This window comes from Manihot esculenta, chromosome 16 (assembly GCF_001659605.2).
Source record: "Manihot esculenta cultivar AM560-2 chromosome 16, M.esculenta_v8, whole genome shotgun sequence".
NCBI lineage: Eukaryota > Viridiplantae > Streptophyta > Magnoliopsida > Malpighiales > Euphorbiaceae > Manihot > Manihot esculenta.
The window spans coordinates 1,536,869-1,676,441 of record NC_035176.2 but is presented as its reverse complement, the minus strand read 5'-3'; the positions used below and the strand labels follow the sequence as shown (position 1 = coordinate 1,676,441).

General features: G+C 34.3%; 18 protein-coding genes across 23 annotated transcripts in view; 5 read left to right on the top strand and 13 right to left on the bottom strand.

Annotated features, from left to right (window-relative positions):
- Positions 1-9,307, bottom strand: part of LOC110604308 (probable terpene synthase 13) — a 10,423-nt gene extending 1,116 nt beyond the window's left edge. The window contains 7 exon segments of the mRNA XM_043952061.1: positions 3,313-3,639; positions 7,320-7,568; positions 7,660-7,798; positions 7,913-8,131; positions 8,267-8,645; positions 8,719-8,980; positions 9,095-9,307. Of these exon segments, the coding sequence (XP_043807996.1) occupies positions 3,313-3,639; positions 7,320-7,568; positions 7,660-7,798; positions 7,913-8,131; positions 8,267-8,645; positions 8,719-8,980; positions 9,095-9,307 (1,788 nt within the window).
- A 4,812-nt stretch (positions 9,308-14,119) lies between these two features.
- Positions 14,120-16,724, bottom strand: LOC110604309 (probable terpene synthase 13). Of its 2 annotated transcripts, none has more exons than XM_043951774.1 (7): positions 16,475-16,724; positions 16,096-16,357; positions 15,644-16,022; positions 15,290-15,508; positions 15,045-15,183; positions 14,705-14,953; positions 14,120-14,554 (listed from the first exon to the last, which is right to left on the bottom strand). In XM_043951774.1, the coding sequence occupies exons 1-7, from the start codon at positions 16,685-16,687 to the stop codon at positions 14,264-14,266; spliced, it is 1,752 nt and encodes a 583-aa protein (XP_043807709.1). In that variant the 5' UTR covers positions 16,688-16,724; the 3' UTR covers positions 14,120-14,263. The 2 variants fall into 2 exon arrangements, with proteins under 2 accessions (XP_043807709.1, XP_043807710.1); XM_043951775.1 differs by having other exon boundaries at positions 15,644-16,019; positions 16,475-16,713.
- Positions 16,725-22,965: 6,241 nt separating this feature from the next.
- LOC110602917 (anthocyanidin reductase ((2S)-flavan-3-ol-forming)) lies at positions 22,966-25,247 on the bottom strand. The gene is made up of 6 exons (XM_021740518.2): positions 24,981-25,247; positions 24,404-24,570; positions 24,020-24,220; positions 23,770-23,929; positions 23,315-23,528; positions 22,966-23,213 (listed from the first exon to the last, which is right to left on the bottom strand). The coding sequence occupies exons 1-6, from the start codon at positions 25,135-25,137 to the stop codon at positions 23,072-23,074; spliced, it is 1,041 nt and encodes a 346-aa protein (XP_021596210.1). The 5' UTR covers positions 25,138-25,247; the 3' UTR covers positions 22,966-23,071.
- An 11,784-nt stretch (positions 25,248-37,031) lies between these two features.
- On the bottom strand, positions 37,032-39,576 carry LOC110603568. The gene is made up of 2 exons (XM_021741325.2): positions 38,259-39,576; positions 37,032-37,770 (listed from the first exon to the last, which is right to left on the bottom strand). Exons 1-2 carry the CDS (start codon positions 38,857-38,859, stop codon positions 37,148-37,150), a joined length of 1,224 nt encoding a protein of 407 aa, XP_021597017.1. The 5' UTR covers positions 38,860-39,576; the 3' UTR covers positions 37,032-37,147.
- A 231-nt stretch (positions 39,577-39,807) lies between these two features.
- LOC110603069 (protein HEAT-STRESS-ASSOCIATED 32) lies at positions 39,808-43,112 on the bottom strand. Its single transcript, XM_021740739.2, has 5 exons — positions 42,822-43,112; positions 41,952-42,143; positions 41,653-41,863; positions 40,179-40,402; positions 39,808-40,105 (listed from the first exon to the last, which is right to left on the bottom strand). Exons 1-5 carry the CDS (start codon positions 42,945-42,947, stop codon positions 39,992-39,994), a joined length of 867 nt encoding a protein of 288 aa, XP_021596431.1. The 5' UTR covers positions 42,948-43,112; the 3' UTR covers positions 39,808-39,991.
- Positions 43,113-45,726: 2,614 nt separating this feature from the next.
- LOC110603672 (probable histone H2A.3) lies at positions 45,727-47,933 on the bottom strand. 2 transcript variants are annotated; one of them, XM_021741497.2, is made up of 4 exons: positions 47,633-47,933; positions 47,138-47,420; positions 46,597-46,927; positions 45,727-46,498 (listed from the first exon to the last, which is right to left on the bottom strand). In XM_021741497.2, the coding sequence occupies exons 1-2, from the start codon at positions 47,804-47,806 to the stop codon at positions 47,199-47,201; spliced, it is 396 nt and encodes a 131-aa protein (XP_021597189.1). In that variant the 5' UTR covers positions 47,807-47,933; the 3' UTR covers positions 45,727-46,498; positions 46,597-46,927; positions 47,138-47,198. The 2 variants fall into 2 exon arrangements, with proteins under 2 accessions (XP_021597189.1, XP_043807838.1); XM_043951903.1 differs by having other exon boundaries at positions 46,597-47,420.
- On the top strand, positions 46,038-47,032 carry LOC110603671. The gene is made up of 3 exons (XM_021741496.2): positions 46,038-46,162; positions 46,236-46,441; positions 46,643-47,032. Exons 1-3 carry the CDS (start codon positions 46,064-46,066, stop codon positions 46,851-46,853), a joined length of 516 nt encoding a protein of 171 aa, XP_021597188.1. The 5' UTR covers positions 46,038-46,063; the 3' UTR covers positions 46,854-47,032.
- A 2,167-nt stretch (positions 47,934-50,100) lies between the features above and the next one.
- Positions 50,101-52,423, bottom strand: LOC110603669 (GLABROUS1 enhancer-binding protein-like). Of its 2 annotated transcripts, XR_002486165.2 has the most exons (3): positions 51,001-52,423; positions 50,471-50,628; positions 50,101-50,383 (listed from the first exon to the last, which is right to left on the bottom strand). XR_002486165.2 is itself a non-coding variant. In XM_021741495.2 (2 exons), the coding sequence occupies exon 1, from the start codon at positions 52,207-52,209 to the stop codon at positions 51,013-51,015; it is 1,197 nt and encodes a 398-aa protein (XP_021597187.1). In that variant the 5' UTR covers positions 52,210-52,423; the 3' UTR covers positions 50,385-50,628; positions 51,001-51,012. The 2 variants fall into 2 exon arrangements, 1 of the variants encoding a protein (XP_021597187.1); XM_021741495.2 differs by lacking the exon at positions 50,101-50,383 and having other exon boundaries at positions 50,385-50,628.
- Positions 52,424-65,557: 13,134 nt separating this feature from the next.
- LOC110603001 (oxygen-evolving enhancer protein 3-2, chloroplastic) lies at positions 65,558-66,693 on the bottom strand. The gene is made up of 3 exons (XM_021740637.2): positions 66,274-66,693; positions 65,886-66,181; positions 65,558-65,769 (listed from the first exon to the last, which is right to left on the bottom strand). The coding sequence occupies exons 1-3, from the start codon at positions 66,560-66,562 to the stop codon at positions 65,671-65,673; spliced, it is 684 nt and encodes a 227-aa protein (XP_021596329.1). The 5' UTR covers positions 66,563-66,693; the 3' UTR covers positions 65,558-65,670.
- A 1,681-nt stretch (positions 66,694-68,374) lies between these two features.
- LOC110603113 (kinesin-like protein KIN-14C) lies at positions 68,375-73,734 on the top strand. The gene is made up of 17 exons (XM_021740793.2): positions 68,375-68,650; positions 68,841-69,092; positions 69,196-69,340; positions 69,619-69,728; positions 69,816-69,935; positions 70,136-70,339; positions 70,456-70,665; positions 70,739-70,813; positions 70,965-71,111; positions 71,211-71,349; positions 71,465-71,574; positions 71,943-72,104; positions 72,181-72,380; positions 72,629-72,710; positions 72,789-72,893; positions 72,973-73,077; positions 73,196-73,734. The coding sequence occupies exons 1-17, from the start codon at positions 68,606-68,608 to the stop codon at positions 73,367-73,369; spliced, it is 2,385 nt and encodes a 794-aa protein (XP_021596485.1). The 5' UTR covers positions 68,375-68,605; the 3' UTR covers positions 73,370-73,734.
- A 14,952-nt stretch (positions 73,735-88,686) lies between these two features.
- LOC110603003 (thioredoxin-like protein CXXS1) lies at positions 88,687-90,784 on the top strand. Its single transcript, XM_021740640.2, has 3 exons — positions 88,687-88,978; positions 89,375-89,497; positions 90,461-90,784. Exons 1-3 carry the CDS (start codon positions 88,877-88,879, stop codon positions 90,611-90,613), a joined length of 378 nt encoding a protein of 125 aa, XP_021596332.1. The 5' UTR covers positions 88,687-88,876; the 3' UTR covers positions 90,614-90,784.
- A 525-nt stretch (positions 90,785-91,309) lies between these two features.
- On the top strand, positions 91,310-93,414 carry LOC110604064 (transcription factor ILR3). Its single transcript, XM_021742129.2, has 5 exons — positions 91,310-91,689; positions 92,307-92,366; positions 92,485-92,562; positions 92,642-92,804; positions 92,969-93,414. The coding sequence occupies exons 1-5, from the start codon at positions 91,544-91,546 to the stop codon at positions 93,233-93,235; spliced, it is 714 nt and encodes a 237-aa protein (XP_021597821.1). The 5' UTR covers positions 91,310-91,543; the 3' UTR covers positions 93,236-93,414.
- Positions 93,415-93,743: 329 nt separating this feature from the next.
- LOC110604062 (sulfite exporter TauE/SafE family protein 5) lies at positions 93,744-96,205 on the bottom strand. 3 transcript variants are annotated; one of them, XM_021742127.2, is made up of 4 exons: positions 95,287-96,205; positions 94,500-94,640; positions 94,214-94,363; positions 93,744-94,073 (listed from the first exon to the last, which is right to left on the bottom strand). In XM_021742127.2, the coding sequence occupies exons 1-4, from the start codon at positions 96,082-96,084 to the stop codon at positions 93,825-93,827; spliced, it is 1,338 nt and encodes a 445-aa protein (XP_021597819.1). In that variant the 5' UTR covers positions 96,085-96,205; the 3' UTR covers positions 93,744-93,824. The 3 variants fall into 3 exon arrangements, with proteins under 3 accessions (XP_021597819.1, XP_021597818.1, XP_021597817.1); XM_021742126.2 differs by having other exon boundaries at positions 93,744-94,133; positions 94,214-94,360; positions 95,287-96,203; XM_021742125.2 differs by having other exon boundaries at positions 93,744-94,133; positions 95,287-96,198.
- A 6,831-nt stretch (positions 96,206-103,036) lies between these two features.
- Positions 103,037-108,905, bottom strand: LOC110603103 (cysteine-rich receptor-like protein kinase 10). The gene is made up of 8 exons (XM_043952014.1): positions 107,778-108,905; positions 107,383-107,502; positions 107,091-107,293; positions 106,748-106,958; positions 106,362-106,599; positions 106,071-106,221; positions 103,604-105,972; positions 103,037-103,495 (listed from the first exon to the last, which is right to left on the bottom strand). The coding sequence occupies exons 1-7, from the start codon at positions 108,541-108,543 to the stop codon at positions 105,661-105,663; spliced, it is 2,001 nt and encodes a 666-aa protein (XP_043807949.1). The 5' UTR covers positions 108,544-108,905; the 3' UTR covers positions 103,037-103,495; positions 103,604-105,660.
- Positions 103,328-104,473, top strand: LOC110603097 (cysteine-rich repeat secretory protein 38). Its single transcript, XM_021740775.2, has 2 exons — positions 103,328-104,117; positions 104,267-104,473. Exons 1-2 carry the CDS (start codon positions 103,328-103,330, stop codon positions 104,344-104,346), a joined length of 870 nt encoding a protein of 289 aa, XP_021596467.1. The 3' UTR covers positions 104,347-104,473.
- Positions 108,906-109,937: 1,032 nt separating the features above from the next.
- On the bottom strand, positions 109,938-113,113 carry LOC110603958 (putative receptor-like protein kinase At4g00960). Its single transcript, XM_021741965.2, has 7 exons — positions 112,087-113,113; positions 111,827-111,955; positions 111,447-111,568; positions 111,146-111,356; positions 110,797-111,034; positions 110,539-110,689; positions 109,938-110,447 (listed from the first exon to the last, which is right to left on the bottom strand). Exons 1-7 carry the CDS (start codon positions 112,883-112,885, stop codon positions 110,100-110,102), a joined length of 1,998 nt encoding a protein of 665 aa, XP_021597657.2. The 5' UTR covers positions 112,886-113,113; the 3' UTR covers positions 109,938-110,099.
- Positions 113,114-118,989: 5,876 nt separating this feature from the next.
- On the bottom strand, positions 118,990-122,893 carry LOC110603962 (putative receptor-like protein kinase At4g00960). The gene is made up of 7 exons (XM_021741968.2): positions 122,036-122,893; positions 121,134-121,250; positions 120,874-120,995; positions 120,405-120,615; positions 120,049-120,286; positions 119,814-119,964; positions 118,990-119,724 (listed from the first exon to the last, which is right to left on the bottom strand). Exons 1-7 carry the CDS (start codon positions 122,844-122,846, stop codon positions 119,347-119,349), a joined length of 2,028 nt encoding a protein of 675 aa, XP_021597660.2. The 5' UTR covers positions 122,847-122,893; the 3' UTR covers positions 118,990-119,346.
- Positions 122,894-124,361: 1,468 nt separating this feature from the next.
- On the bottom strand, positions 124,362-128,110 carry LOC122722125 (putative receptor-like protein kinase At4g00960). Its single transcript, XM_043952015.1, has 7 exons — positions 127,229-128,110; positions 126,879-127,004; positions 125,827-125,948; positions 125,529-125,739; positions 125,194-125,431; positions 124,940-125,090; positions 124,362-124,847 (listed from the first exon to the last, which is right to left on the bottom strand). The coding sequence occupies exons 1-7, from the start codon at positions 128,043-128,045 to the stop codon at positions 124,512-124,514; spliced, it is 2,001 nt and encodes a 666-aa protein (XP_043807950.1). The 5' UTR covers positions 128,046-128,110; the 3' UTR covers positions 124,362-124,511.
- Positions 128,111-139,573: the final 11,463 nt, after the last annotated feature.

The following is a 139,573-nucleotide window of genomic DNA, read 5'->3' as shown; positions in this document are numbered from 1 at the left end:
TAAACGGTTTAATAACTTTAACTCCTAAAACTCAAGTCAATTAAATGCGTGCAGGTTTAATCCTTTGCTAGAGAAATAAAACTCATTAAATATGCTAACTGGAAAAATAAGATAAATAAAGAAATACAATCACAGTTCTTTCTTTCCTTCTCATAATACAAAAAATAAAAAATAAAAATAAAAATATATTAGTTATGCTGTCATAGAGTCGGCATGATAATAGGACGGAATGGGGTCTCATCTCATTATCTATGTACAAATATAAAAACATTGATCTATTTTATGAATATAAACTTGACTCAGCATTTACAGCAAGTCAGAGATCAATGATATGCCACATGGTCTCAGATTTAAATATTGAGTGTGAAATAGTTTTAAAATTTAAAAGGAAATATTTTAACCTTTATTAGGCTTACCTGACATGAATCAAGATCAATCAAGCTAATAATTTTAGATATCAAATAATTTATATCCAAAAAAAATTATATATTGGTTACATAGCGGAAGTCCAATCTTGGGATCGTACATAAGCTTAAAGCCAAGTTGAAAAAAACAACCTGCAAAATATAATAAACAAGAGAAATGTGCTAGATATATTCTGTGAGCAGAGAATCAACAATAAAATCCTTAGACCCCAGAAGAAACTTGACCTGTTTCTTCAACTGGCATGCAACATAAAGAAATGCTGCAGTGCTCACCATCCTTGCAACCTCCTTAGTAGCCTCTGTCGCTGGTAGATTGATTGGAAATGAAAACTCCACTGACATTAGCCAAGGCCATAAAAACTATCTGAAAAATAGGGGAGATGGATCAATTCAGGTAGCCAGCAACCAAAGTCTCCCAAATATCAACCGATAGCAGCAATGTCACCAAGGAAAGTACACATGCAGTGCCAGAGCAAGATGGAACAATGAGGTGGGTCACCGCATGCAGTGCCAGAGTAAGATGGAACAATGAGGTGGGTCACCAAGGAAAGTACACATGCAGTGCCAAAGCAAGATGGAACAATGAGGTGGGTCACCACATGCAGTGCCAGAGCAAGATGGAACAATGAGGTGGGTCACCACTGAAGGAGAAGAAGAATCTTCTACAATCAAACTCTATCTCCCATCTCCGAAATCAAGAAAGGGATACCCCAAGATTATTGTGGTTGAAAATAGAAAAGAAAACGCTCAAAAAAATCTCAATTCGCTCCCATCACCATTGCTGGAGAAGAGACATTGCAAGGCACGCAACTGAGAGGCTTCATTTGCAAAACAAAGGAAGGACATAAAAAAAAAATAAATAAATCAAATACAAAACACTGCATGGCCACATAATCTCCCTCGTAAATAATCTCAGAATGCCAATCACAAAAACAAAAACTATCTATCCCTTCACTCAAAAGGGTAGAGAGAGAAAACCCACTCCAGATAAGTTGGTGGGAGTCACTCTCACATGAGAAATTATCTCCAAGAACCTTAAAAGAGAGTGCAGCTAGCTACAGGCTTCCTTAATTTTCTCTATATAATTAAGGATGCAAATGAAGGGAATATGTCCCAAGTCTCTTATTGTTTTGTTAGCTATAATTAGTATTATGTAACAGGTTCTGTAATTATTGGCTCTATAGCCGAAGTCCAGCCTCGAGATCATCCTTAATGACCGCTAGGTTTCACTACTCCGATACAAGGTCAAGCCCATGATAACAACTCTGATCCATGGATTAAAAGGCCCCCTCAATGAGCCGGCCTTGACCACCCAGCCTTGAGGTCAAGCCTCCCTTAGGCCTCAGTCCCCTCAAGCCCAGCTCAGTTCTGAAACTTATCAGGAGATGGGATAACCGGCCCATTCATCCAGCAGATCTGCTTACACGCATGCCAGTGGGGAATTAAATGATCGTTACGCATGGAGCAGACGTCTGATATTTTCATACGTCTGTATTCGTATGACGGAGACAAATGGCCCAATAGCTATAGGACCGTTAGACGTCACTAGCAGATAAAGGAAAAGAATAAAAGGAGAGGGGATCCTCCACTCAGACTAAGCTTACCCAACCATTGTAAACCCTATTTTTTTTGGATTTCAGAATATCAATTGGCACCGTCTGTGGAAAACGAAGGAGATCTTTTCATCGCCGGAGTTCCACTCTTACAAAACCCACTGAGATCCACAATGGCCAACCATAACGAAAACAACATTGCTAATACCCCCAATAACCTGAGCTCTGCCCAGGAGGGACAACATTTCTCTTTCTCCAGTCCTACAACTCCCAACAACCAACTACCAACCCCTTTTTTTCCCTCGCCGAACTTGGCAGGGAATGTGCCCAGAGCCACCTTATCTAACCAGGACCTCCAAGCCATGGCCCTCCAGTTACAAAACACCACCCACTGGTTGGGGCAAATGATGCAATAGAGGGGTCTCAACACCCCAGTGAACGTGTTGCCTGTGATAGAAGAGCCCCGAACCAACGAACCCCAGCCTACCTTTAACCACCCTCAAACAAACAACAGAGAAACTGGAGAAAGAGGTAGAAGGGCAGGTGAAGAAGAAGAGCCGGAGGCTAGAACCTGTGAAAGAAGGGTAAAAGAGTTGATAGAAAATTATGAGGCGGAAAGTTACTCAGCAAGAACAACTAGGAGAACAGAAAACGAAGAATGGGAGGAGGAGTATCGTCCAGAGAAGAGGCCTAGGTAAGAAGAAGAAACCGTAGATCAAAAACTGCAAAAAATGGGAGAACAACTCCTAGCCAAGTTGAGGGCAAAGGATCACAATCATGCCCTCTTACCCGCGTCCTCGCCTTTCTCGAGATGGGTACAGTAGGAGACCGCTGGGTTTCACTACTACGATACAAGGCCAGGCCCATGATGACAACTCTGATCCATGGATCAAACCCCTCAATGAGCTGACCTGGACTACCCGGTCTTGAGGTCGGGCCTCAGTCCCCTCAAGCCCAACTCAGTTCTGAAACTTATCAAGAGATGGGATAACTGGCCCATTCATCCAGCAGATCTGCTTATACGCATGCCGGGGGGAATTAAATGGCCATTACGCATGGAGCAGACGTCTGATATTTTCGTACGTCCGTATCCATATGACAGAGACAAATGGCCCAATAGCCGTTAGACGTCACTAGCAGACAAAGGAAAAGAATAAAAGGAGAGGTAAATTACAATACAGTGACATGTGAACCTTCAAAATAATACACTGACAAATTATTGCAAGATTAAAAAAAAAAGAAGAAGAAGAAATTATTGCAAGATTCCAAGAAACACCACACATTCTTATAACTGTCGTCTTACTCTATTTTTAGGGAATTATTATATCACGTACGTAATTGCCGCAGGGTGCTGAGTTGCCTGCGGGGCTCCACTGGGGTGCAGTTTCTGTGAGCAGAGAATTGACGAGGCATTCAAGAACAGGAAGGCGTTGGTTGTGGTCATAATTATACATCAATGGGACCATTCTTGCAAGATTCAGACAAGCATTGGTGAAAGTTGACGAGAATGGGATCCTAAACAGACATTCCTAATTCAGCTGTTTCCATGCTTCTGAAATCTTCTGCTTTATCAGCTCTCTTGCATTTTCCACCTTACATCCTTCGTTTTCCTTCATGTAACATTCTATATCTGATCCATCATGTCCATCTTGATCCTCATCCTGCATTTTTGTTAATTTCTCTATTAATTAGGATTATAGCTCCTATTTTACAAGAACTATTTTTCATTTTTCTTTTTTATATTATAATAACATATAAACTATTATAATTTTATTTTTTTTTATTTTTTTTAAATATCTCTTAATATTTTATAAAATTTAATATATTTAAAATGATATAATTTAAAAATTAATAAAAATTATTTTTTAATATATATAAAAAATAAAGTGGATAAAAATTATAAAATAGAAATAAATATAATGCAAACTATATGAGTGGACCACTTGTTCAATTGTATATAACATACAATGGGTCTCTCTTTATATAAACACATTTCCTCCTGTGAATCAAGAATTTTATAGAATTTAATTCAATTTAATTTTTTTATATAATTTTTATTTAAAGTAAAAAAAATTTAAAAACTTTGAACTCAAAATTTTTTTATTATAGATGAAAATAAAATCACGAATAATTTTATAAAAAGTTATTTAATTTTTTTTTTGATAAAAATATTTATAGCAATGAGAGAATTACGTGTAATTTATTTTTTTTTAAAAAAAAAACATGTTATCAGATATTTATATAGCATCAGGTGTATCTTTTATTTATAAAATATTTTAAATTAAAATTTCATGGTCGAATGCTTATATATTATTTAATAAAAAAAAACGTGTTACAATGTCCAAATTAGAATACGTTCCTTAAACATGTCTTTATAGGAATATTGCAACTATTGAGAATTATAATTCTCAACCGTCGCTTGCAACGGTAAGATTTAAAAACGGTCTTTTAAATTTTCTTTTCTTTTTTTTTTTAAATAAATATAATATGTTTTTTAATGTGTGTTCAATATCTATATAAAAAAAAATGTAAATTTCATTTTGTTATTCACAACTTTTACATTCTTCTTTCCTTCTCTCTTTTGGCAATATCCAATTTTTATATTTTAAATTTTAAATATTGAAATTACAATAAACATTAAAATTAATAGAAAAAATTTTGCAAGCCACATTAATTTCATTATTATATTAATTAATATTAATATTACTAGTATTAGTAAAAAGTTATTTTTAATAATAATATTTATTATTGGACTACACTTAACTTGATAGTAAGTGCATTTGAGTAAATTTAAAAAATTTTAAATTATATTCTCTCAATTTCTATTTTAATAATAATAATAATAATAATAATAATATTTATTATTAATAATAATTATTATTTTTTTAACATAAATTATAAAACTGAATTTGAGTCTAATAGGTAATATGAAATTCACAAATGATTCACAAAGTATCGATCGGTGGTGAGCGTTTTGTTGATAAAAAATTAATTAAATTTTATAAAAAATTTTAATTAATATTGTTTGACTAAGATAATATAAAAAAGGAAATAAGTTAGAAAATGAAAAATTTTATTAAAATTTTTATAAAATTGAAAAGTGAATTCTAAATAATTAAGAAAATATATTTATAATAGAAAAAAAATTACCCGGCTAGGGACCACATTAAGGACAAGTAAAATAAATGGACAACTTAGCTATATCACCAAATATTTAGTTACATATCAACATAACTACCAACATGGCCCATGTGATGCAACCTACAGTCATATGATAGTAATGCATTAATTTAAAATTAATTGTGGGGATATGTGAGATCCGCAGATTTGGATGTACCAGATTAGTACAAAATAATTCACATTTTATATAATTTTATAAAAATTTATTTAAATTCTTTTATAAAATGAATTATTTTAAATGAAAAAATTGAGTTTAATCTTTAATAATTAGGTGGTGATGATTTTTAGTGAGTTTAATCACGATTAAAAATAAAAATATCGAGAAAACTGATATTATACTCTTAGAAATATCGAATATTAAATAAAAATTTTTTAAATTTCACCGGCAAAAGGAAAAGAGAATTATTTTAAAAAAAAAAAAGTCTTCTAACGTTGAGAATTACTCTTTAAAATCACACTCTTATGTAATACAATTTCTATTAAAAAAAAATCAAATAAATTTCAGATCTAAAATAAATTTTACGCAGAAATATCAATCTAAAAGAAATAAAAGAAAAAAAATCTTATTTATCCACAAACCTCACTGTCTCTGGTATTAACGACTCTCATTCTCTCTCATCCCTATGAACTAACTATAATTTTTTTTAATACTTTAGAATGCATAACAATCACCATTGAAGAGCATACCCCCTTTAAACATTAGTGAGTCCGAAAAAGAATGGACCGGGCCAAGCAATAAACAATTAACATACGATTCAAAATCTGAGAAAATCTCTCTCAGAGCCCACCTCCCCTTGCTAATATATAATTTGTTATCATTAATTTTTATATTTTTTTAAATCTAAATTTTATTTAAATCAATTTTAGAGTTTGCATAAATATTTATGCTTAAATTATATTTGATTAGTTTTATTACAATTTAGAATAAAAATTATTGAAAAAATAAAACACATTTCACTTTAAAGGGTTAATTTAACTTTATTTTTATATAAAATCACAAATTCAATATTAGAACCTATTTATGAAAATGATATATATCTCTAATTAAATATAATTTAAATTTTAATAATATTTTAGAATTTGTATATATAAAAAATTAAATAAAAAATATAATGAGTATAGATATTACGTCAAACACGTTGAAATAAAAAATTATTTATAAAAACGAGCCGCACAGACTTCATATTGCAAGCGCATAAGTCCAAGTTCTTTGTACATAATAGCAACCATAAGAGTTGTAAGGCTTAAAAGACAAATGACCCAAAACACAATAAAACCATTAGACCCACGAAGAAACTTGAGCCGTTTCTTGAACTGGTATGCAACATAAAGAAATGCTGCTCACCATCGTTGCAACCTCCTTATAGCCTCTCTGGTAGATTGATTGGAAATGAAAACTCCACTAACATTAGCCAAGGCCACAAAAACTTTACTAAAAATAGGAGAGATGGATCCAGTGTCAGGACCTGGTCTCGTAGGGTTGACCCGAAGGCAACCATGGATTAGAATTAGGCACAGAAGAGAATAGAACAGAGAAGGGAAAGAAGAAGGAGGAGAGGAAAAAAGATTGATTGCATTATTTCTGAAAAAAAAGAAAAAAAGAAATCATTGCAAGATTCAAAGAAACACAGCACATTCTTATAATTGTCGTCTTACACTATTTTTAGGAATTATTATCACGTGTGTATTTGCCGCAGAGTGCTGAGTTGCCTGCGGTGCTCTACTGGGGTACAGTTTCTGTGAGCAGAGAATTGACGAGGCATTCAAGAACAGGAAGGCGTTGTTTGTGGTCATAATTATACATCAATGGAACCATTCTTGCAAGATTCAGACAAGCATCGGTGAAAGTTGACGAAAATGGCTTCCTAAATAGACATTCCTTGTTCAGCTGTTTCCATGCTTCTAAAATCTTCTGCTTTACTTGCTCTCTTGCATTTTCCACCTTACATCCTTCATTTTCCTTCATGTAATATTCTATATACGATCCATCATGTCCGTCTTGATCCTCATCCTGCAGTAAAATATATGGTTGGAAAGCTAATTAAATCAAGAATGAAACTAACTAATTAAATGTATGGCAGTAAAATATCCCTTTTAAGAATTTAATATGGTTGGAAAGCTTTTCAGGAAAAGAAAAAAAGTGAAGTAGGAAATTAATTACCTTGGCAGTTCCCAGATCATCCCATAGCCGAAGAATTGTAGCTGAAGAAGATATTATTGGCGGATAACTATTAACCAACTCAACAGCTTCTCCTGTTAAACCATGACCAAGAAGAAAGAAAACGTGAACTAGAACTACATGTACACCTGAACTCACAATCCCATTTTCCAAGTATTCTTCAGCACTCGGCAATTGCCCAGAAGCAAACCATCGTCCTTCTACTAGAAATGCACTGCACAAACTTCCCCACTGCAATAATAATCAAGAAAGATATGCTGTGATTATGCTTCATTATGGAAAATTTTATAGCTAAATTTTCTTACAAACTCTTATGATATACCGCTTTACGTAGAGAGTTTACTGGGTTCCAACCATGTTGCTTGTAGACCTTGTAGCTAATTTCATTAGTGACGTTGTCGAGAGCCTTGAAGCATGTTCTCATATAATCTGGCAATTGTTCGGCGGCAGAAATGTCCCATCTTTATACATATGAAACAGTTAATTTCATTACTAATCAACTCAATTAAATTAATAATTAATCATCAACTCCATATCTATTTGTGTTTCATATCCGTTAACTTAATTATTATTACCTTTTGATAACTTCTGTAAATAATATGAGTTCATCGAGAGTGCCATGAACGTCAAAAATATCATCTATTAGGTAAATAAAAGATATAGATTTTGTAAGGTCTATCCTCTGTTCTGACCAGTTTGAATCTTTGAGAGTTGCCATGGACCATATATACCATTTTAGTGGTTGGTTTCTTGCGAACTTTAGCTTTGCGGATAATCCGAGATCTTTCCACCACCTAAAACATTTTCCAAAACGAAAAATCTACTCACTGTGTATATATGTTAAAATCATGCATAGACTCCACTTATAAAAATATATTGATGTTCAACAATATTTTTCCTTCCAAAAGCACTAATTCCAGAATTATTACCTTGATATTTGAAGAATTTCTTGTTGGCACTGAGATTGGACCCTCGTAAAATCCAACTTAGCAAGTTGTTGCAGTTCATTCATCCACCCAATATTTCCTCCTTGCAAGTCTCTAATGAAGTGTTTGGCCATGAACCTGGCCAAGCTTTTGTGATGTGGGTACTCCAGCGTCTTCTCTACTGCTCTAGCTTGATTATCGTCAAGCTGTGTCACCCATGAATTTAGAAGCCGGTAGCTATAGTCTCCAGCTTCATCAAGTATATGATCTTCTTCTCCTATACTCAGCTGTGAAGCTTCATATAAACCCAATAGTCCTTTGATGTCATAATCTACATTCTGCTTGAATTTGCCCTCCCTGTCTTTGAAGTTGTCGAATACTCCTTCATGGCATATATCCATTAATTAGAACATAAATAAAGCGCAAATTAATTCAATAACAGAAGAATCGCCAACCTGCAAGAACGTGGTAACCCTCTTGTCTCAAAAGTCGAAAGCCAAGGGCAGCCTCATGAAGATCATTATAATTATAAGTGCCATGCATCATATAATGCCTTTGCAGAATCATATCAATTTCCTCTTGAAAATGATACTCAATGCCAAGGCGTTGGATGGCATCAACCATTGCCAAACCTTGGGCTGCATCTTCACCCTCTTTGTTTACATTATGCATTAATGATCTCAACTTTTTCTTATGATTCTTCATGTTAAAATCATCCTGCAAGAGCATACAAACAGGTTTATATATATATATATAAATTCCAACAGGTTGATTAAGGATTTTAGCATAAAATTAAGAGAGCAAAAGATGAAAAAATGTGTATATTCATACTTTAATAATGCTGGACTGTTCATCATCTAGATAGATCAACTGATTTGAGAAAGTAGAAGGCAAGCTGTTCTCATGGGTGATGCTCCAATTGCTAGGATTAAGGGCAGCCTTGAATTCTATTTGGCAGAAAAACTTGGAAGCTTTTGGAGTTTGGTCTTGAGGAAATGGAATATTCGGAGATGAAGTGAAGGTTGCTTTAGCAGAAAAGGCCATTGTGATTGTGATGAGAGATTCTTCAAATGTCTCAGTACTGCATGAAAATAATTAATCCAAGCAACTTAATTTATAGATTCTGTGATAGAAAGCACTTCCTTGTATCGTAATTGTATCATAGAATATTGATGTTGGATAAAAGTCGCATATTGCTGCCTTCTTTTTCTATTTTTTTAATAATATTTATTCAATTTTTATTTTATATCAATAATTTTTTTATAATAAAGTGATAATTAACATATTATACATAATTAAAATTATTAAATTATTTATAATTTATAGGCAAAAGTGACAAAGGATTGATCAAATTCGGTTAGAAATTTTAATCAATATTATTTAGTTAAGAAGATATATAAGAAATGATAAGATAGTACGTGAAAAATCTTATTAAATTTTTTGAAAAATTGAAATGTGAGTTTAAAATAGATAAAAAAAATATTTATAATAGAAAAAAAAAACTCTATCATGAGGGTATAATTAATATGTTATTAAGGAGAAAATTATCGTGAGGGTATAAGATGAATGGCTTGTGATCGGTTAGCAAAGCATAAAGAGACTGGGAGCTTGGGGTTTGAGGTTCAAGAGAATTCATAATTTTAATTTGTTACTTCTAGATAAGCAGTGTTGGCGTTTGCTTACTCGACTTTCATCTATTGTGGCTCGTGTCATGAAAGCACGATATTTTTCTAGTTCGTCGCTTTGAACAGCATCACTTGGTCATAATTCTAGCTATGTATAGTGTTCTATTTGGGAGTCTTGATCGCTGGTACAACAAGGTATTGTTTGGTGAGTGAGTTCGGGTAGTGATATTTCTGTATGGAACTCTCCCTAGTTACCTGATCTTCACGATTCTTTAATTTCGACACCTCCTCCTGAGACTTATGCTATTAATTGTGTTTGATTTAATTATTGAGAACTGTTGGAATTTGCCTCTTATTGTCTTAGTGTTTAATGAACGAGATGTTCAACAGATTCTATCACTTCCACTTGGGCGGTCATGGGTGTCAAATTGAATTAGTTGGAAGCTTAAACGAGATGGAGAATTTTATGTGAAAAGTGCTTATAAGCTGCAGTGTTCTTATACTTCTCCTTTTGCATCTATCTCGGACTTTTGGAGTAAGTTTTGAAAATGCAAGGTGCCCCCTAAAATTTTTAATTTTGTTTGGAGAGCACTTTCAAATGTGGTGTCTTGTTATGATGTGCTTCAACATCGTCAAATGCAAGTCTATAATGTATGTCCGGTTTGTCAGCGTAGAAGTAAAATTATAATGTATAGTTTGATTCAATGTTCTTTTGCTCGAGAAGTTTAGGTACAAACTGATGTAGGATGTCAGTATCCACGTGTTAATTTATTGATGGATTGGTTTTGAGCTGTATTTATTTCAGCCTTTATTGAGAAATGCAAATTAATCCTCATGGTTTATTGGACATTGTGGACTAATAGGAACTCTATTGTTAAGGAACATAAAGGACAATCTCCATCTCAAATTTCCAATATGGCCTCACGGTTCCTATAAAATTGGACAGTTGTTGTTGTTTCTTCCTTAGCTATTGTTACTACACCAAGTTTAGACCATCTGCGTTCATGGCAACGGCCACCGAAAGAATGGTTGAAGGTCAATGTGGATGCATCTACGGGTCCGAATATGAGTTTTATAGATTTAGGTGCTGTGTTGTACGTGACTCATATGGAAAGTTTATGGTAGTTAAAATCTAGCGTTATCCAAGTTTTTTCTTGGCAAAAAATGTAGAAATTACAGGTATTGTTAAAATTTTAAGTTGGATAAAGAGTGAAGGTTGGTAGGAAATTCTAATCGAATCGGATATTCTTTATTTTGTTTAAGTAATTAATTTATCAGAATTTATTGTTAGATTATCATTTAATTTGATTATTAGTAATTGTAAATATTTTTTAAATGAGATTGTTGATATTAAATGTTATTTTAGATATAGATGTGTGGATATAATTATTCATTTATTAATAACGGACGTTTATTTTAAATTAAATTTAAAATTTTAATATATTAATTCATCTCTCTCTGTAGTAATTTTTTTAATATAATAATAAAATCACAAATATTATTTTTAAAAAACAGAAGAAACCCATTAATTGGATGATCCTTTCATGTTTGGCGTGGGTTTTGTTTTCTTGTGGTGTTTGGGTTACTGATCAAAATTCCTGTCGCGGACTTAAATTCTCACATAATTTTTATTTTTTAATTTGACAATACTTTTGTGGCTAAAATAACTGCTGGACAAAATTTGGTTAGCAAAAACGAAGCAACATTAATTAATAAAATATTAATATTAATATTCATTAATTAATAAAATTTATTTTCATAACGTTTAATGTCTCTCCTCACTTTCTGGCCATTCATAAGTGTGGCTAAATTAGCTGCAGGACCAAATCTAGCTACGCGACAAACAAATCAATATTAATATTGAATACAATAAATAAAGATCGTCGTGCGGACAGCATTGCTCTCTCCAATGTCTCTAGCTTTTTTTTTTTTTTTTTTAATCTGAGGTAAGACTTCATTAAACAGCATAAGAATCCATATAAAAACCACAAATTTTTTAAAGGAAATTTCTAAGCCCAAAAAGAACAAAGCAAATTATAACAATAAGCTCAAGACCTACACAGAAGTTCAAGTAAAAAAATATAGAAATCCTAGCTTGCTCTTTTGGAAGCCAGTGCCACTTGAGGTGAGGAGCACTGAAAGTAATTCTACAGCTATTGAAAAGAAAGGGAAAAGTGACATACAGACCATCAAAAGTACAGAGAGGAACTCCTGAACTATAGAATAAAAAAAATTATCCATACAATTATAAAGTTAAGATTTTATTCGGATCGAAAAAAAAAATATTGAGAGAGTTCATGACAATCTTTATATATTTAAAATTTTCCGTTTATAATAAAAAAATCTGATACTATAATTTCAGAAATGTTGATATAAAAAAATAAAAAGCTTCTGAATTTCAGAAACAAAAGGAAAAAATAATCTTCTAACGGTGAGAATAACTCCCGTTTTGTAGAAATAACAATCACCATTGAAGAGTATACCCCTTTAAACATTAGTGAGTCCGAAAAAGAATGGACCGGGCCACGCAATAAACAATTAACATATGATTCAAAATCTCTCTCAGAGCCCACCTCCCCTTGCTAATATATAATTTGTTATCATTAATTTTTATATTTTTTTTTAAATCTAAATTTTATTTAAATCAATTTTAGAGTTTGTATAAACCTAAAGTTTTTAATCCTATTTATGCTTAAATTATATTTGATTAGTTTTATTACAATTTAGAATAAAAATTATTGAAAAAAAAAAACTAATTTAAAAAACACATTGCCCTTTAAAGGGTTAATTTAACTTTATTTTTATATAAAATCACAAATTCAATATTAGAACCTATTAATGAAAATGATATATATCTCTAATTAAATATAATTTAAATTTTAATAATATTTTAGAATTTGTATGTATAAAAAATTAAATAAAAAATATAATGTGTATAAATATTGCGTCAAATTAAAAGAGAGCCACACAGACCTCAGATTGCAAGCGCATGAGTCCAAGTTCTTCGTACAAAATAGCAACCATAAGAGTTATAAGGCTCAAAAGACAAATGACCCAAAACGCAATAAAACCCTTAGACCCAAGAAGAAACTTGACCCATTTCTTGAACTGGCATGCAACATAAAGAAATGCTGCTCACCATCGTTGCAACCTCCTCATAGCCTCCTTGGTAAATTAATTGGGACTGATTCTGGGACTGTACTTGCTAGGCACACAAGAGAATAGAACAGAGAAGAAGAAGAATCTTCTATGATCAAACTCTATCTTCTAAGATTATTGTGGTCGAAAACAAACTATTTGCTCCCTTCAATAATGGATTCAAAAATTTTATTTTGGCCAATTTTAATGAATGATTAATAAAAATAAAGCACGTAAAATAAAATATATATAAAATAAATATATATTTAAAAAATTAATAAAATATTATAGTTAAATGATATTTTATTTAATTTTTATTAATTAAAATATATTAATAATAACTTTATTTTTAAAGTTTACAAATATATTTTCCAATATAAGTGCACAATCAACCAATTAATAGTTCAATTCTATTATGAAATCAACTTAGAAAAATCTCTTTCAATTATAGCTGTGATTGTTAAAATAACATAATAATTTAATATAATATCTACTATAAAATTTATTTTTTTTAAATTAAAACATTAGCTACAGAAATAATATTTTCATTTTATTTTCTTAAATTTAAATAATCTAACATATTACCTATAAAAATAATTCTTGATTTATATTTAAGTATTTTTAAATTTAAATTATCTAATCTATTATCCATTAAATTTATATTTTTTAAAATTAAATTATTTTTTAAATTTAAATAGTTCATAAAACTCATTAATTAATAAAACATTACTCATAAAACACTTTTGTTTATAAAAATTTAAAAGTTATTTCTTTAAATTTAGATAATTTAATAAATAATTTTAATTATATAAATAAATTAAAAACGAATTAAGTGGAATAAATACTTCTTAATAATAAAAATAACATATAAAATTAAATTATACAATAAATGAATAATTTGATAAAAAAATTTTTAAGTATTGGTATTGAAATGAAGGGCATATGTCCCAGGTCTCTTATTGTTTTGTTCGCTATAATTAGTCTTATTTAACACGTGGTGTAAGCATTGGTTTATCGCCGAAATCCAATAATCGTCTTTGAGCTTAAAGTTAAATTGAAAAAAATATATAATAAATTACAATACAGTGACAGGTGAACCTCCAAAATAATACACTTGAGACATTATTGCAAGATTCAAAGAAACACCGCACATTCTTATAATTGTCGTCTTACTCTATTTTTAGGAATTATTATCACGTGTGTATTTGCCGCAGAGTGCTGAGTTGCCTGCGGTGCTCTACTGGGGTACAGTTTCTGTGAGCAGAGAATTGACGAGGCATTCAAGAACAGGAAGGCGTTGTTTGTGGTCATAGTTATACATCAATGGAACCATTCTTGCAAGATTCAGACAAGCATCGGTGAAAGTTGACGAAAATGGCTTCCTAAATAGACATTCCTTGTTCAGTTGTTTCCATGCTTCTGAAATCTTCTGCTTTACTTGCTCTCTTGCATTTTCCACCTTACATCCTTCATTTTCCTTCATGTAATATTCTATATACGATCCATCATGTCCGTCTTGATCCTCATCCTGCAGTAAAATATATGGTTGGAAAGCTAATTAAATCAAGAATGAAACTAACTAATTAAATGTATGGCAGTAAAATATCCCTTTTAAGAATTTAATATGGTTGGAAAGCTTTTCAGGAAAAGAAAAAAAGTGAAGTAGGAAATTAATTACCTTGGCAGTTCCCAGATCATCCCATAGCCGAAGAATTGTAGCTGAAGAAGATATTATTGGCGGATAACTATTAACCAACTCAACAGCTTCTCTTGTTAAACCATGGCCTAGAAGAAAGAAAACGTGAACTAGAACTACATGTACACCTGAACTCACAATCCCATTTTCCAAGTATTCTTCAGCACTCGGCAATTGCCCAGAAGCAAACCATCGTCCTTCTACTAGAAATGCACTGCACAAACTTCCCCACTGCAATAATAATCAAGAAAGATATGCTGTGATTATGCTTCATTATGGAAAAATTTATATCTAAATTTTCTTACAAACTGTTATGATATACCGCTTTACGTAGAGAGTTTACTGGGTTCCAACCATGTTGCTTGTAGACCTTGTAGCTAATTTCATTAGTGACGTTGTCGAGAGCCTTGAAGCATGTTGTCATATAATCTGGCAATTGTTCAGCAGCAGAAATGTCCCATCTTTATACATATGAAACAATTATTTTCATTACTAATCAACTCAATTAAATCAATAATTAATCATCAACTCCATATCTTTCATATCCGTTAATTTAATTATTATTACCTTTTGATAACTTCTGTAAATAATATGAGTTCATCGAGAGTGCCATGAACGTCAAAAATATCATCTATTAGGTAAATAAAAGATATAGATTTTGTAAGGTCTATCCTCTGCTCTGACCAGTTTGAATCTTTGAGAGTTGCCATGGACCATATATACCATTTTAGTGGTTGGTTTCTTGCGAACTTTAGCTTTGCGGATAATCCGAGATCTTTCCACCACCTAAAACATTTTCCAAAACGAAAAATCTACTCACTGTGTATATATGTTAAAATCATGCATAGACTCCACTTATAAAAATATATTGATGTTCAACAATATTTTTCCTTCCAAAAGCACTAATTCCAGAATTATTACCTTGATATTTGAAGAATTTCTTGTTGGCACTGAGATTGGACCCTCGTAAAATCCAACTTAGCAAGTTGTTGCAGTTCATTCATCCACCCAATATTTCCTCCTTGCAAGTCTCTAATGAAGTGTTTGGCCATGAACCTGGCCAAGCTTTTGTGATGTGGGTACTCCAGCGTCTTCTCTACTGCTCTAGCTTGATTATCGTCAAGCTGTGTCACCCATGAATTTAGAAGCCGGTAGCTATAGTCTCCAGCTTCATCAAGTATATGATCTTCTCGTCCTATACTCAGCTGTGAAGCTTCATATAAACCCAATAGTCCTTTGATGTCATAATCTACATTCTGCTTGAATTTGCCCTCCCTGTCTTTGAACTTGTCGAATACTCCTGCATGGCATATATCCATTAATTAGAACATAAATAAAGAGCAAATTAATTCAATAACAGAAGAATCGCCAACCTGCAAGAACATGGTAACCCTCTTGTCTCAAAAGTCGAAAGCCAAGGGCAGCCTCATGAAGATCATTATAATTATAAGTGCCATGCATCATATAATGCCTTTGCAGAATCATATCAATTTCCTCTTGGAAATGATACTCAATGCCAAGGCGTTGGATGGCATCAACCATTGCCAAACCTTGGGCTGCATCTTCACCCTCTTTGTTTACATTATGCATTAATGATCTCAACTTTTTCTGAAGATTCTTCATGTTAAAATCATCCTGCAAGAGCATACAAACAGGTTTATATATATATATATATAAATTCCAACAGAGTGATTAAGGATTTTAGCATAAAATTAAGAGAGCAAAAGATGAAAAAAATGTGTATATTCATACTTTAATAGTGCTGGACTGTTCATCATCTAGATAGATCAACTGATTTGAGAAAGTAGAAGGCAAGCTGTTCTCATGGGTGATGCTCCATTTGCTAGGATTAAGGGCAGTCTTGAATTCTATTTGGCAGAAAAACTTGGAAGCTTTTGGAGTTTGGTCTTGAGGAAATGGAATATTCGGAGATGAAGTGAAGGTTGCTTTAGCAGAAAAGGCCATTGTGATTGTGATGAGAGATTCTTCAAATGTCTCAGTACTGCATGAAAATAATTAATCCAAGCAACTTAATTTATAGATTCTGTGATAGAGAGCACTTCCTCGTATCGTAATTGTATCATAGAATATTGATGCTGACAAAAGTCGTATATTGCTGCCTTTTTTTATTTTTTTAATAATATTTATTCAATTTTTATTTTATATCAATAACTTTTTTTATAATAAAGTGATAACAACATATTATATATGATTAAAATTATCAAATTATTTGTAATTTATAGGTAAGATTGTTATCCAATACTTTATTTTTATTATTTAATTTTAATTTAAAAATAAAATATATTAATAAATTTATATATAAATGTACTAATAAGATTTCTAAAGTACAAAAAATAATGTAATTTTTTTATAAAAAATATTTTTCATTAATTAATTTTTTTAAATATTTCAAACACCATAAACTATGAAAAATATTTTTTAAAAAAAAAAATTATTTCTCTTAGTTAAATTGGATAGTTTTAGTCTCATACTCATCCCTTGCCAACACTAAATTTCATCACTTTTTAATATTTATTTTGCTGCCGACTGATTAGCTGGATTTATTGCTTCCTTTCCGTTTCTCCTTCTTCATGATCTCTGTGGGGTTGCTAGAATCTGTTTTGTCCCATGATTAGTTTTCCGTTTCAAAATTTTCCATTAAAAAAAAGTTTCAGAGTTAAAGCTTCCGTTTATTTTACGGATAATATTTTATTAAAAAATACATTTTATATTTTTTGATGTTTAAAATATTTAAAAATTTTAATTAATAAAAAATATTTTTATGATAAAAAAATTATTTTCCACACATTTTTATTAAAATTTTATATAAAAATTTATTAATAAATTTTATTTTTTAAATTAAAATTAAATAATTAATAATAATTAATTAATTCATTGAAAATTATTTTTTTAAAAATATTTTCTACAAAATATTTTTTAAATACAAGTTATTTTTTATAAATAAAGAAAGATTTAATTTAAAATATAAAATTTTTATTTATTTTCAATTTATTTAAAATAAAAACCACATTTTTAAAAATAATTTTAATATTTGGATTAATGTGTTTGTTTGGATAAGTAAGATATCTTTTAAGTTTTAAGTTCTTAAAGTTTTTCTAATTTACTGTTTATTTTATAGAAAATATTTTTGTATTTTTCAATGTTTGTGATATTAATAAATAAAAAATATTTTACTGATTAAAAAAATTAAGTCATTAATAAAGAAAATAACTTTCTATTTTTAAAAAATAAAATCATTTTGAAAATGAAACAGCCGGGTCCAAACTGGCCCAAATAACTTTTGGACCCACCTTCCACCTGTGCTAGCTATTATATATAAATCAATTTTCTTTCAATTTTCCGATGTGGGACGGATTTGCGCCGCAAATCCGCAAGCAGGCAGCTGAAAGCAGCTGACCGTCACACTCGATCCCGTTAAATTTTTGCGACGTCCTCGTCGCAACTGAATCCATTACAATTGCTAACCAGAACCGGACCCTTAGGTATTGTGGTTCGCTAGTACCTCGGGTGGCTCCACCTCGTCTCTCACGGGTAGCCCTTTCCTCGTAGGTCCATTAGCTCCGCACAATTTTTTTATGAACCAGGATGACTCTGATACCAATTGAAACAGCCGGGCTCAAACTGGCCCAAATAACTTTTGGACCCACTTTCCACTTGGCCCAAAATGGTTAACCCAAATTATTTAATAATTCTGTGCTAGCTATTATATATAATTCAATTTTCTTTCAATTTTTCGATGTGGGACGAATTTGTGCCGCAAATCCGCAAGCAGGCAGCTGGAAGCAGCTGACCGTCACAGAAAAATTTATTAATGTTATTATATAAATTTGTGAATATATTTTATTTTTTGAATGAAAACTAAATAATACAAAATAAGTAATTTATTGAAATAAGAAATATTTTATAAAAAAAGTATTTTTTATAAAACATTTTTCATAAAAATTATTTTTAAATAAAAATTATTTTTCTGCCAAATAAGATGAAAGCTAAAATTTAATGATTAATATCATGTTTTGCTTTAAACAAAAAGACAACATATGAAATTCACCACGTGATTAATTTGATAATACTTCCAAAAAATCTCGTACCACAAATATTTCTAAAGCGACCTTTACTCCATCACTCCTTCCATTTCGACGAAACCAAATTCTAAAAAGTCAACTTTTCACACGTTGTACATCGTCCTTGACATAAAAAAAAAATCACAAAAATTAATTTAATTGAAATCAATAAATATTTATTTATTTTTTTATAAAATAAATGAAAATTTAAAAAATATTTTTTTATAATATCTTGAAATAATTGATCTAACTTAAATTCTCAATAATTCATTACAATAAACATGAATACTTTAAGTTCTCAATAATGTTATCATATAAATATTTTAATAATATTTACAATTTATTTGTATTAATCTAAATTATTATAATTAATTAATATAATTAATATTACATTTATTTATATTTTATTTTCAAGTATATCGAAATAAAAAATCTTTAAAAAATAAATTAATTTAAAATATTTTGATTTTTTTCTATGGATTTGCATAAAAAAAACCCCTCAATAATGTAAGCAATGAACTTCTGAAAAAAAAAAATTGAATAAATTCTCCATTCCACTGGTTAGTGACAAATGGTGTTGTTGGCTAAATTTAGCGCTAACTCTATTGCTAATATATCAGACGGTGCAAAAAATTGATCGAAAAAGTGATGAGATTTTCAGGACAGAATTTTTCTGATCGCAGATCCGTCACTGAATTATCAGTAACAGATTTTGAACTATTAGCGACGAAAATTCCGTCTGTTATTTTTAAACAAAACGGGGCCAAATACCTATTGATATTAGAGGTGAGTATTCAATCGGTTTGATTCAAAATTAAATCGAATTGAATAAACTAAAAATTAAAATTTTAGTATTTTTAAAAATCAAATCGAATTAATTTTGATCAAAAATTGAATCAAATTAAATCGGTCTGATTCGATTTGATCGATTTTATTTTTTACATATTCATTGTTTTATTTTAAAATTTAATTAAAATATTTTAATTTTAATATAATTTAATTTTTTTATATTATTGAAAATAACATATTATTATTTCTAATGGGTTCAATTTTTTTAATTTTTTCTAATCAAAACCTAACCGAACTGAAATAATTGAAATTTTTAAAATTAAAAATTGAATTAAATTGAATTGAATAAAAAATCGAACTAAATTTTAAAATTAATTCAATTTGATTGATTTTTTTAATTTTAACCGAAAGAAATAATTTTTTTGTATGCAAAAATTATTGTTTAAATTATGATAAGATTATAACTTTCTTCATTATTAAATTTTATGTACAAAATTATTGTTAAAATAAGCATGATTAAAATAAATTTTGTTATCATACATATTAAATATTATTAAAAAATTATATATCATTAATAGGCAGGTTTAGGTTTAGCAGGGATCATGGCCTCCCCAAATTTTCAAAACAAAATTAACTAATAAATGAGATTATGCTAATAAAAAGAAAAAAAAAGAAAAAGGATCAGTAAAGGATAATCTTCTTGTCCAACCTGATATAGACAGGTGGTTAGGACATCAAACTCCATCAATCAGAGTGAAAGCCTTTTTATAGAAGGATATTTTGATTAGATTTATTATTTAATTATGCAACTATTTTTTTCTTTATAGTGGGTTTTATTTAATAGGAGGTCAATTTGAATTAGATAAATGATAAAAATAAATAAAAATTAGTGAATAAGTGATGAGTTTTATTTAATTAGGTCAATTTATATATAGATTAATGATAAAAATAGATAAAAAAGGTGGAATCATTTTTAGTTAATAAAATAAAAATATAAAAATATGTTAATGTAATTTTAAATTAAGGGATAATTTAGTTAATTAGGACAAAATAGAGAGATTAATAGACTAACAATAAAATTAATAAATTTTTTTTAATTGATGGAATAAAAATATAAAAATATTTTAATATAATTTTAAAATTATAAAAATATTTTAATTAATTAAAATAAATTATAAAAGTACAATAATAATTATCTCTTAGAAAAATAAAAATGTAATTAACGTGTTATTCACGTTATGATATGTATTAGAAAACCATTAATTGAATGATCCTTTCATATTTGGAGTGGGTTTTGTTTTCTTGTGGTGTTTGGATTAACCTAATTTGTATATTTTAATATAATTTTAATCAAATGATAAATATTTAACTGATTAAAAAAAGTAAATAATTTTTTACACTCTGATATTTTTATTAATATTTTTATACATAAATTTATTAATAAATACTGACCGATAAAGATTTTTCAGCCAAGATATATATTTTTATATATAAAAAAAAAATTTAACGCATATATAAAATACGTTAAATTTTAATATATTTTAGGAGCATGCTAAAAGTGAGGTTTATCCGCCACGTAAGCAATTAAACTCTTATTTAATAAATAAATTTATTATAAATTTAAATCATTGGATAAGTCTTTTTAAAAGAAAAAAAAGGCAAAAAGCCCTGCTCCGTTGATTTTATTGGTATCCGTTGCATACTGTAATGTTGATGGAACGTTTTTTTCCATATTTTTTGTTTGTTAAAAATGGTACGAAGTCTTGATGCTATCAAGGAAAAGGACAAGTTCAGAATAAATGAATGAATAGAAAGAGCATTTAAAAAAATAAATAAAAAGAGAAAAAGATTAGGTGTGTGAAGTTCTAAGAAGGCTTAACATGAGTAGATTTTTTGTTTTTGCCCTTAGATATTTTGAGGGGGGAAGGTAGGAAAATCGAATTTTAATTGCTTTTTATATAACTTTTGCCAATGGATCTAATGGGTGGGACTGGGTGGCAACATGAATAGATGGGTTGCTTGTATTTTTGCTTAATTTTATATTTCTTCTCTAACATTTTAACAATCATTTTTGTTTTTCTCATTTTGGATCCGACACTTCTTTTCAATTTATTTTTTTTTTAAATAACTTGCTTTTTTGTAAAATATTTTCCGTCACAAACGCCAAAAAAATATTTAAAATATTTTTATAAAAAATATTTTTCATGAAATAAATAAAATTTAAAATGCTAAATAAAATTAAATCAACCAAATACATTATAGTTTGCACTTTACAACCATGATAATGATTATATTATTCAAATTTTTAATGATAATTCATAGATACTTAACTAAAAATATTTTTCTAATTAAATAAAAAAATGGACCATTTTAGAGAAAATGACTCACTCTCTGGAAAGAGAAAATTATTTTCTAAATATTAAATTCTTTTTAAAATCTCAATATAAATTTGTGAATGATTTTTAGTTTTTAAATTAAAATTAAATAATAGAAAATAAATTATTTTAATGTAAAATTTTTTTATAGAATATATTTTCTAAAAAATATTTTTTTTATAAAAAATAATTTTAAATAAAAATTATTTTCTGCAGATAAATGTAGCTTAATATTCAAAATATTGAGTTAACAAAAAAACATAAAAATATATAAAACTGAAAGAACATTAAAAAGAGAGCATGAAAGTTTAAACTAATAAGTGTATCTAAATAAATTTGAAAGATCTCAAGTTTTATTCTTTCGATCTCTAATTTTTATTTTAAAAAAATAATTAATATATTATTATTTTAATTTAATTAGATTGAAAGAATTCTTAAAATTGTGTTCCGTAATATAGTAGAATTTGCATTTAAATAACAAATCAATTTAATCAATCAAATTACGAGTTTTTTGAAAAAACTAATTAAGAGTATTAAATTTGGTGGAAGCTTATTGTATTTTAAAAAAAAAATTAGTAGCTAAAATAAAGGTGGAAAACAATCATAAAAGCCCAACAAAATATACATAATAAAGTCCAAAAATAAATGAGGAAGGGAGACAGCAGGCAGATCAAGCCCAACAATTCCCTTATAATTTCAGTTTCAAAAGGAGAATATGGAAGATTTTTGTGCATGCTCGGTTATAGAAGATGGTAATAATAAAAATTATTTTGAAAATGATTAGCGTTTTTTTTTAAACTGAAAATTGAAAATTGGAGATAGAAGAGTAGAATATAAAATCTCTTAGATTTATTCAGATGCACCTACCATCTGTGAGTGCAAAATCACAATAGCTTTTAAACAATTTAAAACTTATAAACTATTAAAATTTTTAATGATTGTGTTTAGTTAAAATATTATTTCTGAATTAATTAGAGATTCAGATAATTACTACTATCCCAAATTGCCTAAAGGCATTATTAGTTTATTGCAGCCAAGCAAGATCATTCATACAAAGCTACTCTGCTACTGAGAATTAATACATCAACACAAACACAAACACTTCAATTCAGCAGTCCTTTAGCCTTGAGATACTCCACAGTTTGATCATAAATCTCTTCAATCCCATACTTGAAACTGAACCCCTCACTGATTAACTTCTCTGATGAGATTATCAACTTGGCCTTGGAAGGAAAATCTCCAAACCTGTAAATTTCAATTAACAAGAATTTGAGAAACATTCAGATTTGTGTTACTACAGAAGATTTGAGTGTTTGGAGTTCTCAAGGTAAAATTTGTTAACTTACTCAGTTGGGATTTCATACTGAGGATATCTGTTCTTGAGGAATTTGGCAAGCTCAGGAACACTGGTATTCACACAGGAACATAAATATCTACCAGAGGATGATTCTTTCTCAGCTAAAAATATATGGGCACGACAGACATCCTCCACATGTGTTATTGAGATCGAACCCGACAAAATTTGCATGCCTTTCAACCCATTTATCAGGAACTCGTCTCCTGCAAATCGTTCATACCATAGTTAACTGTCCAAAAATGGCAACCCTACTGGTAAATGTTTCTTCGGATTTGTTAGAGGTTGTCCTAAAGGCCAACTTTACCCTTAAATTTTACGGTCAGAGTAAAAAATATTAATTTTTTTTTTTCAAATTTATCTTTTAAATTATCATTCTTGATGTGTAATCTATGCCTTTTTTTATAAAAATATAGATTAAATAATAAATTTTCCATTAATAAGCACCTGTGATGAGTGAAGTGGCAAGGTTTACACTGCTGGGAACATCTGAGGTCAGAGAAGGACCAGCCATGAGAGTAGGGACAACAGAAATGAGATCAATGTTATTTTCTTCAGAAAACTTCCAAGCTGCCTTCTCAGCTAAAGTTTTGGAAAGAGGGTATCCCTGCATATTAAACACAGGCCTGAACTTGATATTTTGTGCTCAAGAAATTATTAATGGAGATTAAAAATGTCTAAGTATATTGTTAATTACCCAAGTGGGTGGCTTCTCAGAAGACAAGAACTCAGTATCCGACCAGTTTTTCTCATCCATGACCAAACCTGTCCCTTGAAGCTTATTTATTGTCACAGTTGCAGCAGAGGATGTCAGGATGACCCTCCTGACTGTTTTCACTTTTGCACAAGCTTTTAATACATTTTGAACTCCTTGAATTGCTGGCTTGATCATGTCATTCTATATATCCTCAATCCACAAACAGAAAATTATAAGAAAAAAATTTAATATCTAAGTGAAGTTAATTAGCAGTAAGAAATTCTGCATTAAACTAATGAACCATTGAATTTCGAGTTTCATGAAATTTTTAAAATTGTGAGGTTTCAGGTAATATCTGCTCTTAAATAATAAGATTTTTTTTACCTCTGGATCTTGAGAAGCAAAATTCACAGGAGTTGCAACATGGAAGACAAGGTCACAACCAGTAATTGGAGCATTGAAACTTTCTTCATTGGTCAAATCAGCTCTAAATATTTTTAGGTCCCCCAAATCTTTGAGTGCTTGGAGGTGAGAGGTCTTTTTCTGGTTATCTAAATATAATAAAAATACATTAACATGATTTACTGTGGATAATAATATATTACAAAATATAATAGATAGAAATGAGCATTGATAGAAAAATCATTTTGATTTTATTTTTTATTTTTATTTTGAAGTAGTGTTTTTTTAACAAATTAAATTTTTTACTTTTTTTAAAAAATATAAATATTAATTTTAATTTAATTCAATAATGAAAAGCGATTAAAAAAAGATAATAAAACCTTAAAAATAAAGAAATATATTATTGTTAAATTTTAAAAATAAAAAATTAATGTGTCAATTTTAACCTAATAAAAAAATAATAATAAATATTAAAAATTAAAGAATAGAGAATAAAAAAAATGGAAAAGATAAGATAAGAAAAGAAAAGATGGTACACAAGGATAATGAATAAACCGACCTGGGTCCCTGACTGTAGTATTCACAGCGTAGCCCTTCTCAAGCAACAGCTTCACCAGCAAAGAAGCCACAAAGCCACTGCCACCGATCACGCAAGCTGTCTTTTTCTGGCTCAATTGGGTAGCCATTGTTGAGACTTGAGGGTTTCTGGGATTCATGGGGTTTTTTTGCAATTTTCCTTAAGGAGCTTTTGTGATGGATGGGCTTTTTTGCAATTTCCGATCACAAGAAAATTATACTTTCTTTTGTGGTTTTTTGTCTATATAACGGTTTGCCTTTATATGGATGTTTCCACTGTTCATCTAATTCATTCCAGGAAGAAGGTAAGCACGTGACCCTTGCACGTGCACCCACCAATAATTCAAACCACTGTCTTTGCTTAAAATTTGTCTCACTTACTTTAAACTAAGGATTTTCTTAAAAAAAATTTTTATTATTATTCTGGAAGGAGGCAGATCGGCACGAGTCAAGAAGGGTAGATTTGATATAAAAAAAGAAAAAAACAAACAAACAAACAGATAATAATAATAAAAAATATGAATATATGATAAGATATGCACGCGGTTCGGTGATCAAACATCAAATATGTTTCTCTTTGGATTGTAATTTTAATATTTTTTAAATATATTAAATATTATTTAATTATTTCAAATTTTATAAATTAACATAAATGCTAAATTAATTTTTAACTGATATTTATAGAATGATAATTGTTTTCTAACGGTAACATAAACAAAATTGTCAAAAAATAAACCTTTGAATTAAAGGAAGACTTTTTTCTATTTTAGTAAATCGAATTTATAGTCAAACATTTTTGTAATCGTATCTTCTGATAATCTGAAATTCAGAAAATGGAGTTTTATAAGAATTTTCTCGACTTAGAAAAAAAATTTTCTCTATAGGAGGACAATTCTCCTTTTATCTGTTTTCTTTTATCCGCTAGTGACGTATAACAAATTGTCTGTCATTGGACCACCTGTCCCTGCCATGTTGATACGGACGTACGAGAATATCAGGTCCCTGTCCCATGCGTAACGGCCTCTGATTCTCCCGGACGTGCATGCAGATGGACCCATAAGACAGATGGGTTGATCCCCTTCCTGATTCCGAGTTGGGCCTGAAGATAGGATTAAAGCTGAGCTCAAATAGGCTCTGTTTAATGGGCCGTATGGACTGAGTCGGCCTGATTGAGGAAGCTAACTGTAACCCGGTCTTAAAGCTGAGCGAACCGGACCTGATTCATGCGGGAGACTTGAAGGCCTCCAAATAATGGGCTGGTAGCATGGGCCTGACCCCAGACCGGAATGAAGAAATCCAGCGGCCATTATCATTTTTAAATTTTAATTTATATCATAAAATTTTTTTTGAATTTAATTTTTATAACAATAAAGTTTATCTTATTTTTTCCAACTAATTTACCAGACTTAACATTTCTAATGTGTCAAAAAAATAATTTACAATGAATTTTATTTAATTTAAATATGTAACTTTTGAAAAGTGATGTCTTTATGAAGTAATTTAATTAGGTTGCGATAAGAAAATTAGGTCTTCCTCAACTTAGAAAGAAAAATCATTGACTTTCCGAAAAATCAAAAAGATATGTTAACCAAACATAAATAATTTTCATGAAAATTTTAAGTTTTCTAACTGAGTTATCATCAACCAAATAAGATATAAGGTTTCTCCTATATATATTATTTCTCTCTTAAATGCAACACTCTTATTTTTTCTCAAAAAATTTTCTCATTCTTTTTTGAATCACTGGTCTCTTCTGTTTGATTAGTAAAAAATGCAATGTTTTAGATACATTTAAATTATCGATCTGTTTTTTGAATTCACTTTTTTTGATATTTTTCTTTTTTTTTTATCAAATTTAATAAATTTAATTTTTTTTAAAAAAAAATTGAGAGTTGAAGATTAAATAGATTTATGAGAGCAAGAGAAGTCTCGAAACATGAAGAATTACCAAAAAGGCTTTCTTTAACGCATAATAAATAAGGGTACACTTTCAAGTATATAGCTTTTGAATATTGATGTACGATGAATCATTTGGACTTTGATGCCTTTAATAATTTTATAATTCATGTGTTTTTTCAATTTGTTAAGATTCGGTTTCTATTGTATAGGGTTTGATATAAATAGATTTTTTATATATCGCATTTGTGTCGAGTATTTGTCTTTTTTGGTTAAAAGTTATTAATTAATTCAATATAATGGAATATTATTTAGGTAAGATACTGTAGTCTACATCAGTATTAAGTTACATCAGAGTAGCATTATGAGAGAAATGCAGTACTATGATGATAAAGTATGGATTATAAAAAAATTAATAATGGATTCTATATCATTAGTTAGAATTGACAGGATGTCTCTCTAAAGTTATTTTTAAAAGGAACATTCGAAAAAGGTTTTAAAACTTTAAAAAATAATAATGATATTATTGCAATATAAGGAAAAACATGTTTTGGGTATGTTTATTGATGTTTGAATATATGTACATATGTTTGGGTCCTTTAAAGTAAGGTTTTTATTTTTCCCTTAAACGAAGGTTGTAAATGGATAACTTATATTAATGGTTGTTGGCCGAAAGAACTTTTTATAGATGTTGGCATAGACTCAAATGATTACATTTTTCATTTTGATTATAATACTGTAAAGTAAGAATGTATCAATACATAGGAGGCATAAAAATAATTATATTTAGTTTGCAAACTCATAAAATTATATTCTATAAGTTTTATTATTTGCAAATAATTTTAACTAATTATATTTTTTGTTTGTTTTTTTTTTTTTTTGTTTCTTTCGCTTGATTTGGGATGTCATAGAGGCGGATAAATGTTGTTAGTGAAATATTTTCTAATGTAGAGCATATATTTGCGTAGACCATATCAATACTAATTTTAGAATACTCTTTTATATAAATGAGATAAAAAAAAAAAGACTTGTTGTGAAACATGTTAGACAACACAAAGAGTTAAACTTAATTATTGGTTAGATAAGTTTGAAATTAATAGTCCTCAAGTTAGAGAGTGGTTAAGAGAAAGGCCATGTTTGAATTAGAGTAGGGCTTCTTTCAAGTCTGTGTAGGAAGTGTGGAGATAAAAGGAAGAAAAAATAGAGACACAATTAAAAATTGCACTCACTAGAAAATATTAATTTAATTGAGAATTGAAATTTTTATAACAATAAAAAATATTACTCAAATATAAATATTCTCACAACACTCACTTCTACTCCACTCTTATTTTTCTCTCACACTTGATACTTGCTTTGTACTCAAAAACTTGATTTGCTCTCGACTAAAACTCTCAACTCTCAACTGATGCATGATTCATCCCATTTCAAGCTTATTAATAAGCAAGAAGTGTGGCCATTTTAAGGTTCATATATGAACCTTATGATGAAGCTTATGTGAGCTTCATTTACTCCTCCGTCATCTTTGTTGACTTTTATTTTTTTTTAATCATCATTACATACATTGTATTTGTAATAGTGATGATTTTAACACTCCCCTTTATCACTAATTACATTTCTTTATAGTTGATCTTGAGATCATACCGAGTAACTTCTGAAACTCTTCCATTTTTAAACTCGGTAAACCTTTAGTGAAAATGTCAGCCAATTGATCTTCTATCTTTACTTTCATTACCTTGATCTTATTTTTTAGTACTTTCTCTCTAAATCCCAATTTCAGTTATGGAAGTCTATTAATTATGTGAGCTGATGTTCTCATGCATTCTACAAAAAATGACATAGAATATTTTTAGCATGTAGTATGCTTTGGCAAACCTCTATAAGGTGTTTGTTTTTCCTTTCAGCAATGCCATTCTACTGTGGTGTGCCTGGATAAGTGAGTTATCTTCGAATCTTGCATTAATGAAGATAAGCAAAGAACTCATCGAGGATGTATTCACCCTCATTGTCTGTACATAAGCATTGGATGTTCTTCCTTACTTCACTTTCTACCATCATCTTAAATTCTTTAAACTTTGCCAGAGTTTCATTTTTTTTTTTCATGAAATAAACTCAGACATATCTAGAATAATCATTAATAAACATAACCATATAATGCATACTATTTAATGATGATTGTTTTACTTTTTCAAATACATTTGAGTGAATCAACTCCAATAGTTCTTTGGCTTTAAAAGTTGAATCTTCGTATGGTAGCTGATGCGCCTTCCCATATTGACATTCGACATACACAGTGTCTATATGAACATCTAGACTTGGTAATCCTTTGAGTGAAGACTTGTTCATCATTAACTTCAGCTTATGGTAGTTAACATGTCCAAGTCGTGCATGCCACAAGTCCAGTATCTCACAGCTTCTTGTTTTGTCAACAATAGACTCCTTAGCAAGCATCACGTACATTGAGTCTACTTTTACTCCTTCCATTGATGGTACATCTATAATTTGAACGTGTTGACATACCTTGACATCTTTTGGGTCAAAAACAATAAAGTTGCTAGAATTTATCAATTGTGAGACTAACAAAAGATTTTTCTTCATCCCGGATACTCTGTAGGCATGTTCTAGCTGCACTTGCTTTTGATTATGACAAAAGTCAATTGTCATATTATCAATATGGGTAATTGGTATTTTTGCATTATTTACAGTTGTTACAACTTGCCTACCTTTGTATTTTAAAACATCGTGGAGCTTGTCTTTATCTCGTATCATATGACTCGAATACCCAAAATCAAAAATTCTGCCTTTCTCATGGTTTACTATATGAGAATTAAAAGCACTAGAAGCTTACTCTTCTTCTTCCATTACTGCCATGAGGCTGGGTACTTCAATCACCTCTGAATTGGGATATTCTTCCTGCATTACTTCTGCACTTGCAAAAAATTACTCGAGGTCCCATTCTAGTTCATTTTGATGACTACTGCCAACTGGTGCTGCCTTTCTCCCAAAGCTAGTTGTTGTTGCATTACTTTCAACATGCTTTTTTTTTTTTACCAACAATCTATGGCATAATGTCTTTTTCTGCCACAATTGAAATATTCACTAGTTCATAATGTCCTTTTCTGCCACAGTTAAAACATTCACCAGTTTTTCATCTAAAATTTTTAGATCGTTGATTGTTTGGAAATTGCCTTTGTTGAGCTCCCCTTGATTGAAAATTTCTATGTGTTTGCTTCCCTGTCTGATGTTGGTTCCTCCTTCTGTTAGTGAAGAGCACTACCTCTTTTGTACTCGATGAGACTCCAGTCATTTATTTTGCTAAAGTTTCTTGAATTATTAACAGATTCTCCAACTCCTCAATTGAAGGTTGTGTTAGCTAACCTTGAATTACAGCAATGAATCCTCTATATTGAGGTCGTAATCCATGGATAATGACTTGCCTCTTTCTATCATTGCTGATTATGGATACCTCATCCAACTCTATAATTTCTTTACAAACAGTTTTTACTTTTGTAAAGTATTGACTAATTGTCATATCACGTTGTGTGATAGACATTAGTTCACCTTTTAGCAACTGCAGTCTCACATCATTCTTCTTTACGAATCAAGAAGCAAGCAAGTCCCAAGCTTCTTTCGATGTGGTAGCTTGTAATACCCGGCTAGACTCCGGTATAGGAATTCCTACCGTCCGGTGGAATCTCGGATGTCGGAAACCTCTAGAAGGGTAAAACCATGTTTTCATAAAATGTTTTAATGTATTTTATGGTTTTAAACAAGAAAGGAAATGAGTTTTGTATGAAAATAACCTTGGAGGAAGACCCAGGTTCGGCCGCCGAACCTCAAGTTCGGCTGCCGAACATGCATGCATTTTGGGAGTGCTTTAGGCTCCCGAAGGCATGAGCGAGGGAAGTCCAGGTTCGGCCGCCGAACCTTATGTTCGGCCGCCAAACCTTATATTCGGCCGCCGAACATGGCATGCATGCGGAGGCACATTAGGCCCCCGAAAGTGGCCTGGCCAGCCACCTATAAAAGGGTCTCCATGTCCGAACGGGTGAGCTTTTCTCTCCGTTTTCGGCCAAAGTGAGTTCTCCGCCGTCCCTCATCGATTTTGAGCTTCTTCCTTCGAATCTTCATGATTTTCTTATGAGTTTTCACTTAGTTTGAAGATATTTGAGCAAGTTTTGAAGCTTGGAGACCAAAGAGTTGATTTCTCCCCATCTCCAAGCTAGGATCGTCTTTCATCTCGATCTTCAAGAGGTAAGCTTAGATCCGACCTTCCTTGTATGTTTTAAACGAGTTTTATGAAGTTTTTCGGGGTAGAAATGCATGTTTAGGTTTTATTTGAGTTTATGGGTTTAAATTGTATTTATGAGCAATGTGGGTTGTTATGTGTGTTTGATGTGTTTTGGTTGGGGTTTAAGTTAGTTTGAGACCCCTATATGCTTGTTGGCTTGAGTTTGCTTGTTGTAGAATAGGTAAATGCATGTGTGAATGGATTGGGAGATTTTTATGCATGAAAGAGGCTGAGTTCTGCCCTTGGGAAAAACTCAGGTTCGGCAGCCGAAGGCTCTTTCGGCCGCCGAACCTGCCTGTGGAGGCCAGCCTTTGGCTGCCGAACCCTGCCCCTGAAAGTGGACTTTCGGCTCTAGAGGGGAGATTCGGCCACCGAAGGTGCCGCCGAACATGCATGAGTTTCGTCTCTGGAGGGGACCTTTGGCCGCCGAAAGTGCCGCCGAAGGTGCATGACTTTCGGCTCTGGAGGGCCTTTCGGCCGCCGAACCTGCCGCCGAAAGTGCCCTGTTCAGCCCTCCTTTGCATGATTTTTATGATTGTTTTAAGGTGTTTTAGGGGGGTTTTGGGGAGTATTTTAGAGTCATGTTCATGTATGTTAGGTCCCTCATTTAAGTCCACCTGTGTAGGTTCGAACCCGAGGAACCGAGGCCCCCAGCAGTGAGTCAGCTGCTTTAGAGTCTTGTCAGAGCTAGCCAAAGGTGAGTAGAATGACTCTTTATGTTTTTAAGCAAATAATGAAGGTTTTAGCATGATTCATGCATCATAATTGCCATGTTATATAATAGGTTGTTTGCATTAGAATTCACGAATATGTTGCATTGTATATGATTATGTTGGTGCGGATGGATATTGGATGATCCATAGCCCTCGATCTATGATGTGATGATAGGATATGTACGGTACGGAATGAAAGACCAGTGGAACCCATTCTACGTTCGCTGGCACTATGTAAGAGAAAGACTAAGACCCATTCTACGTTCTGGCACTTTGGAATGTTATGTTTAAGTGAAAGACCAGGACCCATTCTACGTTCTGGCACGATTGGATATGTAGAGGGCTATTGGTGACAAGTCTATCCTTGATATGATATGTTTGTGTTGTGATGCATTTCATGATAGCATGAACTTTTAATGTAATGTTTTATTATTCTGCTCACTGGGCTCTAGTAGCTCACCCCATTTTCCTAATCCCCCAGGTTTGCAGGTACGGGATAGGCCAGGAGGTCAAGAAGAGTAAAGTTATGTTATGTAATAGTTAGATGTGGACATGATGAAATGTAAAGTATTTAATAGTTATGTAATGTAATAGTGTTGTTGAGGATAGAATTGTGCTTGACCCCAGTATGTTGTTAATCCCCTTGAATACATGATTTTAATGATATTTTGTGTAGACCAAACTTAATGCATGTTATGTTACCCCATTGGAGCATTGTTGAGGACTCCAGAGTGGGGTTAATAATTATGTTTATGTTTAGTGCATGCACAGGTTGAGTTTGGTGAATGAATGAAAAGAAAAGTTCAAAATTTTTATGTATGTGTTGATCATGTATGGGATTAAACAGGTATACAGGAAGTATGTTTGACTTGCTACGGGTCCCGGCGGCCTTAAGCCGATCTGGATCCTAGCGCCGGTAGCGGTCCGGTTTCCGGATCGTTACATAGCTTCTCTGATGTGTTCCATCATTTCATATTCTATTGTCATCTTTATAGCAAGCATGGCCTTTCCTACTTTAATTTTCTATCTCTTTAAAAGATTAGAATCATTTTGTGGTGGTGTTCTGGTCTCTGTCCCGGCAATGATCTCCCAGAGATCTTAACCTTACAAGTATGACTTCATACAGGTCTTCCATATATTGTAATTATTGTTGTTGAACTTTTTGATGCTCTCAACATTATTTGCTTCTGCCATCTTCTCTTGGTTTTAGCAACATCGCAATTTATTAAGAAAGTGTGGTTCCAAATCAATAGACTTCACAATTTCAACATATGCATAAGCAAATAGTGTGGTTCCAAACCAACAAACTTCACAGTTCCAAACTATGTATAAGCAAACTCTTTACCACCACTCGAATAAAGTGATAGACCAAAAAAATTTTTGTTGATATGGAAGATCAATCTAAGTTGCAACCACAAAGCATACTTAGAAAATTTTTTACTCTAATACTTAATTTTGCCAAAACCTGTTTTGATACCACTTGTGGAAAATGTGGAGATGGATGGAAGAAAAAATAGAAATACAATTAAAAATTACACTCACTAGAAAATATTAATTTTATTAAAAATTAAAATTTTTACAACAAAAGAAACTATCACTCAAATATAAATATTCTCATCATACTCATTTTTACTCCACTCTTATTTTTCTCTCACACTTTGAGACTTGCTTTGCTCTCAAAAACTTGATCTACGCTCAACTGATGCATGATTTATCCCATTTCAAGTCTATCTATAGGCAAGAAGTATGCCCATTTCAAGATTCATACATGAACCTTACGATGACGCTTACGTGAGCTTCATTTACTCCTCTGCTATCTTGTTGACTTTTGTTTTCCTTTTTTTTTTTAAATCATTATTACATGCCTTATATTTATAATAGTGATGATTTTAATAGTCGGTGCAATTTGTGATATAATTACCAATAATCTTTGTGAGTATTTTAATGCTAGAGAGATGAAAATTATTATTGTGTTGAAAATAATAAGAATAAAATGATGAAGAGAATGTTTAGGAAAAAAGCAAGCAATGGGTAAGTTTAAAGGCCTTATTTATTCAAAAGTGTAGAAAAATTAGATGAGATAAAGGATTTGTCCCAGTTGATACAAATAAGGCCTCTGCTTGGCTGCAAGGGAAAAATATGTGAATATCAAAACCCTATCTTTTAATTATCTGTGTATTTTGTAAAATTGGTCTGAGTTTAGTTGAACACTAAAATTTAAGCTTTTTTACTTCTTTTTCATTCTCTGGATTTTACTTAGCTCTTGAAAGTATCAAACTTCACCTATTGAGCTTCTTAAGTTTAACTCTGCTAACTCATTTGTTTGATTTATCAAAAATCATTGAGATTCTAGATATTAAAAAGAGAGATTTGAGGGAGGGGGCTGGGGTTGGAGGTAAAAAGGAAAGTGGGTCATCCTCCAAACTTTTGCATCCTCAGAATCTTGTTAATGGAGGTTTCATTTTATGGGCTAATCCTGAAAATGGAGCGTTCTTGAATAACAGTGATGATCGTAAGGATAGTTTTTAGGGTTTCTGATTATTAATTTAACTGTTTTAACATTTTAAACATTCTAAATTTAAAGAATTTTATAATATAAATTAAAAACATTGTTATAATCCCATAAGAATAATGGATGAAATTTAGCCCATTTAAATAGGAGCGAGCAGTATTCAATTTAAATTAAAAAAATTGATCAAACTGAATTAATTTAAAAATTCGATTCAGTTTTTTATTTATTTTTCGATTCAATTTTTAATTTCAAAAATTTTGATTATTTCGATTCAATTCAATTTTGATCAAAAAAATCAAAATTGATTAGTGATAATAATATATTATTTTTAAGGGAAAATTACTTCTTAGTCCCTCAGGTTTAACGTAATTAACACTTCTGTCCCTCTATTTTGGCGACCCAACACTTAAGTCCCTCACTTTCTCTTCCGTCCAAATTCTTAGTCCTTCCGTCCATTTAAACCGTTTGGTCAAAGAGTCAAAAGTGAGAGGTGATAATTTTTTCCAGAAATACCCTTCTCTTAATGTGAAATTCCTTTTTTTTTTCTCTCTTTCATGCTTTCTTCGGTTGCCGAAGAAGAAGAAGAAGAAGAAGAAGAAGAAGAAGAAGAAGAAGAAGAAGAAGAAGAAGAAGAAGAAGAAGAAGAAAAAGAAGAAGAAAAAGTTGCAGAAAAGAGTAGGAAGAAGAAGGAGAAGAAGAAGAAGAAGAAGAAGAAGGAGAAAGAAGAAGAAGAAGAAGAAGGAGAAAGAAGAAGAAGAAGAAGAAGAAGAAGAAGAAGAAGTTGTAGAAAAGAGGGTAGGAAGAAGAAGAAGAAGAAGAAAGAAGAAGAAGAAGAAGAAGAAGAAGAAGAAGGAGAAAGAAGAAGAAGAAGTTGTAGAAAATGGTAGGAAGAAGAAGGAGAAGAAGAAGAATGGGTATTTGGGTTTGGGTTTAGTGAGGGTTAATTTTGTCAATTCACATGTCCCAAACGGCTATTTTGGACGGAAGGACTGCGAATTTGGATGGAAGAGAAAGTGAGGGACTTAAGTGTTGAGTCGCCAAAATAGAGGGACATAAGTGTTAATTACGTTAAACTTCAGGGACTAAAAAATAATTTTTCCTATTTTTAATAGTATAGAGAGATTAGATAAGATTAAAAATATTCTAATTAAAATTTAAAATATTAAAAATAAAGTATAAAAAATAAAAAAATTTATTAAAAATTCAAACCCGTCAAATCGATTCAGTTCGATTCGATTTCTGATCAAAATTAATTCAGTTTAATTTTTATAAATACTAAAATTTTAATTTTCAATTTATTCTATTAAATTTAATTTTAAACCGAACCGAACAAATACTAAACCATACTTATATATAAAATGCAAATTCTACTAAGCCTGTGCTGGACATTGACTAATTTTCCGCCTGCATTTTACTCAAGATTTTGGATCTTTTCCGTATTTATTATATCAGTTACTTTATTTATTGACTTGATACTCTATTTCCAAAAAAAGAAAATCCTTTATAACGTCATCAGTTGAATAATTAATAAAAATAGATTCTGAAACTACAGCAATAACGAGAGAGTCCAAATGCAAACCTCCAAGTCCATGCAGTTAAAAAAGGAAAAATAAATTATTATTTGGCTTTTTGGTATTCTTAAAATTAACGAATTAGTATGTGTTTTTAAAAATATACGAGGAAATGTCTATAAAAATTATTTTTTATTTTTTTACAAAAATACTTTGAAAACTTTTTATAAAAATTTTAAATTTTATGTCTTTCTCATTCAGTTTTATCATTTTTATCGTTACAATAAAAAGCGAGAAGAAATAAAAAATAATAGTTTTAAAACTTAACAGAAAGAATTTTTTAAGTTTTTAAAATTTCTGAAATTATTTAATGTATTTTTAAACGGTACAAACTAATTAATTAATTTCACTGTTACTCAAATTAAATAATAATTTCTTAAAAAAATAATTTAAGAGTTTTTAAAGTGGTTTTAATGTGCATAAATATTATAAAGGATCTTGCCAAAGTTGAAATTGAGACCAGGTTCAGGTGGTATAATTTATGGGTGTACTGTGCAATGCTGTAAAAAATTTTCAATTTAAATAGAAAAAAAAATTTGATTATCATTTTAAGAATTAAATAAAACTCTTTTCAAAAAGAAGAAGGAATCAAATCCAACTGAATTTCTGTTTACTATTTTAGTTATCTATCATAATCATATTTAAATTGAAACTTAAAGTTGAATTATAACTAAATTGAGCTTTATTTTTAATTCTAAAAAAATAAAATAAATAAAGAAATTACTATTTTAATATATATAATATAAAAAATTTTATTAATTAATTTTTGATTTTAAAAAATATATTAAAATATTTTTAATATTTTAAAAAACTCTATTAATTAACCATTCTATTGAATAATTTATTATTTAATTTTTATAATACGAAAGTATGAAAAATTTATTAAATAATATTAAATTATTGCTGACGGTTAAAATGACAGAATAATTAATTAATAAATTTTTTAATATTTTAATGTATTTTTTAAATTAAATTTTTTTTTATATGATAAAGACTATATAGTAATTTCTCCAAAATAAAAGCCAGAGAACCAAGAGCACAAACCCTTAGCTATTACAAGTAGATGCCCTTTTAACTGTTGGAAAATATGGACAGAACTACTGGACTAGTAAATATGATAAAGGAAAAGAAAAAAGAAAAATTGGGTTGCTGACATTCAATTCAGGGTTAGCAAATGACTACAAAACAAGGGAGGAGAGCTTTAGGATTTAGTAGATAGAGCTCTTCAATATTGGAAAATTGACCAACTTTTCCAGCCAATGAGTCAAAGCCAGAATAGCCTGCAATTTCTTGAAAATTCTCCAGAGGTTTATGAACCCTTCCTGCAATAACTCTGCATACCAATAAAGCCTTTCTTGCACAATGGTTCTCTTGGCTAATTTCAACAGACTCCAAAGCTCTTCCACTAGTAGAAGCAGTGAATATACCAAAACCACCTTTAACATCTTTCTTACAGAATCCATGTCTTAAGATTTTGCAAACACCACATTTCTCCAATGTACACAAGCCAGAAGAGCCATTCAAGCCAAGAGAGCAAGCAATGGCTGTGCCATGGAACCTCAAGAGCTCATTTCCATCAGCAAGACAACGTGGGTGTCTTGTCGGAAGTTTACTAGCTTTGATCTTCACCAGTTCTCTGTGTTCTTCAAATTGAGCAATGGTGGTTTGCATGTTATGAACCTTAAAAACTCTTGCTATGTTGATGCAATTAGCTTCAGATTTCAGCCATCTTGCTCTGCAGATTATTTCTACTATCCTTCTGGATGAGTCGCCTTCTAACAGTTCAGTAACTGCGCAAGGAGAGTGACATGTGAGTCTGACCAATGAAATCAAATAAAAAGGACCATTGCTTACAATTGGGGAAAAAAATTTGAATGAAAACCAGTTTTAATGAATAATAAATTAAAGGAAACGACAACCATCTGCAGAGAAATTATAACAATGGCAGTGACAATTCATAAAGTTTCATTGATCAGAAAAGACACAATGTACATATTTTAGTATGAAATTTTGGCTTCAAATAGCCAAAATTTTTGAATCTCAAGAATTCAACTAAGTACTGAAAGACAATAAAGATGATTTAATTCATACGTTAATTATCATAATTAACCCTGATTAATCAATTATTTAACAGTTTTTCAAATTTTTTCATTCAATTAGATCATGGGTTTCAGCACAAAGAATGCAAATTCATGACAGAGTAATGAATATGAAAACAGAGTAATTCTTGGCTATACAGACTGAAATTGGATTAAGGAATTGGGTTTGTGCATATTACCAGCATGTTTGGAGAGATGATGAGCTTCAAGAGTCTCCAATGTCTTTAAATTCTCGCAACATTTTCTGCAAGTTAGAGTTGAAGGTTTTGCATCAAGAGAAGCCCTTGGCTTGGAAGATGTAGCATTGCCTGTGGCAGAGCCAGAGCCAAAGACTGGAGAATCACCGTGAACCTTTCTAGAAAGGCTATTTGACCTTGTGGAGTTACAATGGGGCACCAAATCATGGCCTCCAGGGGCAGGGGTCCCAGGCTTAAGGGTACCCACAAAAGTTGAAGAGACACTCTTACAACCACCATTGCCACCAAACCCAGTAATCTTGAGCTCACATGTGGAGTTGCTGAGGATTACTTCATGGGTAATTGGGTTGATGAAGTCACTGCTCTCTAGAGATCTTGGACTGCAACTTGGTGGCTTATCTGTGTGTCTCTTGCTTCCATGAAGGACATCTCTTAGATTAGACACGGATCTTGAGCATCCAAACCCACATGGCTTTCTTGTCTGAACGTTGGTCAGATTGCTCCTGGCCTTTGGATCGTGCACATCTGATGGCTGTGATTTGCACTTCAATGATCTTTTGAGAGAGAACCAAAATGCAGGCATTATTTTTTTGCTTTATGATCACTTTCTGTGGTTTCTGGTCTTTATATAACACAAGAAAAGCTATGCATGAAGATCTGAAATTGGCAAGATAAGAAAGCTGTCAAGGAAAGGCAACCAATATTCTCCTGAGCGTGTTTCTCTTTTGGTGCTCTACTCACCATTTCTGTAGCTTATTTCCTTTGTCAAACCAGCCATTGTAATAGTGGCGAGTCAAGAAGTCTAAATATATGTTTTTGGGGGCCCATTATCATCAAATACTTGTCTAAAAGATTAAGGATTCCAACCCCATTAAGATTAAAGGTTCACAAACTACCACCTCAACGTCTTAAAATTTTTTAGAATGCTAATAAAGATTATTATCCACAATGGAGGCCTTGAGATCGCCTGGATCAGAGCTTGTATGCCTTGGGTGAAAAAGTACAGGACTTGACCACAATATTAAGGGAGATTTTCAAGTTTCACTATCGTCCTCATCTGATTTTTATTGTGTTTTTTACTATGTTACAATAATCATTACGATGTCCTATTAGATTTTTTCACTTCTTGTCTTGTGTGGAGATTAGATTTTGCTCTTTACTAAAGCGTAACAAGCGGCACCAGTTAAGACATAGCTTAGTCCTTTAAGCTTTATTTTAAGTCACGTCCAAAGACATGGACATTTTATATTTCACAATATTGCCATGATCCCACCTGGAGCAGACTTTGATTATTATATACCCAATGAATTCCAGCAACACCCACCTGATCACGCTCCAACAGAGATCATTCACATGCTCATGATTCTGAGAAAGTGTTCATATATATTTATTCTTTTGTCCATTTGTCTTTGAGATTTCTCAACTGTCAAAAAAATGCCTCTTAATACCACGACATATATGCATATTAAGATGGATGTGTGCGTACATGCTGCTGTCTACAGTATATACTCAGTATAAAAAATTCACAAACTTGCAAAAGCCTCGTAGCCATTGCTTTCCAGCGGGGATTTAAGTATCATCTCTACAAACCAACACTTCAGAACAGATAATATGGGGGTATATTAAGTATTACTGACACAAACATTACAAGATTATGACAGTAGCACAACCAGTCGACTTCCAACGAGTTATAGGTATCGCCAGAAAGCAGCAGCTTAGGTCAGAAAATAATATGGTGAACTACGGAAAGGAGCATTATTTTTACCCACATTGCATCCCCTGAGGCACTCTAGACCAATTACTTGGGAGTGATCCACGAAGAGGTTCACCTGAGAAAACAGGCCATTAACAATGATTTAGTGAATGCATAGGGCAAACTGCAGTATTATGAGAGTCGTATACCTTGGAACCATAGCTTTTTATAAACCACTCTGCAGTTCTAGCGCTGCAAGCTTCGAACATGGTTTTCTCAAGACCTAGTCGTCCAATCACCTTTGCAATTATGTCTGCCCTCAGAGATTCAGCATCTTTGCAGACACCATCAGCATCAATCATTATCATGTCAGCTCCAGCCTCCAAGCATCTCTCAGCCCTTCTAATCAAGAGATCTACATCTTCAACAATTTCTGTGGAAAATAAAGAAAGCTCCATGTCATGAGGACAGATGCAATTGTCCTCCCTCACTTGTATCACTACTAAGCAGTTGTAAGCTCTCAACCATGATCAAAAGCCTGTTAAAATGAAGTTTGACAACATAGCCATCTGTCTACCACGAAACAGGGTTGGATGTCCATACCATAATTTGACTTGCAGTGCTTATAATTCATTTCCAAGGATGGTAAAAGTTGAAATTGTAAACTGAATGCACTATAAATGGGAAAAACATTTATAGCATCAAAATGGGACCTCTGAATGATAGAAAAGGGATTTCATCAACTTAATGTAGTTATCCATTTAACTTACTTAAGTTTTGACATTCAAAGTATTAAAAACTCCCATGTAAACTAATGTTCTTTTATAATTTATTTTCTCATGATTGAATATTATAAAGTTTATGATAAGTGTTACTAAGCAAATAATGGGAATCAACAGTCAAAAAGATTTTAAGGGCACAAAAAACTTTGAGAATTGCTCCCGCCCTCCCCCCCCCCCCCCCCCCAAAAAAAAAAAAAAAAGAAAGAAAGAAAACACCTTATTAAAAAAAGACAAACAAAACAAAAATGCCTTGATGATCTAACATCACAAGGTATAACTCAAACATTAGACAACCCATCCAAACACCCCCCCCCCTCCAAAAACTTATTAGAAAAAGACAAAAACAAAACAAAAATGCCTTGATGATCTAACATCACAAGGTATAACTCAAACATTAGACAATTCAGAATTAAAAATCAATAGCTTATTTGCCAATTTAGGAGAATTCCATAATTGACAATAACGAAAGAATGATACTAAATGTGGCATTACAAATTTAGTTCCAATGTTACTGCATTTGAAATTGTCAACCAGATAAAAGAACAGTCTTGACACTTATTGGACCATATAGCATTTTATATGGTTGACATGTCAAAGTACAAGGAAGCATTTGCATATGGTTTTAATTTAAGATGATAGAGAAGCCAATTTCAAAATATATTCTCAAATAAACACCTAAAAAGCTGCTGAATTATCCAGAGCAACCAAGCTACATATACTCCATAGGGAAGGGATGCATAATCATACTGATTCATCAGTCATCATACCTGGCTCAAATTCCATCTTTTCAACATCATATTATACTAGGAAATGAAGCCACTAGCTCAGTAAAATGTCAGCAGGAATAATTTTTAAATAACTATAACTATATTTTAAGAAGGCTATAATTCTTATTCCTTACCCGAGCTTCGAGGTGTCGGAGGAATATAAGCCCCAAATGCTCTATCGCCACTCATGGGAATATCAGATTTATTAATCTTCACAGCAAATTGAGGCTTTGCTTTCAAACCACCACTCTTAATTAAGCGAACATATCTCAAAAGTGTCTCTTCTGGAACTCCGAGTGACCCCACATTGAGCTCAATTGTGTCAAAGCCCATGTTTTTACATTCCTAACAGGTATCATTGCATCAAAACTAAATTATCATCTGTGCAAGACTTGTTAAAACTATAGCACATAATCTCTGTCACATTCCACACCTCAATGTATTCTTTGAAAGCTGATGGACCTTTACGATGCAAGTGTTCTGCCCAATCACCTGTACTGACATAGACATCATGTTGGTGGGCCATGTCAATCACCTCTTTGATAAAAGACTTTGGCATAAGACTATGGGAACCTCTAGAGAACTTCAGCCCATCAACAAATTGCCCCATGGACTCAAAAATATCCTGTCAAATACAATAATAGTAAGCTCATCTACTAAAGAATAGAAGGATGAATCATATTCCCTTTGCAGCATATAGATTCTAATTCAATTACCTTCAGTACATAAAACTCGTCTTCATCAAACTATAGCAAAAAAAAAATGAACAAGTCTGCCTTACCTACCTCCAAATCCAAATACTAATCCAGGATGGACGAGTATTACATACTTCAGGTGTAAATTCAGCTAGACCTCACGACCACACAAAGAAAAACCATATTCATATAAATTTGTGCATGCAAATACATAAAATACTGTCCATTCAAGTACTGAACAATCTCCCACTTTTGAAGTTCCTAAAGACAAATTTTCCTCATCATTGCAACCTATTGCTAAAAATTATACTTGAGATGCTTTTAAAATGCACAAATTTAACCAACACCTCAAAGATCAATAAAAATATTGACTTAATAAGCACAGTTGAAGAATTTCCTAGTAGCATATTCATATCCTATCTTTAGGAACAATACCACTATGAAGCAAATGATTATTGGCATTGGCAAACAAATAAATAAACAATGTTATTCCTGTAGAGCATTCAAGTTCTATAACATTTTAAATGCTCAAAAAACGCAAAGCACTTCATTAGCTTAATCTGTTGATTAGAATTAATTAACAACATGATCAATGATAAATAACACACCTGAAGCATGTTGTGGCCCAATAAATTATACTGAGGACCGCGCATCTCGGTGACGCCGTATCGCCGAGGCTTCTCCGGTCGATCTTCGTCTTCTTCGAAGGTCTTCCAATGATAATATACCGACATCCTTTTTCCTTTCTTTCTCCGCTCTTGTTTTCCTTTTCCCTTTCCTCTAGGTGTGCGAAGGAAAATCTGATTCCTTGGATTTCCTTAGCTAACGCTGGGAGAATGATCTTCTGGTTTCTGGAAAGTACCTACGAGAAGAGATGAAGAACTGAGCCGCTTCTAGAAAACTCTAATCAAAATTTACATGTCCTTGCGGGAAGACACGTGTATAACCCAGAAATTCAAATTATTAGTTTTAAGCATTTTACCTTATAAATTAATAAAAATTTCAATAAAATAAATATAAAAAATATTATTTTATTCAATTAAAATATTTATATAAATGGTATGTAACCCATTAATAATCTATCCATAAATTTAATTTAGTAATAAATATATTTAAATAAATTTAAAAATTTTTAAATTTTACCTTCTCAATTCTTAATTTTTATTTAAAAAAATAAAAAAATAAATAAAATATTTAATTAAATATTAAAATTATAAAACCATATTCGATTAGGAAAAAAAAACTTCTAAAACAACACTTGATTAAAAAAACACAGAAAGTAATTTGCAATGGGGAAAGCCTTCCCTGTTAGCATGAAAACTCGCTTAAATATCAAATACTTATTTTATTAATTGTAATAAGCTTTTAATTTTTTTTAGTAAGTATTTTATTCATTTTCTTTATTTTCATTGGAGCATAGGCATTTGAATGAAGGTTACAGCACTTGAATTACTTAGAAAAAAAAATGTTTAAATTTGTTAACTAAATCCTTTTGTCTCTCCATCTCGAATTGCTTTCAGCCGTTTAAAATTTCATTAATACAATATTTTTATTGCTACTCCATTTTATATTTTCCAACGTTTATTTAAATAAAATATATGATTATCTTCTTTTCTAGAAATTTTAATTACTGATAAAGTTTAGAGAAATTAATTTTTTTTCCTGTGTATTTTTATAATGATTCGTGTTACTTTATTACTTTGATTTTTAATAATTATAAATTTTTATTAAATTTTAAAATTAATATTTCTATTAAATAAATTTATTGTAATACTACTCTAATTACTCATATTTTAATTAGTAAATTTATCAGATATAATTATTTTTCTATTTAGAATGATATTTTTCTTTATTTAATAAAATTTTATTAATATAATTATTAATTTTACTTTAAAAAAACTAAAAATAAATGTGAAACTATTCTCTTATGACAACATAAATTTGTGTTGTACTGGAAACATTCTATTAGTTTTAATTAAAGATCCATAGTTTCTTATTTATTTTATCAATAAAATTCTTTTTTAACATTGGTTAAACTTAATTTTTTATCTCATTCAAATATTGTAATTATTATTGCTATTATTATATTTTTATAATTTTAACTGTATAATCTTTCATTTAAATTTATATATTAATAAGATAATAATTTAAAAGATATTTTGACATTTAACTTGCCAATGGCTTCTCAGTCTTGTGAAATTAATCTTTTTTAAGTAAATTTTGCTATTTTTTTAAACAGCCATATAATACATCAATTTACATGTAAAAAAAAAAAAAAATGTATTTGCAAAAAGTGATTAACACGTGAGCGAGGATAGGTTTGAAGGGTTGGACTTGGACATGTGTTTCAGCATTTGAGGCCATTATTTATTTATTTATTTCGGCCAATTTGGCCTAGTTTCTTACGGGCTGATATGGAACCAATTCAGGCAGTGGTTGATCAAAGCCGCATTGGCAAACTATGGCTATTATATATTTAACCACCATAATTTTTAAAATTAAAATAGAAATTAAAGTTGTGTACGGTTTTTAAAATTTTAAATTAAATTGAAAAATTAAATTGAATTGAAATAAAAAATTAATAATATAAAAATTAAATCATATTAAATTAAATTTATTTAATTATTTAATTTTTAATTAAAAATCATATTAAAATTACATCGAAAAATCAATTTATATATATATATTTTAAATAATTTATAATAATATTATAATTTTAATATATAATTTCAATAATATATTATATAATTTTAAAATTACATATATATAATTATAATATTATTTAATTATTACATATTTTTTATTATTTTATTTATTTAATTTAGTTAGTTGATTGTAGTTTATTTTATTTAAATAAATTAAATATATATAATATATATTAATCCTAGCCCATCAACTATTCTTTTTGATGCAGTAGCTCGCGGCTATCTTTATTTTTTTTTTTAAAAAAAAGACCATTCAAAGTACATTTTAAATTTAAATTCTTTTCTTATATTATTTTATATGATTTTAATTTAAATTCATCTAAACATAATTAGATCTTACTAAGATTTATTTTAATCAAATCGAATATCCAAATATTTCAACCAAGTTGCTATTAATAAACAAAATGCAAGTGAATATATAGGAAGGTATTAATTCTTGTTCGGACTAGGAGTGGTTTCAACAATGCTGATTTAAGATTCAAATCCTCACCTTGCAGGTAAAGTCCGCCGGAGAATAAGCCGGCCCAGTTTAACTATCTTCATAGAGGCAAATTAAACTTAACATGCAGGTAATATGCCGACTGTCACCTATTTACTCCCCGAGTATGAGAATAGTATTAGCTCAGAAAAATCACATGGTATTGCCTATTACCTTGCTTAGCTTTAAATGTAGAATCTAATACTTCTTTTAGCAGAGTATTGTTAAGTTGCTCTGTGTATGTCTTGTTTTTAATTCAAGAGTCGTATAGTTGCCAGAACAAAAGCTTAGCATACAGATTTGGTAAAGAATACATGGACTTATAGCTTGTAAAGTAATGAATCAAAAATGAACTTTTCTTTGTTGTCCATGCCCATCACTGTTACAATCGTGCTAAAGATACTGTGCTTTCCTTGTATCCCATGAAAGGAATCAGAATTTTGAAAGAACATGTGTAAAAGAAAGAATAAAGGAAATTGCAGAGATGGAAGAAGCTTTTTACTCTTAATTCACAGTTAATCCAGTAATGATCCGCAATACCTGTTCCACTTTATTCTTATTCTCCTCTTAACGCGATCATAAAGCTTCTCTAGTTAAAAAGTTGAAGTTCCCTATAAAAACAACCTCTGTCTTCTCCTCGCAATCTGCATTCAGAAAACCAGAAAAAATGGCAAAAAACATTGGGGTTTTGATTTGTCTGTTGATAATGGCCTTGGACATTGTAGCTGGGATACTTGGCATTGAAGCTGAAATAGCCCAGAACAAGGTAAGTGAGGAGTTGAACTAAAATAGTATATTGCTGCAGATTTGCATTGATTGTGTTGGTCGTTGATGAACAGGTGAAGCATTTGAAGATGTGGATTTTTGAGTGTAGAGATCCAAGCTATCAAGCTTTCAAACTTGGGTTGGCTGCAGCAATCCTTATGGCCCTTGCTCATGTTATTGCTAATTTGTTTGGGAAGTGCATTTGCATGTGGTCTAAGGAAGATTTTGCTAAGGCTTCTGCTAACAAGCAATTAGCTGTAACCTCCCTTATCTTCTCATGGTACGTATGAAATAAATCCCCATGTCTGTGCATATCAGAACCCATCATTTGCTTTCACTGCCAGTACGAATAAAAAAAGTAGAATTATTTTCAGAAATGAATCCCAGTTTCCAGAATCGTACTATAAGTTTATAAATCAATCTGCACAATGGTACCTTCAAGCTAGAGGACTGCATTCTGACGAATATTGTGGCAACTCAGGATTATATTGGCAATTGGATTCTCCATGCTGATTATAGGGGCAATGTCAAACACAAAATCCAGGAAGTCTTGTGGCTTATCTCACCATCGAGTGCTCTCCATAGGAGGTATCCTATGTTTCATTCATGGACTGTTCATAGTTGCCTATTATGTGTCTGCCACTGCTGCAGCCAAAGAAGAAAAGACTCCCCGGCAAGGATCCAATGCTTGACTTATGAAGTTCCAATTCATTTCCACCCATTTTTTTCCATTTGTTTTGATGTTTGCCAGATTTGCTTTGCACCACTACAATCATTGTGTTGAAAGGCATTCATAAACATTTGTTAATTGATCAGCCAGTAAAATGTTTTATGAACGACAAAATCAAGGGAAAAGCAAATGTTAAGGAAACCTATTCTTTTCTGAATTTTCAATTACAGAAAATCAGGAATGGTGATCACTAAAAATGAGTTCTGAAAACTAATCCAAAAAAGAAAAGGGTAATCTGAAACCTACTAATTGCTAACTGTATGAGCATGTGACTTCAAAAGAGATAAAAAGGGTGCACGAAAATCCTTTAGCTGTCATCATCAGCAGGACCTTTAAGGCCAGGGCCAGGGCCAGGTCTCTTAGGCAATAACATGTTGTGAATGTTAGGCAACACACCGCCATTAGCGATCGTCACAGAACCAAGCAGCTTGCTCAGTTCTTCATCATTTCTGATCGCCAACTGAACATGCCTTGGCACAACTCTGCTCTTTTTGTTGTCCCTTGCTGCATTCCCAGCCAACTCCAACACCTGCACCGCCAATGAATTCCAAATTCAGAATACCGTATATCAGTACATCACCGCACAAAAGAAACCCCTAATCCCTGCTGATTTTCATACAAGAAGTGAAGTGAAATAGAATTTGATACATGATCTCAAAAACCAGAAACCAGAAACGAAGAAAATTTCTTTTGAAACTAAACAAGGTTATACTCGAGATTCTTATTGAGATTAATTTACACCTCAGCAGCAAGATACTCGAGCACCGCGGCCATATACACCGGCGCTCCCGCACCGACACGCTCAGCATACTTGCCAGCTTTCAAGAACCGAGCAATGCGACCGACGGGAAACTGCAGACCGGCCTTACTGCTCCTCGATGCGCTCTTCTTCGATGATTTACCTCTTCCGGCCATCTTCTTCTACGGAAATACAGAGAAAAATAAATAATATGTCTCCGAGTGAATTCTGAACTTGCGAAGGTATCTATGACAGTTGGCACTGCGTTGATAGGTTGTTTACTAAGACACAAGCCAATGGCGGCTATCTACGACGGCATTTTTATAGCTTAGAGCGATTAGCAGCTTAAAATTGCCAGCCAATTAATGAGAATCACGCGGATTTGATCTCTAGCCGTTGATTTGTCAATAGTGTACGGTTGGATGTCTATGAATGTTATAGTTTCCCTTTTAGCCGACTAAAGAAAGGCGGGAAATTTTGAATTTTTGGAGCTACGAAACGTCACAATTAACTAATATTAGTTGTTATTAGTTATTAGTTATTTGGTTAACAATTAATATTTAATTAAGTAAATGAAAATTTTACATTCAAATAATAATAAAAATTTTATATTTTAATTAAATTATATTCAATTAACAGTCAGCATCGGTCAATTCAATTTACTTCAATACAACACATTTAAATAAACTAAAATTATTAATAGATTATATTCAATATAATTAAATTAAAATCTGTATTTTTTTAAATTTAGACTTTATCTTAAGATTTGTTTTGTTTATTTTGAATTTGTTTCAAACTTAACCTTAATTATATGTCCTGTTTAAATGGTAAATTGAGATCTAACGACAATTAAAAAAAAAAAAATTTGTTAGATTACATTTTGTTAACTTGTAAAAATATAATTTCACTCCCACCTTACTAACTAGTTTAATAGTATATTTGAAATTTTTGTATGTTTTTATAATATTGACCCTTTAAATTTAATAACTGATATTTAGTGACTTTAAAACGAATATATATATATTTGTTTTTATTTATGTTTTTTAATTTCACTTTTGATTTGTAAATATAGTGCATAGTGCAAGTCTTTGAGTTCATATATGTTTGTTCATGTTGGAGAGATGATGAGATCATATAGACTTTGATTTAGTGTATGTTTCTCAAGGAGTTAAAACATATATTAATGTTTTAGTAATTTTTTACGAGATTTATGTGCGACAAATAAAGTTTATAGCATATAAAAGAAATGTTTGTCGCACATAAAAAAAGTGACAACTCTGAACTATCTTTTAAATTCAGAATATAGTGATCAAAGTGATAAAATCAACTTAATAGGATCAATACAAACAAAGCAATCAAACAAATATTCACTAAAAGGTTATACACGGCCAAACACTACCTTCAAACAATTTCAATCAATTAATAACACAAATGCTAGTTGAGAGATCATAAAAAATAATGTGGATCGAGTGTAAAATGTTTGAGTTAGCGTTTGGACTTGAACGTTATAAAAATTGAAGACAAAATAGAAGTTCCCTTTTATAAAAAAACTTTTCTTATACATATATCCTCATCAATATTAGAATGACTTTTTGAGCGAGCAATTTTTAATTTTAACTGAAAATCAAATCGAACTGAATTAAATTGAATCAATCGGTTCAGTTATTTAGTATATTCAATTTGATTCGATTACTACTTTTTTAAGTTTTTTATTTAATTCAATTAAAAACTGAAATCAATAAAAAAACCTAAACCGAACCGTTCCCATTTATAAACAACATTAAAAAACTCTATCCCTCAATTTTTCATCCACCCTTCCTTTCTTTTCTTCTCCTGATTCTCTCTTCTACCCACCCTCTGTTTTCTCTCGATCTCTTTCTCCCTACCTTACTGAATCGGCCCTCGCGAAAAGAATGCTCATTGTTGCCCCCCACCGCCCGTCGTCAATGCTCGCTACTGCTCCTCGTGATTGCTCTTCTCACTGCTGAAGACGATCATCACTGTTGTTCCATGTTTGAACTCGATTGATTCAGTTCATAGTTAACCTTCACCGATAGCTATTTTTGTGTGATTGAACTTGTTTGCTTCAAATATTTTCTTCCATTTTTCTAAACTCTTTTAGTTGTAAACTTTGAATTGTAATATGATTAATAACTAATTGTTGATTGTTATTGATTAAGTTTTCATATATTTTGAGACTTGAGTTGTTGATTATTCTATTTTGAAGATTGGAAAGAGTTAATATAGAATTCTATAAACAATATTGATATTTGTTCTTCGTATCTTAATTAATATTAATTTCAATTTTTAATTTTAATTTTTATTAAATTAAACCGAATCAATTCAATTTCAATTTGATTCAATTTATGTAAATTCAATTAATCTTAATTTAATTCAATCTAAAATTTTAAGTGATTTAATTTTTCAATTTCAATTTAATTCAAAACTAAATCCATAGAATACACGCTCCTAAATCAAACTCATTTCCATTTATTACTTATAATTACCTCATTTAATATTTAATAAGCTTATTGTATCGAACATCATACCCCGCTTTGATGCGCAAACAAAGTGGCTGTCCGGTCACTCACGCCCATTAACGTAGGATTGTACGGATACAACTTATATCATACAGGTTGGTCATGCCTAGTGATCCACAAGGCTCGTTAATTCAGGTCTACCCATTCCCATTAAGTGTACACGTGGCCAAATCTCAAGATAGGTTATACTTCAGCTACCGTATAGAGAAAGAACTGACAATAGAAAGAAATAAATTCAGATAAATCTAGAAAGAACATATAAGGTAATTTAAAAAAAGGATTACAATAAATTCCTCCAACCTATAATGGCAAATTCCTGAGCTCGGTATAACGCAAACATTGATAAAGGAGAGCGAGAGTAAGACTCATTACTTCAGAACATAGTTTAGCCAACTTGATTTGACTCTAGAGCACATAGCATACTAATGTAGCTACCTTGTCACTGATCAAATAGCAACCTACACCAAAAATAAATCCATCCACATGGTAAAGACATGGTAGTTAACAATTCCCTAATATATATGAAAATAGCTTGGATATAATAAAAGATTTAATTTCACTCGATTCATCAACACAAACATAGGAATTCCTAAGCAACAAGCAAGGATGGACAAGAAACAATTTACTCCAATTCATAGAAATAGACAATGAACCACACTAAACTGCGACCTCAGAATATTGTATAGAGAATTCTCCAGCAAAATACTGTTAAAGACACAAAAGCAGCTGATATTAAAAGTTACAGAGTCACCAAATCATAAACACAGAAATAATACTAACCTAGCAACTACGACATAAACGCAACCAAGAAAGCCACAATTATACTTTACCATAGCCTAATCCTACTCAGTCTTATATGCAGCCAGCATCAGCTTTGCCTGCTCCCTTATCAACTCATTCCTCTTCAGAAACAGCTCCAATTCAGCAACATGCAACTGCCTCCATTTTTCTTCCATCTCAGCCTTTTTCGCTCCCTCCAACATATCCAGTCCCCTCTTTACCACACACTCCTCCATTCCTGCTACACTCACAGTCCTATCAAACTGTAAAATCTGTTTCAGACTAGAATGGCTTTCAGTCTCAACCTCCATCTTATCAACCTTCTCAGTCTCCTCGACGTCCAAACCCAGTTCAGCCTTCAATGTAGCAAAACTCTTGCTTCTCTGATTATTGCCGCCATTCTTCTTTGCTTTGCCATTAGACTTAACACCCAAATCAACTCCTCCCCCACTAATTGCTTCACTACCCCATATCTTTTTTGACAAATCGAAGGATTTCTGGTCATGAGCCTTCGAAAATGTCTTATCTTCACCCTTTTTCCCTTTGCTCACATGGTTCTCAAATTTCTTCTTTAATCTCCAAACCTTATCCTTCAACTGGCTTAAAGAGACATCAAAGTGAAGCGATTTCTTAATGAAATCATGAAACGAGGTCATATCCTTCGAAGGGTCAGTTCCTTTCTTTTCAGTGAAATCAATGATGCCTTTTAACACCGCAATCTCATCATCCTCGCTCCAGAGCCGCTGAAACAGCTGTTTCTTCGTATCCTCGGACTTCTCAACAACTCCATCAGATTCCGAATCCTTCTTCTTGCCCCGCTTAGAGTCTTTTGGGTCGCGATCACTCTCACTGGCCCTTTTCACCGCGGCCGTTGACTTCGCGGTAGCTGAACTTGATGCCGAGGGTTTAGATCTAAGCTTCGTGGTTTTGGTAGGAGTCTCCTCCATGGGCTTAGAAGCGATGGGCTTGACAGTGGCGTCACGGGCATGATTAGGTCGGTCAGCATCGGAGTCGGATTCAGAGTCAGACTCATCAGACTCGGATTCGGAATCAGGCTTCTTGTGAACTGGTTTTGCAGTTTGTATCTGTGACGCTGGTTGAGAAGAGGGTTTTTGCGGCTTTCCCTGAGTTCCTTCTTCTTCAGATGAAGATCCCTCTTCCTCTTCTCCGTCTTCTTCTTCTCCACTGGAGCTTTCCTCTTCTTCTTCAGAAGAAGCAGCCGGTGGATCATCCAGGGGAGTAGATCGTTTTGGTGCCATTGATATGAACGAAGTCGGAAAGAGGGTTTGGAGGGAGTTAGGGTTCGAATCGAGATTCCAGAACCAGAAGCCGATTTAGAGAAAAAAAGAAATGCCTCTAGATTTTAAACAGGAAAAGAAACGGCCAAAATCTGGAGTGGAGTGATTTGTAACCGTTGGATGTGTCGAGTTGCGTAGAAATCTAATTCACAAATAATAAATAATTGGAGCGTGGTGTGGGATCTGGCTTTTGAATTTGTGCGATTTCAACCAAAGCCCAAATGAGCCTCCCTGTCCCCAATTGTATTATTATAGTTAGAATAAATTACGCTTTAATTTATAAATTTTAATATAGTTAATAATCAACCTCTCAATTTTTTTTTAATCAAATACTTAAATTTTTATATTTTTATTTTATCTAAATTAAAAATCTTTTCATCTTAAAATCTATTAAAAAAATAAAAAATATTTTAAATTTAAAAAAACCCTCTATGAAAATCCCACCTCTCCCTATTTCTCCCTTTACTTCCCTCCACATTAATACCCATTTGATAAAAGGTTCTTTAAATCAAATTTTGGTTTTCATTTCATCTTCTTTAGCAGATGCATGTTATACTCCAACAACAGATCTTCTCAATCTTTTTTACTTGCTCAAATGCTCACCTTTTTCTTTGCTCCCAAATTCTTAGATCTCCTTTACAAATCCTGCCCATACAGCTCCACTAGGCTTTGATGGAGACTTTCCAATGACAGATACAACATTGCTTCCTCCATTTTCTATGACCCACTTTTTCACCTGCATCTTCCTCCACAACCTCCTTTATTCAGAAAATTATTTCAATCTCTACCTTCACATGGTAATCTTTATCTGGCTCAAGAGGCAGCTCCTTGTTTAGTGCTGGAGGAGATAACCATGTTGAGAGATGTGGAGGAGGAGGGAACACTTCCATTAGATAAAGTTTCAAGTTCTTGAATGCTCTCTCTGGATAAAATTTCCACTACATGGACAAAGGGATGATGATAGTCAAAGAAATGGAGAAGAACTTGGGATTGAGAATAATGGGTACAAGAACTAGAGATTTATTTTTTCAAGGAAAGTCTAGGAAAATAAAGGCAGAAGAAATCAATTTACAATAGAAAAGAAGGGGTATTTTTTAGATAAAAAAACCACTCTCTCCTTTGATAAAGTTTTAAAACATTAAATTAACATATTAATGGACCGAGAGATGTGAAATTTGGACGGTTGTAAAATATAAAAGTTTAAATATTTGATTTTAAAAATTAGAGGGACCGATTCATTAATTATGCTAAAATCTAGGAACTAAAATGTATTTTATCCTTAAAATTACTATACCAATTTTTTTAACGATAATGAAATTGCATTACAGAGCTACCAAATACTAGCGAATATTTACAATAATTGTTTGAGTGAAGAAAAGGACTAAAGTAACCAATCGGGCAGTAAGAGACCGTTAAAACAAAGCTTAGCTACTGTATTCACCTAAATATTGGCCTTTCGAGGAATATAACAAAAAAAATATTGAAAATACGGAATAAGCGTTAAAATAGAAGATAATGATGCTCGAATTTCTCATGGTAGGGATAGAGGCGGGTTTTGAATAGCATTAATTAGAAGAGTGGAATCTACCTCATAAATAAGTGATGAAAGTTTGATACTAACTATTAGTTTCAATCCTTCCAATAGAGCCCTAGGCTCACCCACAAGAGCCGATAAACACCATACCTGTTTGGCCAGACCATGCACAAGTAAGCCATTATCATTTATAAGTAGCACAGCAACTGCCCGCAGGTGAAAATTGGTCCTTCCAAGCAATATCAAACTAAATCTTAAACATTCCGCTAGGAGGAGAAAACCCTCTGTTACCTGAAAGTGAAGAAGATCCAGATGCAGGTAGGAGTGAGCATTCGGTCGGTTTGGTTCAAAATCGAACCGAACCGAATAAACCAAAAATCAAAATTTTAATATTTATGAAAATCGAACCGAATTGATTTTGGTTAAAAACCAAATTGAACCGAACCGGTCTGATTCGGTTTGATTTTGATTTTTAATAATTTTTTTTTATTTTTTACACTTTATTTTTAATATTTTAAAATTTAATTAAAATATTTTAATCTTAATATAATTTAATTTCTCTATATTATTGAAAATAACATATTATTATCACTAATCGGTTCGGTTTTTTTAATTTTTTTCTGATCAAAACCAAACCGAACCGAAATAACCAAAATTTTTAAAATTAAAAACCGAACCAAATTGAATAAAAAATCAAACCGAATTTTAAAATTAATTCGGTTCGATCGGCTTTTTCGGTTTGAACCGAATACTTCTCGGCCCTAGATGCAGGAAGGTCAGCAAAAATACCATTTAACACAGGTATGAGTAATCAAGCGAAATGAGATGAACAACAGTGACAATATCAGGAGAAACCTGATAAAATATATACCTATTTTGCACCTTCCAAATATGCCATATAGTGAGGATTGTAAAGACAAGAAGTAAAGGCCCATCATGTCCAAAAGTCGCACTAGAGAGCAAAGAGTTCCACCAAACAAGGAAAGTAGGGAAATCATGAAGAGAAAACTTATATATACAAAGACTGGAAAACCAAATAAGATGAGCAAATTGACCAAAAAACAACATATGTCCAACATCTCAGAGGTTGAGTGACAAATAAGACATAGAAGTATGGCCACACCCACGATGAGCCAAATTAGATATAACCGGTAAGGCATTATATAACCATCTCCAGATAAAAAACTTAAGCTTAGGCATAACCTGCGAAGACCAAACACTTCACCAGTGAGATGTGTTAACAGCAGTGAAGGAAGCATTGTGGGTGTTGGTGTGTTAGCTAAGGAAGAGGCTATCATAAATCTATAGCTTGAGCGAATATATTGTCCATCCTTCATATAATGCCACACTAATGTATCTATAGTCCTAGAGGGGGCAACAGGAATCGAAGAGATTGTAGGTGTTAAAGATCGAGAGAAAATATTAAAAAGCAAGTGATAATCCCAATCTAGGGCCAAATGATTGATCAAGTCAGCCACCAAGTCAATATTGGGCAGGTACAGTGTAGGACGGGGTTCCAGGAAATGTAGTAAATGGGAAACCCATGGATTAGACCAAATATGAGTAGAAGCATCATCACCAATATTCATACGGACTCCTCGTCGTAACACCTCCCGTCCAGCTAAGAAACTTGCCCAAATCCAAGACTGTCGCCATTTGCTGTGAGCATCCCAAAATGAGGAAGTTGGAAAGTACTTAGCCTTTAGGACCTTAGCCCATAGACTAAAAGGATGATGGAGAAGTTTCACCAACACTGCTTAGCCAGACATGCCAGATTAAAAGTTGCAAAAGGCTTAAGACCTTCGCGTAGAAAAACTCATGTTGTGGCACTAAAACTGGATATGCACAAGGCTTATTATAAAGTGGACTGGTCTTTTTTATAACAGGGTTTATTGTAGATGGGTTTTGCTTACCGGTGGGTGCAATTGGTAATGCAGTGTATTACTACAGTTCAATTTTTTATTCTTATTAATGGAATTCCTACAACGCCTTTCTCTCCTTCTAGGGGACTCAGACAAGGGGATCCTTTATCTCCATATTTATTTTTGTTTGTATCTTAGACTCTTTCCTATTTGATTACAACTGCTAGGAATGAGGGTCAACTCCAGGGCTTGCAGATTTCTCATTTTTCTCCAACCATTACTAATGTTTTGTTTGCTGATGATGCTTTACTTTTTGCAAGAGCATCAAGATGTGAGGCTAGCCATGTGCTGTAAATTCTCAAGGACTACTCTTCAATGTCTGGTCAATGTATTAATTTCTCTAAGTCTCATATTTATTTTAACCGGATGACCCCCCCTTCTTTAAAGCAAGAGATTTTGCAGCTTTTTTAAATGCAGAAAATTCACTAAGGTGATAAGTATTCGGGCTTACCTGTCCTTTTGGGCAGATCTAAACAATAGGCTTTGCATTGGATTGAGGATCGCATTCGTTTTAAAACTCAAGCTTGGACGCAGAAGCTTTTATCTCAAGCTGGTCGAGGTACTTTGATTCTGTCAGTCATTACAGTTGTTCCATCTTATTCTATGTCTCTTTTTTGATATCCTAAACAGTTATGTACTAAGTTGAATAGAATTTTAGCCAACTTCTAGTGGAGAGAAGATGGGGAGACCCAAAAAATGTATTGGCTTAGTTGGCAACGATTTTGCTTGTCGAAATTTTATGGAGGTATAGGGTTCAAGGACTTTGAAAATTTTAATCTTGCATGCTTAGCTAAGCAATGTTTGCACCTTCTCGGGAATCCATCTAGCTTATGGGATCGACTTCTTAAAAGTTTATATTTTCCTCACTCTTCTATTTGGGATGCACAAGTTGGGAGGTAAAGTTCTTGGATCTGGCAAGGGATTTTGGCTAGTAGGGATGTGTTTAAGGACGGTGTCCGAATGAATATTGGCGATAGTCGTAGTACTCTTATTTGGCATTATCCATGGGTTCCTGGTGTGGATAATTTTCATATGGTCAAGTTGCTTCATTGCGCTCTTTATATTAATTTAGTGGCAGATTTGGTGAATCAGAATGGTGGACTGGAATCATCACTTGGTGCATCACCTTTTCCTTTCATCTCTTGCTAGGGCCATTCACTCTATTCCAGTGGCTTCTGTGGGTACTCCAGATTTCTTGGTTTGGAATTTTAAGCAGAATAGGCAGTATAGTATCAGATCAGGCCATAAGAATCTCACCCAGCAATCCTTTGTACAGGCTTCCATCTCGTGCCCTTCCTCTTTGACTATCCTCACGAAGTCGACTTGGCAAAGGACGTGGGTTCTTCAGATGCAGTCTAAGCTTAAGGTTTTTATCTGGCGTTTACTTCATAATACAGTTCCTATCATGCATAATTTAGTTTTACGTGGCATACGAGCTTCTCTCATGTGTCCCCTCTATTTTACACAAGTTGAAAATTAGAATATGCTCTCATTAAAATTGAGATAGCAAGCCGTTGAGCTTGGTAGTGAAGTGTTTAGGATAAGAAAAACAGACATGGAATATGCAGGACAACAGTTAACACTGATTGAACCATGGTAGTCCAACCAGCCTGAGACAATAACTGACGTTTCCATGATTGTATCTTCCCACGGATTTTATCCTCAACCAATGATAAAGCTTGTTGACGAGAACGATTGAGTAGCATAGGCAAGCCCAAATATTTATCAGATGCAGTGAGTTTGTCCATATAAAACAAATCTAAAATGTCTAGCTTGAGAATGAAAGGAGCATTTCTACTAAAAAGGATAAGAGACTTGGAAAGGTTAATAGGCTGACCAGAAGCCAAGGTATATGTTTGTAGAACATAAAGCAAGTTGGTTGCTTCCTCCCTAGATGCTCGAGCAAACAAGAGAGTTTCATCAGCAAATAAAACATCAAGAAGGGATGGAGCCATCCGAGCGATTCTAATTCCTCCAAAGAAACTCGTAGCATGCGCATCTGACAACAAATAAGAGAGTACCTGGGACACAAATAGAAATAGATAGGGGGATAAAGGATCTCCTTACCGAAGCCCACGAAAAGGGAGAAAGGGAGTTATAGGTTGACCATTAACCATGATAGAAAAACTGATAGTAGAAATACATTGCATGATTAACTAAATCCAGTGTGCAACAAACCCCATATGCTCGAGAAACTTGTGCAAAAAGTGCCAAACAACCTAGTCATAAACTTTATACATATCAAGCTTTACGGTGATAGAATGCAGACAAGTAGGAGTCGTACGTAAATAATGAAAAATTTCATGTGCAATAACAAGATTATCTTGAATAACACGATTATCTTAAATAACACGACCAGTAATTAAAGCATTTTGATCAGCAGGAATAAGGGAGTGCATCCATAGTTTCAATCTATTAGAAATAGTCTTAAAAATAATCTTATAGATAAAACTACACAGACTACTAGGCTAAAATTGTTGAATACCAGTGGGATTTCAACACTTGGAAATAAGAACACTGTTAGTCCTATTGAATTCTTTCAAAAGAAAACTTGTCATAGAAGCGGTGGATAGTCGTACCAAGAGACGAGCCCACCACCTACCAATTGCGTTGATAAAAAAGACTTAAGAAACCGTCAAAGCCAGGAGCTTTATTGCCACCTAATTGAAAAATGGCACGACGTTACTATTAATATATAAAATTATGTATATTACTTTATTTATTAATGAAATATATATAATATTAATAATTTATTGTATAATATACATAATATTTAAAAATATGGTTTGTGCATGTAATGTAAATTATATTTTATTCTATATGTGTATTTTTATTATATAAAAATAAATAAATATTATATTAATATAATTATTTTTATAATATTTATATTTATGTTATTGATATAAATAATTTATTAATGTACATTATGATGACTGTCGGGTCTTACCATCCCAAAGTAAGGCCGGGTCCAAGAAAACAGTGCTGACCTAAAGCCATGAAGTCTCCTCGGAACGACCGGTCCAACATCACCAACCCTAACCCAGACACACGGGGCACGCCGGGTCGTCCGCGAGCCTAAGTCCAGCAAGGAAAAGTCCAGCCCAGTGACGTGACAGGAGGAAGGACAGTAGGTCCAGTTACTTCGTGATAGCGATTATCGAAACTGTAAAAAATAAACCTATTATCAATCAATAAAATAATTTGTAGATAGTGGCAATAGGGTCGAACCTCAGGGATTTGACACTAAGGATCTTCCTAATAATGACTTGGACAAATAAATAGCAAAAATAAGAAGAGAGGGGTTTGTTTGAGATGATAGTAGACTAGAATTAAAACTGAGTAAAAGAAAGCAATAATTAAAAAGATGAGTAAATCAATGGGAGAAAGGCTCTAGTTAAAGTATGGATCTATTTCAGTTGTTTAGAATTGATCATTGATTATTTAATACTCCTATTTATTTCAATAAATTAGTTTAGGTTGTGGAAGACGCTTCTCACAACCAAATTCCTTCTTAGTTTTAGTTTAACTAGGAAACGTTCGCTAATCAAATATTAGTTAACAAGTTGCCAAGGAATGTCCTTGGGGTTTTTTTACTTTTCAACTGTTAACTGCATTAAGACTTAGAGAAACCTAATTCTAACATTGTCAACCGCGTGGTCAAGTTTAGATTATGCAACCAAGTGTGCTTGTGTTCAAACAATCTAAGCAATTATGGACCTAAATTATTTAAACTAATAATTTATCACTTATGCAATTAAAAGCAACATGCCTTAATTGATTCTGATAACAAAGCAATAATAGCATGAAGATCGAGTTGCATAAATATTGAAAAATAGAAGCTTAACAATGGAGTTTTAAATCTCCCAATTCATCATAAAACTGAAATTTCCCAACTTCAACTAGAATGGAAGATGTTTAGCCACTCATGGTGGACAAAAATACACAAAAAGAAAGAAGAAAAGTAGAGGAAGAGAGCTGATGTGTTGCTGTCGAAATTCTAAAGAGAATTCGATGCCCCCTTGTTGGTTTGTGGCTGTCCCTCTTTATAGGTGAAGAGTCCTAATCCAATTAGGATTTGGAATCCTAATTTGACTTGGTCTTTTATAGTCTTTTATTCCTTCTTTGCTTTTGTATTTAATCATGAATAAATCTTCTTTGGAGAAAGTCTTCCTTTGGAGTGGCTCTTGGAGATGTCATAGGATTGGTCTTGTGATGTTTGAAGTAGGATAAGACTCCAACACCTTTTAAATTCTGAATTTCCTTTTTCTCGCGCTGTTGGAGTCTGCTGCATCAGTTTGATTTGGGCAGTTGATTTGCCCAAATCGCTTGCCCAGATTGTTTCTGCAAGTCAGTCCCAGTTTTTTGCTTCGGCTTCCTGCGAGTGATTTGGCCAAATCACTTCGACCCAATCGATTTTTCAGCTTTTTCTGCAATTTTTCTTCAAGTTTTCAGTTTTCTCCTTTTATGTAAAAACATCATAAAAACATAGATTAAACTAGAAAAATGTGTATTTAAACAGTAATAAAGATAATAAAAATGTTGCTAAATTATGCTTGATCACTTTGCAGCCCTGCTTGCGTGATATAGACAGGTGACACTGTAACAGAGAAGCCGTTAGGCGTTACTAGCAGACAAACGAAAAGGAATAAAATGGGAAGGAATACCTTTCTCTCGGGCTAAACTTACACAACTACTGTAAACCCTATTCTCTGTATTTCAGAGCATCACATTAAAATTTATTTTATTATAAAAATTTTGTAATTAATATTTAGAATTAATGGAAAAGGCAGCTCATAAGGAATCTATCAACTATTAACTGCCTTTTTAAATAATTTACCAAACACTGGATGTTTGAAAATTAATAAACAATCGGCTATGTAAAAAAGGTAAATTAAACACCCACTTATCCATAACTAAACTAGTTACACTCACACAATATCAAAAGATGTATTTATGTTTGTAATCAATAATTATATAATGATGTAATTTAATTAATTTTTTTAAATGAAAATAAAATATCTTGCACAACAATAATGTAAGAATTCATTAAATTTTTTTAATTGAAAATTGTAATAAAATACGAAATAATTAGACAATTTCCTTATATTTGTCCATTGAAGTAAGTGTGTATATATACAGATTATAAGGTTTTATTAAGACAACTCCAAAGAATCCTCTATCAATCAATTAGCCTATAATTATGTAATCTCCTATAATTATATACACATTATATTTACACTCTAACACTCCCTCTCAAGTTGGATCATAGATGTTTATCATGCCCAACTTGTTAGAAAGATATTCTATTCGAGGCCCATTTAAAGTTTTAGTGAGTAGATCACCCAGTTGCTCTCCTATTTTCACATAATTGGTGGAGATTAAATTTTCTTGAATATTTTCACGGATGAAATGACAATCAACTTCAATATACTTAGTCCGTTCGTGGTATACTAGATTGGAAGCAATGTGAAGAGCAGTCTGATTATCACACCAAAATTTTCCGAGTGACGCAATATCCATACCAACTTCCTTCAGCAGATAATTTATCCACAAAATCTCACAAGTGGATTGAGCCATGGCCTTGTATTCTGACTCGGCACTGGATCTGGATACCACATTTTGCTTCTTACTTTTCCATGACACTAGGTTTCATTCAACAAATACACAGTAGCATGTAGTCGACCTTCTATCACTTTTGAATCCCATTCAGTTAGCATTAAAAAAAATACTCAAGTGCAATATGCCCATGATCATTGTAGAGTATATCGAGTCCAGAAGTCCCTTTTAGATAACATAGAATTTGTTCTAGAGCGGCCCAATTTTTCACCATAGATGCAGACATGAACTGGCACAGCGCTTACTGCAAAAGCAATATCTGGTTGAGTCACAACCATAAGGTAGCTTAACTTTTCAACCAACCTCTTGTACCTCTCTGGATCATCATAAGGGTCTCCATCATCCTTTGTAAGACATATATAAAGAATCATTGATGTGCTACATGGTTTAGCTCCCATCTTCCCAGTTTCTATAAGTAAGTCAAGGACATACTTTCTTTAAGACAGGAAAATTTTCCTTTTACTTCTCAAGACTTCGACTCCTAAGAAATACTTAAGCTGACCCAAATCTTTGGTATGAAAACTCGCCTGCAAGTAGTTTTTGAGAAAAGAGATCCATGTATTATCATTCCCTGTAATGACAATATCATTAATATATACAACAAGGAGAATAATACCAGTATCGAAATTTTTATAGAAGACTGAATGGTCACACTTGCTCTTTTCCAATCCAAATTTTTGAACAACTTCATTAAACTTGCCAAACCATGCACGGGGACTCTACTTCAAACCATATAAAGATTTTTTCAAATGGCAGACTTTTCCATACTCCCCCTCAACAATAAACCCTGGTGGTTGCTCCATATACACCTCCTCTTGGAGATCACTATATAAAAATGCATTCTTGATATATAACTGGTGTAAATGTCAATGCTAAGAAGCAGCTAGGGAGATGAATAAGTGAATTGAGGTCATTTTTGCCACAGGATAAAAAGTGTCAAAATAGTCAACGGCATAGATTTGGGCTAACCTTTGACGACAAGACGGGTCTTAAGCCTCGCTATGAAACCATATGGATTGACTTTGATGGCAAAAATCCATTTACAGCCCACCGCCTTCTTGTCAAAGGATAAATCAACTAGTTCTCAAGTATGATTTTTATCTGGAGCCTTGATCTCCTCAAACATTGCATCACGCCATTCAAAATGAGTTAGGGCCTCTTTAACTGTCTTAGGCAAAGAAATGGAATCTAGAGAGAGAATTAAGGAGGTAGAAGAAGGAGACAGGTGATCATTAGACATGAAGTTAGCAACATAATAGGTAGATTTATACTGTCGTTTACCTTTACAAAAACTAATGGGGAGGTCAAGGTCACTTGGTGGTAGATCAGATCGTGAAGAAGATTCTGGTGCAGGACATATATCATCAGGTATTAGTCTCCGAGAGTAAACTTGAACAACTGACGGTTTAACAGGAAGCTGAGTATTAGGAGGAATGTTACTAACAGATTATACAGTGGAAAGCATACTTGAAGAGGTCCCACCATCAGATATGATTCTATAAATGAGCTAGTCATTCATCCTCCTCTTGATCATGAGAGGTTTGGGCAACAAGATAAAAATGAATTTACTCGGAAAAGGCTACATCTGTTGAGACCAGATATTTGTTGAGGTCTGGAGAATAACACCGATACCCCTTCTGAAGGCGAGAATATCCAAAAAAAATATACTTCAAAGCTTTAGGATCAAATTTAGTCATATGAGGTCTGACATTCCGAACATAGCAAGTCCTGCTAAACAGTCGTGGTTCAACAGGAAATAATAGCTTATGAGGAAAGAGGATATTATAAGGAGTATTACCGTTTAGTACTATGGAGGGCATGTGATTAATGAGAAAGCATGTAGTAGAGACAACATCGGCTCAAAATTGCTTAGAAACTTGCATTTGAAATAATAGAGCTCGAGTAGCCTCAAGGAGATGTTGATTCTTCCTTTCAGCTATCCTATTTTGAGCAGGTATATCAACACATATGACAATTGGTGAAGAATACCATGTTGAGTCATATAAGCCTAGAATGATTCTGACATATATTCTTTAGCATTGTCGCTATGTAAAATTTTAACAGAAATATTAAATTGAGTCTTGATTTCAGCACAAAAAGCAGAAAAATGAGAAATCACTTCCGAACGATGCTTCATAAAATAAATCCAAGTCATTCTAGAGTAATCATCCACAACAGTGATAAAATATATGAATCCAGTCTTAGATCCAACCGAACATGGGCCCCAAGCATTTGAATGAACTAATTCAAAAGCAGACTCAGCTCGTTTATTGATTCTAGGACTTAAAGAGTTTCAATGATGTTTTGTAAAATGACATGACTCACATTGCAGTAAAGATACCTTATGAAATTAAGGGCATAGCTTCTTCAAAACCGGTAAAGAAGGATGTTCCAACCGACAATGTGTTTCAAACGGAGACACGACACTGAAGCAGGCAACAGACCAAGGCATCTATGCATCCAAAATGTAGAGACCCCTAGATACTTGTCCTTTACCAATAATCTGCTTCATTACAACATCCTGAATGAGATAATAATCAGGAAAAAAGAAAACACAAAAATTTAAGTCTTTGGTAAGTTTACTCACAGATATTAAATTAAAGGCAAGATTAGGTAAATTTAGCACAGATGATAGGGTAATAGAAGGAGTAAGTTTAACAGTCCCATAATCCTCAACATTATAGGTTGACCTATCAGCTATAATAACAGGAGAAAGTGGTTTATGAGATCGAAAGCTAGTAAAAATATGAGGATTACCTGTCATATAATCCGTGGTACCAGAATCAATGACCCATTTGTATGAAGAGGAAATAAGACACGTTTTACCTATCTCAGTCGCTACTGAAAACGTTAGGATAATTTTAATAATATAGGTGTTACTGTCAGAAACCATTTCAACCAAAACCCTATACTCCTATATCTTTAAACGAATTAAAGGAAGATAATAAAATCTAACCCAGTGAACAGTACCTGGCGTAAATAGTATAAAAAACACCTCAACCCAACAACCAAACTGCAAACGAACTACAAATCTAATAAGGGGGCTGTAAGGCGACTCTGGCATCCTTCCTAGGTAGGCGGTGAGAGACAAATATTACCCTAAATGGGTAACCCAAAAGAATAGGAACTCTAAGTTTCTAAAAAAATTTAAAACTCAACGGGAAAGAAAAAAATTAAATTTCTACAGAAATGACTCTGATACCATATAATAAGATAAGAAATAATTAGATAATTTCCGTATATTTCTCCATTGAAATAAGTGTGTATATATATAAATTACAAGATTTTATTAAGGTAACTCCTAAAAATGCTCTATTAATCAATTAGTCTATAATTCCCTATGATTATCATCACACACTAACAAAAACAATTTTTTACAACAGAAAGTTTTGGGAAGAGAATGACAATGAAGCTTATGTAGTTTTAACCATTCAGAATTATCATAAGTGGAGATTGCTAAAATTGCCGGAGTTAGGGGGCATGACGTCTTCTTGGTGACTCAAAGAGAAGAGATCGTTTATTGTTTCAAAACAATTGTGGATGGACATTGTAACTTTGTGCACCTCTCAGGTTGATATTCACTAAAAGAGCCTATATGGTACATTATTTCTTGTTGAAAATAAATAGAAAATAATAATAAAATTTGAGCTAAAAAATAAAATAAAATTTTCTCAAATTTTAATTTTCAGAATCAAACCAATACAGATTTATTTTTAAACTCGTTTTTACAACATTTATAACCGTAATCATCACATAATCTGCTGCAATGATCATGTCGTTTGTTATTGGCATAAGCTTTATATTGTGAAGCTGTAGATTTTCATCTTATATAGAAAATTATTTGTTGTACAAATATAGTAAAATTCTTTGTCCAGAAATATTTGTCTGTAATGCAAAGAGCTAGATAGATTTGTGTAAACAATTCTGTCTTTGCAGAAACATTTCTTAATAGTTAATTAATTATTTCAACAAAATGCTTATATTTTTCTTTCTTGAAAATTAAGTTTTTGTTTGATTGGAGTAACTCAATTAAGGAATTTGAAATTTTTAAAAGGTATAAAAATTATTTAAAAGTTATTTTTAAAAATTATTTTTATTTGATTGACATTTATTTTTAATTTTATGAGAAATCAATGGTTTTTCTTCCCTTAATGGAAGGTAATTAACTTGATTTATCAGAAATTAACACATTTCAACTAAACAAGATCTAAATTACCGAATTGTGTGCACATTCATCTGGGTTGAAACAAAAGTAAGAAGTTGATTATTTCTTCTCCAACTACACTTTTTCAAACAGCATTCCAAAAGAAAGTGATTAACAAAGCTTAGAATAAAAATACATAAATTCCCTTAACCAAGCTTAGCAAGAACATCATTCAGATTAGATACAGTCTGAGCATAGTACTTCTCTGCCTCTGGGGTGCTCTTAATCTTGGCTGCATGGTCCAGCTGAAAGGCAAAAACAGGTTAAAAGAAAAAATTCAAATTCCATCAACAGCATATTCATTAGAGAATTAAAGTAAACAACTTGAAGGAAAATCAAGGAACACAGTTTTGAAGCTTACATCGTTGATGGATTGGAAGAGCTTTCCAGTGAGTTCCTTGAGAGTTTGCTTCTCCTCTTTGGGTTTAGCAGCAATAACAGTGTTGAGATCATAGCGAAGATACTCAGCCCTAAGGCGGAGATCATTTTGAACATAGGGCCAAGCCTTCTTGTCAATGAGCGGCTTCACACCCACAATGTCCTTGGCTGATTCCTTGGCTCTCACTGCTGCTTGAGCTGGGTCAAGTGGCTGCAGGTAAAATCTCTTCTTCAATGGTAGATCCAAGTCTCTTGGCTGATCAGAGTTTAAAGTCCCAGCTGCCAACACAAAAGTTCAAAATTTTGGCCATTATAGCTTGAAACGTCACTGTCACATTAATACAAATGGGTGGAAGAGATAATGAACTTACGCAGTCCGCCGGAGGGAGGAGGAGGAGGACCAAGCTTAATAGAAAGGGCTTCAGCAAGCACCGCTTGAGCGAAAGACCCAGAAGCCAAACCAGCGGCAACAAGACCCAGCACAGCTCGACGGCTGGGTTCAGGCTCAGCAGCAGAAGGTACCTGTTGGTAAGCTCTAATAGTGAGACCAGGCCTGGAAACAGCTACCCTTGTGTTGTTGCTAGGGACGTTCAAGCGAGTTGAGCCACTGATTTGGAGACTGCCTTCAAGGACAGCCATTGAAGCCATTGCTTGTGCCATTTTTGCTTGGGCTGAGTTTAGATTTCTGGTTTAGCTTTCAAGTGTGGAATAAAGGAGATTATATTTTTGGGATTGGATTTTTTGTATTGACATGTTTGCTTTGCGTTTTTGTGATGTAGATTGGTTTCGGGCAAGCACCTTATCTGCCATTTTCTCCCTGGATAAGCTGGATATGATCTTCACCAATCTTTGTTTAACACGTGGTTTTTCATTTGACATGTTGGCTTCTGCTGTCCATGGACTTTTAGATCATGACACGTGGACATTATAAGATTGGGGAAAACAGAAATTATAGTTTTGTCTGCATTACAACATGTATTATAATCTATAGCTTAAGATTATACAATTTCATAAAAGTTGGCTTTGGTTTGATTTACTTTTTAGGTGGGTCTTAGGCTTATTTAATAGTGAAATTCGAATTTATTAATATTTAATTTGTTAAATTTTAAAAGCTGATTTATTTAATAGTGGTGGTTTTGAAATTTCCACATTCGTAGGAATAGATTTGATTTTCTTCTTATTTCATAATAGATCTGGTTTTCTCCTATTTCACTTGATGATCTGGTTTCCTCTTACTCCACTTGATGCTCGATTTGAAAAAAAATCTATAAAATAAAAAAAAATAGTTAAGGGTTTATCGAGACTGTTCCGGTGGAGACCCTCCAACGTTCTAGTCAGATTCATGAACTAATATAATATGAATAGGCAAAAATTGTAAAGAAAAATCATAAAAATGGAGCGAAGGAAGAAGAATCAAGAAGAAGACCCCCTGCTAGTGATGTATACTATCTATCCCTATCACTCAGCTCTGTACGTGCGGATCCACGCCAGACGGCTATTTAATATTCTCTAATGCGCATACGGACATGACTGCAAAGTGACTGGGTCTACCCCTATTTCTTGTCACGTTACAGGACTAGTCTCCCTTCAGATGGGCCCGCACGTGTAATCTGTTCGGCCTACATCTTATTGCCGGACTGGGACGTGCCGCGTGGACTAGTTGGCTTTGAAAAAGAACTGATGGGTTTTGGGTTTGCTTTTGAGACATGGACTTGTCCCATATGTAAGAAGTCCGATAGAAATCGAATAGATTCGTGGAATATGTCTGATTAATTATGATTATTTAATTTTAAATTTATTAATTTTTATTTAAAACTTACCACAGTTATATATCAACAGAGCTGGTTGCAAGTTATTCAAAACCTTGTTAAAAAAAGCTCTGCTTTTCTTAGTTCATTTTAAACTAAAAAGCATATTAGTTTTCAAAGAAAAGCTTTTTTATTTAATGTAAAATATCTCCTGATCATTTTAGATAATAATATATAAGAAAAGTATAAAAAAAATATCATATACTTCTATTTATTTTTCATTAGAATCTATGATTTTATGTAAAATTTATATTACGAAATATTATTTTAATATAAATTGAATCATATATTTTTATATGAAAAATAATAAAAATATATATATACTTTTTATTTTAAAAATATTAATTAATAATTATATTTTATTTGTTATGTTAATATTATTAAATAGTATCTGAAACAAAAATTATTTTATTATAAATTAAATTATCGATTTTGAAATAAAAAAAACTGGCTGATAGCTTTATTTTTACTCCCCCCATATTTTAAAATAGCATTCTCAAGCAACTTAACAAATCACTAATAATTCAGGAGTTGACAATAGCACCACTTTTTCTCAGCTCCTATAACTGGGCTGAGTCGGTTTAAGTTCGAATCCACAACCCGATCCATTTGGGCCCAGAGTTGGTTCAACGTTCACATAATTTGAGGGGCCCAAAGAGAAAAATAGTAGCGCCGGATTCCTCATTTCAAATCTATTCAAATTTCACTCTGCGCCCAAAGCTCAATCCCTCCTCTCTCTCTCCCTCTCTCTCTGCCTCCAGATTTCAACTCTACTGATTTTGAACTCTTGCACATCGAAATCAACAGCTCCAGTTGAATCTGCACGTCCTTGAATTCACAACACAGGAACCTGCAGAAATCTCCTCTTTTGAGTTTGGCTCAGTTTTCTCAGATTATGGCTTCTCGGAACCAGAACAGACCTCCTCGAAGCCCCTCCACTGTAAGCCCTAATTACTTTTTCCTCTTTATATCCACTTATTTCATCTTTAGAGCTGACTGATTGCTGAGAAAATAAAAACGAAGGTAGAATAAGTTTCTGGATCTGAAAAGTTGTTTGTGGGCTGTTGGTGCTTTGTTTGATTTCTTCACTGCTTTTGTATTTGCTTAATCTGTAAATTGGTGTTTTGTAGAAGGATGGTGTTGGTGCAGGTGGTGGTGGTATCCCATTAGACAAGCGTAGGAGGATTGGGATAGGAAGAATTGGAGGACCAACCAGTACTGACCGTAAGCCATTTGGTTCAGTAAACAAAAGGCAGGATGTTACTGCATCTGGTGATACAGGCGGCACTGATGGTTCGGAGATTGAGAACATCGACTTCACGAAAGAAGAAGTTGAAGCATTGGTGAATGAGAGGCCCAAAATGAAAAAGTTTGATCACAAGGTTCTACTCGCAATTATTTTACTGTAATCTGGCTTGTCCACAATTGTTTGTTTGGTCAATTTTAAAGAATTTTGGTACCCTTTCGGCGCTTTTTATTTGGCAGGGAAACATGGAACTGGTGAATGAGCTTAATACCAGGCTCAAGCTTTGCATCAAATGGTTCCAGAAAAGGGATGAAGCCAATGTTGATGAGCAGGGGAAGCTTCGAAATACTTTGGAGTCTTCTGAGAAGAAATGTGCTGATATGGGTAATGTTGTTTCTCCCTGCATATCTGCAAATAATGTTTTTCATTAGATACCCTGATTCATTAGTCGATTTTTATTGACAAAAAAGAAGTAGTTGATCTTTCTTATGGAGGTTCTGTCTAAAGTAGTTTGTTTTTCCCCTTTGCCATTACATGTTATGATTTGCCACCAATTTGGATTGCTACGTACTTTATTCTTTGCCCGAGATAGAAAACCAATAGTAATTTTATTTTATTTTTGGTTCTAAAGTATTATTTTACATTCACATGTGCAATTTTAGAGGTGGAGATGAAAAACAAGGAAGAGAACTTTAATGGAGTCATTTCCGACTTAAGGAAAGAGAATACTTCTTTACAGGAGAAACTCACAAAGGAAGAATCAGAAAAATTAGTAAGTGAAACCATTGCATTATGTTGTCATATGTAATTCTTCTGTTTCTGGTTTATTTTAACTTTGATCTTGTGATTTGACAACTAGGAAGCAATTGATTGTCATAGACGAGAAAAAGAAGCTCGGACTGCTCTAGAAACTCTGCAGGCTTCTCTCTCCAAAGAGCTTGAAAAGGCGCAGCAAGATATATTGGTAGCCAATCAGAGGGTAATATTTAATTTGTTTATATTCTATGTTGTTTGCATCTTCAGTTTTGAGTTCCAAGTCCTATATGATTGGGCAATCGTGTCCCAATAATTTGGTGGATTTCGTGCTCTCTGCTCAATGAATTTACTTTCCTCTAGTTGTACTGACCGCATTTGCCAGTTTCCCCATTTTATGACCCGTAAATTTGGCAAAAACTGCAGGCTACATCACTTGATGATATGTACAAGCGACTGCAAGAGTACAATCTAAGTCTACAACAGTACAATAGCAAATTGCATGCTGAACTTGAAACTGCTCGTGAGTCTCTCAAACGAGTAGAAAAAGAGAAAGCAACTATAGTGGAGAACCTTAGTACTTTACGGGGTCACTATAATTCATTACAAGAACAATTAACTTTATCCAGAGTAAGTTTCTTTCGCTTGGTATTCAGCTAGTAGCCAGCAATTATTCTTGTTTGCCGCTTGAGTCATTTTACTTTGGCATTTTAACTTGCTTCTTTCTCCTCATTATTGCTTTCCAGGCTTCCCAGGATGAGGCTATGAATCAGAAAGAATCATTAGTAAATGAAGTTAAATGCCTGAGAGGGGAACTGCAGCAAGTGAGAGATGATCGTGATCGCCAAACAGGACAAGTACAAGTTTTGACTGCTGAAGTTTTGAAGTATAAAGAAAGCACAGGCAAATCCTTTGCAGAGATAGATAATTTGATGGCAAAAACAAAATCCCTGGAGGTTTGCTCCGACCACTTCCTAAATTCTATACATATAGATTGCGCAACCTTTGAGACTAGGTATTTTGTTGCAGGAGACATGTTCTACTCAAAGAGAGCGTATACATTTATTGGAGCATCAGTTAACTGCTGCTAATGAGAAGTTAAAGGTAATATTTTAATTTAATTGTTCAAGTTAAAGAAGTAATGAAGTCCTTCTCACATTGCCGTCTCAAAGTGCATCATCTAAAGTTTCTTGAATTGTGCAGTTAAGTTTCTTAGTTTTGCTAATAAGTTGTAGTGATTGTTTGTTTTGTTTAGATGGCTGATTTTTCAACAGCAGAAGCAAGGACAGAATTTGAAGAACTAAGAAGAACTACACGAGACCTGCAAGAGCGCCTTATGGAAGCAGAACATCAATTAATTGACGGAGAAAAATTAAGGAAAAAGCTGCATAACACTATCTTGGTAACTCTTCTTTTTCCTCTTATTTATGAACTTGATAAAATGCTCTGGATGGCTGCGAACATTAGGCCATAAATGGTAATGAAATTTGTTGTATCACAGGAATTAAAGGGGAACATCCGTGTATTCTGTAGAGTGCGACCTTTGTTACCAGATGATAGTGTTGGAACAGAAGCGCCAGTGATTTCATATCCTACATCAGTAGAAAATCTTGATCGGGGAATTGACTTGACGCAAAGTGGTATAGACAATTGTTTTTCTGTGACTAATTTTCGATCAGTTAATAATTGGATTGGTGGATGTGTTTGTTGCAAAAGTTTATCATTCGCTAAGCTAACGCTATTTTCTGTAAGCAGGGCAGAAATATCCTTTCACATTTGACAAGGTGTTTAGTCACGATGCTTCTCAGCAAGATGTTTTTGTAGAAATATCTCAACTGATACAGAGTGCGCTTGATGGTTACAAGGTGAGTCCATGTTGCATGCAGCTTATGCTTTCTATTTAGTTGATTTCACCCTACATAGAGTTCCTTGTTTATTGATTATGTAATTGAAAACTTCTACCTCATCCTATCTAGCTGTTGTCTCTGTAAAAGCACTATGAAGTGTTCCATAGCAATAACTTGGATCAGAAATTGTACTGATGGAAATGTGCGATATTATTTCGCATTATCAAATTTGTATCTCAGAATATTAGTTTGGTTCAGTAGTTTTATACTTAAAGTGTTATGTTCTCTTGGCTTTTTGCCAAAAATGCGGTTTAATTTTCTCATTACTTATTGTTTGCCCTAGTAAATTTGTTCATTTATGGGTGCTATTTCGGTGCCTTCTGTAGGTATGCATTTTTGCTTATGGTCAAACTGGTTCCGGAAAAACTTATACAATGATGGGTAAAACAGAGACTCCAGATCAAAAAGGGTTGATACCTCGATCTCTAGAACAAATATTTCAAGCTAGCCAGTCCCTTTTAGCTCAGGGTTGGAAGTACAAAATGCAGGTAATCTTTCAAAGAAAATATGATTTTTTTAACATGTTACCTTGACTGACAAAGCATTCTTTTCAAATAATGATAGGCGTCAATGTTGGAGATATACAATGAAAACATCCGTGATTTATTGTTGACAAACAAATCAAGTGCTGCGGAAAATACTGGGAAGCAGTATACTATAAAACATGATGCAAACGGCAATACATATGTCACTGACCTCACTATCGTTGATGTCTGTAGCATTCAAGAGATTTCCTCTCTTCTACGGCAAGCTGCCCAAAGCAGGTAATGGCATAACCATTGTTCATATCGTGTGTTGCGTTTTCCAGCTGACTGCATTTAGATTTCCATTATGAATATAAAGTCGTTCTTTGTTGTATATATGATAAATATCTGAGATGAAAATTCAGAGTTGTTGCATCTACAATTTAAAGTATGTTGAAAACATGTAATGTTGTGAATCTAGTTCAACTTTTCACATATCAGGATGAATTAATTCAGTGAAGTTTTAAACTGCTGCTATCTTTATGCAGGTCTGTAGGAAAGACACAAATGAATGAGCAGTCATCAAGAAGCCATTTTGTGTTCACATTAAGAATATCTGGGGTGAATGAGGTTTGTAATATCCTAAATATACTTAAGAATTTTTTTTAATGATTTTTCTATTTATTCTGTTGTTTTCTTGTATGCTAGAACACTGAACAACAAGTACAAGGTGTGTTAAACCTCATTGACCTTGCGGGAAGTGAGCGACTCTCTAAGAGTGGGGCAACTGGGGATAGGTTGAAGGAAACTCAGGTATTTGCTTTTGAAATTTTTAGTAAGTCTGTTTCTTCTTTTTATTTGATCAAGTTGTCCTAACCTCCTATATAAATAGGCCATCAATAAAAGTTTGTCATGTTTAAGTGACGTCATATTTGCCCTGGCAAAGAAAGAAGATCATGTTCCTTTTAGGAATTCAAAATTGACATATCTTCTACAGGTAAACCCATTTATCTCAACTATACTCGTTAAGCTTCATTGCCCCTTCTAATCAGGCCAGTTCGTTTTAGATTACAAGATTTTTCTAATTGTGAATCTGTGATTGATTCTTTGAACAGCCTTGTCTAGGTGGGGATTCAAAAACCTTAATGTTTGTCAATATTTCACCAGAACCCACTTCAGTTGGTGAATCCCTGTGTTCTCTCCGATTTGCTGCTAGAGTTAATGCTTGTGAAATTGGAATTCCTCGACGTCAGACAACTGCACGAATTGTTGATTCACGCGTGAGCTAAGGCTGATTCTGATTTATTTTGGTATGAATCTTGACATGAATAATTTGTCCAATTGTTATCTATAAGAGAGGCCATTATTATGCCTGGAATTTGTATAATGAACAGCAGTGGGTTGAAGTTGTTTGTAGATGTGCTATTCTAAGCAACTAATTTGTATTCCTGGAATTGCTTTAGATTAGGATCTTGTTTTTAGCTCCACATGAGATAGGGGAGTTCACATTGCTGGCTTAGCAGAGTGAACCCTAAATGTTAAAAATGTTCATCACAGGTGACAAAAAAAGAGCTGTGTTCTACTACCTTGACATCATAAATTGGTGTATTTTTCACATTAACAATTGATTTTTATCTATTAGATTTGGATTCTATCCTTTTGAAGCAATAGTGTTACTGGAAGTGCTTTGATTAAGTTCATCTCATGTTATTGAGCCAATTGATTATGGTCTACCTTTCTAGACCTCCTAAAACCATGTTCTACTGCCCATTGTTTCATTAGGATACCTTACAGGGAAAAAAGATAATATGCGTGCATGTGTATATATATGTGGGAATATAATAGTGATAATTGCATTGATTGTTTGGTAGGGATGATTATGATTTCACTATTTTTAATATTTGGTTTGATTGAATCTTTTATTCTATAAGGATACAATTAGATTTGAACTGAATTTAGGTTTAAAAAATAAATATGTATGAGTATTTTTAAAATTTAATAGAAAGTGCATTACCTTGAATAGAATTATTTTAAATTAATTAAATCAATAAATTTTAAATACTGTATAGCTTAAATTAAATTTAAAAAATATTATTGTTTATATTCTATGGACTAAGTTTATTATTTAAAATCATCTTATATAAATAAATATTAAATATAAAGTGTATATATATTGTAACATTTATAAAATTAGTAGTCTTAAAATATAAATTATTAATTTTAAAAGAAGTTAAATAAATTATTAACTAAAATATATAATATAAAACCTGATTAGATAATAAATGAATAATAGTAATTGAGTTTAAGGTTGATATAAGCAATTCAAAATAAATTTAATTAAATTTAAAATTAACTTTATTATTAAAAATTACAATCTTATTCATTTAAAATAACCTACTTTTTTTTTGTCCTTAAAATCTGTTGATGAAGTTGTAAATCATTGTGATAATATTTATCAATTATTGATGTCGGTATAATTATTATTGTTAATACCAGAGCTCTAGAATGTGCGGATTGTAGAAGATAGCGACCGATTGAAAAGAAAGGAAAAGAATTCTGCCGACAAAAAAAAACCCACAACCTTTTCATTTATTTTCTAATCCGTTGGTTACTTGGCTTTTTATTTAAAGAAAATTGAATTTGGTTGAGATTAATAACCAACTGCTTCAAATACTTATGATTAAATTCATTATTTTGTTATTTTTATTTAGTCTTCTTTATTTTTAAATTTTATTAGTTGATTTTTTTCTGTTGTTACTTTTCATATTTCGATTATTTTATTAAGATTATCTTAAAACTTTATTGAGTATATTGTTTATATATATTTAGAACACAAACTTTTCTATTTATTTAAATATCTCTTATAGTATCAGAAAAATAATACACTCTAATGATACTATAAAAAATATTTGAGTAAATGGAGTATTAAAGATAAAGACTAACTATAACAGTTTTATCTATTTGTAACTTGAGTTATAGCTGTATACTTATCTTGTATTTAGTTAGTGATAAGGGTTAGAGTTGTGATAAGGTTTAGAGTCATGATAAGGTTAGAGTTGTGATAAGATTTAGAGTTATGATAAGGTTTATAGTTGGTTGAGATAATATTTGTTATTCATATAATCTGTATCAAACTCAACCACTGGTATATACTATATAAATGTATTCTATACAGAAATACAAATACATAGAATTCTCAATATCATAAATCTTCTATATGGTATCAGAGCCGCAATCTGCTCTCACGAGTTTTCTGATCCAATTTTCTTTTAATTAATGGTTTCGTCATCCAATACCGTCATTCAATTAAATGCTCCAACGCATTTTCCAATTAAACTTACTCCGGAGAATTTTCCTGTTTGGAGAAAACAGATCCAATCAACCTTAATTGGTCTTGATTTACTTGATTTTATTGATGGTTCACGGGTTGCACCATCACAATTTCTTTCTGAAAAAGACAAAACAGCCAACCCAGCTTTCGCCTTATGGTTTCGACAAGATCAAATTTTGATCAGTGCTCTTTTAGGAAGTTGTTCCGATACTATTCAACCCTTGATTTCTTCAGCCAATACTGCCAAAGAAGCATGGGATCGGCTTCACCAGAGTTTTGCTAATGTTTCTCGTTCTAGAATTCTGTCCTTAAAAACTAAATTAGCACAGAACTCTAAGGGAACCAAACCGATTGCTATTTTTCTCAATGAGATGAGGGCTATTGCAGATGAGCTTGCTCTTACCCAGAATCTGGTGAGTGATGATGACTTGATTGTTTATATTATCACGCGATTGGGAGATGATTACAGTTCCATAGTTGCTGCGTTAAAAGTTCGTGAAACCCCAATAACCTTTTCTGATCTCTTTGAAAAACTTACTGATCATGAACGATCCCTACAAGAAAAAGATTCCACAACTGTTTCAGCTACGTCACAAGTGATTGCTACTGTCAATTACACTCAACGTTCTGGAGGGCGTTCACACAATCAGAATGGCAATTATAATCGATCTCCACAAAACTCCAATTATTCTGAAAATCGACGTGGTGGTCGTGGTTCTTACTCTGGTGGTCGAGGTCGAGGTTCTTATCGACCTGATGTGGTATGTCAATTTTGTGAATATACTGGGCATACTACTGCTGAATGTCGCAAATTGGCTCGCTTTCTTAAGGAGAATAATATGTCTTTGAAGACTGATACCTCGCATTCTTCAGCACCGATACCTGCAGTTAATGTTACTTCTTCTATGGCTGCTTCTTCTCCACAACAATGGTTGTTTGATAGCGGAGCTTCTCATCATGTTGTGTCGAATCCAGCTTCTTTGCAAAGCTATTCTGACTATGGAGGTCCTGAGGAAGTACAACTTGGTGATGGTAAAACGCTTGCTGTATCACATACTGGTTTTGTGCAAATTCCTACTTACTCTAAGAATTTATTATTGCCTAATGTGTTATGCGTGCCTAATCTGCACAAGAATTTGGTCTCAATTGCTAAGTTGTGTCGCACTAATCATGTTTCTGTGGAATTTTTTCCATCTTATTTTGTTGTGAAGGATCTGTACACGGGGGCGTCTCTACTACGGGGAGAGAACATTGATGATATCTACTGTGCAAGTTTTTCCAGAGTTAATTCTCAACGTTCTCAGCTGAATGTTACTACTCGGTGTCTGTCTTTGCTTTCTGAATGGCATCACAAGCTTGGTCATCCCAACAATAAAGTCCTTTTGTTAGTACTTCGAAATATTGGTCTTCAGTCTATGTCTAAATATGTTTCTAGTTTTCATTGTACTTCCTGCTCTATGAGCAAGAGTCATAAATTACCGTTTTTTGAGAATTCTCTTGTTAGTAATAAGCCTTTGCAACTTGTTTATTCCGATGTTTGGGGTCCTACACAAAAATCTATTGATGGCTATGCATATTACGTTACATTTATTGATCACTATTCTAAGTATGTTTGGCTATATCCCATGAAGTAGAAATCTGATACTCATGATTTGTTTATCCACTTTCAAAAATTGGTTGAAAATTATTTTCACACTAGAATTGTTTCTGTGTTCACTGATAATGGTGGGGAGTATCAAAAGCTTAAGAATCATTTTTTGTCTTGTGGTATTTCACATTATACAACACCTCCACATACGCCAGAGCATAATGGTACTGCTGAACGTCGTCATCGCTCAATAGTTGAAACAGGTCTTGCTATGTTACAATTTTCGTCTTTACCTTCTAATTATTGGTCTCATGCTTTTCAGGCTGCTGTTTATTTGCTCAATCGGTTGCCTTCGTCTGCTATTTCGTTTCAAACACCTTTCTCTAGATTGTTTGGTATGCCTCATAGTTTTAAGAGATTGAAATCTTTTGGTTGCCTTTGTTTTCCATGGCTAAGGCCATATAATAATTCTAAACTTCAGTGTCGTTCATTGCCTTGTATTTTTCTTGGATATTCTCCAACTCAATCTGCATACAAATGTTACGATCCAAAGGCTAATCGTTTGTATTTGTCTCGTCATGTTCAATTTGTTGAGCATATTTTTCCATCTGAAACTTGCACTAGTTCTCATCAATTTACAGATTATTTTCGAGATGCTTCTTGTACAGGTTCGGCACAACAACCAAATCCATCACCTGTTGCACCAACTGCAGTTGCTTCGGTTCCATTGGCAATTTCTATTCCAAGTGATTCTGATTTGTTGGTTTCAAGTACTGGTTCCGAATCTATTACAGCATTATCAGCAGAATCTGATCAATCTACCATGCCATTAATTAGTACTGAGACTCAACAAGTTGACCCTTTGATGACTGAATCTTCTACTACTGATTTAGATTTGCCACTACCGATTGTTTCACAAGACTCAGTTCCAGCTCCTGTACAACGGCAGCAGCGACAAAGGAAGCCTAACTCAAAGTATTTTAATTATTCTTTTGTTAATCTTACAACTAAATATCCTTTACCGGATACACTCGAGCCAAGAACAGTGAAACAAGCTCTGGCCAGTTCACTTTGGCGGCAGGCGATGGATTCAGAGTACAATGCTCTTTTGAAAAATAAAACTTGGGAGCTGGTTCCGAGAGACAAACATCATCTTATTAGTTGCAAATGGGTGTTTCGGATTAAGCGTAAACCGGATGGTACTATTGATAAGTACAAGGCACGTTTGGTTGCCAAAGGATTTCTTCAGGAACCTGGACGTGATTATTTTGAGACATTTAGTCCGGTTACAAAACCGGTTACAATTCGGGTAGTTCTTACTCTTGCAATTTCTAAAGGATGGCAGTTAAGGCAATTGGATGTAAATAATGCCTTTTTACATGGCACACTTTATGAAGATGTCTACATGCAGCAACCTCCAGGATATGTGCAACCTGAGTTTCCTGATTATGTTTGCAAACTGAAGAAGTCTCTTTATGGTTTGAAACAGGCTCCACGAGCTTGGTATCTTGAACTTATTTCTTTTTTGCTCAAACTTGGTTTTCGCAAATCAAATGCTGATGCGTCCTTGTTTATTTTTTCCTCCAATGGGATTATTGCATATTTTCTAGTATATGTTGACGATATTGTACTTACAGGTAATAACAATCATTTTCTGCATACCTGTGTACAGAAGCTATCTGCTCAGTTCTCTGTCAAAGATTTGGGAATATTAAATCATTTTTTGGGGGTTGAAGTGATTTCTACAGCTGCAGGATTATTTCTTTCTCAACATCGACATATTGCTGATTTGTTAGACCGATTTGATATGGCTGGAGCTAAAGAGGTGAATACTCCTATGTCTACAGGAGACAAGCTCATCTTAAATGATGGTTCTAGTTCGACTGATTCCACCGTATATCGCCAAATTGTTGGATCTCTTCAATATTTGGCAATTACGCGTCCTGATGTTTCTTTTGCAGTGAATCGGCTGTCACAATTTATGCATGCACCGACGCAAACTCATCTTCAAGCACTGAAACGTGTTTTGCGATATCTTAAAGGAACCATATATTATGGCTTATTTCTCAATCGAAATTCCACTCATACTCTGTCTGCCTTCTCTGATTCTGATTGGGGTGGTGTCCTTGATAATGGGCGGTCTACAACAGCTTATGTTCTATATCTTGGTTCTAATATTATATCCTGGAAATCTAGTCGCCAAAAGACTGTCTCCCGATCTTCTACAGAGGCTGAGTACAAAGCCTTAGCCAATGCTGCAGCAGAGGTATTTTGGGTTCAAAGTTTATTACAAGATTTGGGAGTACCAATATCACAACCACCAGTCCTTCATTGTGATAATCTTGGTGCGACTTACTTCTGCGCCAATCCAATCTATCATACTAGGATGAAGCATCTTGCACTGGATTACCATTTTGTTCGCGAGAAAATTAATGCTGGACAGTTAAGGGTTCTTCACATAAGTTCAAAAGATCAAGTTGCTGATGTGCTTACAAAGGCTTTGGGAAGAACTCAGTTTTGTTACTTTAGAACCAAGATTGGAGTCTCCGATGGCGCCTCAATCTTGCGGGGGCGTATTAAAGATAAAGACTAACTATAACAGTTTTATCTATTTGTAACTTGAGTTATAGCTGTATACTTATCTTGTATTTAGTTAGTGATAAGGGTTAGAGTTGTGATAAGGTTTAGAGTCATGATAAGGTTAGAGTTGTGATAAGATTTAGAGTTATGATAAGATTTATAGTTGGTTGAGATAATATTTGTTATTCATATAATCTGTATCAAACTCAACCACTGGTATATACTATATAAATGTATTCTATACAGAAATACAAATACATAGAATTCTCAATATCATAAATCTTCTATATGGAGAAGTTTATGTTTTATTCAATAATGAACTGAGTATATATAAATAATGTACTCCATAAAATTCTAAAATAATCTCAATAATACACTAAAATATGAAAAGTAATAAGAAAAAAATCAATTAACGAAAACTAAAAATAAAAAAGACTAAATAAAAAATAACAAAGTGGTGGTCGTGGACTTAGTTATAAGCATTTAAAATAATTTATTACTATACTCTTGGAAGTTGTGTGGAGACATCAACGGCACCCAACTTGATAGAAGGACGCTGAAATGATGTCTTGGAAAGTGGCTTAGTTAGAAAATTAGCAATATGATCAGCAGAGTTTAGGTGATGAACTTTAATTTCTTTACTTTGCACGTATTTCTTGACAAAGTGAAAATCAATTGTAACATGTTTTATTTTGCTGCGTAGAATTAGATTATGACGCACATATGTGGTGCTGAGATTATCACACATGATTCGTGGAATAATGGTAATAGAGATAGTAGTTCATGAAGTAAATTGACAATCTACTTGACTTCCGCAGCTTCTAATCATCACATCTGATGTATACGACCTAACCACTTTACATGATTACTACAGTCAAAATGAGATCTATGTGAGCAACGGTAACTCCATTCCAATATCCCATACTGGTGACACTAACATGCATGCTTCAAATTGTGTTTTTAAACTTTCTCATGTTTTATGCTCTCTCAAAATCACAAATAAACTTATTCCTGTCTCTCAATTTTGTCTTGATAATAACACTTCCATTTAATTTTTTCCTTTTCATTATTTTGTGAATGATCAAATCACGGAGGGCCTCTAGTTTGTAAACAGAGTAAAAATGAGCTCTATGAATAGCCTCCAAGAAGTCTACGTCAATGTGCCAAATGTAATTTTACAGTATCTCATAATCTTTGACATAGGTATCTAGGTCATCCCAATGATCAAGTTTTAAATAAAATTTTGCATAAACTTTCAATTCCAGTTACTGATTCACCTACATTTATTTGTAATTCTTGTCAAACAAAATGCATTGCCTTTCTTTTGCAAAAAATAGTTTATAAAGCCAATCTCCTCTACAAATAATATTTAGCTATCTTTGGGGACCTTTTTCCACACTTTCAATTGATAAAAAACACTACTATATTTTATTTGTCGATTATTTTTCTAGGTATATGTGGTTATACATGTTAAAATCTAAACAATAAGTTCTAAAATTTTTTTCAACTCTACATCCTTTATTGAAAAAATGTTTTTATACTAAAATTTTAACTCTTTATACTAATAGAGAAGGAGAATTTTAAAGACTGTTATTATATTTAAAAGCTCCTGGCATTGAATATTTAGTTTAACCACCATACATACCTCAATGTGTAACTCTAGTTGAGCACTGCTTTTACCATATACTTGAGACAACCAAAACACTTTTATATCAAACCTCTCTTTTACAAAACTTTTAGAGCTCTGCTTGTCATCAAGCTATCTCATAAATCGATTGAACACCCCAAATCTAAGTAATCAAAATCTTTTTGAGATTTTATTTCAAAAAACTCCTAAATATGAGTCAGTTCAAGTTTTTTGCTGTTTATGTTATCCATGACTCTGGCCTTACACAAAAAATAAATTAAAGCCTCACTCCTCTCCTTGTGTTTATGTGGGGTTTTTAAATAACTACTATGCTCATTAATGTTTTGATCCAGTAAAATCAAAGTTATATTTATCAAGGGATATTTTATTTTTTGAAAATAATTTTCCTTTTGAAAATAATTTTCCTTTTGAAAATATTTTTTCTACTTTGAAAGATAAAACTTCCAATATATTTTGTGAAGATTTACATAGTCACGTGATACCCACTCAAACAAAAATTCTCCACTCCAATCTTGAACTTCCATATTTGGCAAAGACTCCATCAAGTCTAACAAGTCCCACTTTCTCTGTTCCAACTATGGCCCTGCCATAATCAGGTACTTCCACTTCCAACTTAACTCCTTTACCTTTAACTACACAGCTACCAGACCCAACGAACTAGTCTACAAATCCAACTATTCCATAACAATCAACCCACCCATTCTCATAAATTCCAATATTACAATCCTACCACTTCCTCCTCCACCCTTGACATCAAATACAAACCTTCCATCTGTACCTACAAATCTAAAATTCACGACTTTCAAACATCCCATGACAACCAGATCCAAAACTGGGATCTTAAACCTAAACAATTTCACATCACAATCCACCCACTACCAATTCCCAGAACATACAAATAAGCCATCCTACAACCCTTGTGGCCTACTGCTATGAAGCAAGAATTCAGTGTACTTGTCAAAAACTAGACATGAGATTTGGTACCTCATAATCCATCCAAAAACGCGGGTAATTGTAAATGGTTATTTTGTATTTTCACCCAAATGATTCTATTGATAGGTACAAGACAATGTTTGTAACTAAGGGCTTCACTCAGTGTCCTGATATAAATTTTCACTCCACTTTTTAGTCCAGTGATTAAACCAACCACAGTTCGACTTTGTCCTTTCTATTGCAACTTAGCAGAACTGGTCTGTACATCAACTTGACGTAAATAATGCTTTCCTTCAAGGTCACTTGGAAGAAGAGCTATACATGAGACAATCACCGAGTTTTGAGCATCCCACACAATCTACTCATGTTTGCAAGCTAAAAAAAGTAATTTATGACCTCAAACAAGCGCCCCAAGCATGGTATAATGAGTTGAAAAATTTTCTGGTAACTATTGATTTTTTCAAGTCAAAATTAGATCTGTCTCTCTTTATATTACATAAATTTGGCTTCACTGTGAATATCTTGATCTATGTGGATTGAAGTTGTCTCTACTCAAAGTGGCTTATTCCTCTCATAACATAAATACATATAGGAACTTTTAAGTGATATTAGCATGCAAGATTGTAAAGGAGTACCAACACCTATGACTCCTACTACTACCCTCACTGTTGCTTCTACTAGTACATCTACTGATGGAACTCTCTTTCGAAGTGTGGTTGGCAAGCTTAAGCAAGTTATCTCAATTCATGCATGATCCTCGTTACTTTCATTAGAAGGCAACTAAACGATTACTTCGCTATTTACATCAAACTTCAACTTACGGTCTCAAACTATCCAAAGACATAGATAAATGTCTAGTTGCATATTCTGACTCAGACTGGGCTTGAGATCTAGCTGACTGTACATTTACAACAGACTATGTTATCTATTTTGAAAAAGCACAAATTTCCTAGTCCTTTAAAAAACAAAGGGTTGTATCTTGGTTCTCTACCGAAGCTGAGTGTGGCACTGTTGCTAGCACAGCTGCCAAAGTGAAGCGGGTTGTTAATTTACTTCATGAACTACGTGTCTCTACAACCATTATTCCACAGATCATGTGTGACAATCTCACCACTACATGTGTGTCTCATAATTTAGTTCTACACAACAAGATGAAATATGTTGCAATTGATTTTCACTTTGTTAAGGAATATGAGCAAAATAAAGAAATTAAAGTTCATCACCTACACTTTGCTGATTAGGTTATTGATCTTCTAACTAAGCCACTTTCCAAGACATCATTTCAACGTGCTTTTACCAACTTGGGTGTCGTTGATGCCTCCACACAACTTGCGGGGCGTAATAACGAACTGCTTCAAATGCTCATGACCAAGTCTACTACTTTGTTATTTTTTATTTAGTTTTCTTTTTTTAGTTTTCATTGGTTGATTTTTTATGTTCCTACTTTTCATATTTTAGTTGTATTGTTGAGATTATTTTGAAGTTTTATTGAATATATTGCTTATATATACTCAATTCATTATTGAATAAAACACAAACTTCTCCATTTACTCAAATATCTCTTAGAGATGAGATGGGAGAAATTATTATTTTTGAATTATTGATAAAAATAAAAAAAATATAATATAAAAATTAATTTATAACACAATTAATAATTAAAATTCAACTTAATCTCGAAATGATAAAAAAAAAATTCATAATTATTAGCAATTTCACTTTAAAATATTCCAGTTCAAATATTATATAATTTTATTTTGAAATAAGTAAATATTTGTCTGAATTCGATTCACTGTAGATCAAAGCACCTTTAAAGCATAAATAATGTGAATATAACGAGCAATGTGATATTTTCATTAGTTTTTTAATGTTATGACATCTTTGAAAAAAATTTAAAATTTAGAATATAAGAGGCAATAAAATTAAGAGAAAAATAAATTTTATAAATTTTAGTTACCTGCACTTATGCACTTTTGCGTTTTAGGGACTAAAGTAACTTTTATTATATTTCAGAATCTGAATTTTTGTACCATTAGCAATTTGAGGATCTAGTGGCCGACAGTATTAGATATGCTGATGTAGCATGTCGACATCATCGTCACGTCGTTATCACCATATCATCAATCTTCTCTTTTATAATCTAAGTGCAAAAGTTTACAGGTACAAGTTTTTGAATTACAAATAAAATAAAGTATCAACATTTAATGATAAAGTGTGTAACTTTTAAAACGCATGAAAAAAAAAAAAGAAAATAAGGACGAGAGAGAGAGAGAGTAGTAAGATACAAAGGGAAAATGGATAAAGTTAAAAGATTCTCTCTCTCACTTTCTCTCTCTTTCCTCTTTTACCTCTCTATCTCACTTGGCTTGCTTGTCTATTTTTTTTCTCGCTACTCTTATTGCAACGATCCGGAAACCAGACAGCTACCGGCGCTAGGATTCAGATCGACTTAAGGTCGTCGGGACCCATAGCAAGCCTACTATACAACCTGTAGACCCGATAAAATCCCATACATGATCATACTTTTACATAAAAACTTAAACTTTTCATATACCAAGCTTGACCTATGCATGCACCATACTATAAACATAAAACCCCATACCAGAGCCCTCATCAAATGCTCTAGTGGGGCAACATAACATATGTCAAGCATGGTTCAACATAACTCATCATTAAAACATTTCATAAGATCATGTACAAAAGGGATTAATCATATCTTAGGGCCAAGCACAATACTAATCCTCATTACAACACTGAAAAATACCTTACATTACATTACATCATTTTACATATCATGTCCACTACTAATCTATTACATATACAAAGCTTTTACCCTTGACGACTTCCCGATCTATCCTGAACCTGCAAACCTGGGGTTAGGGGAGAAGGGTGAGCTACAAAAACCCAGTGAGCAGAACAGTAAAAACATATTATTAAACACATACTTTCATGAAATGCATAACATCACAAACAAATCACATCAATGATGGACTTGTCACCAATGACCCTCTACATAATCCAATGTGCCTGGCCCACAACGGGAGCTCCTCAGGACTTTCGCTTAACATATCATAACATAACATATCCAATGTGCCAGGGGCGTAGAATGGGCCTCGACCTGGACTTTCTCTTACTCTGTGCTAGGGGCGTAGAATGGGCCTCGACCTGAACTTCTATACCATATCATATCATATCATATCAAGGGCCAATGGGTCATCCAACATCCATCCACATCAACATCATATTATGCAATGCATCATATTCGTGAATTCTAATGCAAAACAACCTATTAATTTCATACATGGCATTTATGATGCATGATCATGCTTAAAAGTTTATTTACTTGCAATAAAAAGAGTTGTGTTCTACTCACCTCTGGCTGACTCTGAACTAACTCTGAAGCAGCTAACACTATTGGCCTCCTCGGTTCCTCGGGTCCGATCCTACACAGGTGGACTCAAATGAGGGACCAAATATACTCTATAAAGACTCTAAACAACTCCCTAAAAACCCCCCCAAAACATCATAAAACATTCATAGAAAACATGCAAAGGAAGGCTGGACAGGGTACTTTCGGCGGCAGGTTTGGCGGCCGAAAGTCTCTCTAGAGCCGAAAGTCAGGCACTTTCGGGGGCAGGGTTCGGCGGCCGAAACTCTCCTCTAGAGCCGAAAGTCCAAACTTTCGGGGGCGAGTTTAGGCGGCCAAACTGCCTCCACAGGCAGGTTTGGCGGCCGAAACTGGTTTCGGCGGCCGAACCTGAGCTCTCCCAAAGGGCATAACCTGATTCTGCCTTGCAAAACCAGCCACCCACAACGACCCAACATGCATCAAAACTATACTAAAACATGCATAAACACATTTCCAAGCATATAGGGGCATAAAACTAACCTATACCCCAACGAACATCACATTTAGCATACATTTAACATAAAGGGTACATAAACCCTAACATTATACAACTAGCCTAAACATGCATCAAAACCCCTTAACCCTTCATAAAACTTACTTAAAAACATAAAAGAAGATAGGACCTACACTTACCTCTTGAAGATCGAGAGGAGATGCGATCCCAAACTTGGAGATGTGGAGGAACGAGCTCCGGGGGTCTCCAAGCTTCAAAACTTTGATCTTGAGCTCAAAAATCTTCAAAACCAAGTAAAAACTCATTAAAACTTGAGGGGATTGAAGGAAAACAACAAATCGACCATGGAAGAGCGAAAACTCACCTATGCCCGAAAATAGAGAGAGAAAACTCGCCCATTTTCGGACAAAGGGCCTTTTATAGGTGGCTGGCCAGACCACCTTCGGGGCCAAAGGTGCTTCCGTAAACTCCCCATGTTCGGCGGCCGAACTTGAGGTTCGGCGGCCGAACCTGGGTTTTCTTCCTTGGTCTTTTTCTTTCAAAAAACTCATTTTCTTCTTTATTAAAATCATAAAACACATAAAAACATTTTAGAAAATCACATTTTACCCTTCTAAAGGGTTCCGACATCCGAGATTCCGCCGAAAAGTGGGAACTCCGATGCCAGAATCTAGCCGGGTATTACACTTATAGTACATCTATTTAACTCTCTTTTCCTAACATTTATCCATAGGAGTAACTCTTTCTCACTTTGCTTTCCTGTCTATTTTTTTCTTGCTACTCTTATAGTATATCTATTTAACTCTCTTCTTTTAATAGTTATCCACAGGAGTAAATTGAGAAATTTTGACAGAAAAGCAAAGTGAGATAGAGAGGTATAAGATAAGTGAAAGAGAGAGAGACTTTCTCTCTTGCCATTATCTCTTTCTCTCTCTCTATCTCAGTATGTCTCTCTCCCTATTTTCCCTTCTTTTTTTTAAATTTCTTTCATGCATTTTGAAAGTTTCATATTTTTATCATTAAAGGTTAGAAATGTATTTTTTTTGCAACTCAAGGATTTATACTTTTATGTTTTTGCACGTAAATCATAAAAGGGAAGGTTGATAAGATGACGATAACATCAACATTCCACGTTAGCATGCCACATTAGATGTGGTGATGATGTCAGCATGTCACATCAGCATATTTAACATTGTCAGCCATTGGATCCTTAAATTATTAACGGTGTGAATGTTCGGACTCTGAAATGTCATGAAAGTTATTTTGGTCCCTAAAGTGCAAAGCACGAAAGTACATACAACTAAAGTATACTTTTCTCTAAACTTTAATATCGTAATTATAAAATTTATAAGATTTTAATTGTTTTTTCAAAGATATGTTCACATTTCATTAATAAAAGGTTTGAGTCTAGTGCAGTAATAATAAAATGAGCCAATAATAAAAAGCTCATGGTTTAAAAAAATCAAAATTAGAAGTTTACAAAAGGCCAAACCAATATTAGGTCTAAACTCTAGCCTCCCTCTAGTTGTGCCACCCAAACTCCAAACATTAGAAAATTAGCCAAACTAACAAGGTAAAGTAATCTAGAAAATCTTCAACACAAAGTGCAAAAATATCACAAAAAACCTGTTAAGAAGCCTTGCCAAGGCCAACAAACCAAGGAGCATAAATGAAAGTTAAGAAGAGAGACCCAAAAAATAGAACGGCTAAAGGACCAACTATGAAAGGGTAGAAGGCTTGGAACAAAGTCATGCTCAGTAGGCCACTAAAACCTATATGCTTAATTTAGAGAGAGAAAAAGTTCAAGTCATCAGCTTTTCCATAAACAACGACAAACAATTTAAAAACAGAGGATTCTTGTTATCCATCAAATGAGTAACTCCTCTATTACACTTTCACTTTCATCATTGCAAAAGTATATGAAAGATAAAAAATAATTAAAAAAATATAAAAAAAAAGAAAAATACAATAACTCAAAAGAAATATCCTCATAAATCTAAACCAATTATCAATTATCACAAATAAAGGGAAAATCACAATCTTAATTTAAAAAGAAAAATCCACAATTGGATTAAAGAAAAATAGGTTCCTCCTGAAACTGAGTAAAAAGAGAGAAAAAGCATTTTCTCCCCACTGTATAAGATTTTTTTAACTCATTTTATATCAATAATTGGTATGAAAGTTGTAACTGTACCTATTATAAATATCATACAACAAGAGCTCTAAATTTTGCAGTTTTGTTAGAGACAGTGACCACTCTAATCCGGCTGCAATCATAGTAAAAAAAAAAAATCCTGCTGCAATAAAAGAAAACCCACAACTTTTTTTTGTTATTTTTTCAAATGAAGATTGTTAATCTGTTGGCTTTTACAAATACTGCCTTGAGATAGATGCATGCTCTTTCCATTTTAAGATTTTCTTTAAAATAATTAAAAAAATTTGTATCTATCTGTATCCCATTTTCTAAATAAGGGGACCCTACACCTGATTGTCATAATTTTTGAGTCTATAGTTACAAGCCTGACTCAGTTCGAGAGCTGGTACTGTTTAATTGGTCTGATTTCAAATTTAACCCGAACTGATTTTAGCTTGACTCATGGTCGGAAGGGAAACTCGAGCCAGACTAGGCTCTATTCTAAATTACCCTGATAATTGACAAATCATCTCATTGTCTGCACCTCTCCAGCAAGGATTAGATAGAAAAGAGGATAGAAGTGGGTCCAACAGAAAACAATTCATAATTTGGTCATCTGGTTCTGGTAGCCCAAAGAAGCAGGCAAGAAAATTAGTGTTTAGAAGAAGAAGAAGAAGAAGAAGAAGAAGAAGAAGAAGAAGAAGAAGAAGAAAGGAGACGAGATGGAGACCCAAGAGCAGCAAACTAAATCAAGAGTTCTAAAGGTGGAATCTTTGGAGTCTTGGGACCTCTACGTTACCCAAGCCAACAATCAAGGCTGCCCTGTAAGTTCTTTTTCTGACTTTTCGCAAATTTTCATACTGGGAATCTTGTGTTTTCCTTTTCCCATCTTTTATTTTTGGAAAGAATTAAACTTCAATTGCTCAAAAGTTCGGTTATTTGTAGCCATCTCAACCTGGGAAACTGTCTGTAATCCAACATGATCGACTCTTGCAATATGTTTTCTATTCAAAAATCTTGTTTTAGCCTAGAGCCTCAGACCACCACCTTTGATTCATAAAGTAGCAATCTAATATTATGTCTTCCTTACACATTAACTGATACCCAATCAAAAGTTTTGTTTGATTTTGGTGATGGGTTGGAGGATTTGTAATAGACAAATGTCTTCTTTGCAAATCATTTGGATCATTGATTTGATTTTTTTGGTTGGCTTATTGTAGATTGTTATACACTTCACTGCTTCATGGTGTATCCCCTCGGTGGCCATGAACCCTTTCTTCGAGGAATTAGCCTCGGCTTATCCAGATGTCTTGTTTCTTTCTGTTGACGTTGATGAAGTCAAGGTAATTTATTAATTTTTCAATGTAAACTTCTTGTTTTTGCATTCTGTTCAAGCTGTTGTATAATTGGTATACTGATGCAATACTACAGAACAGCAATAATATAAATCTTGACTGTTGAATGCAATGGAATAGGATGGTCTTTTATAAGGTTCAAATTTTAATGTTATTTTATTCTTACAAAAATACAGATATTGATTAATGGATAGCTTGGTATATAAGCCTAGATCTCCTGAATATGCAGCTGCAAGGGTTGTGATTTGTGAATAGACTTCTGTTCATTTGATGATCATTTCATTTTTGGCATCTTATTTGTTAAAGCTGATGATGATCGGATGATCATTTGTTGAGCAAACAGTTTAGCTAGTTGTTCAAGCTAAGCTGTTGCCATTGAACCTGTAACTGACCTTGCAGGTACTGGCCATCCTTGTGGAAACTTCTCACGCAATTAACTTCAGAGTTCTGCAGTTGGATGTCCATTGTTTCACTTCTGATGAATTTTTGTTAACTTGGGTGTTATAGTTCGGTAACCTTTGTTAAAGATTGAGGCATAAACTGAGTTCAATGTAATGTTTAAGAGCCGGGCCTTGGCCTCAGATGGTAGGAAATAGATTCTCTTCCTTGTCAGCAATCTTATTGAAGTGGAAAAGTCTTGATTTAGAGCTTTGAAGCCGATGTGCTTTTAACAAATATGGCATCTTTTGAATGGTCTTTGAATATCTGTGCTCAAGATAATTAGGCATTAGATATGTCTAACAGTTACTGTCATGTAAGTGTTGATGTGCATATAGATAAATAATCGCACTGCGAAAATTGACAAGTTTTAATTCAAAAGCTCTGTTTGAATAGATTGTCATAATCAGCTAATGAAGACAAGGATTGCAGGTTGATATTTATGGTGTTAAAGTTTATTTATATTGTGATATGCTTATGAAATGAATCTGATTGTGTGTGTGGTTTGGGTAGGAGGTGGCTGCTAAACTGGAGGTAAAGGCCATGCCTACTTTTGTGCTGATGAAGGATGGCGCACAGATTGACAGGCTGGTGGGTGCCAATCCGGAGGAGATAAGGAAAAGGATTGATGGGTTTGTTCAGTCCGTTCGTGTAAATGTAGCCTAGTTAGTGTTTGTGTGTGGGGGAGAGAGAGAGAGAGGTGTTGTATATCTGTGAATAAGTGAAATTTGTGGGTTTGATGAGTGGTGGTCCAGAACTTTAAACAGAGACGATGTTGGTGATTTTGTGAGTGTTGATTTCTGTTGCAAATTGTAAATTCGAAACTCTTTTTTTTTTTTATCATGTCTAATAGATTTTTTTATGTGCAGATAGAGTGATACGACGATAAATTTATCTAATGAAAATATCAGTTTTAGGGTCTAATAAAAATTTAGGATTATTCAAAATTAAATTCAGTTTAGAAATGTTTAAATGTAAAGATAAAAGAGTTTGAATCACTCGTGAATTTAATTTGCGACTTTAATTTAATAACTCTTGATTTAATTTTTAATAAAGTAAAAGAAATGGAGAGTGTGTTGTATTTAATAAAATTTATTATTGTAATAGTGTTAAATTAATTTTTTTTAAATTATGTATAAAAATAAATTTATCAATGTAAAAATAACAAAAATATTTAATGATATATATTAATATAAATATTTAATTTAGCTAATATTAAATGAAAAAAAAAAAATTACACCCATACTTTCCGCCATACAAAAGCTCGTCTTGATTGGACCAGAACGGTTGAAGATGGTTTGGATCCAAAGATTCAAACTGAAGGCCGAAAAGCCCAATTACAAATTGATGGAGTTTCTCAGACGTTGCTTTCTCTTTTGTAATGCGCCATTTCTCGCTTGTGGTGGTGGTGGAATGCGATGGGAGAGTCTCCTATTTCTTTTCAGTTCCCTTTTCTTTCTCTTCTCTTTTCCCATTCATATCTTAACCAACCAATTCTAATTCACTCGCATCGCTATCGTCGTTTCCATAGCCACGGCGTCGCATCTGGCGCCAGAAAATAGTCGGAAGTCTTGAAATTCCACCGAACAAACGGAGATGGGGTCGCCGAATGATAATTCCAATTGGGTATTTGATTATAGTCTCATAGAGGATGTTACTGTCCCTGGAGGTGACCTCCCGTCTCTTGACCCCTCTGGAGGTCTCTGGTCTTCTCCTTCCTTCACTGATAATGCCTCAGTAAGGTAATTGCAAGCATTTCTTTTCTTCTAGCTCCTTAATTGCCCACATTCATCTCTACAACGTTAGTTGGAGCTGTATTTGGTGTAATACAATGCTTCTGTGAAATTTTATTGATATTATTTGATGGGTTGTTGGCAACTTGATGCATTATTGGTTCTAGCAATTGATACCATGCTTTACTCTTTCTCACAATATTTATTTCAAGACTGTTTTTCCTGTTTATCGAATTAAAATTATATGATATTTGAACACATCCTGTATCTAGCTATTATTAGCTTTACCAGTATAATGTGGGTCATCTTTTGAGATTGTGGCAATAGCATTACTTTATCTGATTCCACAATGTGAGGGAAGTTTGTAGTTTTCTTTCTAAAGTGTATTTAGAGACACTCCATTTATTGGAGCATTTCTGTCATGTTATTTACCAGAGAATTAGGATGGTTATTAAATCATATGTCTTATATCTGTCGAGTTTTTTTTTTTTTTTTTTTGCTTCTGTCCTGTGTACATGACTCTTTCAAACCATCTAATTCATAATCTGGCATGTCCATTTGGTGTAGATGCATCAATCTTGTTGTTTGACGTGCTCATTCCTGTTTATTTTCATTTATATTTTTAGCGTGGAGTTTGATGGCTTGTTTGGGAATTCTGGTCTTAAGGAAAGTGGATCCCGGAAAAGGTACTAGTTACTGTTATCCTTCTACACTTGGAAAATGAGAAAGCAATAGCTTTAATCTGTTTTCCTTATATTCGTTTTCCAGTGTTAGTTATCTTGTCTCATGAATTTTGCATCACAGGGTGAGGCCTGGATCCTGCAATACACTTGGTTCGAAAGCATGTAGAGAGAAAATGCGGAGGGATAGGCTGAATGACAGGTATGCTCAAGTGCTTTAGTTCTCTCTCTCTCTCTCTTTCTGTCTCTCTCTCATATGTTGAGTTTGGTGCTGTCTCCAGGTTTTTGGAATTGAGTGCTCTTCTGGATTCTGGGAGGCCTCCTAAAGTGGACAAATCTGCCATATTGGCTGATGCTTTGAAAGTGGTGAATCAGCTACGGGATGAAGCTCGGAAGCTGAAGGATTCAAATGAGAGTCTGCAGGATAAGATCAATGAATTAAAGGTATCTCTTATCTTTTCTTTTCTTCTTTTTTTTTTTTTTTAAAAAAAAATCTGAAGGTAATTGCATAATAATATACATTTGAGATCATGCTTAATCTGTGAGTTTTGCTGGGAAATTGGGCCAAAGTTCTTGTCATTTATCCTGAGCTTGCTTTGTATGTGTAGGCTGAGAAGAGTGAACTTCGTGATGAGAAGCAGAGGCTAAAAACAGAGAAAGAGAACATTGAGCAGCAAGTAAAAGCCTTGAGTGCTGGAGCAGGATTCTTTCCTCATCCTCCAGCCATCCCATCTCCATTTTCTACCCCCAGCCACGCTGTTGGTAGCAAGCTGGTACCCTTTGTTGGCTATCCTGGAGTTCCCATGTGGCAGCTTATGCCTCCTGCTACCGTTGATACCTCTCAGGATCCTGTTTTACGCTCTCCAGCTGCTTAAGTTAGGGGACATCAAGTTTGGTTCTCCTTTCCTTCAACAGGCAGCTGCATTTTTGTCCTTTGTTTATATTAATTCCCATCAATTGCCATGTATTGTAGTGGTTCCATTTTTTCAAGCCATAAATTTTTAAATAATTGTATGAATTTGAGATCAAGTTCAAGTGAAAACGAATTTTAGATGGTTATTTGTTGGATGTTTACGTTCTCTGAAGTGTAAACTAGGAAAATATCTTTAAAATCCGTGGTTATATGAATATCTCTGGGTACTTTTGAAGCTATACTTCATCATTCTATCTACCTGCTACGCCTGTTTGAATTTAAAATAATATTTAGGTCATTTCCTTTTTCTATTCTTGCATCCTAGAGCCCCAAATCAAAAGCCTAAATCACATAATTATGCTTAATTAAGGGAGTAAGGGGAGCTCCACCAGCCAAGTGTATGCTTTTATCTCCTCCTCCCCCAGCAGGATAATTAGTAAGTGAAATGCTGCTTCATATATGAGAGGTAATTATACTATTTTCTCGCAGAGCTAGCCACTGAAAACTTAGCTCTTTCCTTATTTTTTTTTTTGAACTTTCCTTGTCCTTTTTCAACAGGGGGATTTGAAGCCCATATTGTTGCCAGATTCATAATCTCTCAACACATCAATAGCTCCAAAGCTGGTTATGAGAATTGTACTCAATGCCATCACAGTGCCAACTGAGAAGACAATGATAGAAGCCCTGCCATATTCTTGTATGGTTCTTTGTACTACCAACAGGCCAAGAAGTGAAGCAACAAAACATATAGCTGCAAAGATAAGGGCAGTGTCCGTGTGCTCCATTCCGGATAATAGGTACTGAAACGCAGACATGGTAGATGAAAAAAAGACCATGAAGGAACAAGTTGCAGCAGTTACCTGGAAAAATGATGTGAATTACTTGCTCAGGACTACTATTGTTACTAAAACAATATTAATTGAGTAGTCCCATAACTCACCACTGGTGGTATTCCGACATGAAGAAGAAGTGGGCTGATAAGCATTCCCCCTCCAATTCCAAAAACTCCACCAAGTATTCCCGCTAGTAGTGCCATTATTGGGAAAATGAATCTGTTTGGCATTCTGCTTCTTGTTGAGTCTTCCATCTCCTTAAAGCAAGAATTTTGAAGTTTGAGAAAAATTTTAGTTTCCATTAACCACAATTAACTAACTACTTATGCATTATCGTAGATTAAAATGGTTAATGGAGGAGGCTAATCTTCTTAAATTGGTTGAATTGAGCACCTGTTGGTTTTCAGTTTGATTTTGGCAGTTCTGTTTTCTCAATAGGATGAGGATCCATGCAGTGAAAATTATTGCCAGAGGAATTTGAAGTGATGAGAGAATCCAATATTCTACTCCACATGGCTTCATTGGTGCAATGCCCTGCGTATAATTTGAGATGTGAAGGAAAATAGCCAGGTAAGTTCTCTTTCTTGTTTTATTTTACTAACCTGAAAATTTTTCTTTATATTGCTACCCACTGTAAATGAAATGACTGATAAGATGCATCAATAAGACTGATGTTACTGTTATCACGGTACTCTTAGTTGATGTTGCCTGGACTTATCCAGACCCCAGCATCTAGGTCCTTAAAATTCCTAGTCCTTGGTGACAGCAAAAGCCTGAAACCAAAAGGGATGGGACTACCAACTGGTATATGCAAAGTTCTCTCAACTCTCTTAAAAGCTAGAATCTTGAGGTAGTGGTTGCAGAAAATGGCCAAAAGCCATTTACTTTTCTAACCCACTACTCTTTCTTGGTGCTTTCAGTGGTCCTAAACAGAGGTAAATAGGCAAATCGTAGTGGATAGAAAGGGACCATATCTGCTAGATATTCTCTGTCTAGAGGCCTGAGGGTAAGAAATTCCACAACTCTACACCATGGTTGCTTATTTTAATTTTTTCTTTTTTCCCTTTCTAATCCAGAGCTTTTCTACTTGTAGGAGAATGTGACAGATTTATTACGATAAATTTGCACTTGCTGTAATTAACATTTAATGAGGAGAAATAGAGAAGCAAGAAGTACATACCTCTCCATAACGATTGCCCCGAATGAGATAAAGTAAAGAGAAAGATAACCAGACCAACAGTAAGACCCCCAATTTCTGCCATGGAAATCCCAATTTTTTTTCCACTTCTATACCCAAAAGAGCCTCTTTGTTATTCTCTACCACTTCGCTCGTAATTCTATACCTATCTTTAACCAATGAACCTTCCAAATTTTCATAGCCATTTCTCTTCACCTCTTCTGATTCCATCTTCCAGTGCAGAACCCCATTCTTGAAAGTCTTGAAAGTAGACCAGACAAGAAAAACAACAAACAAAATTGTAATAAGCCACTCTGGGAAAACTAAATTACAAATTACTCCAATACCAACTCCCAGTAACATGCATGGCTCTGACAGAAGTGTAATATCAAAAATCAAAGCTTCACCGCCAAATTTAGGACTAAACAGGTTACACATGACATTAGCTATAGACCCTCCAGTGACCATAAAAGCTGAGAAACTTGAAGCTGTTTTGAGGTCTAGACCTGCCACTATAGTAAGTATAGGAATAAATAAACCTCCGCCACCAATGCCACCTGCACTAGATATAGAAGCAGCTATAAAGCATAAAATTCCTGCTAACACTGTAGGGGGTGCTAGTTTCAGTGTTGATTCTTGGGATTGAATCTGATGATGTCTCCAGTGAGCAACTTTGTTGAGAAACTGATCAGTTTTGAGAATAGTGAACAAGGGTTGTGTTTGTTCAGCATTAGATTGGCAAAAAGTGATCAAAATGGCAAGGGAGAGAGCCAGGCCTGGTAAGATACTGAGAGTCTTCATTTGGTTAAAGCTTTGGTGATGTGTTGTGGTGTGTCAACAATGAGTTGCCTAGGTGTCTTTATATGAGGAAGAAGGATCTGATGTTGCATGGCATTAGTGAAGAAAAGACAACACAATATGATAAAAGAGACTATTTTTAAATGAATTTTTCTGCTATTACCTTTATCTACTGGGCAATAAGAGACTGGTAATATAGCTAACACTTAACATTAAGCAATGTAGCTTATTTGGAAGCTAGTATTAGAAATCAGTGGATGAGCACCATTCAGCGATGTGGACATTAAATTATATTATAAATAAAAAGATCATTTTTTAAATAATGATAATTATTTAAAATGAAGTATTGATTAAAATATATAAAAAAGGGGATTTATTTTATTATCCCTTCATTCTAATGTCTCAAATTGGTCAAATTGTGACTTGAGCTGTAGCCAAGTATGGACTATATCTAGTATTTTTGTAATGGATATTCAGATTAGGATAGAGCAGAAGGAGCTGGCCTTTTAATTAATTAGGCCAACCCCCAAATATCAGAAATCATTTGGAGTATTAGAAACCCAAGTGGGACTTTAAAATGAGAAATTATTTGTTAATCTGTTGCATGTAAATAAATTTATTAGATTATAGTGAAACTCAGCGTAATTTGGTAAAAAAATTAATTTTTAGAACTATTTTTCTCACACTGTGTCAAAAGAGCACACACGACAATGAAATTAGGGGTTGGCACTATTCGGTTTAAACTGAAAAAATTGATCGAATCGAATTAATTTTAAAATTTAGTTCGATTTTTTATTCAATTCGGTTCGATTTAATTTTTAATTTTAAAAATTTTAATTATTTCTGTTTGATTCGGTTTTTATGAAGAAAAAATTAAAAAAATTAAATCAAATCGATAATAATATATTATTTTTAATAATATAGAAAAATTAAATTATATTAAAATTAAAATATTTTAATTAAATTTTAAAAAATTAAAAATAAAGTTAAAAAATAAAAAATTTATTAAAAATTAAAATTGATTAAACTGAAATGAATCAGATCGATTTAATTTGATTTTTGATTAAAATTAATTTAATTTAATTTTTATAAATATTAAAATTTTAATTTTTAATTTATTTAATTCGATTTAATTTTAAACCAAACCGATTGAAATTATCACCCATCTGAAAATTATATCCCAGACATACATAAGATATGCTAAAAAGAAATTAAAAAAATGAAAAGAGCACGGATTTTACAAGATGCGGTAATGTGTGTACGTCCATCCGCGAAGCTGCTGCAGTCCTTTTTTGTTTTTTATGAGAAAATTCTGCCAATATATCAAATTACGTTATTTATAGGGTGATTTATAATTAAATCACTGAGGTTTAGTAAAGTTTATAAATTAATTTTTATTTTTTTTAGTAATAAATAATTTAATTGTTGATTTTTTATTTTATTGATAAAATAATTATTCTGTTAAATTTAGTGTTAATCAATAATTAATCAAATAAATCAATAAAAATTAAAAGAATTAAGTTATTATACATTATTCAAAATAAAAAGACTAAACTGTTGTAAAAATTAAAATTTAAAAAATTAATTTTTGTTTAGAATTAAAAATTTTATAAAAATTTAATTTAATTAATTTTATTTTAAATATTTGTTTGTAATAAAGAATTTAAATTTTTTTAATTTAAATTTTTTTTAAAATATTTAGATATGAAATCGTGATTGATTTTATAAGAATTTATTTAAAATTTTTTTTATTCATGTCAAATAAAGAGTAAAGGATTATAATCTAATAGTGAATTTTAATAAAAATAATATATTATTAATAGAATGAAAATGTAAAAATTAAATTATTTATTATTAAAATAATTAAGACTAAACTGTGAATTTTTATTAAAATTCAGAGAATATTATAAATTACCTATTTTTATGGCGGTCACAACTGATACCCACAATACAATATTATTTTTGCAATAATAGAAACGTTCAGATCATAGTTGTCAAATCGAAATTTACAATCTTCATCTGCTTCCCGTGAACTGAGAATCAATCAAATTGTAACATTCAGTTAAAATATTTTCAAAATTAATTAAAAATATTATATACTATAAAAAATAAATAATTAAAAAGTAAAAAAAATAATGGATTAAATGATCAAAATATTATAAAATATGAGAATTATAATTATAAAAGTAAATTATAAAAACTAAAAAAAAAATATTGCATCTCTCTCTCCGACAACAACATCATCATCATCAAGTAAAGTCTAAACAACATATAAATTTCTCCGTCGTTTAACACTTTCCTCAAAATATCTATGGGGATTACCTTTGATTTATTGATACTGAACATTGAAGCTGTCTGAGACTAGTTGAACTCATTTTTGTTTTATTTTAAAAAAGAAGCTTGTATGAACATGATGATGAAGGTGCAGTGTCTGTCTCATTTCGTGTCTGGTAATACTCACCTGGTACATTTCTAAATCCGTACTGTTGGGACAGGAACCAGCTGGAAGTTTCGTTTCTCACCTAATCTGTCCAAAAAAAGAAAGAAAATAAGGACGACGACAACTAGAAGTGGGTGGGTTTAGATCTCCTTCCTTTAGTAGTTTTCTTTTCTATTTATTTGGAATAATTCAATTTGTAAAAAAAAAATTATTTACAAAGAATTTTTGTAAAATAATATATCATTTTAATTTTTTTAAAATATTTTTTTTAAAAAAAATTGATTATTAATTATGTAACTTAAATTTTAAATATTTTATATGTAATTGAGAAAATTACTTTTTAGTCCCTAAAATTTAACGTAATTAATACTTCTGTCTTTCTATTTTGACGATCCAACACTTAAGTCCTTCACTTTCTCTTCCGTCCAAATTCGTAATCCTTCCGTAAAAAATAGCCATTTAGTCAAAGAGTCAAAAGATGAAAGGTGAGATTTTTTTTTATCAAAAACGCCTTTAATGAAATTGTTAAAACCCCTTTCAACGTGAATCCCTCCATCATTTTTCTTTCTCGTATTTTTTCTATTTCTTTTCGGAAAGGAAAAGTTTTCATTGCATCAACTCTAACAACATTTGGATCATAATGCACAATTTCAACTAATAGTCGTGCAACTTGTGTACAAAGTTTGGCCATTCTATCCAGAGTCACAGTATGATCGCTTACACAATTGAATATTTTGTTACTTTTTCTGGATTCTCAACAGCTGCTATAAGCATAGAGGACAAGTTTCTAACATGAGCAATATTAGTTAGCTGCATCCCAAATCCAGGGATGGGCACTGGCCTTTTCCGGACAATCCTTGTTTAGAATAAAACATCCTCAATTTTGTTCTTAAACCAGTCCGCTATAGGTCTGTTTGTGAAGGTTGATTAAGATTGATTATTTATATTAATAATGGGTTTGAGTCCATAAGCATAATGTTGACAAACCTCACAATATCAAGGTCCTTGCCATTGTTATCTAACACCACATCAAAGGTTGCTCCTTCCACCGCTTTTTCAACTTCTGCTGGGTCTCCTCACATTGTCCGCCATCCCGCACTCACAATTTTCTAAATCAGAAAGAAAATGATAAAAGAAATAAAGTTCTCATGGAAATTTCATCAAGTTTCCATGGAAATTTCAAGAATTATTTAATGATTTCTAGAATTCATTGAGAATTTAAAGAAATGAAGAGAAAAGAAGAGAGAGGGGATGATTGAGAGGAAGAAGAAAAAAGAGAGATATGCGGAGAGGATAAAAGAAATAGAGAGGGAAGAAACAGAGAAGATATGAGGGAGAAGAAGGATGGAGGGATTCACATTGAGAAGAGTTTTAACAATTTCATTAAGGGCACTTTTAGTAAAAGTTTTCACCTCTCACATTTGACTCTTTGATTAAATGATTATTTTTGACGGAAGGACTACGAATTCGGACGGAAGAGAAAGTAAGGGACATAAGTGTTGGGTCGTCAAAATAAAGAGATAGAAGTGTTAATTATGTTAAATCTCAGAGACTAAAAAGTAATTTTTCCTATATAATTTCATCTAAAAAATTCTACAATTCGAATTAAATGGATAAAAAAAATAAAATTCTAAAAATCTATTTTATGAGCGAAGAGATTGTATCATATGATATTGTTGAGAAATGCATTGAAAATAAGGTTTGAAAATTTTTAGAGATTATATCATATTTTTATAATATTTTTTTATTTTTTACGAATATAAATTTTATAATTAAATTATGTTAAATTTATTGTATTTTTCTCTTATATTTGGGAATAAAAGGATCTTAATCGGCTTTAAATTGTGCATTTATTAATAAATAAGAGAATTTAAAAAAAAGAATTAAATGAATTTAATTATTATAAAATTTTTGGGAGTTGGTCTAGATTGAAACATTGGGTAGGTAATTCTATAAAAAAATATTAATGCAAACTCCAATGGACAAAAACAACAAATAGACAAATGCCAGTTGCTGAAAAAGCATTCATGCACGTCTTATCCTCTTGATGTAATTTTCTTTTTTTACCTGCATTTTGGGTGGGAAACGTCTTTTCTTTTAACAAATAAGGCTTCTCACAGTGTTAGGATTTTCATCACAATTCTATAATAGCCAACTTTAATAATTGTTGCTAGGCAATTTATAGGCCTTCAAAAAGTGACTTAGGTACGGCAGCATGTGAGATTAAATCGATCACTTTTTAGAATTTAACTTAATTAAATTACCAAAAGTAAGTTATTTTTTTTTCACTAAAAAAATTCATTTTTAGAAAATTAAGAAAAAATGATTTTTGTTTTGGTAATAATAACTTCAATGGTAAAAATGAAACTCATTTTGACTTGTTTGTTTTACTATGTTTTGATTAAAAAGCATCCCATCATTATTTGTAAGCAAGTGGAGAAGAATATGCAAGAAGGCATTGAGAACAAGATCAACTCAATCCCCACATTTACTCTTAGTCTCACACCTAATTGATTTGATTTTAGATAAAAAGGTGGGATCTTTCACTCATTTGATTTTACTCCAATTCTATTAATAAACTTCACATTCTATAGTTATATTCTATCTAAATTGGATTACCAATATCAAAATTAAAATGAAAATCAAATCAAATCAAATTGAAATAATTTAATTTCAAATTGTACTGAAATATCTAAAAATTAAAATGTCTGAATTTAACATAATTAGCCGTCCTTAAATCTTTATTAAAAATGAAATTTTGAATAATTGAAAGTGAAAAGTCTTAAAAAATTAAAAAATTAAAAAATTAAAAACTGAATTGAATCATTTGAACTGAAGATAAAATTGAACAATCAAAGTAGGATTGTTACATATGATTTAAAAAAAAAAAAAAAAAAGCAAATGTAGAGTTAGAGAGAATCCTAATTACTAAAAGATCCCCATAAGTCCCAGGTCTGTTGCAGGCGCAAAAAGAAGAACTGCGTACTTTTAATTATTTTGTATTTAATGTGTGGCCCATTCTTGATTAATAATTTTTCATCGACATCCAATAGACTAGAAAAAGGTGGGTTTGGATAAAGGGAAAGAGTTGCATCCTTGTCACAACCCATCAATAATCACTTTACTCTGATTAATCTACAACCAATAAAATCATTTTTCACACTACTTTTTATTTATAGTAGTCTTTAACAGTTCTTAAATTGGAATCTTAATCACAATTAATTTTATTAAAATAAAAATTTAATACGAAAAACATAAAGGAAGAAAGAATAAAAGAAAGAGAATTATGTGTTGGTCGCGGAAATTCTATAAAAGAAAAATAAAATCTTTAAATCTTATATTAATACCCTAAATTTTTAATATTAGATGATTAAACCGAATTCTTCAACTTGTTTATACTAAAAACTTTAAGTGCTTGTTTAGTTATTAGTGAAACTTTCAAATCTAATTTGAGCTTTTTTTTAGCCAAAAAAATAAAAAAGAGAAATATAAAATAGAAGACTTGGTTTTGGATCAAAGGCCGTAAAGCAATAGCAGTATGGGCCATCAAAGAAGGTCTTCCTTGCCTCTTTATTGTCCATTCCCTATGGAATATGGATCATTGGTCTAGTAAGCTTGGGAATTAACAATCTTTTTAAAGGTTAAATTCTCCTACTTAGTCACATTCAAGAAGAAAAGTAGGAGTCGACATTCATTTAGTTAAATCGACCCATCAAATTTTTAATTAGTCGGAAGTTTTATTGATTTTTAAGATATTAACTGAATTGAATGAAAATTAAAAAAAATAAATTTAATTAGTTAATATTTATACTAAAATAATCTCAAAAATTAAACTTTTAATAAATCATTAATCTATAATCAAATCAAACTAGATATAAATTTATAAAAATAATCAAATTTTATCGGTTCGATTCAATTATAGGATATAACCGAAAAGCACAACTCTAAGGAAAAAGTTGACATGATTACTTTGGAATAGTATTCTAGCAACTTGATCCATTTTGTAAGTAGATTAGTAGCAACTTGAAATCAATGTTACAATGATAAAATTATTATTACACCATAGATGGGCGAATCTTTATAAGTTGTTTTTGAATATGTAGCACTCTTATTATGATGAGGTTGAATCGAAAAATGCTCATAAAATCACTATATATACTATTTGTTTCTTTTCTTTTTTTTTAATTAAAATTTTTTTTTAATCGGAAATTAAAAATCGGATTAAAATCCAAAAACTCTCAAATTTATTCAAATGCACTTACCACTAGGTTAAGCATACGAGTGGTATTTGTTTCTTTTCATTAGGTTTATTTTGATATTTAAAAAATAATTTCACATATATCTACCACTTTTAAATAGATTTATAAGGTATATAAGGGAATTTTAAGGGGTTCGGCTCCTATCTTCCATCCCCATCTAATCGATAAAAAAAATATATATATATTGCACAGTGATGGAAAATCCATAGTTTATTCTCTTTGCTTATCTACAACTTGGGTATGTTAGACATTTAACTAAAAGCAACTAGTTTCAATTGAATTCATATTTTATTTTTCTAATCCATTTGAGACAGATAACTTGAAAAGTTGGTTTCAATTAAATACAATTTTTTGCTTGCTATTGCTAAGCATATCCATCCAAGAGCATGACTCGGACAAAAGTAAATTAATTTGGTTTGACTTCAATTTTTATAGTGCTCACACATATTCATCCTAGGAATAATTGCAATCCAAGCATAGCAAGTTGACTTCATCATCCAAAAGGCAAAATGCTAAGATTTGATGGTACTTCTTTTCCCCATTAATAATGAAACTAAAGCTCATTCATCACCTCAGCCTCTTTTCTTTACCTTGGATTCAAAAAGAAATGGAGATTTTCATTTTATTATCAACCTTAATGTTGTTAACTAACCTTTCTCTTGCTGATACTAATGAGGTCCTTGGCTTGCAGTGTTCAGGCTCTGATAATGCAACCCTGGAGAATCAATACCAAGTCAATCTCAATAATCTCCTGGATTCACTTGCAGCAAATGGGCCTATTCACAATGGATTCTATACAGCCACAGAAGGGAAAGGAACTTACAGGATTTTTGGCATTACCCAATGTAGAGGTGATGTTTCTCCCACAGATTGTGCAGCTTGCATCAGGAACTCTACCATGGTGCGTGGCTGTTCAACTAGTAAGAATGTTACTATGTGGCTTACATGGTGTGTTCTTCGCTATTCAAACATGAGCTTTTTTGGTGTATGGGATCAATCTGCAATGGCTTTAACCAATGATACTAATTTCGAAAACTCAAACGTGGTTTCTCAAGGGCTTAACTTCATGAATGAGCTTGCCGCTACGGCTCCACAGTCACCGCTGATGTTCCAGACTGCTGTGTTGGATGTTGGACAAAGTGGGAAGAGATATGGGATGGCTCAGTGCAGTAGAGATATCAGCAAGAGTGACTGTGGCAGGTGCTTTGTTTATCTGTTGGCGACTTTCAGAACCACAATTGGGAACAAAAGAGGATGGGAGATTCATGGAGCTAGTTGCAGCATGTGGTATCATGATTACCAATTCTATTTCAACTTCTCAATCCCTGCAAATGAAGGTTAGTCACAAAATTTGCTGAATTGTATTGTTTTCCTTAGATTCAATCATCAGAATGTCTAGTTATCAGAACATAAAATCCTGACAATTCATTTCAAAGAACAAAAATAGAATCTTGGGCTAATTGCTGGTTTGTACTTGGCAATACAGGAGCTATGAAAATCTCACATGAACGAGTTGCAATTCGGTTGATGATTCCAGTGCTATTGTTCTTGTTATCTAGTCTTTGAATGATTTCTCTTGGTCAGCTAAAAGCCGAGGGCTGCAAAGTCAGTGGAATTTTTTTTACAGATTTGTTTGGTTTTCCATTTTGGTTTGTAGAAGGAAACCATCACACAAATTTTATTTTCTCTTCTCTATGCTTTTCCTTAAACTTTCTCTCATTTTCTCAGCAACCAAACAAAGTCAATAAAAGATTTTAACTAACAAGAAATAAATTTGAATCATTGAAAAGAGAACTACATTTTAAAATTCTCCATAACCACAACCAAAACCAGTAAACTACCATTGAATAAGGGAACATTTTACTTTCTCAATTAGAAATAAAATTCAAACCAAAAAATTTTCCCTTTCGTTTGCTTCTCTCACATTTTATCAACAACTGAACTGAATTTAACTAGGGGCAAATGCACTTGAGTGGACGGACACAATCAATGAAACTCGAATGTCGTCTTTTGGTGGAAATGACTCTGGAGAAGGTGGTGGCTAAAAGCGGAGAGAGAAATCTGGGTTTGCGTTGCCGGAGAAGACGATAAGAGAGCGAGATGCATCACCGTTGCATCAAAATGGCCAGCATCCGCCGAGGTCGTCACCCCACCCATGATGAAATGCACCGCTGGAAGCCTCAGTAGATACTTGGTGCGCATCGCCAAATCGTAATGAGTCGCAAAATTGGGTTATCTGGGTCGGATTGATTTATGGTTGAATTTATTTTTTAATTTAAAATAAAAATTCTCTCATAGTTCATTTAATCAAAATTTATCATAATCCTTTTGTTTTTTGGATTTTAAGAGCATATTTGTGGGAAATGGCGAAGATCAACTCTCCTTCGGTATGACATTTTAGAGTCTTCCATGTACTGAACTTGGGCCTCTTTTATGGGCAACCTTTGGTGTTGGGCTTAGTAGCCTTTTTTTTTGTACTGGCCTTAAAAGCCCAATGAATTATACTTAGAAAATTATACTTAGATGCATGCAAGTATAAGTTGAGTTGACTCAAATTTGATCAGTGGGACAATAAAGAGTGTAACACTGCACGCACTCGATAAAAGAATCAGTATATTTAGAGAGATAACGATGGATCGGTGGCGCGTCCATGTCATCGACGTTTAAACCGCAGAGAGAAGACACGGTCAAGGAGAATCCCTTACTTTGCTTAAAATTTATTATCTCAGTTTCTTTTTTTTTTTGATGCATAGAAAAACCGTCATTCCTTTTTTTTTTTTTTTTGGGTTAAAAGGAAATGTTTCCCACAAAACATGTGCAAGTAAAAAATTTTCAGATGATAGAAAAAGAATAGATTTAATCAGTCGCTCTATCTCTCAACTATCTAGAAACACTAGCTGTGGATTGATCTGATGTAAGAAAGCCAGTTCCTGTCCCAGATATTGAAGACTGATCAGATATTATAGCAAATCTAACCATGGAGTATGGAGCTGTTGATGGTGGAGGAAGATTTGCAGACTTGCTCCCAAGCATGAGAACAACTGATGACATTGTGGGTCTTTCTGCAGGGTCATCTTGAACACACAACAAAGCGATATGGATCCATCTCAAGGCCTCACTTTTGGGACAAGAATGCACTATACTCTGGTCTATCAAATCTTCACCTTTGCCTTCATTCCAGAGTTTCCAGGCCTGTTCAGGGTCATTTAATGAGTTAACTTTTACAGGAACAGAAAAGATCTTGTGCTGAAGTTATAAAAAAATAAGCTGAAGTATGAAGATATTCCTACATGTAATAGAAGGCTAGGGTCATTATCTGGGTTATAGAAGCCCCTGTTCTTTTTACCACTTATGATCTCTAGCATTAGGATTCCAAAGCTGTAGACATCTGACTTGATTGAAATAACACCTTCTAGTGCATATTCTGGAGCCATGTATCCACTGTTCAAGAAAAGAGAGTAATTTCCTCAAACCAAGAATGGATAATGGAGGTGAAGGAAAATGGAAATGCATGATGATTGTTATCAGAATGTCACTCTAATAACAATTTACAGAGAGTGGATATGAAGGAAACTACTTACTATGTACCAACAACTCTGTCAGTGTTGGCTTCAAGTTGATTTCCACCAAAAATTCTTGCAGTGCCAAAATCAGATATTTTTGGATTCATCTCATTGTCCAACAAAACTTTGCTTGCTTTCATATCTCGATGGATGATTTTGAGTCGGGAGTCTTCATGTAGATACAAAAGGCCCCTCGCAGTTCCAGTTATAATGTTTGCACGCTTCGCCCAGTCAAGCTCTCTACTTCTTTTTGGATCTGGCTTTGTGAAAGTGAGGAAGCACAAGTTACTCCGTCAGTGGAAACATCCCTTGATGTATTGTTATGCAAGAAGCAGAACTATTGGAATGAAGCATATGGAAAATCTTAGAAGCATCCACCAGAAAACAGAGGATAGAGAACTAACCAAACAGGAAGACATCAAGGCTAGTGTTGGCCAGGTACTCATAGATAAGAAGCTTTTCATCTCCTTCCATGCAATATCCTAATAGCCTCACAAGATTCTTGTGTTGAAGTTTAACAATTACCATTACTTCATTCCTGAACTCATCAAGGCCTTGCTTTGAAGTTATTGACAGCCTTTTAACTGCTATTTCTTCTCCATTAGGCAGCTTCCCCTGAATGCATTTCAAACTTTGTCAATCAAATCAAATACATCTTAATCCAGTTATTCAATGGGTTTGAATTTATTTTATTTTTAGCCTAACTCCGATAGCAATTGGTGTTTCTCTTAGCTTCTAAGTTCTAACCTTGTAAACTGGGCCAAAACCTCCTTCACCAAGCTTATTTGCTGCAGAGAAATTGTTTGTAGCTGCTCTAATGGTACTCAAATTGAAGTAATGCATTTCTACATTGTGGTCATCATTGCCTACATGCATCTCGCCATCCATCAATTGCTTGCGATTTGAGCCTTCCAAATTTCCTAACAGAATTACTTCACTAGTTTCACCCTCTATGAAAAAGTAACAATTTAATTAAAAAGTGAAAACTTAGTGGGGATTTAACATGAAAATTCTACTTTGTGCAATTAAGAATGTCCACCTGAATGTCTTCTCTTCTTGCGGTAGCAATAGTACCAGAAACCCAAGAGAGCTCCAATTACCACAACTGACGAAACAGCAACGACGATTGCAATTATTTCTGTGTTGCTTCCTCCCTTTCCTTCTTTCATTACATAATAATTAGTCATGATCTAATAGTAACACATAAATAATAATGATTTTCTGTTAAAAGAGCAGAGAAAAACTGACTGGGATGGCTTAATTGATGCGCTTGAAAATAAAACCCAACAGTTTCTCTAAAATCATCTTTTTCTAAGACAAAAATCTCTGCCTTTTTGGAAGGATAATCAATTTCATTAACAGGGGATTAGTCGAGTCGTAACAGATGAGATGAATTGCGTGCAGTACCCAGGTAAATATTCATGTTTGACTCACCATTATCGGGCTGCGGAGGCACCGGAGTTGTTGGTGGTGGTGATTGTTGTACATAGAATAGGGTTTGCTCATACCTTAAGTTGCAACTTGGTGCTAAAATACGCCATCCTATCTTCCCTTGGCAACATCCCTGGATAGCCTTACTCAGTTCACTCAAGCATGATGTACAGGAACTACTATTGAGATCCCTAGTACACTGAACCAAAGCATATCTACTTTCTGTTACTGATTCATCCGTTCCAAACTTCTCCTCTGACTTTGGAACTTGAACAATTAGATTGTATATCAGTGCTAGAGCAGCAAAATTTGGTTCATCAGGTGAGGTAGTGTTTTTTGTATTCCACATCAGCAATCTAGGAGAGGTTTGTTCTTCCCCAAAGAAGTTTGTATCAGAGTAACGCAACATGCACTGATCATACCATATGATCGCAGATTTCTTAGAAGTGCAGCGCTCTTGTATTTCTTCAGCAGCAGTATCAACGCAGTTCTGGCAGGTACTACCTGAAACATCTCCACGGCAGAGGTAGAGGCTGTAAATTCCATCGGATGAATCATTGTAGAAGCTGTCGACGGTGGCCTTGGAAGATAGAGAACTCAGTTGGGCAGAAAGATTTGATCTGAAATTAGCACTGGCAGTGTCATTGGCTGCACCTAAACAGATATGAGCGTTGTAAGTTGCTTCTTGGCAATCTATGGAGCTAATAAGCGCAGAGATCATTAAGAGAACAAGAAAGGCTCTGGATTTGTGAAAGGAAAGCATGATCATCTTGTCCTTGGCTTTGATGGAAAAGAGGTCAAATTCAGATTTATGCTTATTTTCTTATAAATCTTTTTATTAGCATTCATTGAAGACTGGCACTATAGGTTCTCTTCTAGGTTTACCAACTCTTGACTGGGTTATTTTCTTTTATATTTGGTAGAGGAAGAAATAAAATTTTGAGAGTGAACAGCTTTCAAGACAAGATAGTTTCTTGTCTATGTTCTAATGCCATTCGTCATCCTTTTGGAGACGAATTAAGAATAGAAGACTTAGTTGAGGATGCGGATGGTTGAAAATTGTGTGCAGTCAAATATTATGTCCTGCTAACTCAAGCGTGTGGTGACTGGGTAACATATGGCATCCCCGCGATGTAGATTGGTGCTTTGGTCAGATATTGATAACTGCGTCTCTCTGTTGGTCAACCTGTAGGGCTGGCTGTGCATGATTACGAAAATATTTTCTATGCATTCAGTGTATGTAAATTTCGCTAGATTAATGGTGAGACTCGTAATTTTTAATTTATATATTATTTATTTATTAATCAAATGTATGTGCATTTAGATGCGTGTAAATTTTTGTTTGAAATTTGATTGTAGAAATTTAAAACAAATGTTATTGGGTATTGAATCGGGGGTTAACTATCGGTCGATTTGATTTAAAATTAAATTAAATTAAATAAATTAAAAATTGAAATTTTAATATTTATAAAAATTAAATTTAACTGATTTTAGTTAGAAATTAAATTAATTCGATTTGATTCAATTTGATTAATTTAAATTTTTAATAATTTTTTTTATTTTTTATAATATTTTAAAATTTAATGAGAATATTTTAATCTTAATATAATATAATTTTTATATTATTAAAAATAATATATTATAATTACTAATCCGTTCAGTTCAGTTTTTTTAATTTTTTTTTATTAAAATCGAATCGAACTAAAATAACTGAAATTTTTAAAATTAAAAATTGAATCGAATCGAAATGAATAAAAGACTAAACTGAAATTTTAAATTAATTCAATTTAATTAGTTTTCTGAATACTGCTCCCTCTAATTGAATCTCTGTTATTTTTTTATTTTCGCATTTATCCGTGTACTAATTATCACAAATCAACAAATTTAAAATTATGTTTGATTGTAATTATTTTCTTATTCTAATGATTAAGTTGAGATTACTTAGAGACGGATGTTAGTATTTGAATTCAATTATTACTTTCTTTTAGGAATTAAAAATCGAAAAACCATATGAAAACGAAAGTCTAAATTTTAAAGAATCAAAACTGGAATAAAATTTTTAACTATTCTCGATTCAATTGGTCCATTTACAGGATTACTGGCAAGAACAATAACAAGGACCTTATCAAACTTGCATACCCCTATCTACATGAACTCCGTCTAGATAAAAATGGCAGAAAATATTAGCTTTTGCGACTGATCGAATCGTCGAGCTCAAAAATGCAAGTCTAAATGTATGAATGATATTTAGTTTTACATATCCTCTCAAACGAATGTAAAAAAGAAAAAAAAAAAAAATCTGGGTACTGAATATCTCAGGCATGATCATCTAGGATATAGCTCAGTAATTGAAGCCTCATTTGTAGACAATGGGATGATTTCGCTTTTCTCGTTAGTAGACTCTGTCCTTTCTGAGTAATAGCTCTGAGAAAATAAGTTTTCAGATCCAGAACTGCTGGACATAAAGAAAGCTGGTGGTGAGGGTACTGGGAGAGTGAGAGAGTAACTATTAAGCATAAGAACAACTGAAGCCATTGTAGGTCTATCAGCAACATTTTCTTGAACACATAACAATCCAATGTGGATGCATCTCATCATTTCATTTCTTGAACCATCTCTCAAGTTAGGGTCTATAAGATTTAGACATGTCCCTTCTCTCCAGTTTCTCCAAGCCTGCAAGATTCAGTGAACAAAGATATGATATTAGTAACGAGTTCTTTGCTTTGCTTCTGCATTCCAAGTCAAAAGAAAAAAACTAACTCACATAGGTTAGGAGGTCCTCTACATTCTCGCCGATGCGAAAACTGTTGTTTCTTTGTCCGCTCAAGATTTCAAGAAGTAGAACTCCGAAACTATACACATCAGATTTAACTGAAAATTGTCCATGCATTGCATACTCTGGAGCCATATAGCCACTGCATATTTTAACATTGATAAAATTAGTTTCATCTAAATTATATCAAAGCAAGTAGTGAAGCATGTGAAAACATGATCATTTAGACTAATATCTTGGGATACTTACTATGTCCCCACAATTCTACTTGTATTGCCTTGGGTTTGATCTAGTACAAATAACCTTGCCATGCCAAAATCGGAAATTTTAGGGTTCATTTCTGCATCTAACAAGATATTGCTAGCTTTTAGATCTCGATGAATTATACGTAAGCGAGAGTCTTCATGAAGGTAAACAAGTCCTCGAGCGATGCCTCCTATTATTTTGTATCGCCTTTCCCAGTCCAAATGACTCCTCTTGTTAGGATCTACACATTACAACATGTGAATCAAGTTCCTGGAGTAGCTTAAGTTCCCAACAACTAGTTGTTTACAGGACAATAAATATGATCTTAATCAGAAGGGAATCGAAACTATACCAAATAGGAAATGATCAAGACTTCTGTTAGGGACAAACTCATATATCAGAAGCCTTTCAATTCCTTCCAAGCAGAAACCCTGGAGCCTAACCAAGTTCCTATGTTGAAGCTTAGCCACTAAAAGGACTTCATTCTTAAATTCTAAATCTCCTTGTCCAGAACCTGAGGATAGCCTTTTTACTGCTATATCTTGTCCATTAGAAAGCCTCCCCTGTAAAAAGAAACATAATTCAATTTCAAATTCAAAGGTTTAGGTGACCAAGTAATGATATTCTTCTCCATGTGATATGTTTTTTATTACCTTGTAAACAGAACCAAATCCACCTTGTCCAAGCTTATTTGCATCAGAGAAGTTGTCTGTTGCAGCTCTAATGGTGCCAAAGTCAAATTGCAGGGAGTCTGCACTGTTAATTTCATCCATGGCTTCAAAAAAAAGAAAACAATTTCAATTCAAAAGTGAATAAATTGGACAGGAACAGACAGTTTGATCTATATATGCTTAAACTTGCTTAATTACTCATGATCCATCAGGAGGTTGAGGAGTTCATAATGACACAAAAATTTACTAAATTCTCAGCTGCAGAATATGCAACAATTTATATAAAAAAGCAAATGAAAATTGAATAAAGGAAACATATAAGAGAAGTTGCAGCAATCAAATCCACACCAGTTTTAACTTACGTTCAGGTTTGGGTGTTTGTCTTATCCTTCTCCTTCTTAGGAAGATGCAAAGACAAATGATAAATATCACAACACAAACAATTGGTACAACAACGATGACAACAGTTCTAGCTGTGTTGCTGTCTTTTCCTGCAAAATCAGAAGTTCCTATCATACGAAAGAAAAATGATTGCTCATGTTGAAATTGGCGAGGCAACCTAGGCAAACAAAGAAACAGTGTTTGGACTATTGAATAAAAAGATGAACATGGGTCCTCATACCTTTGGGAGGAGGGGAAAATGGTGGTGGTGTTGATTGTGGTGGCGGAGATGGCAGTGGAACTGTGGAGTTATAGAAACGGGCGATCTCATACCTTAAATTGCAGCTGGGAGTAACAACTCTCCCACCTATCTTTCCATTACAACAACCTGGGATAAATCTAGCTGCCTGATCCAGGCAATCATTGCACTGCAAAGAGGACAAGTCAGGAGTGCATTGTGCAAGTGCATATATTGTCAGGAAATCAGGTCCTGCTGCCTCGCCAGTCGCAAACTTGCGAAGCGAACTGCCTGATGAGGCTTCACTCCTTAATTTGTCCATCAAGGTTCTAAGTGCCTGATTGAACTGATCAATACTTGTGACATTATTTATGTTCAGCAAAGCCAGCATAGGTCGAACTCTTGTAACACCAAAAATAGATGCATTTGAATAGCGAATCATACAATTATCGTACCATCCAATTGCTTCCTTCTGGTTGGGACAATCCTGCAAGATCCTGCTAGCAGAGTCATTGACACAGCGGCGACAATCATCCAGCAGAACATCTCCTCTGCAGAGTGCAATTGCATAAACTCTGTCAGGATCTCGGCCGAAAGACTGATTATAAAACCCATAAGTTATGTTGTTGTTGGAGGAGAGGGATGATAAAAGACTGTTTAAGTTTGATTGATAGACACTATTGCTGCTGTAATTTCCTGTATTGGAACAAGAATGGCTAAAAAATTCTGGCTGTGCTGTATTGAAAGCAACTAAGCCTATGAGGACGTACAAAAAGAAGAACAGCAATCTTGGTGAGCTCATTATGATTCTTCTAACACCTATCTTTGTCAAAAGGATGGTGTAGACATCAATATGGCAAATGCATTTTTATGGGTTGAGAACTTGAAATAAAGAAATGAAAAGGAAATTAGGTAATCTAAAACTTTTTTTTTAATTGTTTGAATTGTCAAACATACTATTTACATACTTTATTGGTTAATTACAACAATCCAAAAAAACTATTATAAATAATAAAAGGGCTCAAGTCTATTTTCCAAGAGACGAGGCCGAGCCTTTGAAACAGGGGAAATTTATAAACCTTTGATTAAGAAAGCAGTGGTCGGGACAAGCCGCCCCTTGTAGTGTACATTACGCGGAATCATGCAGGATAATGGAAGTTTTGATTATTTAATGTAGCGTGAATAATGAAGGGCTAGCTATTAGATAAGAGCCAGGTCAACTGGTGGACTATTAAAAATATTCTAGGCTCTAGAAGCCTGTTACATACGGTAGTACAACTTTGAAAATGGAGGCAAATAATAGACGTGGTGATTGGTGATTGGAGGCTAAAAATTATAAAATCAGTCTAACATGGAGGATTGACATATTGAATATGAATGTGCAGGTCTTCTCCGTCACCTTGGATAAATTCGCAATTACTGAATAAATCTGTTTCCTGGAATCAGAAAGTGTTACAGAAGAATAGAGAAAGGGTAGTTAACTTGTGTAGTTAACTTGTAATCCAAATGTATTTATCCTATTGGTTAGAATAGCTCAGTCTTTTTTCTTTTTCTTTTTCTTCTTTGTATATAAAACCTCTTCTATCAATGAGAAATCCATCAATTCTTCTCTCCATTTAACGATTCCTTTTCTGTTATGGTATCAGAGCTCTTCTGCTTCCATAACCATCTTCTACTTCGATAACCGTTTTCCGTCTTCTCAGAAAATTTTTTCTTTTCTTCTCCTTTTCTTTTTCAATGGCGAATCAACCTGTTGTTGCCGTGAATCAAGTGAATGACTACTTGCAAAATCCATCCAATCCATACTACCTTCATCCTAATGAGAATCCGTCACTTGTAATCGTGTCCACTCTTCTCAATGAGAAGAACTATCACCCTTGGGCTCGTGCTATGAAGATGGCATTATTATCCAAAAATAAATACAGATTTGTTGATGGAACTCTACCAGCACCACCGATTACGGATTCGATGCGCGTTGCTTGGCAAAGATGCAACACAACAGTTTCATCTTGGATTGCAAGATCCTTATCTTCTTCCATCGCACAGAGTATCATATGGATTGATTCAGCAGCTGAGATCTGGAAAGATCTTCAAGAAAGATTTTCACAAGGAGACATTTTCAGAATTTCAAATCTGCAGGAAGAAATATATGCCTTCAAACAAGGTGATCGTACTGTCACTGAATATTTTACAGAACTCAAGATACTATATGATGAGTTAATGAATTTCAGACCTATACCTGTTTGCACATGCACTGATCCTTGTGCTTGTGGTGCTGTGGCAAAATTTACTACATATCAGAAAAATGACTATGCAATTCGCTTCCTTAAAGGACTGAATGATAGATTCACTCATGTTAGATCTCAAATTATGCTTATAGATCCTTTGCCTTCCATAAATAAAGTTTTCTCACTAGTTGTACAGCAAGAGAGACAGTTGGATCTTGGTGAAAATGTGAAGGTATTTGTTAGTGCAAAGGCATCAAATCTTGAAGGAAACTCTCAAAGAGCAACTAGTTTTAATCAGTCACAGAACAGAAATGCTTTCTACAAAAAACCTTCTAGCAATGCAAAGGTGTGCACCTACTGTGGAAAGCAGAGGCATACTGTGGATACATGCTATAAGAAACATGGATTCCCTCCTGGTTTTAAGTTTAGAAACTCATCTATCAATCAGATTGCAGTGCATGATGCTCCTAAAACAAATGAGAGTGTACAGTCGTATCAGATGCCGGCAACTATAAATTCTGGTGGATCATGTGCTCCTTTTACTCAAGAGCAAATCCAGCAGTTATTAGCTTTAATTCAACCTTCAGATTTAGCAGTTTCACACACCACTAACCAAGTCAGTACTAATAATGCTTCAGTCTCAATTCCCACAGGTAATTCAGTCTCACTGTCATGTTTTTCCAAGTCTCATTTTTGGCTCTTAGACACAGGGGCAACGGATCATATTTGTTTTTCTCTGTCTCTTTTCTCTTCTTACAAAAGAATTCACCCTATTCATGTCAAGTTACCAAATGGTGAGCAGCTAATATCACATTTTTCAGGCACAATTAGCCTTAATGATGATCTCTGCCTCACAAATGTCCTTTATATTCCTTCATTTACTTTCAATCTAATCTCAGTCACTAAACTTATTGCTGCTCTTAAATGCTGCTTGGTGTTTGGCAACAATTATTGTCTCATTCAGGCAATGAAGCCCTGGAGAATGATTGGTACAGCTAAGGTCGAGGAAGGCCTATATGTGTTGCATCAAAAGAATATTAATCAAGTTTCTCAAGCTGCCAGCAGCATTGGTTCTCACTCCTTTAGTGTTTGGCATTACAGATTTGGTCATCCATCTACTTCTAGACTCAAAGTTTTGCATTCCAAATGTCCATCTATACTTGTGGATCATATATCAGATTCCTGTGATATATGTCATTTAGCTAAACAAAAGAGAATACCTTTTCCTGTTAGCCAATCCTAAACTACTAAACCTTTTGACATTGTACATGTGGACATTTGGGGCCCAGTTTCTACTGTTTCAATAAATGGAGATAAGTATTTCCTTACTTTGGTGGATGACTACAGTAGATATACATGGATATATTTGATGCAGAATAAGTTCGAAGCAAGAAAATTATTACAGAATTTCATTCAAATGGTGGAGGTTCAATTTGAAACAAGTTTGAAAAAGATAAGAAGTGATAATGGTCCTGAATTTAACATGCCTGAATTCTATCACAGTAAGGAAATTATACATCAAACAACATGTGTAGAGACCCCTCAACAGAACGTAATAGTGGAAAGAAAGCACCAACACATCCTTAATGTGGCAAGAGCTCTTTTGTTTCAATCCCATCTCCCTAAATCTTTTTGGTCCTATTCTGTTCTTCATTCAGCTTTTCTTATCAACAGAATTCCAACTCCCATCTTACAAGATAATTCACCTTTTGAGGCTTTATTTTTGAAACCTCCAGATTACTTGCAACTGAAAGTCTTTGGCTCTATGTGTTATGCATCTACTCTTGTATCAGGGAGGACCAAATTTGATCCAAGAGCCAAGAAATGTGTGTTTCTTGGTTATAAGGATGGCACTAAAGGTTTTATTGTGATGGATTTGAAGACCAGATAGATATTCTTATCCAGAAATGTTACTTTCAAGAACATGTATTTCCATACTCAGACTTATGCAGCAATAAGGTTATTATCCACCATGAGCATTCTGATCTTGACTATTTCGATTCTGTTCAATTGCCTAGTTTTGTTTATATTCCTGAGTCTCCTTCTGCCACTGAGTCTTCTTCTACTATTAAGTCTCAGTTAGATCCTGAGCCTCATAGTGAGTCTTCAATTCCTCTCACAAGAGTCTCTCAAAGGATAAAGAAATCACCTGCTTATTTACAAGATTATCATTGCAATTCAACATCTTCAAACTTTAATATGTCTCAATCTCCTAGTGTCCTTTATCCTTTATCTTCTGTCATTTCATATGATTCTTTGTCACCATCACACTTGCACTTTACTCTAAGCATTTCTAGTACTACTGAACCCAAAAATTATACAGAAGCTGTTAAATCTGAGGAGTGGAGAAAAGCTATGGCTGCTGAGATTTCTGCCTTGCAGCAAAATCAGACATGGTTGTTGGTAGATTTGCCTATAGATAAGAGTCCCATTGGCTGTAAATGGGTGTACAAAATTAAACAAAAGGCAGATGGCAGCATTGAAAGGTACAAGGCTAGATTAGTAGCTAAAGGCTATACACAAACTGAGGGCATAGACTATTTTGACACTTTTAGTCCCTGTAACAGCCCGGACGTGAACCCCGGCACTGTTACCGTTCACGGCTCAGGGCTATCCCTCACCTGGCCTCTTGCCACCTCGGGCTTTCCACTGGCGTCGTGAACAGCTCTTAACATCCATTCACCCTCACGGGTTCCTGGCAGGATTTGTCCCCTTGGGTTCTTGCATCGAATGCATCCTTCCCCAAGTGGATTTGGCCCAAATTTCCTTTTTTGGAAATTAGGTCGCCTCCCCCACTACTCGAACCCTTGACCTCCCACTTTAAGGGAATAGTCTGGTGAGAGTGAGTACCAATTGTTCCTACTCACTCTCACCAGACTATTCCCTTAAAGTGGGAGGTCAAGGGTTCGAGTAGTGGGGGAGGCGACCTAATTTCCAAAAAAGGAAATTTGGGCCAAATCCACTTGGGGAAGGATGCATTCGATGCATGAACCGAAGGGGACAAATCCTGCCAGGAACCCGTGAGGGTGAATGGATGTTAAGAGCTGTTCACGACACCAGTGGAAAGCCCGAGGTGGCAAGAGGCCAGGCGAGGGATAGCCCTGGGCCGTGAACGGTAACAGTGCCGGGGTTCACGTCCGGGCTGTTACAGTCCCGTAGCTAAAATGACCACAGTAAGGATCTTATTGGCTTTGGCTTCTATTCATCAATGGCATTTACAGCAATTAGATGTCAACAATGCCTTTTTACATGGAGATTTAAATGAAGAGGTTTATATGGTTCTTCCACCTGGTTTTAAAGCTGATAGTCCAAATAAAGTCTGTAAGTTACAAAAATCTTTATATGGACTTAAACAGGCTAGCAGGCAGTGGTTCTTCAAATTGTCTCAAGCCCTTACTACTTGTGGTTATTGCCAATCCAAAGCTGATTACTCTTTGTTTGTTAAAAGAAATTCAGAATCATTTACAGCCATTCTGGTCTATGTTGATGACCTAATTCTTGCTGGAAATGATTTAGTTGAAATTAACTCGATGAAAGTTTTTTTAGATTCTACTTTCAAGATTAAAGACTTGGGCACTCTTAAATTCTTCCTGGGACTAGAAGTTGCTAGGACTAAGGCTGGCATATCCCTCTGTCAAAGAAAATATGCACTAGAACTTCTTTCAGAAACTGGATTTCTTGCAAGCAAACCTGCTAAGAGTCCTATGGATCCAGCTTTGAAATTATCAAAAGACAAAGGTGATCCATTGCCAGATACTTCCTCTTATCGAAAACTTGTTGGCAAACTGATCTATCTAACTACCACCAGACCAGATTTATGCTATGCTACCCATCAGTTAAGTCAGTTCATTTCATCCCCAACCACTGATCATCAACAGGCTCTTCGAAGGGTATTGAGATATATTAAAGCTTCTCCTGGACAGGAATTATTCTTTCCTTCTGCTTCTGCTCTCAAACTTACAGCTTTTAGTGATTCAGATTGGGGAGGATGTGAGGATACTAGAAGATCTATCATTGGTTATAATGTATTTCTTGGAAAGTCTCTAATTAGCTGGAAATCTAAGAAACAAAGTGTTGTTTCTCGTTCTTCTTCTGAGGCAGAGTATAGGGCACTTGCTGCTACCACTTGTGAACTTCAATGGATTCTTTATCTGTTATAGGATCTACATGTCACTACTCTTTGCCAACTAGCAGTAATTTACTGTGACAATCAATCCGCTCTTCACATAGCAGCTAATCCAATATTCCATGAGCGCACAAAACATATAGAGATGGATTGCCATGTTGTTAGGGACAAAATTCAACAAGGTATTATCAAGCTTTTGCCCGTCCAATCTTCTGACCAACTTGCTGATCTGCATACCAAAGCGCTTGGAATAATTCCCTTCCAGATCTTATTATCCAAGCTCGGAGTGATAGACATTCACTCTCCAGCTTGCGATGGGGTGTTACAGAAGAAAAGAGAAAGGGTAGTTAACTTGTAATCCAAATGTATTTATCCTATTGGTTAGAATAGCTCAGTCTCTTTTCTTTTTCTTTTTCTTCTTTGTATATAAAGCCTCTTCTATCAATGAGAAATCCATCAATTCTTCTCTCCATTTAACGATTCCTTTTCTGTTAGAAAGCAAAAACAACAATGGATTAATTTGCTGCATACCCTTTCTAAGGCATAATCAAGTGAAGAGAAGAAAACCAAACACGGTTGTTCATTTATTTAGAGATAAAACTTTGATTATCAGTTGGTGTACATAAACTTGACAGCAGACTTAAAAAGCCACCTATGGACGCTTTACGCCCAATCTTTTCGGATAATGTTTACATCCTCTGTATTACCGTGGCTGATAATTGCAAGTGGGGGTTTATGGGTTTAATTCCTAACTCTCTCCGGAATAAACCCCAAAAAAAAAATCAATACAAGTTTGAACAAATCGATGCAGGAAATGTATGAATATCATATATTCTATAATAACAACTCTTTGACATCCAAGCTACTTTGAAGTATATACAGGTGCAAAATATACGGACACAATCTTCTTCATAGCGTTCGCATGTATAATTCAGTAATCGAGCCTTTATTTATCGATGAAGGGAGAGTTCTGTTTCTGGTTATCGATGAAGGGAGAGTTCTGTTTCTGGCCTGTGAAGACTTGGTTGTCCAATTGCCTACCGAGGATGAAACATATGATTCAATACTGCTAAGCATGAAACATGGTGGTTGTGAGGGTAATGTAAGAGTGTGAGAATTGCTGCTTAGCATGAGAACAATAGAAGCCATGGATGGCCTCTCCGATATATTCTCTTGAACACAGAGTAATGCTATGTGTATGCATCTCATCATATCAGTTCTTGAACCAGTAGTCAAATTCGGGTCTACAAGATTCAAGGAAGTTCCCTCTCTCCAGTTTTTCCATGCCTGCAAATTTTATCAATGAAAATTTAAGATTCTAGAAGGGAAATTTGTCCAAGAATATTAAGTTGTTATAGACTAAAATATGCACTTACAGAGCTCAAAAGGTCCTCGAAGCTTTCATCACTGCAGAAACAACTATTTCTTTTGCCGCTCACAATCTCCAAAACTAGCACACCAAAACTAAACACATCGGACTTAAATGAGAACTGTCCGTGCATTGCATACTCTGGAGCCATGTATCCACTGAGTATTGACATTCATAAGTTCAATTCCACTAGAATGACATTAATGTCTAAACATCACATGCAAATGAATGTATATACTTACAATGTCCCCACAATTCTACTTGTATTGCTGTGAGTTTGATCCATCATAAACAACCTTGCCATGCCAAAATCCGAAATTTTAGGGTTCATATCTGCATCTAATAAAATATTACTTGCTTTAAGGTCACGATGAATAATTGGAAGTCGAGAATCCTCATGAAGATAAAGAAGCCCTCTAGCAATGCCACCAATGATTTTGTAACGCGTTTCCCAGTCCAAATGCACACACCTTACAGGATCTACATATTAGAGTAATTAAATAGCTCAGCTCACATAAGCATGATAGCTCCTAATATATCCAACTTAAATGAACATAATATTTACTTGATATGAAGTCAAGTAGATGAATAGCCTTACCAAATATGAAATGATCTAGGCTGCCATTAGGCACAAACTCATAGATGAGAAGCCTTTCTTTTCCTTCCAAGCAGAAACCACGAAGCCTAACTAAATTTCGGTGTTGAAGCTTAGCCAACAACAATACTTCATTTTTAAACTCTAGATCTCCTTGTTTAGAATCACTAGAAAGCCTTTTCACTGCTATATTTTGCTCATTGTGAAGTGAACCCTGAAAATTAATATATGATCAATCATTGTGTCTGTTATACTATCCAAATTCCTGCATATAACTTTCAATTCCTCCCATTCAAATACAGGAAGTTTTACCCTTCATTTGGCAAAAATGATTTTGCAAGAAAAGAACTCAAATGAATTCTTGCAAAGTCATGAAAACAAGACAATTACAAAAAAAGAAATCAATTGAATTGAATGCTTGCAAAACTCTTAGATTCCAAACGGAGTAGGGATTCTAACAGTTAATTTTTACCTTGTAAACAGAACCAAAACCACCTGCTCCAAGCTTATTTTCCTCTGAAAAATTATCTGTTGAAGCTCTAATAGTCTCAAAGCTGAATTGTAAGGATTCCACACTTACTATTTCATCCACAGCTTCAAATAAAAGAGATGTCAATACACAGGAAGATTGAATATATATAATGCATCTCTAAAACATGATCAACAAATATGGAAACATGAACTTGTAAGCACATCAAACGTAGGGCAACAGCAGGCCAAATTTTTACTTACTTTCAACTCTTTCCCTTGGCTTCCGAAGTATTAGATAAACACTTACACAAATGATAAGTGTGGTAATGCTTACAATTAGAACGACGATGATGATAGTGATCCTTCGATTGTTCTTTCCTGCAAAAAGCAAACAAGCCTTCTTAAATCAGAGTACTTCCAAAACACTGGATTTGGAATTTTGAATCAAACTCAATATTTTTAAAAAAGCCTGCCGGTGCTCTGTTATCCTCGAGCTTGGTTCTTTTTCCTGATCAAATTTCTGGGGAAAAGAAAAAGAACAGAACCTTTGTTGGTATGGATGTTAAAGTTTTCTTGGAGAAATTGGTTGGTGACGGTGATTTTCCGGAGCTTCAGGGGAAAGAATGGCTTTTTCAGGTGACCTGCCTTCGGTGGTTACAGGTTTCCGGTTCATTCATTCTTGGCATGATAAAACCCGTTAATGTCGGGCTTACTGTAACCCGCTTTATGTGGTTTGACTATAATTTCATCAGATAAATTAAAAAAATTGAAAATATCAAATCCCATTTCGGAAAAAGAGTTATTCGAAATAAATAATATATATATATTTGAATTCAAATAGTTTAATCTACCAATATAATTATATTTGATTGAATTTTACATTTAAAAGAAATATTTATGTACTATTTTTTAATTCAAATATTAAAATTTATATACTATTTTTAATTAAAATAAAAATTAAAAAAATAAAGATTCCCAATCTAAAAATTTCTTAAAAATTAATATTTTAATATATCATAACATATTCTACTTTAAATATAAATTATGAATCTATTTGACTAAAAAAAATTAAAATTATAGGCCATGATGAGAATTAGGGAGGGAGATTGGGACTTATTTTTAATTTAAAATGAAACCATAAGAAGTGGGGCAGCCGACGGTACCTTCTGAAGGCGGAGGAGGAGGAGGTGAAAGAGACCCTTGTGGTGGCGGAGCAGCCGGTAGCAATGGTTGAGTTGCAGCATCATCATCAAGAGTAACTCGATAAAAACGATAGTTCTCAAATCTCAAATTGCAGCTAGGTTTGATTACTCTCCCTCCAAGCTTTCCATCACAACAAAATGGAATATCACGAACAGCTGCAACGACGCAGTCATTACAGTCCTGCTCAGAAACGTCCGGCGTACACTGCACAAGCCCAAATATAGTTTCAAATCCTGCACTCTCATTTCCCGTCGCAAACTTTCGTGTAGAGTTTCCTGATGCAGCTTTGCTCCGAAGCCTGCTCAATAAAGCTTGCAGTGCCTGATTGAATTGATTGACATCTGATGCATTCTCTGTGTTCCACATGTGAACAGTTGGTTGCGTTTCCATGGCGTTGAAGATTGATCTGTTGGAGTATCGTAACATGCAGGACTCAGAAAACCCGATTGCTTCCTTCTGGTTGGGACAAGCTTGTAAGATTTGCAGAGTGGAGTTTCTGATGCAGCCTTTACATTCATCCGACGAAATATCTCCTCTACAAAGTGAGATTGCGTTTACCTGATCCGGGTTTCGGCCGCCGGAGAGATTGTAAAAACCGTAGTTTGTTTCGTTGTTGGAGACGATGGAGGAGAGGAGGTTGTTGAGGTTTCTTTTGTAGGTGCTGTTAGTTGTGTAATTTCCTATGTTGTTCATGCAAAACTGAGCTCTTGCTAGAATAGCAGTATGCAAGAACAAGAAATAGAAGGAAAATAGAAATCTTAAAGAATGCATTGGTGGTTCTCCCAATTTTTTTTTTTTTTAAATTTCCTGATGAGGATATAGTATTATATAGGCAAGCTCTTTATAGAGGCAATGATAAAACTCACTTATTTGTAAGTTGATTTTTACGAATCAATTAGGTCTAATAATTTTTCCTCACTGCAAGGCATTAGAAGTTAGTAAATGATTTGACAACTGCACTGACTTTACCAACCTAGAATATATGTGAATGGACAAGAAATGCTTTGGTCTTGTGGCTGTGGAAAGTGACAAAAGGGCAATTAGTTGACTTGGTGCCTTTACGAATGGGGACATGTGAAGATTTCTAGTAGAAATTGTGTACATTAAGACAAATAAGGTGCTCTGTTTTTCCGTATGTTAGGCACGCGGGATTCGATATAAGAATTGCTGTGTTTTACTTTGGCTTCAAATCTCAGTTTTGTTTTTAGGAATTAATGCAGATATTACATTTTCATTTTTGTGAGGAATTAATGGTGATAAATAAAATGAAAGTTTTTATATATAATATATATATTTTTTTAAATCAGAATTGAAAATTGAAAGAGTAGAATATAAAAACACTCAAATTTACTCAGATGCATTTACTATCGTGTTAAACCCGCGAGTACATATATAATATTGTAATTAATTTTATTAATTTTAATTTTTATATTATTTTTTAGTATATTTTGAATTCAAAAATATACTATATAATATTTTCAAATAAATTTTTTAAAAAATGGCACTATAAATTTATGCTACACAAAAAGGAAATTAGGAAGTCTCTGACTTGGAAAAAGAATCTTCTACTTCTGTAATTGCTCGGAAACAGCCAGGCTGACTCTTAAATTCCTAAAGACTGAAGTAGTGCCCAACCATCATATTTTCATTGAAAAGAACTAATCTTTGGCAGCAAATTTTGAATTCTAATTCGTTTGCCATCCTTGAGAATGTAGAATTTGAATCTCTTGACGAGCATACAATAATAAAAAAGGTAATACACAGCCAATGTATAATTCAGTACCAGTTGAAGCCCCACTGACAGAAAACGGGGGAGCTTTAAGTTGGTCCTTGAGTTCTCTAAGTTATATACTAATGTAGACAAGATATTTGATTCAATGCTTAAGCCAATTATTTACTTACATTCAATTTTTTGAGTTTTTTTTAAATTATACAGAAAAACAAAAGAAAATTGAAAATCATGCCTAATTGAAACGTATCAAGGTATATGACATGCTTGTTCGATAATGGTAAATTGTTCAATTAAGTAGTGAGGTGATACATTTTTTAATATTAAATTTATATTATATTTTCTATATTAAATTTAATTATCAAAAAAATAAATATTTAATATTATTTTTATTATATAAATTACTGAATAATTTTAATTATGTAAATTAACTATTAAATTATATTAAATTTACTTTTAATTATATAATAAGAGAGTGTTTAACTGACAAAGTCAAAGAGTTTAATTTTTTTAATTATGTACAATATGGAATTCACATCATTTATTATACTAATCAATATCAAAACTTTACTTTCATTTAAATTTACAAAAAAAAAAAAATTGATTGTGATGGAAGTGGTTGAAGCCAACCCTCCATGAAATATTTACCTTTAATAAATTAGACAGTTTGCTGCTTGACTTTGAAACTTCTTGTCCATCTTGCAATGTTAGCGAGGACACAACTCGGTGATGGAAACATCATTAACTGATATTTGAGAGGATCCGTACTGATCTGGCCTATCCACCATCCAATTTGCCTTCACTGTCATGTTTGAGTCACCGGTGGTCGGTGCCAGATAAGCAGGAGGTGAGGGCATTTGGAGACGGTAAGAAGAATTGTTAAGCATGATAACAACTAAAGCCATGGTTGGTCTCTGGGTTATATCTTTTTGAATGCATAATAGACCTACGTGGATTAATCTCTGCATTTTACTAGCTGAGCCATCTTTCAGGCAGGGATCTATCAGATTTCCGATTGTCCCCTCCTCCCAGTTCCTCCAAGCCTGCAAAAATTTATCATTTCAGCTTTTGGCGTTTTGGAGTAAAGCTGGTGAACTGAAAAACGACTATTTACGTGAATGTTATATAGACTTACAGAGCTCAGAAGATTCTCAACTTGCTTCCCGTTGCAGAAAAAAATACTTTTCCGACCACTTATGATCTCTAACAGCAATACACCAAAACTAAAGACGTCTGATTTAACTGAGAAGTGCCCATGCATTACATACTCTGGAGCCATGTATCCACTGCTCATCAACAAGAAGCAGAAAAATTATAGTTTGAATAGTAATAAAGCTCATTATATCTAGGCGTAGTTATTTGATGATGTTTTTGCTTTTAGGCACATACTAGGTTCCCACAATTGTATTTGTCTCTCCGTGAGTTTGATCCATTACAAATAACCTTGCCACGCCGAAATCTGATATTTTAGGATTCATCGCTTCATCTAGTAAAATGTTGCTGGCTTTAAGATCACGATGAATAATTCTAAGTTGAGAATCCTCGTGGAGATAAAGAATACCTCGAGCAATGCCTCTTATAATTTTGTAACGTGTTTCCCAATCCAATTGTGTACGCTTAATAGGATCTAGCCATTCACATGCATGCGCAATGTGTTAATAAATCTACAAGGAAAGTTGAATTGCATCTATACCAAATATATAACTGAAGCAATCTGCACACACCAAATATGAAGTGGTCAAGGCTTCCATTGGGCACAAACTCATAGATTACGACCCTCTCGTTTCCTTCCAAGCAGAAACCCAGTAGCCTGACTAAATTCTTATGTTGAAGTTTGGCTACTAGTAGAATCTCATTCTCAAATTCTGTATTACCTTGTCCAGAATCTCTTGATAACCTTTTTACAGCTATGTCTTGTCCATTGAGAAGTCTACCCTGAAAATGTATGATGACATAGTATATATATTGAACTTAGCTTTACAAAATTCAAGATTTTGGATTGGTAATTTTCTCCTTTCCTACCTTGTAGACAACTCCAAATCCCCCTTGTCCAAGCTTGTTTGCGTGAGAGAAGTCATCTGTTGCAATTCTGATGATGCCGAAATCGAATTGCAGGGATTCAGTAAGTCTATTTTCATCCACAGCTTCACAAAAAACAACACATCAGAGCAGGGGATATTGAAATAAGCACACTTTGTAAAAGGAACATATCCTAATGTATACAATATCAGAAATCAAAATTAGAACATTTATGAGCTTGACATTCATAATTGCAAGCACATTTTGTTTAATGAGTTAACATGGTCTATGTGCTACAGCTAGACCTGGCCAGGTCCACTCTAGGCCGGAATTGGCAGTTTTGGTTTAGTGGTTTAGAGGGGATCCTCAGTTATAGTTCAATCAAGTTTCATCAAATTTAAAAGCTTTTTTGTAAGGAAAAATCCCAGTTTTGATCCTAAACCAAACAACTTCATGTCAGGATTGTTAGTAAAAATACAAAGAATGACTTTAATTCATTACTATTCAAGATTAATCAATACATATCTTCTATTTTCTCCCTAAATATCCTCTCCCTCTCTATTTCGATCTCTCTCTTTCTTCCTCTTCTTCTTCTTCTGTTCTTCCCCTGTTCTTCCTTCCCTCTCCCCTTTCTTTCATTTCCTTTCCCCTTTTTCCCTATTTCCTGTTTTCTTAACAGGGGATGAACAGAAGAAGAAGGAAGAAAGAGAGAGATCAAAAGAGGGAGGGAGAGGAAGAGATAGTTCAGAAAACAAAAGGTAGAAGATATGTATTGATTAATCTTGAATATTAATGAATTAAACACATCCTTTGTATTTATACTAAGGATCCTAACACTTCATTCTGGTTCAATTCAAGTCAATTCTAATTTGATTCTGGATCCAAATTAAATTGATGCGGCTCTAAGCATGAACGGACCATGGCCAAGTCCTATATATGTTTTTCCCGAAGAAGCAATCATGGAAAAGAAGCCTGCTGACTACATAACAATAAAAAGAGAAAAACAAACTATGATTTTTGTAATAACATGCTACAATGTTCAAAATTTTACTCACTTTTAGCTTTTTCCCTTTGTTTCCTTGCTCTGGCAAATGTGCAACAGGAAATTATTAATATCGTAGTAATTACTACCGGAATCACAATGATGGCAGTAGAATTAGCAGGTTTCTTATCACCCTTTCCTGCAAAAACCAGAACCACTATACAAGTCCTCAAAGATGCATATACACAGATTAATTTTAATTGGTCTGATCTAGTGCATACATTCTTTAGCAAAAAGTGTGCCTATGTTTCACAAATCTGTTTATTGCCTATTAATGAAATATTGATAAATAAAGGTAAACATGGTGCCTGCAAGATAAATTTCTATTGGGCTAATATGGCATGTCATACATGAGCAGACTACCTTGTCTAGGCGGAGGAGATACCGGAGGTGGAGACCCTAATGATTCCGGTGGTAGTGTGTCAGCAGTAGGTGTATAGAAGATATACGATTCAAACCTGAAATTGCAACTGGGTCTAACCACTCCACCTCCTACATTCCATAAGCAACATCTTCGAATCTCTCCAATGGCCATAGCCAAACAATCATCGCATTGCTGCTTGGACAAATCAGGAGAGCACTGTGCAAGTCCATATACTGCTTGGGAGTTCACAGTTGCGTTTCCTGTTGCAAATTTACTGTCGGCAGAGGCAGCTCTTATCCTCAGTCGTTTGAGTAATCTTTCCACTGCAGAATTGAACTGAGTTTCATCTGATGATGACAAAGATTGTGGGTTTGTATAATACGAAGTAGGTTCATTTTCAACTACACCGAATATAGTTTTGTTAGAATATCGTAACTGACAATCATCGACATATGCAAATGCCGCCTTCTTCTGTGGACAAATCTCAGAAACGTTGTGTGCAGAGGCACGGACACAACTTCGACAGTCATCTGCAGCAATATCTCCTCTACAAAGCGCAATCACATTAACTTTATCTGGTACTTGGCCAAAAGAGAGATTGAAAAACCTGAAATTATCATCGTTGGGCTGAGAGGGGAGCATGGAGAAAAGGGTTTTGAGGTTTGTTTGGTAGGTACTGTTGATAGTGTAGTTACCGATATCGGAGCAGTGATAATAGGGGGCTTCGACGTTTCCCGGCTGAGCAGCGGAGACGACTATGAAGAGTAAGACGAAGCAAGAAAAGAAGAAAGGCAATCTTAAAGAATCTATTGCCATAGTTGTGTATGCAGTGGGGAAGATTATCGTGTTGAAAAGACTTAAGAGATCTGTTAAACTTTGCATTTTTCCTCATAGAAAATCACTATTACTTTGGCGTTCTTTTATTTCTTTATTAGGGAAAAATAAAATTAAACAAAAAAAAAAGCACGGTTGTTTCTCCAAATATCATAAATCTTTTCTATTTTTACTTTAAAATATATAATTTAATTTGAATTAAATTAATATTTTGTAAAATAATATATTTGAAAATTGACATTATTTATTAATATTAATATTATAGGTATCCATTTCAAAAAAAAATATAGGTATTATTTTAATATAAATTAAATTATAAATTTTGAAATAAAAAATTAATAAAAATAAATAATACTTTATTATCTTTTTCCTATTTATTGTTTGCTTTTGGTTTTGGGATTGGAAAAGGCAAGGAAAAAATGGTGACGAAGCTAAGGAGGCGACCAGATCAGAATAGATGGACAGAGGAAATGTTGGGGAAAACGTTATTTTGTTTGAAAAAAAAAATCATTAGTAAACGTTTTAATTTGCTTTATGTCAATTGCATGAAAAAATCCCAAGGTTAACCTCGATTTCTTTTTTAATTGAAATGTTTAAATTTTAAATTAATCGATTTATGTATACATTTGGTTATAATGCTACTCAATTTTTAAAATAAAAAATAGAATCAAGTAAATATATAATACTTTATTATTTTTAAATATAAACTAATTTTATATGTATAAATAATATTAATTATTATTTAATTTTATTTAATTAATATATTTTAACAAAAAATAATTAATTTAATTATTAAATATATATATACTTTATTTTTTTAATAAAAATTATTGTTGAAAATTACCCTATAAAACTCTATATATATTTATTAAAGCTAAAGTTATAACTTTGATATATATACATATGAATGAATTTAAATATGTGCGTATGGAAAAAGAAAAAAAAGTTATAATGTTGATTTTTGAAAACTCTCAGGAAACAAATGTGTTAAGTATTTTTATTTTATAAATAATATACACATTTAGATTCTTAAATTCCTCATGTTAAATACATATAATTATATCAGATACTAATGATAACGATATAAATAATGAGGACAGTATTTTTGAGTGAGGGAAATGCATGTTCGGCCGCCGAACCTTGCATGCATGCAGAGGCACTTTCGGCCCCCGAACGTGGCCTGGCCAGCCACCTATAAAAGGGGCACTTAGCCGAAATGGGAGAGTTTTCTCCCATTTTCAGCCACAGCAAGCTTCCGACCTCCCTCTCCCAAATCTTGTGTTTTTCCTTCAATCCCCACCATTTTCTTTGAGTTTTAAGGTTCCACAAAAGTTTTTGAGTGTTTTTAAGCAAGTTTGGAGCTTGGAAGTCTTGGAGCTAAATCCCTCCATTTTCCGAGCTAGGGTCGTTCTTCCTCTCGATCTTCAAGAGGTAAGCTTCGATCTATGCTTCTTTTATGTTTTATGAAAGTTTTATGCAAGTTGATGGGGTAGAATGCATGTTTAGACTTGTTGTTAGGTTTATGGGTTTATGTTGTGATTTGAACAATGTATGTTGGTAATGTGTTGTTTGAAGTGTTGTAGTTGGGGTATATTATAGTTTGAGACCCCTAGGTGTGATGTATGATGTGTATGCATGTGTAGAAACAAGTTTATGCATGTTTTGAGGCGTTTTGGAGGCTGTGGACACAAGGGAGCCAAGTTTCTGCCCTTCGGCAGAAACTCAGGTTCGGCCGCCGAAGTGACTTTCGGCCGCCGAACCCCCTTGTGGAGGCAGTTTCGGCTGCCGAAGCCTGCCCCCGAAACTCAAGTTTTGTCTCTGTCTGGGAGGTTCGGCCGCCGAAAGTGCCGCCGAACCTGCATGACTTTCGGCTGCAGAGGGACTTTCGGCCGCCGAACCTGCCGCCGAAAGTGCCCTGTTCAGCCATTTTTGCATGTTTTCATGTGATGTTTTCAGGATGTTTTAGGGGGTTTTTGGGGAGTATTTTAGAGTCATATTCATGTATGTTTGGTCCCTCATTTGAGTCCACCTGTGTAGGTTCGGACCCGAGGAACCGAGACCCCAGCAGTGAGCCAGCTGCTTCAGAGTCTCTTCAGAGCTAGCCAGAGGTGAGTGGAATAAACTTTAAGTTTTAAAGCAAATTAATGAAATGTTTTAGCATGATTCACGCATCATGAATGCCATGAGATATATTAGGTTGTTTGCATTAGAATTCACGAATATGTTGCATTGCATACTTTGCTGTTGATGTGGATGAATGTTGAATGATCCATTAGCCCTTGTACGTCATGATAGCCTATGTGAGTCCAGGTGTGCCTGCTACGGCTCTACGCCCCTGGCATTATGATAGATTATGGAAGTCCGGGTGTGCCTGCTACGGCTCTACGCCCCCGGCATGTATAAGTAAGAAAGGTAGGGGCTAAATGGTGACAAGTTCATCCTTGCGGTGAAATGTTTGTGTTATGGCGCATACATGAAAGCATGATTTAAATTGATGTTTTATTATTCTGCTCACTGGGCTCTAGTAGCTCACCCCACTCCCTTTATCCCCAGAGTTGCAGGTACAGGATAGATCAGGAAGTCGGCTAGAGGGAAGTTAAGTCATGTATGTTGTAATAGATAGTAGTGGACATGAACATGATGTAATGAGTATTATGACCATGTAATGTAATGAATGATTTGATGATGTATTGAGGATTATAGTAGTGCTTGACCTAGAGGTGTGTGAATCCCCATTATGTACAGAGTGTTTAATGAGTAATGATGTTAATGACCATGACTATCCAAGCTGATATGTATGATGATGATACCCCATTGGAGTATTTGATGAGGACTCCAGTGTGGGGTTTATGTATGATTTTGTGCATGCACAGGTTTTGCTTGGATAAGAGAAAAGAAAAATTTTTACAGATCATGTTTATGTTGTTATGTATGGGATTCCACAGGTTTACAGGAGGTATGTAGGCTTGCTACGGGTCCCGGCGGCCTTAAGCCGATCTGGATCCTAGCGCCGGTAACGGGTCGGATTTCCGGGTCGTTACAGAGTGGTATCAGAGCCCTAGGTTCATATGGTCGGACCTAGAGTGTCGGGCTCATAGATGTTTTAGAAGGTCAAGCACACTAGGAAAATCATGTCCACTAGGATAGGATGTAGAGTCCTGTCTATATGATGATATGATATGCCATGATGATATGCATGTGCATAAATGCTATGATGTGATGCTATGTATGTGATGAGGGTTCATGTGTTTCCACATGAACCATATGATGCTAATGATTGCTTGTACTATGTGCTGTTTTTCAGAAGATAGAATGAGAGGAACTCGTCGATCTGCACGATTGACTGGAGTGCCACCTCAGGACGAGGGCGCTGATGCCCGTCCTCCAGCATTGCCTAGGGCAATGTCCAGTAGGTCCAACAGAGACAGAGTAGCTAGAGACCCTAGAAGGTCTTTGGATCTGGGTAGAAGCAGATCAGTAAGGGGAACAGTGCAGGGAGGAATGTCTGAGGATATGGAGGTAGATCAGAGGAGGGATGGCAGTCTCGGTGTGAGCATGCCGGAAGAGGGCATGGGAGAATCAGAAGGAGGCACTCAGGCCTCGAGTTATGTCCAGCCACATCACTACCCACCCTATTCACACCATCCAGGGTATTCGATGGGAGGTACATCGGATAACCCCAGTTTTAGCCCTTATCCTCCACATATGCCATACCCACCTTACTACCCACCATACTCTCAGTATCCCATGTACCCACCTCCACCTCCCTATACCAGTATAGCAAACCCTACCCCAGGGGATGTTGCACCTCCACCACCACCAGTACCTACTGTCCCAGAAACACAAGTACCCAAACCTACCTCATCTGGAGGGAGCAAGGTCAAGATGACCGATTACATGAAGTTGGGCGCTCCTCAGTACAGAGCAGGCGATGACCCATTTGAGTATCTGAACAGGGTCAAGACTATTACAGATGAGATAGGGGCTGATGACAGTAGAGCCATTCAGATGGCTGGGTTCACACTGGAGTGCAAGAAGGCACGTGGTTGGTTTAAGAACTATGTGAACCCGAGAGCGGACAGTATGTCCTAGGAGGAGTTCGCAAATGAGTTTGCAGGATGGGCTTTCCCTGAGAGCTCTAGAGAGCAGAAGATAATAGAATTCGAACAGTTGAGGCAGACTGAACAGATGAGTGTGGAGGAGTACACAGACAGGTTCCTGGAGTTGTTGCCATATGCTGGGCAGAATTTGGACACAGATCAAAAGAAGTCAAGTAGATATATTATGAGGCTGCACTCCAGGTATTCCTCTTTAATACAGTCAGCAGAGAGGGAGAGTTTCCATGCCATAGTGGATATGGCTAGGAGAATGGAGGCTAGTGCTATCGTTGAGGGGAAGGTAAAACAGTCAGTGGCACAGTCTTCTGGTTCCAAGACCCCAGGTGGGGAAAGGTTAGACTCTTCTTCTCTGAGTGCAGCAGTTGCAGGCAGTAAGAAGTGGGACAGAGGCCACAGAAAATCTAAGAAAAATAAGTTCTGGAACAAGATCAAGTCAGGTCTGGGTTTAGGCAGTGGCTCAAGCTCTGGCGCAGAGGTTACAGCATGTATGAGATGTGGGAGACCACACAAGGGAGTATGTCTGGCAGGGACAAACACATGTTTCAGATGCGGACAGGCGGGTCATTTGGCTTGAGACTGTCCTAGAGCAGCCTTTGCAGCACCGTCTCAGCAGACAGCCTCCGGCAGTGTGGTGCAGCCAGTAGCTCCAGCCGCAACACAGGCCAGTGGCAGAGGCAGAGGGAGAGGGTCAGCCTCTTCATCAGCAGGATACAGAGGTGAAGGTCCATCAGCTCCGGCACGGATCTTCACTATGACTTAGCAGGAGGCCAACACATCCAACACCGTGGTGGCAGGTAATCTCATCATTGGTTGTTCTGATGTGTATGCCTTAATGGACCCGGGTGCATCTCATTCTTTTATTGCTCCGAGAGTCGTGGAGAGGGTAGGATTGATGGTCTCTGGGTTAGAGTGTCCCCTATGGGTCAGTGGACCCAAGTGTGACCCGTCAGTGGCAGAGGCAGTCTGCCAATGTAGTCCAGTTTTCATAGAGGGAAGATGCCTTTCCGCCGACCTTGTGGTTCTAGATTTGACAGATTTTGACGTCATTCTAGGGATGGATTGGTTATCGACCCATGGTGCTACCTTGGACTGTAGAGACAAGGTAGTCAGATTCAGAGATCAGGATGGGTCAGAGGTCGTCTTCAGAGGAGACAAGAGGGGTACACCTAGAGGTCTGATCTCAGCTCTTCAGGCTCGTAGGTTGCTTAGGAGGGGATGTCAGGGGTTTCTAGCTCATGTGAGGGAGTTAGATAGTCATGTCAGAGAGCCCGCCTCAGTGCCTGTGGTGAGTGAGTTCTTAGATGTTTTCCCAGACGAGCTGCCAGGGTTACCACCTGCTAGGGAGATAGAGTTCGAGATTGAGTTAATGCCTGGTACCAGACCGATCTCTATCCCTCCCTACAGGATGGCACCAGCTGAATTGAAAGAACTGAAGGAACAGTTGCAAGAGCTGGTAGATAAGGGTTTCATCCGACCGAGTACTTCACCTTGGGGTGCTCCGGTTTTGTTTGTGAGGAAGAAGGATGGATCCCTCAGACTTTGTATCGACTACAGACAGTTGAACAAGGTCACTACCAAGAACAAGTACCCTTTGCCGAGGATCGACGATCTATTCGACCAGCTAGCAGGAGCAGGTTGTTTCTCCAAAATAGATCTGAGATCAGGGTACCATCAGTTGAGGATAAGGAATGAAGATGTACCGAAGACAGCTTTCAGGACCAGGTATGGGCACTATGAGTTCCTTGTGATGCCGTTTGGGTTGACCAACGCCCCTGCAGCATTCATGGACCTCATGAACAGAGTATTCAGTCAGTATCTGGATCACTTCGTTATTGTCTTCATAGATGATATCTTAGTGTATTCCAGAAATGCAGAGGAGCATGCCCATCACCTGAGGACAGTTTTGCAGACCTTGAGAGAGCATGGCTTGTATGCCAAGTTCTCCAAGTGTGAGTTTTGGCTTAGGAGCATTTCATTCTTGGGGCACATTGTGTCAGAACAGGGTATTGAAGTAGACCCCAAGAAGGTAGAGGCTGTAGCTAACTGGCCTAGACCCACCACAGTGACCGAGATCAAGAGTTTTCTGGGTTTAGCAGGTTACTACAGGAGGTTCGTTCAGGACTTCTCAAAGATTGCTGCTCCTATGACCAAATTGACAAAGAAGAATCAGAAGTTCATATGGACCGATCAGTGTGAGGAAAGCTTTGAGGAGCTTAAGAGGAGGTTGACTTCAGCACCGGTGTTAGCTCTGCCAAAAAGTGATGATGACTTCTCAGTATATTGTGATGCGTCCCGTGTGGGACTGGGTTGTGTGCTAATGCAAAATGAGAGGGTGATCGCTTATGCTTCTAGGCAGCTGAAGAAGCATGAGCTGAATTACCCCACACATGACCTAGAGATGGCAGCAGTGATCTTTGCACTCAAGATGTGGAGGCATTACCTTTATGGGGTAAAGTGTGAGATCTTCACAGATCATAAGAGCCTGCAGTACATCCTGAGTCAGAGAGAACTGAACTTGAGGCAGAGGAGATGGGTAGAGCTGTTGAGTGACTATGATTGCAAGATTCAGTACCATCCGGGTAAGGCGAATGTTGTGGCAGACGCCCTAAGCCGGAAATCACTCGGCAGTCTATCCCACATTTCAGCAGAGAGGAGGCCGGTGGTGAAGGAGTTCCACAGACTTATGAGTGAGGGATTACAGTTGGAGTTGTCTGGCACAAGTGCCTTAGTGGCTCAGATGAGAGTGACACCCGTGTTTCTAGAGCAGGTAGCTCAGAAACAGCATGAGGACCCAGAGTTGGTCAGGATAGCCAGAACGGTTCAGTCAGGCCAGAGTAATGAGTTCAAGTTTGATGATAAGGGGATCCTCCGCTACGGGAACAGATTATGTGTGCCAGATGACATTGGTCTGAAGGGAGATATTATGGGGGAAGCCCATAATACCAGGTATAGTGTTCACCCTGGAGCCACCAAGATGTATCAGGATCTGAAGAGAGTGTATTGGTGGCCAGCTATGAAGAAGGACGTGGCACTGTTCGTGTCAGCCTGCGATGTGTGTCAGAGGGTGAAACTAGAGCATCAGAAGCCGGCTGGAATGCTTAACCCGCTACCTATTCCAGAATGGAAATGGGAGAACATAGCTATGGACTTCGTAGTGGGGTTACCGGCGACGTCCAACAGATTAGACTCCATATGGGTGATTGTGGACAGACTCACCAAATCTGCTCACTTCATCCCTGTCAGGAGTGGCTACTCTGTGGATAAGTTGGCGCAGGTGTATGTAGATGAGATTGTCAGACTGCATGGGGTCCCGGTATCTATAGTGTCGGATAGAGGGCCCCAGTTCACCTCCAGGTTTTGGCGGAGTCTGCAGAACGCTATGGGTACCAGATTAGACTTCAGTACTGCCTTCCACCCACAGACAGACGGACAGTCAGAGAGGACCATCCAGACAATAGAGGATATGCTCAGAATGTGTGTGCTAGATTTTGGCGGTTCTTGGAGGCAGCATCTACCTTTGGTGGAGTTTGCCTACAATAACAGCTATCATGCTAGCATAGGGATGGCTCCATATGAAGCTTTGTATGGGAGGAAGTGCAGATCACCTATCTGCTGGGAGGAAGTAGGAGAGAGGACTCTTGCGGGTCCGGAGTTAGTAGAGCTTACCAGCAGGGTGGTACCCATAATCAGAGAGAGGATCAAGACTGCTGCTAGTCGGCAGAAGAGTTATGCAGATATCCGCAGAAGACAGCTAGAGTTTCAGGAGGGGGATTTGGTTTTGCTCAAGGTGTCTCCTATGAAAGGAGTGGTTCGGTTCGGGAAGAAGGGTAAGTTAGCTCCACGGTACATCGGTCCTTTCGAGGTGCTTCAGAGGGTCGGTAATGTGTCGTACAAGCTAGACTTGCCTGCTTCGATGGAGAGAATCCATCCGGTTTTCCATGTTTCTCTGTTATGGAAGTACGTGTCGGATCCTGGAAAGGTTCTTAGTGAGCCTGATATGGAGATCCAAGAGGATCTCACCTATGTAGAACAGCCAGTGCGGATCCTAGACACTCAGATCAGAAAGCTGAGGAACAAGGAAATCCCAATGGTGAAAGTCCTTTGGAACCACCACAATATTGAAGAATGCACCTGGGAGACACGGGAGTCCATGCTCCAGCAATACCCCCATCTGTTTTGAGGTGAGTGTTAGTTATTCTATGTGTTGCATGTATGATATATTGTATGCTATGTTGTATGTTATGATTGATGCCATGCTTTGTATGTTAGTTGAGGAACATTCGGGGACGAATGTTCTTAAGGGGGGGAGAATGTAATACCCGGCTAGACTCCGGTATCGGAATCCCTACCGTCTGGTGGGACCTCGGATGTCGGAAACCTCTAGAAGGGTAAAACTATGATTTTATGAAATGTTTTCATGTATTTCATGTTTTTAAGTAAGAATTAAATGAGTTTTTGCATGAACAATCTTCGGAGGAAAACCCAGGTTCGGCCGCCGAACTTTGAGGTTCGGCCGCCGAACATGCATGCTTTCGGAGGGACTTTAGGCGCCCGAAAAGTTTGAGTGAGGGAAATGCATGTTCGGCCGCCGAACTCCAAGTTCGGCCGCCGAACCTTGCATGCATGCGGAGGCACTTTCGGCCCCCGAACGTGGCCTGGCCAGCCACCTATAAAAGGGGCACTTAGCCGAAATGGGAGAGTTTTCTCCCATTTTCAGCCACAGCAAGCTTCCGACCTCCCTCTCCCAAATCTTGTGTTTTTCCTTCAATCCCCACCATTTTCTTTGAGTTTTAAGGTTCCACAAAAGTTTTTGAGTGTTTTTAAGCAAGTTTGGAGCTTGGAAGTCTTGGAGCTAAATCCCTCCATTTTCCGAGCTAGGGTCGTTCTTCCTCTCGATCTTCAAGAGGTAAGCTTCGATCTATGCTTCTTTTATGTTTTATGAAAGTTTTATGCAAGTTGATGGGGTAGAATGCATGTTTAGACTTGTTGTTAGGTTTATGGGTTTATGTTGTGATTTGAACAATGTATGTTGGTAATGTGTTGTTTGAAGTGTTGTAGTTGGGGTATATTATAGTTTGAGACCCCTAGGTGTGATGTATGATGTGTATGCATGTGTAGAAACAAGTTTATGCATGTTTTGAGGCGTTTTGGAGGCTGTGGACACAAGGGAGCCAAGTTTCTGCCCTTCGGCAGAAACTCAGGTTCGGCCGCCGAACCCCCTTTCGGCCGCCGAACCCCCTTGTGGAGGCAGTTTCGGCTGCCGAAGCCTGCCCCCGAAACTCAAGTTTCGTCTCTGTCTGGGAGGTTCGGCCGCCGAAAGTGCCGCCGAACCTTCATGACTTTCGGCTGCAGAGGGACTTTCGGCCGCCGAACCTGCCGCCGAAAGTGCCCTGTTCAGCCATTTTTGCATGTTTTCATGTGATGTTTTCAGGATGTTTTAGGGGGTTTTTGGGGAGTATTTTAGAGTCATATTCATGTATGTTTGGTCCCTCATTTGAGTCCACCTGTGTAGGTTCAGACCCGAGGAACCGAGACCCCCAGTGGTGAGCCAGCTGCTTCAGAGTCTCTTCAGAGCTAGCCAGAGGTGAGTGGAATAAACTTTAAGTTTTAAAGCAAATTAATGAAATGTTTTAGCATGATTCACGCATCATGAATGCCATGAGATATATTAGGTTGTTTGCATTAGAATTCACGAATATGTTGCATTGCATACTTTGCTGTTGATGTGGATGAATGTTGAATGATCCATTAGCCCTTGTACGTCATGATAGCCTATGTGAGTCCAGGTGTGCCTGCTACGGCTCTACGCCCCTGGCATTATGATAGATTATGGAAGTCCGGGTGTGCCTGCTACGGCTCTACGCCCCCGGCATGTATAAGTAAGAAAGGTAGGGGCTAAATGGTGACAAGTTCATCCTTGCGGTGAAATGTTTGTGTTATGGCGCATACATGAAAGCATGATTTAAATTGATGTTTTATTATTCTGCTCACTGGGCTCTAGTAGCTCACCCCACTCCCTTTATCCCCAGAGTTGCAGGTACAGGATAGATCAGGAAGTCGGCTAGAGGGAAGTTAAGTCATGTATGTTGTAATAGATAGTAGTGGACATGAACATGATGTAATGAATATTATGACCATGTAATGTAATGAATGATTTGATGATGTATTGAGGATTATAGTAGTGCTTGACCTAGAGGTGTGTGAATCCCCATTATGTACAGAGTGTTTAATGAGTAATGATGTTAATGACCATGACTATCCAAGCTGATATGTATGATGATGATACCCCATTGGAGTATTTGATGAGGACTCCAGTGTGGGGTTTATGTATGATTTTGTGCATGCACAGGTTTTGCTTGGATAAGAGAAAAGAAAAATTTTTACAGATCATGTTTATGTTGTTATGTATGGGATTCCACAGGTTTACAGGAGGTATGTAGGCTTGCTACGGGTCCCGGCGGCCTTAAGCCGATCTGGATCCTAGCGCCGGTAACGGGTCGGATTTCCGGGTCGTTACATCATGGGCCTTGGGCTGTGGTCAAGCCCCTGGCCCGGGGTGAAGGAATCCAGCGGTCATCAATTGCCCCTTCACCTTCTCGGCAGTTATTGCTCCAACTGCCGAGGGGGTGAATACCAAGAACTAGTATGATCGCGTCTGTTCGGGTTCAGGTGCCTTAATAACATCCTTTCATCTTTCAGTCGTTGCGCAGCTTCTGAATTCTATCTGCTCTTTTCTCTTTCTGTCTTTTTTTCTATTCTTCTTGTCCTCTGCCGCCTTTGCTTTTTTTGTCATCATTATCTGGACATCTCCTTTCTTTCCTTTCCCGTGAATATCTTTTAAGAATCTGACATCACTGGCTTAGAGTCTAGTGTAGCTCTGCCCCGTACTAAGTCCTCAGGCTCCGAGTATATATCAATGCCAGCTTTTCTTCATTCTTGAGCCTTCTGTTGAAATGAGAAATTCTTGTTTTATCTGTGGCAGGTCTATTCGACGCCTTCTTCAAACAGATTGTCTTGTGCCTCAGAGGTTTGTTTTGATTTTGCTCTTATCATCTTAAGGGAGAACTGTTTCTGACTTGTCTCTGTTTTGAAACTTTTTGCAATTCCTGAAATAAAAATGGGTCAGCTCAAAATTCTTGAAAATTTGATGTTACCTCTAAGGCGTCTGGATGGTGCATTGAAGATCCTTCTGGTATGGCAGTCGAAGGGTGGGACCATTCGGGAAGCTGCTGAAACTGCTTTACCCAGGTCGTCTGGCCGGCCTCCTCCTCTGCTTGTTGCCCGGGCTCCAAAGAAGTTCTGGGCTATTGAGGGGTTCGCTCTAACTTCACCTTTTTCCGCAGAGAAAAAGGGAATTTCCTCGATGCCCCTGTTGTCCTCTTTTGATATAAA

Excerpts from the sequence above, each read along its gene's own strand:
- LOC110602917 (XM_021740518.2), bottom strand. The coding sequence starts at position 25,137 with ATGAATCCCAGAAACCCTCAAGTCTCAACAATGGCTACCCAATTGAGC. Across the intron at positions 24,571-24,980 it reads TACTACAGTCAGGGACCCAG|ATAACCAGAAAAAGACCTCT; the intron begins GTCGGTTTATTC and ends TATTATATTTAG. Across the intron at positions 24,221-24,403 it reads TTGCTTCTCAAGATCCAGAG|AATGACATGATCAAGCCAGC; the intron begins GTAAAAAAAATC and ends GAGGATATATAG.
- LOC110603671 (XM_021741496.2), top strand. The coding sequence starts at position 46,064 with ATGGCAAAAAACATTGGGGTTTTGATTTGTCTGTTGATAATGGCCTTG. Across the intron at positions 46,163-46,235 it reads CTGAAATAGCCCAGAACAAG|GTGAAGCATTTGAAGATGTG; the intron begins GTAAGTGAGGAG and ends GTTGATGAACAG. Across the intron at positions 46,442-46,642 it reads ACCTCCCTTATCTTCTCATG|GATTATATTGGCAATTGGAT; the intron begins GTACGTATGAAA and ends GTGGCAACTCAG.
- LOC110603958 (XM_021741965.2), bottom strand. The coding sequence starts at position 112,885 with ATGAGCTCACCAAGATTGCTGTTCTTCTTTTTGTACGTCCTCATAGGC. Across the intron at positions 111,956-112,086 it reads ATTTTCCCCTCCTCCCAAAG|GAAAAGACAGCAACACAGCT; the intron begins GTATGAGGACCC and ends CTGATTTTGCAG. Across the intron at positions 111,035-111,145 it reads TCTTGATCATTTCCTATTTG|ATCCTAACAAGAGGAGTCAT; the intron begins GTATAGTTTCGA and ends TGTAATGTGTAG.
- LOC110603001 (XM_021740637.2), bottom strand. The coding sequence starts at position 66,562 with ATGGCACAAGCAATGGCTTCAATGGCTGTCCTTGAAGGCAGTCTCCAA. Across the intron at positions 66,182-66,273 it reads TCCTCCCTCCGGCGGACTGC|CTGGGACTTTAAACTCTGAT; the intron begins GTAAGTTCATTA and ends TTGTGTTGGCAG. Across the intron at positions 65,770-65,885 it reads TCTTCCAATCCATCAACGAT|CTGGACCATGCAGCCAAGAT; the intron begins GTAAGCTTCAAA and ends TTTGCCTTTCAG.
- LOC110603103 (XM_043952014.1), bottom strand. The coding sequence starts at position 108,543 with ATGATCATGCTTTCCTTTCACAAATCCAGAGCCTTTCTTGTTCTCTTA. Across the intron at positions 106,222-106,361 it reads GACAGAGTTGTTGGTACATA|TGGATACATGGCTCCAGAAT; the intron begins GTAAGTAGTTTC and ends TTTCTTGAACAG. Across the intron at positions 105,973-106,070 it reads ACCCTAGCCTTCTATTACAT|GCCTGGAAACTCTGGAATGA; the intron begins GTAGGAATATCT and ends GACCCTGAACAG.
- LOC110603113 (XM_021740793.2), top strand. The coding sequence starts at position 68,606 with ATGGCTTCTCGGAACCAGAACAGACCTCCTCGAAGCCCCTCCACT. Across the intron at positions 69,729-69,815 it reads AGGAAGAATCAGAAAAATTA|GAAGCAATTGATTGTCATAG; the intron begins GTAAGTGAAACC and ends TTTGACAACTAG. Across the intron at positions 72,105-72,180 it reads GTTGGAAGTACAAAATGCAG|GCGTCAATGTTGGAGATATA; the intron begins GTAATCTTTCAA and ends AAATAATGATAG.
- LOC110604062 (XM_021742125.2), bottom strand. The coding sequence starts at position 96,084 with ATGAAGACTCTCAGTATCTTACCAGGCCTGGCTCTCTCCCTTGCCATT. Across the intron at positions 94,364-94,499 it reads ATCAAACTGAAAACCAACAG|GAGATGGAAGACTCAACAAG; the intron begins GTGCTCAATTCA and ends TCTTGCTTTAAG. Across the intron at positions 94,134-94,213 it reads ATGTCGGAATACCACCAGTG|GTAACTGCTGCAACTTGTTC; the intron begins GTGAGTTATGGG and ends TCATTTTTCCAG.
- LOC110604064 (XM_021742129.2), top strand. The coding sequence starts at position 91,544 with ATGGGGTCGCCGAATGATAATTCCAATTGGGTATTTGATTATAGTCTC. Across the intron at positions 91,690-92,306 it reads ACTGATAATGCCTCAGTAAG|CGTGGAGTTTGATGGCTTGT; the intron begins GTAATTGCAAGC and ends TTATATTTTTAG. Across the intron at positions 92,805-92,968 it reads ATAAGATCAATGAATTAAAG|GCTGAGAAGAGTGAACTTCG; the intron begins GTATCTCTTATC and ends TTGTATGTGTAG.
- LOC110603097 (XM_021740775.2), top strand. The coding sequence starts at position 103,328 with ATGAAACTAAAGCTCATTCATCACCTCAGCCTCTTTTCTTTACCTTGG. Across the intron at positions 104,118-104,266 it reads CTCAATCCCTGCAAATGAAG|GAGCTATGAAAATCTCACAT; the intron begins GTTAGTCACAAA and ends TTGGCAATACAG.
- LOC110603962 (XM_021741968.2), bottom strand. The coding sequence starts at position 122,846 with ATGCATTCTTTAAGATTTCTATTTTCCTTCTATTTCTTGTTCTTGCAT. Across the intron at positions 121,251-122,035 it reads TCCTCCTCCGCCTTCAGAAG|GAAAGAACAATCGAAGGATC; the intron begins GTACCGTCGGCT and ends TGCTTTTTGCAG. Across the intron at positions 119,965-120,048 it reads AGTAGAATTGTGGGGACATT|TGGATACATGGCTCCAGAGT; the intron begins GTAAGTATATAC and ends GTCAATACTCAG.
- LOC110603669 (XM_021741495.2), bottom strand. The coding sequence starts at position 52,209 with ATGGCACCAAAACGATCTACTCCCCTGGATGATCCACCGGCTGCTTCT.
- LOC110604309 (XM_043951774.1), bottom strand. The coding sequence starts at position 16,687 with ATGGCCTTTTCTGCTAAAGCAACCTTCACTTCATCTCCGAATATTCCA. Across the intron at positions 16,023-16,095 it reads GGGTTACCATGTTCTTGCAG|GAGTATTCGACAAGTTCAAA; the intron begins GTTGGCGATTCT and ends TATGCCATGCAG. Across the intron at positions 14,555-14,704 it reads ATGATCTGGGAACTGCCAAG|GATGAGGATCAAGACGGACA; the intron begins GTAATTAATTTC and ends ATTTTACTGCAG.
- LOC110603568 (XM_021741325.2), bottom strand. The coding sequence starts at position 38,859 with ATGCCTGCATTTTGGTTCTCTCTCAAAAGATCATTGAAGTGCAAATCA. Across the intron at positions 37,771-38,258 it reads TCATCTCTCCAAACATGCTG|TTACTGAACTGTTAGAAGGC; the intron begins GTAATATGCACA and ends CTCCTTGCGCAG.
- LOC110603672 (XM_043951903.1), bottom strand. The coding sequence starts at position 47,806 with ATGGCCGGAAGAGGTAAATCATCGAAGAAGAGCGCATCGAGGAGCAGT. Across the intron at positions 47,421-47,632 it reads TCGAGTATCTTGCTGCTGAG|GTGTTGGAGTTGGCTGGGAA; the intron begins GTGTAAATTAAT and ends TTGGCGGTGCAG.
- LOC122722125 (XM_043952015.1), bottom strand. The coding sequence starts at position 128,045 with ATGGCAATAGATTCTTTAAGATTGCCTTTCTTCTTTTCTTGCTTCGTC. Across the intron at positions 125,949-126,878 it reads ACAAAGGGAAAAAGCTAAAA|CTGTGGATGAAAATAGACTT; the intron begins GTGAGTAAAATT and ends TTTTTTGTGAAG. Across the intron at positions 125,091-125,193 it reads AATACAATTGTGGGAACCTA|TGGATACATGGCTCCAGAGT; the intron begins GTATGTGCCTAA and ends GTTGATGAGCAG.
- LOC110603003 (XM_021740640.2), top strand. The coding sequence starts at position 88,877 with ATGGAGACCCAAGAGCAGCAAACTAAATCAAGAGTTCTAAAGGTGGAA. Across the intron at positions 88,979-89,374 it reads CCAACAATCAAGGCTGCCCT|ATTGTTATACACTTCACTGC; the intron begins GTAAGTTCTTTT and ends GGCTTATTGTAG. Across the intron at positions 89,498-90,460 it reads TTGACGTTGATGAAGTCAAG|GAGGTGGCTGCTAAACTGGA; the intron begins GTAATTTATTAA and ends TGGTTTGGGTAG.
- LOC110603069 (XM_021740739.2), bottom strand. The coding sequence starts at position 42,947 with ATGTCGGTATATTATCATTGGAAGACCTTCGAAGAAGACGAAGATCGA. Across the intron at positions 41,864-41,951 it reads CTTTCAAAGAATACATTGAG|GAATGTAAAAACATGGGCTT; the intron begins GTGTGGAATGTG and ends GATACCTGTTAG. Across the intron at positions 40,106-40,178 it reads TAAAAAGCTATGGTTCCAAG|GTGAACCTCTTCGTGGATCA; the intron begins GTATACGACTCT and ends CTGTTTTCTCAG.